The sequence below is a fragment of the Lampetra fluviatilis genome, chromosome 59 (genome assembly GCF_964198595.1).
Source record: "Lampetra fluviatilis chromosome 59, kcLamFluv1.1, whole genome shotgun sequence".
In the NCBI taxonomy this organism is placed as follows: domain Eukaryota; kingdom Metazoa; phylum Chordata; class Hyperoartia; order Petromyzontiformes; family Petromyzontidae; genus Lampetra; species Lampetra fluviatilis.
The window spans coordinates 5451533-5595711 of record NC_136333.1 but is presented as its reverse complement, the minus strand read 5'-3'; the positions used below and the strand labels follow the sequence as shown (position 1 = coordinate 5595711).

Here is a 144179-nt window from a genome sequence, read left to right as displayed (position 1 = left end):
CAGTTCAGATCCTAATTCGTTTGTTAGTGTCTATGTTTTCCGATCCATATGTCAGAGCGGGCAATGAGCACCGATTTCAATATTTATTCTTGGAGCACATCAAAACGTTGCTCTTATCAAATTCTGTTTTCCAAACACCACTTCTTCCTACTGTCATACAAATCTTTGTTTGATCATGTTGGTCCCGGTCCATTTTCAATCATTCCACTAAGTGTGCACAGCTATGAATGTCCCTGTAAACTATTCCGCTGTGTTTTCCAGTTTATCACCCCAAACATAAACAGTTTTCTTTTAGCCAGAGGATGACAGTACAGCAATTAGGTTGGTGAGGTACCCGGGATAGGCTCCGCCGCATCAGTGATTAGCCAATCAGGATTGAGTGGGATCATCTGGGCCAAAGTTCAAGGGCGGAGCTGAGGGGTGCTCGCGGGGAACCATCTTGAAGGTTCGAGAAGGGGCTTGGCTAGAGGCTGGGCTGGGCTCCGCGTCAGGGGGTTACAAGGGGAAGCAGGAAGGGGCTTGATGTCAGTCTGGGAAGTCTTGAAGCGGGACCACGTCTCGTGCCTCCGGAACGCCAGCGGCCACGTGGCGGTCCGGTAGTTGTCTCCTTGCGTGCCGTCAGCCAGCAGTGCGCAGGAGCGGGGAGCGTGAGCGAGCCGTGCACCGGACAACACCAACTTACGCTGCGCAACGAAGAACGTACTGTGAAATGGAACGTGGAGCTATCCAGCCATTAAAGAAATAAATAAATAAGACACAAGTCAGAGATTGTCGTCGCTGTGATTTATTACATAGGTATAGTTCTACATAGCCATAGGTCTACATAGGTATAGGTCTACATATACACATATATAACAGCCCAGATCTGTCCTTCTGTGACTGTGATTAACGCCCCCGGATTGGTTGAAGTGCGTCACGTGACCGCGAGCTAGCAGCCAACCAGAGGTGCGCCCCTCCCAAACATGTACGCCCTCGGATTGGTTGAAGTGCATCACGTGACCCCAAGCTGCCCACTTCCAGAAGCGGCAACATCATGGCCAAAGCGCCGGAGACGCAGCCACGGAAAGCTGACGCTCGATCCACTCACACACGGCTCACTCATACACACAGCTCACTCACACTCACTCACACTCAATCGCATGCAGCTCAGAGGAGACGGGTGAGTCAGAGTGAGGCAGAGCCATGCTCCGTCCACTGCTGCCCTGAGGAACCCCCGTGCTCTCCACTGCTGGCTCAAGGGAGAGTCGCGCTGTCTCCACTGCTGCCGTGAGAAATCCAGACGGACTCTCTCCACTGCTGCCCTGAGGCAGAGCCGTGCTCGCTCCGCTGCTGCCCTGAGGTAGAGCCGTGCTCTGTCCACTGCTGCCCTGAGGGAGAGCCGTGCTCTGTCCAGTACATTAGTACTCGCGTTTTTTTGGTTCTTAAACCCACTGCTGGATGAAGGCCCACCGCACACTGTGCGAGTGGATCGTAAGGATTTACTTGACCAGTCTGTTGGGGGCCGCCGCACGCTGTGGTTGTTGGGGGGAGGCCAACTGGGTAACTCTCTTTGTTAAGTTCTTCAATCTTTGCGCAAAGTTAGTTTTCATTGGTAGGCATAAATTAACAAATCGTCAGCAAATCAAAGCTGGTTCATTTTATTCTCCATTTATGCTTACGGCATTATTCCTCCGGCCAAAGGTCGTGTCAGAGAACACTCCTGACGGTTGTGCCACCTTGAGAGAAGTCAACAGTGTTTCTTCTGTAGAAAGACAGACCCCTGCCATAGGAATGTGGAATTTCCACTTGAACACCGCCAGGTCTTCAATGAACGTTCTTGCAATGTCCCACACACCAAGAGGCTGGTGGGAAATCTGGAATATTGTTGGTGTTCCAGTGCTGCTCCATTCTGCATTTGTGATTTTTGAAAATCCCTCTATTAAAGTGGACAAGTAGGGTGTAGTTTGGCCGCAGTGGGTAGACGCAGGTGTGGGGTTGACTGGGAATCTATCGGACCATGAACTTCATCCACTGTCAGTAGCGTAGACTTCCATTTTATGTACTAAATCATAATTGGTCTCTGTATTTAATAATCAAGCGTGCGATTTTCTCTTCATCATCCCTGGTTCTTCGGTACCCCTATCGCCTCCAAAATTGGCTCCTCATCTCGACGAGTATCAGTCATCTATTCACACCTTTAACAGTATAACTTGTACTTGAGGGTATAGACGGTCGTACGGTGTAACAAGGTATTAAAGAAGCCACTATCTGAAAAAGAACGATTGTCCGATTGGCGTTCATCGGTTGAGGGATTATCGCCCCTATCCCCCAGACTCGCACAGAATAACTCTGGCACATTCACCACTTGATTATTGACCTCACCATCTGCTTCTCTATCCACCTCTCCACTCAACTCTTCACCTCAGATGTCTTTCGATTTCTGTTTGTGTTTATTTTGTTGTCCTTCACCCCCTCCTCCGATTGCCACAGTTGGCTATGTACAATGGATTGAAGTTCAACATACAGACGTAGATTGTCAACTCTCTCCGTCCATCCACCCTTCCCTCAGGTTACAAGACAGAGCCAGGTGTTTTGGGTTATTTGACCGAGATGACCATGCAGATACGCCACCTGTGCTCCTTGCTGTGCAAAATTGCTGCGTTTTAGCCACCCAGTGCTCTGCTAGTTGTTGTGAACGTTGCTCCTCTACCCTCAGCTGTTGTTGGAGGGTCACTGCTTCCAATTGCCCAATAGCGTCCTTCACGAGCCTCCTCCTCCACAGAGGCCGATATTGACACCGCTGGTACCGTTCATCGGCAAGTCCACTCAAGCTCCACATCCTCTTGTACCACATCAGCCAATCTCTTCTCCAGCCCGTGCTGCCCCGTTTTGCCCCATCTATCAAATGTAACCTGCTTGGGCATGCGGTGGCTTGGCATATTTTTTTCATGGGTATACTAAATATGTATATACAGTATAGATATACCCAGCATAGGTATTAGACATATAAGAGAACAATAAATGATAACGTGTACATTTTTTATATCTGACAGAGGTGTGCAATGGCGCCGGGTCGCCATTACGTGCACTTCAGGTTACCCTGGTTATTCCTTTTCCTCCACTTCCTGGTTCATCCCCGAACTTACACCCTTCGTAACATTGCCAACAGACTCACGGATATATTAGTTGCGTGTTTTGTGGTGTCGCTGGTGTTCTATAGGAAAAACAAAACCTTTTTGTACTTGCTTCCTCACTTGGAAATTGCTTTCGCATTGGACTTGAGAATTCAATTATCGCCACACCTTGAAAAACTCCGTTCAATCCTCTAACTCGAGTCGCTTCTTGGACGTAGTTGTAGTAAATAATTGGAAGAGAAACGTGAGCCCGAGTCTGCTGGAATCCGATTTCAATGTTCCCGCTTGCACATACCGACACTCGCTGGTCTTCTCGTGACCTATATACACACCACGATTGTCACTAAGATCTGTGACGTCTGAAATGTCGCAGGACGCCCATGAGAAATGGAGCCAAACGGCGCACTGGGTGCTTCCTGCTGTAGTCAATAAACTCTGATCTCTGATCTTCATGACTGATATTAACTTTGCTCATCACAGATCAAAGTTTAAAAGGGGAGGGGGGGTTCATGAAATTGATATTTTCTTTTCAACCATCCTTGTAACTAAAATCGGCTTGCCGATAATAAGAACAATAACTTAAATCTGTAAAACGCCCTTAAACAATCGTTCTCAGGGTGCTAGATGGGGATATGACGATGGTAACGATTCCGGATTAATATCAACGACAATGTTGACAGTGATGACAATGAAGACACGGTAGATATTCATTTCTGTTTTTTTAATGACATTGCAACAAAATAAAATAGAAATAACATTTCGCGACGAGAGTTGCATTGATGGTGCACTGACACCTGAGAGGTGCACAAGCAAACCCGTTGCTGTACCTCTAGGATTAGGGATACGGTTGGGACCAGGGTAAGATTCAGGATTAGGTCTCGTGCGTTAAGGTCAGGGTAAGCTGAATATAAGGTATGGGTTCGGGCTAGGGTTAAGTCTAACCTCAAGTGTAAAGTTTAGGGTGAGGGATATCGTCAAATGCATGTGTATTAAGGGCATATATGCAGAGTCAAGTTTGCTTAACTTCACATTGACTCACATCAAACAGTGTTACTCTTTGATATCATCAGTTGGTCTTTTAATTGGCTTTCAACATTAAGAACATTGCAAATATCATCAACAACGTCAACCAGTACTCTGACCACATAGGTGATTTGTTACATTATGCTAGTTAACGTCAACTTGGCGTCCGCTGAGTGATGGATAGTTGTGGCGATGGCTATGATGATGATGTTATATCACGTTGATAATCACAGTTAATTATTATCGCTAACACTTTCATGATGTAAAACCTTTCTCAACAATTACGATGATGACAGCAATGATCACAATCGCAATGAAAACAATGGTGATAATGATAGTGGTGTTGATGATGTTGACGATGTTATTATTATGTTTTGTTCTTCCCACACAGTAAATCGATCGGAGGAACTGCACCTTAGTCATTGGGCAATAATAGCCCCAATGAGAGTTCAAATGATGTTACAGGCGAATATACATTATATCTATGCACAGACAATTTAATTTACGCAGGCTACATAGTGTCAATAACCAGCAGCAGCACCACTGCCTTCTTCATCCCGGGTCGAACTTATGCCACCAGGCTCTGCTCCATCTCTCCCAGCTGCTTGAGCAGACGCGAGGTCTCCTGGCTGATCCCGGCCGCGACCTTCATCACCTCGTCGCGCACCCTGCTGGCCTCCTCCCCCTGCGCGGCCGCCATGGCGCGCTCCATGAGCTCGCTGGCGAACGCCCTCGCCTCCTGGGCCTTGGCCACGGCGAACTCGCGAGCCCTCTCCATCTCGGGTGCCGCCCTCTCGGCCAGACGCTGCGTGAAGTCGCGCGCCTCGCTCAGCTTGGCCTCGGCCATCTCGCGAGCCCTCTGCAGCGCCTCCTCGGGATTCTCCAAGGCCATCAGCTCGGCGATCTGTTCCTGGGCGCGCTGGGCCAGCGAGCGGGCGTACTCCTCGGCGAGCACCTTGGCCTTCTCCACCGTGGGCGCCATCTTCTCCATGATGGACTGCGCGTACGCCGCCGCCTCCTGGCCCTTGGTGTCGGCGAAGTCCCGGGCCTGCTCGAGCGCCGGCCGGGCCTCCTGGGCGATGATGGCGAGCTGCTCGTGCGTCATCTTGGTCAGCCAGCGGCCGTACTCCTCCACGATCTCCTGCGTGCTCTTGAGCAGCGGCACCGCCTGCTCCTGCATCTCCTTGCTGAGCTGGGCGGCGAGCTCCCGGGCCCTCTCTCCGGCTGGCACGGCCTTGGTCTGGAACTCTTCGACGAAGAGGCGGGCGTATTCTTGGGCGGCCTCAGCCAGCGGCGACACCAGGCCATCGTCGGAGCCCACAAATCGCTCGCGCATCTGCTCCAGGTAGGTCTTGGGTGGTGGGTCGTTGAAGAGGATGTTGGCGGTGGCCGTGGAGGCCAGCACGAGGCTGCACAGCAGCAGAGCGACGGAGGACTTCATGGTTTTCTTCGCGCTTGTCGTCGTTTCGTCTGCGAGGCTGGGAGCGCTTGGCAGGCTTGACCGGTCGCTGTAGCTGGATGTCTATCAGAGCTCCCATGGTTTATATACGCGCTTTGGCAGTTTCGAGCAATTAGCAGTTTCGTTATCGCCATTGTGAGAGGTGGCATGTGGAGGAGCGAAGGTCGCCGATGCGTCGTGTCACTGAGTGGAAGTCCCAAGTCTTGCACACGCGGCAGGGAGTGTAATTAGTCCGATCAAAGGTACACATGAGCTGGCTACTGCACACAAGCATATTTTCATCGCTCCATCTCCTTTGGCTGTTCATCTCGTCGATTGGCCATAATCCCATCTAGCCATAATCTGTGCTGCCCAAGCCATACTTATTTTTCTTAATAGTTTACATTAGGATGTCTCTAACTTGCCCACGTTCTCTCAGCCATGTGTTCCTCTTCTTGTCGCTCAGTCTAGTTACAAATACGCTCCTGTCCATGCTTCTTCGCACACTGTCCAGTTCAGATTCTAATTAGTTTGTTAGTCTCTATGTTTTCCGATCCATATGTCAGAGTGGGCAATGAGCACCAATTTAAATCTTTATTCTTGGAGCACATCAATACGTTGCTCTTATCAAATTCTGTTTTCCAAACACCACTCCTTCCTACTGTCATACAAAATTTTTTTTAATCATGTTGGTCCCGGTCCATCTTCAATAATTTCACTAAGTGTGCACAGCCATGAATGTCCGTGTGTAAACTATTCTGCTGTGTTTTCTAGTTTTGTCATCCCAAACATAAACATTTTCTTATAGCCAGACGATTATAGTACAGCAATTAGGTTGGTGAGGTATCCAGTCAAACATTGTTGAGTGTCAACCCCTTGTATACAGCATGGCGAAGTCCAACACTCGTTTTAAACATAAAAAAATACTTTTTTAATCAAAACATCCCAATGTAGCAGGACCCTAATTGAAAACGAGTCTTGAGACAGATGAATATTGCTGCTTTGCAGGAAGTCAACAGGGTTTGTGGTACTGAAATAGAGATCTCCTGCAATTGGAATGTGGAATTTCAACCACAGGCTTATGGCTGCCACCAGATATCAGTTCTGCTCAGTTCATTTGAGCTTGAAGTTACTTGATTATAAAGAAGAAAATAGGTATAGGTCTAAATAGGTATAGTTCTACATATATGTAACTAGCGGTAAGTACCCGGCGTTGCTCGGGCGAAAAAGGCAGACACACACATGGACTTACACACAGACATTGACCCACACACATAGAAACACATCGACTTAGACGCACACACACACATATATGGTTAAACCCAGGATGGATCGTTAGCAGGCCAGCCTAAATGTTTCTAACCGGTGAAGATGTTCCATTAGGGGGATGCACGTTTCGCAAGCGTATAGAAGGGAGGAAATTACCATGGCCGAGAAGAGCTGAAGCTTCGTGCGGAGCGACAGACCAGGTAGCTTCCACACAGCATAACGTAGCCGATGAAAAGATAATGGCGCTCGACTGATTTGAAGTGAGACTTCTGCTGTTAAACCGGAGCCGGTCATGAGCACACTGGGCAGGTATGGGAATCTCGGCAATCTCTCCACAACTGGCGCATCACGAATTGTGAGCTGTGGGGGTGAATTGTTCGATGGTACAAAATACCCAGGCAGGTGGTTAGTTTTGGTGGGGCTGATGGTAAGGCCCCACCTCTTAGTGGCAAGCTCCAGGTTCAGCAGCAGTGAGCAGCAATCACCAGAGCATCGGTATACATAACATGGTTGAGCAATAGGGAGGCATCCGTTGACCGCACCCGGGCATCGATCAGCCCCCATTGTATCTGCACCATATGGTAATTGATCGGGTACAGCCATTGAAGGCTTCACGAACTACGTGGTCAAAAGATATGTAAAATAATGTGGAGCCAGAGGACATCCCTGGCACACCCCAAGGTGTAGAGGGAATGGCTTTGACTGACGGCCACGTAGTTTGACGCGGGGCCGCTCACCATCATGAAGGTCCTTAAGGATCGTGAGCAAAGTTTGAGGGACTCCGAAAGCATGAAAAACAACCCAGAGGCCAGGCCTACTGATGGTATCATAGGCCTTGAGCAGGTCAATAAAGGACATACATTCACTCACACACACACGGACCTACAGACACGCAAAGAAATGGACTTACACTGACTACGACATGGAGGCATGCACACAAAGCGACTAACACAGACGCCCATGGACTGACACACACAGACATAGACTGACACACATACAACGACTCACACACACACATCGACTCACACACAGACATACGTGGACTCACACACACATTGACATAAACACACATGTACTTACACAGACACATATCGACTAAGACACACACACATGGACTTACACACACATACATAGACTGACACACACATTGCCCTACACACACATAGACATATGTACTGTGACACACAGACATCTACTTTAGATGCACACATGTAGATTAACACACACACACATCGACTGACACACATAGACACACAAACGCACATTGACTTACACACTCAGATGGAGCCATAAACACATATCGACTCACACACACACGCATTCACTTAGACACACACACATCGAGTGAAACACACACGTATGGACTTACACACACATGTGGACTAACACACACACAGCGACTGATATATACACAAATGGACTGACACACACACACTTGTACATACACACACACACATGGGGCGTTGTCCGTTTGAAAAAGACAGACACACACATGGACTCACACACAGACATGGAGCCACACACATTGAAACCCATCGACTTACACGCACACAAAGACATATGGACTCACACACACAGACATCGACTTTAGGGACACACATGTAGTTTCTGCACAAAAACATTATCATCGTAATATTTGTAAAGTTATTTGTTTAATAATAGTAAACAATAAACCTCAGTTCTTAGCGAAAGATGCAAGAAAATTGTACTTTACATTGGCGTGGTGACGCGTCGTCCCGTGCAGAGCCTGCGGCCTCGCCTAGATTGGCAAGCCGGAGGAGGTGAGACGTTGCCAGGCTGCGAGCTGGGCCGCTACCCCCCCCACCATCCCCTCGCCCGAGGCAGAATAATACGATGTAAGCGTTGTCATAATATTAAATTAATATGTGAGGGCTTTATAGCAGTAACTGCACATATTGTGGTGTTGGGTGGGGAAGACATCACACTGTGAAGAGAAATCGGCAGCGTGATGTGGATATTTATTCCTTGTTAAACGCGTAAAACAAAATGTCTCCCGTGAGCTGGAGCGAACGCGCATGACTTGGCAGGGTCCGCCCCCCCACGCAATTGTCGTGAGTTGGTACGGTCGATGTCGCGCAATAAGTAAAAAGAGTATATTTAGTATACTGATGATACTATGAAGTTTATACTTTAGTTTTTTACGTGGTTGTTTGGTTGCTGCAGCTGCATACTATTCACATTCCTTCCCTTTGTTGGTGCTGCCCCTGCCCCCTCCCTTTGATGCTGCTAATCCTGCATAATGCACGGGCATAATATGACTTTGAAAACCCCCCGCCCACCTCCCACGCATTTCACAATTAGCACTATTCGCATTCCTGCATTTCCCATAAATATGCTAAATTCCTCTTCAAATGCAAATTCTTTTGTCAAGGCTCTCTTCCTCCTCCCTCACAGCTTAAATAGACACTCCAAGCCTAAGACGTGTCATTTAGACTCTGTCTTATCGACAGACATGTTCTTCACCTGAGGACGGCTGCTTGCGTTGTGGCCGAAACGTCGTGAGAATAATTTTATTATGTTTTATTTTTATTATTTTATTACTTCCCTTCTACGTGACTTTACCGAAAGAACCAAGAAGATAAATAATGAATAATAGAAATGGCACAAATGCGTTAATTAAACTACTTTAAAGTTTACGGATGGGAAAACGGAATAGCCTATTCCCACCGCGGGGCTTAGGGTGTGCTGCCTGTCAAAAAAAATTCTACCTAAAGCCCACCGTCCGAGAGCCAAATCCCCCGCGAGCGCGCGGAGACTTTTATATATAAGAAAAGATAAGTGTGCCTCCGACTACGTCGTCCACGTCTCATTGAACCTACAAACATGTACACATTGCATTCTGGGTGTGCTCCAACTGTCCCAAGAGCTATACAACAAAGTGATCTGCCACTTTACCCAAGCGTGGAACGTATTGATTTCACCTTCCCCATAGAAGTGTGTCTCCACAACCTTGACACTACTAAACACGATGTAACCAGATCAAGAGTGCGCGCTTACTGCGAGACCTATTGTGCTGATGTCAGATGGGTAATTGTAAAGTCCTGGAAAGAAGATGAGCAACCGACTTTCGAAACGTGGCTAAAAGCGATGGGCGAAGCTGCAGGGTTTGAACGCTTTGGCACATCTATATGTGATGATAGAGAACGGTTCCCCAAGATATGGAGCCCTTTTCTCAAGGTTGCTTCCACTCCTCCGTGAAGATGGATAATATGAGCTGGAGTATGGGAGAGCACCCAGTCGGCTGGTGAGAACACAGTGATTCGAATATATGGGTTAATACCGTACATATAGGTGTGTGTATATATCATTTGCCACTGGCAACCGCCTTGCACAGTGCTTGTGCAAGCCAAGATGCACTTTGAGTGAAGTGTCGAAGGCTCACTGCTGACAGGTTACAGGACAGAGTCAGATGTTTTGGATTAATTGACCGAGATGACGGGCAGATACGCCACCTGTGCTCCTGTGCCAAATTGATGCGTTTTATCTGCCCAGTGCTCTGCTCGTTGTTGTGAGCGTTGCTGCTCTGCCCTCAGTTGTTGTTGGAAAGTCACTGCCTCAAATTGCCCAGTGCCTTCCTTCACGAACCTCCTCCTCCACAGAGGCCAAACTTGGCACCGCTGGTACCGGTCATCGTTAAGTCCACTCAGCTCCACATCCTGCTGTACCACATCATCTTCTCCAGCCCGTGCTGCCCCGTTTAGCCCCCTCAATGAAATGTAAGCTGCTTTGGCATGCGGTGGCTGGGCATATTTATTGTATGTATACTATATATGTCTTGACTTAAAACTTTCGTCACTGCAGGAATTCATATTCTTTGGGTCTTTCGGTAAAGCAACATAGATTGAAAAAAAAGATCTACCTACGTGGCTTTATATATTTAATATATTAATATATATATATTAAATACATATATATATAAAATACATATATATTAAATATATATTTAATATATATGTATTTTAATATTTATTTTTTCTATCTACGTGGCTTTACCGAAAGACCTAAATAATACTATATATGTATATAAATATATGCAGCATATTAGACGTATAAGAGAACAATTCAAAGATAACAGGTACATCTTCTTGGTTCTTTCGGTAAAGTCACGTAGAAGGGAAATAATAAAATAATAAAAAATGTACATAATAAAATAATAATATTTATTATTTCCATTCTACGTGACTTTACCGAAAGAACCAAGAAGATGAATCCCTGCAGTCACGAAAGCTTTAAGTCGAAAGATAACAGGTACATTTTTCACACCTGCTAGGGTTGTTCATTTCCGCCGATTCGACATTATGTGCACTTCAGGTTGTCCTGGTTATTCCTTTACCCCCCCCCCACCTTTCCTCCCTTTCCTCCTTCATCTCCGAAATTACACCCTCCGGTACACTGACACCGGACTCAGTGATGTATTTGTTGCGTGTTTTGTGTGGGAAAAAAAACAAGGCCTTATTTTCATGGCTGCTCCCTCAAATTGGAATTACTTTCGCATTGGACTTGGGAATTCAATCATTGCCAGACCGTGAGAAACCTCCGTTCAATCCTGGAATTCGAGTCCATTATTAGACGTCGTCGTAGTAAATAGTTGGAATAGAAACGTGAGCCCGAGTCTACGTCAATCAGATTTAATGTTCCCGGTTGCTGATTGTGTGTGCTTTGTGAAGTTATATTTTATATCCGTAAAAGAATGTAGTCATGCTCTGAATTATATTGTGTTTTCTACCAGTTCCCCATTCCTGTGAAGTGTAAAGCACATACCGATACTCGCTGTTCTTCTCGTGACCTATATACACACCACGATTGTAACTAAGATCTGTGACGTCTGAACAGCTGTCGGGTGCCCATGAGAAATGAAGCCAAACTGCGCACTGGGCCCTTCTTGCTGAAGTAAATAAACTCTGATCCCTGATCTTTATGACTGATATTAACTTTGCTCATCACAGATCAAGAATGGAGTTGGGGAGGGGGGGGGATTCATGAAATTTATATTTTCTTTTCAAGAATCCTTGGAACAAAAATCGGCTTCACGGTAATAATTATTAAAATGTATGAAGGTCCCTTAAACAATCGTTCTCAGGGCGCTAGATGGGGAGATGCTGAATGGTAACGATTCCAGATGAATAAATACCAACGACGTTGACAGTGACGACAATGAAGACACGGTAGCTATTAATGTAACTTTTTTTTAATGACATTGCAACAAAATAAAATAGGAATAACATTTCACGACGAGACTTGCATTGATGGCGCACTGTCATCTAAAAGATTCACAAGCAAACCCGTTGCTGTACTTCTAGGATTAGGGTTACGGTTGAGACCAGGGTAAGGTTCAGGATTAGGTCTCGTGCGTTAAGGTCAGGGTAGGCTGAATATAGGGTTAGGGTCTGGGTTCAGGCTATGGTTAGATATAACCTCAAGTGTTAAGTTTAGGGATACAGTGAAATGTATTGTGTTTGAAGAGCATCTATGCAGAATCAAGTTCGTTTAACTTCACATTGACTCACACATCAAGCAGTTTTACTCATTGATATCATCAGTTGGTCTTTTAATTGGCTTTCAACATTAAGAACATTGCAAACATCATCAAAAACATCAACGTCAACCAGTACTCTGACCAGATGTTGGTGATTTACTACGTTATCCGAGTTTACTTCAATTTGGCGTCCTCTTAGTGATGGATAGTGATGGCGATGGCAATGATAATGATATATCATGTTGATAATCACAGTTAATTATTATTGCTGCCACTTTCATGATCTAAAACCTTTCTCAACAATTACAATGATGACAGCAATGATCACAACCACAATGACGACAATGGTGATAATGATGGCGGTGGTGATAATGTTCACGATGTTATGAATGTTTTTTCTTCCTACACAGTAAATCGATAGGAGGCACTGACCCTTCTTCATTGGACAATAATGGCCCCAATGAGAGTTCAAATGATGCTACAGGTGAATAACATTCTATCTATGCACAAAAATTTTAATTTACGCGGGCCACACAGTGTCAATAACCACCACCAGCAGCAGCACCACTGCCTTCTTCAGCCAGGGTCAGACTTATGCCACCAGGCTCTGCTCCATCTCTCCGAGCTGCTTGAGCAGACGCGAGGTCTCCTCGCTGATCCCGGCCGCGGCCTGCATCACCTCCTCGCGCACCGTGCTGGTCTCCTCGCCTTTCCCGGCCGCCACAGCGCGCTGCATGAGCTCGCTGGCGAACGCCCGCGCCTCCTGGGCCTTGGCCACGGCGAACTCGCGAGCCCTCTCCATCTCGGGTGCCGCCCTCTCGGCCAGACGCTGCGTGAAGTCGCGCGCCTCGCTCAGCTTGGCCTCGGCCATCTCGCGAGCCCTCTGCAGCGCCTCCTCGGGATTCTCCAAGGCCATCAGCTCGGCGATCTGCTCCTGGGCGCGCTGGGCCAGCGAGCGGGCGTACTCCTCGGCGAGCACCTTGGCCTTCTCCACCGTGGGCGCCATCTTCTCCATGATGGACTGCGCGTACACTGCCGCCTCCTGGCCCTTGGTGTCGGCGAAGTCCCGGGCCTGCTCGAGCGCCGGCTGGGCCTCCTGGGCGATGATGGCGAGCTGCTCGTGCGTCATCTTGGTCAGCCAGCGGCCGTACTCCTCCACGATCTCCTGCGTGCTCTTGAGCAGCGGCACCGCCTGCTCCTGCATCTCCTTGCTGAGCTGGGCAGCGAGCTCCCGGGCCCTCTCTCCGGCTGGCACGGCCTTGGTCTGGAATTCTTCGACGAAGAGGCGGGCGTATTCGCGGGCGGCATCGGCCAACGGCGACACGAAGCCCTCGGATGCCTCATCCGGTCCCACCAATCGCTCGCGGATCTGCTCCAGGTAGGTCTTGGGTGGTGGGTCGTCGAAGAGGATGTTGGCGGTGACTGTGGAGGCCAGCACGAGGCTGCACAGCAGCAGAGCGATGGAGGACTTCATGGTTTTGCTTGGCGCTTGTCGTTTCTTGGTCTTTGAGCACTCGGTAGGCTCTGCTTGGTTCGCTGAGTCTGGATGTCTCTCTGTTGGTGCGCCCACCGTTTATATACATGCATGGTCTGCGGTGCCGAGCAATTAGCAGTTTCATTATCGCTGGTGGGCGGAGGAGCGAAGGTCGGCGATGCATCGTGTCGCCGGGTGGAGGTCCCAAGTCTTGGACACGCGGCACGGAGTGTAATTAGTCAGAGCAAAGGTTCAGCGTGGGCTGACGTGGCTGACGTGGCTGACGTGGTTGTTTTGAGTCCAAAGTTCAAGTCCCACGCGTAGCTCAAAGGGCCCAGCATTACTTGGCTGAGATTGTTAAGCCAAACACTCATTTATGGAATTGTATAAATATTGCAAGATGTCGTAGGACCCTCCTGAAAACACGTCTTGAGAGTTAACAGGTGTTGCCGGAGATGCAGTGGTGGCGTATTGGATAGTGCACTGCACTAATAAACCCCATCACCTGAGTTTGATTCCTGGCCAAGACTAATATCAGTGGAGAGTGATATCTGAACCTGGTTCTGGGCTGCTCTAGCCAGCATTGATTGCAGTTAAATAACCCCCTTGACTGACACGGTGTGGGGGATCCCTTTATCCAGACAGATATAAACCAAGACAAACACCCACATACACACTAGAAACAAGGACCCATATACACACACACATGAAAAAATATATATTTGCCGCTAGTTGGTGGTGTCACGAAGCTGATTGTGCGTGGTTAGGTGCACTGTGGAGGGCATGTTAAGTGTCGCAGGCTTGCTGACTCGTGGTGCCCAACATCATCAATGTCTTTCATTATTGTGAGCAGAGGGTCAGGGACCATAACAGCACACATAATAACCCAAACCTCTGGCCTATCAGTATCCTAGGCCTTGACCAGGTCAATAAAGCAAAGATGTAGGTCCTGTTGAAATTTTAGCTGGAGCAGATATATATGGCATCTGTGTAGGGGACCGCCCCTGTCTGATATGACATTGAAGCCAGGCAGCACCTTTCCTGGCACTCTTACGAGGGTTTTGCTTAAACAATAAGCTGTCACATGCACCAAGTAGACTTAGCAGTTATGGCCATGCAAGGCAGTCTGCACACAAGTCGCCATTTTCTCTCGGAAATTTGCTTGGGAAAACCCTGTTGTTTCTGAAGACTCATCGAGGGGCGAATTTCGGTTCACTGGTTCCGCCAAATAGGGTTCCACCAGGATACATTATTGTGCACGCCTGTGCCCTCAACGCCTTCGGCATGATGCATATGTGGATTGTCTTAGAGCTCCTTTGGTAAGTAGTTTAAGGTGGAGGGGTTACCAGCCCAATGCATAGGACCACTGTGCCCAATTGCCACTGTGGTGGATGTGAGGCGCACGCAATGAGAGACACCCACCCACATACACGGGACACAGAGACATGCACACAAACACACATTGAAACGAAGACCCCTGTATGCATTACATAGACTGTTGGGGCGACTGTGGTTAGCGAGCACCTATTAAGGCCATCACGCTGCGCTAGGGAGCGGCGTGGCCAGCACCACATCCGTCAGCCTTTGTCTCCCAATAGATGACGACTATTCCCCGGGGCCAGGTACTGATTTAAGCCCTAGTCAATCTACGTGAGGCAAAAAACAGGTTCTGATAGCCCTCGACACCGCTGTAAGCTTTGGCCGGGAATACAACTCGGGTCACCAGGTTCGTCGTAAAGTTTTCTTAACGCTGAGCCACTGCTCGCCAGACACAGAGACATCAACCGGCGCACACGAGCGTGCGCCGGTTGATGAATCCATAAAGTCCACGCGAAGCCTTTGTCATCGCTGGCCATGCTGATAAGGCTTATCTCGTGCCCTGCCTGGGGTTGGACCGACGCCGTGAACCGTGTTTTTCATGACCTATGACCTGGTGGGGGGGGGGTTGGAGTGCAAGCGATGTGGCCATGATGATGATGGTCACAATGGTGTGTGGTGTTTTATTCATGTTTAAAAAAATAAAATCGGTATTTGATGTTTAATACGCTATGTGATTATGATGGTGATGATGATGTTTGTTATATTGATCAATTGGATGTTGTTTAATGATGGTGTTTATGATGATGTTAAAATTGATGATGTTAGATATTTGATGAATATGATGTTTTATATATGAAGATGATGACGATTATAGTATGACGTAATTACATTAACTGCACGTTTCATACTTAGCCCAGTCCATGTCAACACCACCAGCACCATATCACCACCACCACAACACACATCACCAACAACATCTCAAATACATCACCAACGCCACATCACCACTGCACCACATCGCCATCAAGCCACAAAATCAATATCACCGCACATAACCACCACCCCAGCACATCGTCACCACCACAAATCAATACCTCAACCTACCCACAGAAAATAAAGATAGCAAAGAGATTCCATTTTTTCTTTCGTGGAAAGGAGGTCAAGAGGTCATCACGGCAAATGCCCTTGATGTCCGCCGCCCATCGCCCATCGCTGCTTCCTTTGCCTAGATCCCTCATCTTGCGGCCTCAGCATCGTCACCATCTGGCCCGATGCACGATCAGCTGAGGCGTCCCGTCAAGGATCTCTCGAATCGTATCATTGTCCACCCGGCTTAAGGCCTACGGCCTTGTTAAGACGCAGGCCTTTAGTGCTGCCAAGTTAAATTAGCATGTTAACGTAGGATAGTTGAGCGGCCTCCACGGCCAGCGCCCTGAGGTGGCTCTGTTAATGTGAGAGATTAGCGTGTTAATGTGAGAGATTAGCGTGTTAATGTGAGAGATTAGCGTGTTAATGTGATAGATTAGCGTGTTAATGTGAGAGATTAGCGTGTTAATGTGAGAGATTAGCGTGTTAATGTGAGAGATTAGCGTGTTAATGTGAGAGATTAGCGTGTTAATGTGAGAGATTAGCGTGTTAATGTGAGAGATTAGCATGTTAATGGGAGATCGCAGAGCAGAAACCTCGAGCTCGGCGAGCGAGGTGGCTGTGTCAGTGTGTTTTACTGGGCAGCCCTTTGATTGGTGGTTACTGCCCAACGCTTACATTAACATTGGCTGCTGACATTTGGGCTACGTCCATTTCAAACCTTTATAAACAGTTTGCCTTTAGAAGCTAACCCCCCTTTTCCTGATGACGACCGCTTGTGTTGCGATCGAAACGTCCTAGTTTTTTGTTATTTTATTTGAACCTATCTACGTGACTTTACCGAAAGACCCAAAGAATATATCTTATAACCCTCACTACAAAGGCAGAACCCTCACGTCACGTGATCTCAGTAACGCTATTGAAACATAGAAGTACAAAGGAGGTCATGATGAACAAGGGATTATAACCTTTAAATTAAATAAGTCTGTCACCGTGGCCTTACAAATTGCACATGAATGGATGCAATAAATATCACGTCGTGCTCTTTTTGTTCGCTTGCAAGTTTCAGATTTACTGCAATACGCCCGTCCTTGGACGGGCGTTAGGCTACTGTATATATGTATGTTGAACTTCTTTCGCTCCGTATGTAGTAAACCCTGCTAGTCGGAGGTGCTGGGAAAGGACAACAAACTACACGCACGAAAGGCAGTTTTAAAGAAACGAGTTTTCAGTCTGGATTTAAATCGAGAAGCCAAAGAGACAGAGTGAATAACAAGTCTACACTTTACACCATGGTGCCTGATACGTTTTTTGTTACTCCCCTGACCAATTTTTTAATTGGCACACGTATTGTGAAAAGTATGACTAAAAAAAGTAATACTTTTTTTGTGTGTTATTGACGGACACGTTGAGTTGTTCCGCTACTCGTTGTTGAGACGAATTAGTCTTCACTAGGCCAGTGGCGCCTGCAGAGAGTGGCCCACCAACGGCCACCAACTGCGTTGGAATGTAGACTTTAGGCCAAATGAAATATTGACTGAAATGCGTCAGCAACAGTCAGTGCTGCTAAAATGGCCCGATGTTTTTTTAAGATAAAGCAAAAATGTTCTAACAGCCACCGCCACCGCCCCCCCCAACTCCAGCATCACCATCTTCTCCCCACCACCACCACCACTGACATTTGCTGATCAGTGTTCACGTTTTTGCCAAGTTTACATAATCATGTGGGGATTTTGTGAACCCTCGCTAGTTATTAATGGCATTGGGCCGCTGATTTAGGTAGGTCATAGGTGTCACAGTGAAGGGTGTGAGGGAGAGGGGTGGTGAGGTGGCTGGCGTGAAATCTCACCTGCTCAAAGTCCAGCCACCTGTCCAGGTGTGCGTGTATATGGATTGTAAGCATAGCATCTGACTCAACACGGCTTTACAGCCACTTGCCTTCCACAACGTGAATATGTTCACCTGACCTCTTACACGTAACGTCCCCCATCACCCAGTCTTGCGTGGGAGCATCTGGTCTTACACGTGTACGACTGATTGTACCTCTGCACACCTGTCGGACACGTTTATGGTTCCACGTGTATGGTTGTAACTCTGTCCATGTACCCGGCCCGTGTATGTATTGTTACACCCGGTGCTTCATTTCAGCCGGAACATTCCGGGCGCTGATCAGATAATTACTTTGGGCGCGCCGCATCCATCTAGCCTTATTTTGCCTTAAACCTGTTCACAGGCTTATAGGAATATATGGTACAATCAAGTAGGATTATTATGGAGACGCGTACCATGCACTCTCGTGGTAGTGCCTTATGGAATTAGGCTGATACTCCTTACACCAAGCCAGCCTATCAGCATTCTGGAAAATATTGAGACTTTAAGCCCTGGTTACACCTGTACCTTTTTATTTGGTTGTATTTTTACACCTACGGCTTTTAATTTGGTTGTATTTTTACACGGATACCGTTTCATTTGTTTGTATGTTTCACGCATTTCAATCCCGCTCATGCTTTCGGTGTCCGAGGAAAGGAAGGATCCATTGGGATTTCACAGAGCAGCGTGGCCCTTCCCCTTGTTGAATGTCTCGCGGAAGCGTATATCACAGAGTTACATTTAAGTTCCCTCTGATCCACACACATTGGGGGGGCAGCGCTCACCCCACCCGATCTGCCACTGAGAGTAATGTTCAACGCGTAACAGTCAAACCCGATGGCTTTCTCAGAGCTGGAACTTAGCCGAACTAATACATTTTACGGTCGCACTCGTAAGGTCGTCCTCATTCCACACAAAAGTGCTTTCCACAATGAACCACGATACGTAACATTGTTGTTCTCGTCAAGGAGCATAAAACTATCATCACGCGAACTCCGGTCGTAATCCCCGCAGCAGCGGCAGCGGCTACTGGCTTAAGCCATCGAACAAAGACGGACACGGAATCGCGTGGCACATATAGATGCGCTTCTGCGGCCGTCTGGAATGCTTGTCCTTCTGATATTAGGAAGCCACTGGAGCTGTGATGCACTTTTAAATCATCATCTAGATTGGCAAACTCATTTCTTTAGCACTGCTTTACGTGTTTAGGTTTGTTGTCCTACCCCCGCACCTCCCATTAGCACGGTTGTCTACGTACGGTGCGAAAGAAGTTCAACGTACACTCACACGCAGGAGATCATTGATTATCTGGTGGCTTTGGGGGGAGGGTTCACTGGATTTTGAAAAACGCCGGATAATCACTGAATCGTTATTTAAAATAGCTTATTTGCACACATTGTTGGATGACATGTTTTTAGATGTTGTATATTTTTTGAGTGTTTTAAATGTGTTTACTGTATAAAATTGGCAGAAATAAACATACGAATAGGCAACAATAAATATCCTACTTTAAAAGGTACTGTATTTACTGTGCCGTACTTTACCACTCCAATCTCGAAGACTCTGCATGGGGCGATGTATACGGTACACACAAACCTGTCAACCCCTTATCAGTGCCCTACCATATTCTAGAACAATTCAGATCTTACTGGTCACCCCGTGCTCCCTATAAATCTCAACGTTCATCCCACAAAGTCACCATCACAAGGACAGAAACACAAAGACACAATTTTTTATTGATGCCCGTATCGTAACGGCTGTACGCCGTACGGACCTATAAACTAAATTTGCATGTAGACGAATACGCGGTAAACCGTATGGGTTGACAGCTAAGTTAACTTACCCAAATAAAGTTCATCACCAGGCCTGGATGGCATTGGCAACGGGGGCTGAGGCCTTTCACGCTTTAATCGCAGGCAGCTGCTCAGAGCAGAGCCTCACCATTCTGGCGAATTGCCCGATGATGCTGGATGCAATTACCAGCGAAACGTCGTACTACTCAAAAATTGTAAATGTTGTGGTTTCACGCTTCAACACACCGGTGGGCTAAAGCAGTGAACTATTTGTCTTTTGTCAACGTGACACTTTTTTTACTGATTGGCCGTGTCGGGTGGTGGAGGGTTACGACACATTTATAAATAACGGGATCTAAACCCAAAAACGTTGATTACGAATGACCGAGGGTGATTACACTTTGTAACAAAAACATTTTCTTTGTCCCTGGGTAGTAAAGTGCTATTTCCTAATTGCTTATACCTCAAAAGTACAGAAAATGGCTATTATTATGCCTTACAAACTTTGCTTTTATGACCAGGACACAAAAGAAAATTAATAATCCACTCCATTAATAACACTATGTAACAATTTATTTTGTTCCTGGGTAGTAAGTTTTATTTCCTAATTGCTTATGCCTCAAAAGTACAGAAAATGGCTATTATTATTCCTTACAAACTTTGCTTTTGTGACCAGTACACAAAAGCTAAATTAATAATCCACTCCATTAATAACACTGTGTAACAATGTTCTTTGTCCTTGGGTAGTAAGTGTTATTTCCTAATTGATTTTGCCTCAAAAGTACAGCAAATGGCTATTATTCCCCGCAAACTATGCTTTTGTGACCAGGACAGTGATATTTTTAAATTTACCTATTTTCAATGAAAACACGCGGTGTGCATTTGTGTCTTTCCTTCACACAAAGTCCTGGTCACAAAAGCAAAGTTTGTGGGGAATAATAATAGCCATTTTCTATACTTTTTAAGGCGTGAGCAATAAAAAAACAACACTTACTACCCAGGGAGAAAAATTGTGTAGCATAGCGTTAGGGCCGTCCATAAATGACGTCACGCGATTTTGGACGATTTTTGCCCCCCCCCCCTTCGTCACACGGCGTCACAAAAAGTCAGACCCCCCCCCTCAAATATGACGTCACAAAGCTCTGCCCCCCCCCCCAAATAAAACATTCTTCAAATCGCTTTAAACTGTAGCAGCCCTAATTAAACCCTGGATTGTCAGTGATGCCAAGCTCAGCACTGTGACCTCTAAACCACCGGGCCACCTCCGTTCCACCCATACCCATGACACTGGGCTGACACGTGTACCCATGCACCTATACCTACTAACCTATACACCTCACATTACATAAAAAGTATATTCGTGTAGATTTGCGTATGCAGGTTGTGGGTAGCGGTGGTGTCGTTTTTAGCGCTGCAAACTCGTCGATCCGAGTTAGATTCTCGCTCACGGCTAACACCAGTGACGATTATTTGAACCGATCCCGGTCCTGCATCACCCCTAGGTCGACTCAGCTTCAAATAGGTACCCGGTGCGGTGTGTAAACATCGCAACTAGGGAGACAAAGGCGGCCAGGCGTGGTGCTAACCCACCCACCCCATCGTGCCTTGCCGGCCTTAATAGGTGCTTGCTAACAGCACTTTCTCCAACAGTCTGTTAAGGCCATATGGGAGATATTTGTCTTTGAGTGTACAGGTGATCGCTAACAGCACTTGCCCCTAAAAGGATGACATGGCTATACGGAGGATCTTTGTATATGTACATGTGTATGATGCAGCGCTTGATATCATCCGGAACAGTTTAGAATGTTTTTTTTTTCAGGAATTTGTTGAGCACTCAGCATCCATCTCACCTTGCGTCTCCCTCATGATGTAAGCCTGTTCATAGTATGGTATAAAATATATAGGGTACATAAATGTAGGATTATTATGGATCAAATGGAAAATTAAACACTCTCTAGTGTAAAACTGTGTTCATCCAGAGCAGAACTTACAACATAACACATTCCAGCGGAGGGAGCTGGTAGGAACTTTGGGTTGCTCGGTCAATGGCCAGGATCAACGGCGGCGTGGTGTATTCCGCAAATATGGCCGACTGTGAGGGCGGGCACAAGCCGGCGTGAGTAGGTTAAACGTTGAGTTTTATAAGGGCACCACGGGGTGACCAGCCCCTCCCCACCCAGCCCCACCCCTTCCACCCCCCACCCAGCCCCACCCTCCTCACCCAGCCCCTCCCCACCCAGCCCCTCCCCACCCTCCCCCCCAGCCCCTCCCTCCCCACCCAGCCCCTCCCCACCCTCCCCTCCCCACCCAGCCCCTCCCCACCCTCCCCTCTCCACCCAGCCCGACCCCTCCCATTTTTGGATGCACGACGGACGGACACAATAATCCCCTGTGGGCTGGTGGAAGCAGGTGGTTCCTACCAGTATAACGACGCAATGCCCCGATCCACAAATACGAAGGAGACGTCACAGCGGAAATACGCTACTCCGCTTGGCCCTGACGCGGTTGTCTGAGCTTGACCACCTGGATGTAAAATTCTAGTCGTTGCTCTACATCCACATCAGCAGCCGTACGAATGAAGAAGATTATGGATCTTGTCGGTAAGCGGTAGTGCATCGTGCCGATGATCACTCCCGAAAGTCAGCCTCGTAGAATTCCACAACACATGGAGTGAGAATGTAAGCCCTGGGTGTTTGTAGAAGTGACGGAATTGTGCCTGTTTCTCGCGCCTGTTGTAATGTGTCAAGGTCAGGGGGTCGACAACCTGCGGCTATTTAAGGACGATATTTCATCAAGGAGCACCGTCTCTCTTTCACCATGGTGCATTGCGGCTCTGGGATTCTCGAAGGAGTTTTTTTTTTAATAGTGAATTCGAAAAAAAAATGGCCCTCGTTGTTATCGTGGCAAAATTTTGACTTAAAACTTTCGTGACTGCAGGAATTCATATTCTTGGTTCTATCGGTAAATTCACTTAAATAGAAAACAAAAAATCCTAAAATATTAATAAAAAATATAAATAAAAAGAAACAAAAAAAATTATAAAAATTCAATACAAATTTGAACCTAATAAAAGCAAAAAAACCCACAATAAAAATAGTATAAATAAAATTAAAAATAAATTGAAAATAAAAGCAAAAAAACCCACGACGTTTCGATCGCAACACAAGCGGCCTTCATCAGTTATAGTGGCTGCTGACCCCTGACCCCGGATCGGACACGAGGCGGCAGCATGGCAGCGTCGTGGTAACGCTTGAGCCCAGGTTTGAATCCCGACTCGGGCGCCTTTCTGCGTGGATTCATCTTCTTGGTTCTTTCGGTAAAGTCACGTAGAATGGAAATAATAAAATAATAAAAATAAAACATAATAAAATAATTACTTTATTATTTCCATTCTACGTGACTTTACCGATAGAACCAAGAAGATGAATCCCTGCAGTCACGAAAGCTTAAAATCGAAATTTCTGCGTGGAGTTTGTATGTTTTCTCTCCTTGTTCGGCACGGGTTTCCTCCGGGTTCTGCGATTATCCTTTCGTGGCTAAACACACAAAATGCGCGACTGGTATTGGCCAAAAACATCCGACTGCTGAAAATTACCTGCACATGAAGCAAGTGTGGATCAGACGCAGCAGCAGCAGCAACAAGCAGCAACATCGCCCCCAACAGGGGAAACTTGACAGGGCCCTCCTTAAAAAAAGACTAGAGACTCAGTGAGGCTTCCATGGGTAAACACACGTCATAATTCTAGATTTGAAGCTTTCGTGACTGCAAGGATTCATATTCTTAGATTTTTTTCGGTAAAGTCACGTAGGTAAAATTTTTAAATTAATAAAAGTAAAATAGAAATAAAATAAAAAATCACGACGTTTCGGAGGCAACACAAGCTTCCGTCTTCAGGTGTATGAATCCCTGCAGTCACGAAAGCTTTAAATCGAAATTTAACCAAGTCTCGTTACAAAAAAAACAACAACAACGACAACGTGTTAAGGCTTATCAATGAAATCCTCACGAGTGCCGTGTGTTTCTGACCTTCGGGAGTTTATAGCCTGTGCACGGCGACCCTTATAAAAAGCACACGTGTGAGTTTACACCTTCGACCTATGCACCGGCTCAAACACGTGTGTGTGTGTGCATGTTTACCCACGCCTACACACATTCCCCCCGGCCTTCCACGTGTCACGGGATTCACCTGGATCCACGAACACCTGACCCCACCTACAGCTAATGCAATAAGTGTGAAACTTGTATTTGTGCCGATTCCGTTCACCTATTTCTATATGTGGGGCCGTCCATAAATGACGTCACGCGATTTTGGACGATATTTGACCCCCCCCCCCTCTTTGTCACACGGCGTACCACAAAAAGTCAGACCCCCCCTCAAATATGACGTCACAAATCTCTGCCCCCCCCCCCCCCCCAAAAAAAAAATCATGCTAAAAATCGCTTTAAGCTATTGTCTTAGTAGTGCGTATTTAATGTGGCGCTGCACTCTGATGTGGTAGGAGAAAACATGTATTAAAAACTCGATTTCATTAAGTAGAACGTGTTGTCTTCGCGATACGAGGCTCTGGAGAACTCCACCAGAGGGCTTCTCTTCCACGACGGCCAGACCAAGGCCGTAGCCATGGAGCCAACATTGGGGGGGTCCAAATGTTCCGGGGGGTCTGGGGGTCCCCTCCCCCCCCCCCCCCAGAAAAAAAATACTAATTTCCTGCCTAAAATATTGAAAAAATCACTAACACATAGGATGGAGGTTTTTTTTACAATAATGTCTAATAGTGTATTGTATTACATTGCTCTGTTTTTTCTTTTTTTTTTATCTTTTCTTGTTTCATTGTATGTAATGGAAGAGATTAGGGATTAATAAAGTACAACCATAACCACAATCATATAAACAGAAATCTATTTTATAGCAATATAATATTGGGGGGGGGGACATTTTGAGCATATTTGAATATTATAATTACGGCCTTGGGCCAGTCGTATTGGGAAAGGCTAGAGTGCCCACACTTTGCCCCACCACACGTTACCTGTCGATCGACTAAACTGGGGGTGTACCCAATTATAGCGGTGGGTGTGGGCGGGAGGTGGAATGAAGAAATTCTAGATTTGAAGCTTTCGTGACTGCAAGGATTCATATTCTTAAAATTAATAAAAGTAAAATAAAATAAAAAATCACGACGTTTCGGAGGCAACACAAGACGGAAGCTTGTGTTGCCTCCGAAACGTCGTGATTTTTTTATTTTTATTTTATTTTACTTTTATTAATTTTAATTTTTTACCTACATGACTTTACCGAAAAAACCTGGAAATGAAGAAACTTTCCCCATTGTTTCAACTTCTGCACCGGGATATTGAATTGAACCTGCGACCTCTGAATTGCAAGTCCAGTGGGCTGGCCATTACATCCGGGAAAAGCGTCCCAAATTGATTCAAGATGCTATGTATTTTTTATACATCAACTAAATCAAATGCGTCGATTACTCTACTTGAATGCATACTCTTAGGTTTTTTTCGGTAAAGTCACGTAGGTAAAAAATAAAATTAATAAAAGTAAAATAAAAATCACGACGTTTCGGAGGCAACACAAGCTTCCGTCTTCAGGTGGAACCGTCACAGCACGATTGCTGTATCAAGTAAAGCAGCAAGCGTGCTGTGACGGTTCCACCTGAAGACGGAAGCTTGTGTTGCCTCCGAAATGTCGTGATTTTTATTTTACTTTTATTAATTTTAATTTTTTATCTACGTGACTTTACCGAAAAAAACCTAAGAGTATGAATCCTTGCAGTCACGAAAGCTTCAAATCTACTTGAATGCAGATAATGTTATTTCGATGGTGGCGTTGATAATGTATTGAACTGGACCGAGATCAAAACGATGGTGGCTACGCTGCACGTGGCTGCCGTGGGTCCGTGGATCACAAACGTGTTGCGAAACTCCCTTCCCGTTGGGCGTCGATAAGGTGCAATAACCCTGGCTTACCAGGTGAAGGCATCACAGCGGCAATGTGGACTTCATCTGTTCCTTCTGGACGAGCCTGAGTGTTTCCCCCTCGCGTGCGTGGGGTTTTCTCTGGGTGCTTCGGTTTCTTCCCACGTGTAAACACTCTTTGGTTGGCCGATAACACCTTAACATATAGAAGATGGCAGAGCTTGGGCAATTATTGGTAGCGCTGGCACAACACGTGGCTGCTGCTGTTTTACCGCGTGGTTGTGGTTCCTCCTCGCGCCTTTTGAATGATCCTTTATCTTCGAAAGCGAGCAGATCTTTTCTAAACATGAACTTCGTTGAATGAAACATCACCAGTGTGCCGAAAGAACGTGATTAATCATTGAGAAGCTGGTATGTACTGGCAATGGCTTCATTATCATCATCACTAGCTTCGTAGAGATCCATAAACACAGACTCATCGGCTAATACAGACCCATAGGCTCACACAGAGACCCATATCCTCACATAAAGACCCATAGACTCACACATATACTCATTGATTCACACTGAGACAGATACACTTATAGAGAGATCCATAGACTAGCATAGAGATCCGTAGACGCGCAGAGAGAACCTTAGACTCACACAGAGACCGATAGACTCACACAGAGACCCATAGACTCACATAGAGACCCATAAACACGCAAAGGCTCACACAACGAACACTCGACGGATTAAACTGGGTTCTCAGGTGCAGCGAGTTGATGACAGGAGCCCAGTCACCAAACTGACCGCACATAGAATTGGCCAAATTCCATATCCATGTTTGCCCGGCAAGTGCGCCCCCTGCTGTATGAATGATGTGATCGGCTAGAGGGGGTTGTGATGGGTTGGACACGTGTAAAGATTTGAGAATAGGGCAAGCAACCTGTACGTTCAAAACTTCGCAGAAAAAAATCGTTGTCGATGTATCCTGTGTGGCCTTTAAAATAATATAACCCGTAAAAACAAAGTTTTTCACTATAAATCCTTTATATGCGTGGCGGCTAGAGTCCTCTCGTCCTCTGGCTTGAGATGGCTGCCACCTATGGGTCAGATGATTGCATGGCAGCATTAAGCAATTGGTAATTAAATATAATATGTTCGTCCTAAAAAGTGTACAATTTTGGAAAAAATTTTTCACGAACATTAATTGTCACGCACAACGAGTCTGTGTGGAAAATGTCAGCTCAATTGGATCACGGGAAGTGGGTTAAAAAACGACCGAAAGATTTGCACGGTCCTAAGCAAGCAAGTGAACTTAATATAAAGGATTTAAAAAGGAAAACATTCGAATAGGTGACATTTCAAATAATGATCCTCCTTCATACAAGAGCCATAGCACATTTTCATTTGCTATGAAAAAAATACATTGCCTGAAATGCTGCCTGTTATTATTTTTTCATTTAAGGCCACAGCGTTATTGTTGAGTGTGTTGTTAAATGTGTAAAGACTGTGTCCGCAGTTCTTGATGTGAAGACGGCTGTCAGCGAGGCTGGATGCAAAGACAAGGCGCCAGCAAGTCTGGAGGATCTTGTTTGGCAAATTCCCCAGAGGTCCTTGGTTGGGGAATTGCCCAGAGTGTCCAAAATAGACGCCTGGGGAAATTCCCCCAGAGAATCCAAGAGGATAAAAGCAGGGCAAGAAGGGAGGTTCGGGGTTGTCGAGAGGGACTTGGGCCGTCGCCGCTCTCTTCACGTCATCGCTGTCTTCACGTCGTCACTCTCTGCTCGGTCATACGATCTGCACGTCGGCATTATCTCATGACGACGTGGTCCTAAGCTACATTACGTGCAATAAAATAAACATCTATAGCTCGAGTCCGGAGTCGTTACATATGTGCTAGTGGGGAGCGGTAGTGTAGCACTACGAACTTGGCTACCCGGGTTCGATTGCCGCTCACCGGTGACGATTATCTGAGCCGATCCTGGGCCTCCCCTAGGTCCACTCAGCCTAAAATAAGTACCTGGTGTGGTGTGTAAACATCACCACTGGGGAGACAAAGGCAACCGGGCGTGGTGCTGCCCATCCACCCCCTAGTGTGCCGTTCTGGGCTTCATAGGTGCTCGCTAACAGCATTTGCCACAACAATCTGTTAAGGGATATACGGGAGATACGTCTTTGTAATTCTCTTTGTAATGCTGTGTTTGTGTGCACCTAATTCACACGTGTGTGTTCATCATGGGGCGCCACGGTGGTGAGATGTTAACTACCTCGCCTGGTATACAGGAGCACATGGGTTCAATCCCGACCCTGACGCCTGTATATTTGGAGTTTGCGTATCTCTCTCTCTCCCCGTGGTCGCATGGATTTTTTTCTCCGGATCCTCCGGATTTCCCCTCCACATTTAGAATCGACGTGGGTTTAGAGTATTTTGCTACTATAAAATTCCACGTGAAAAGCCACTTTGTTGCGCTATCATTTGTGGCCAGGTCGCTTCTGAAAGAAGAACTACATCGCTCAGTGGGCCTTACCTGGCAAAATAAAACAAAAATAGCTTTAGGTTTTTATCATGCATCCACTTGCATTTCACTGAGGTCATATCCCACACTGCTCAGTGCTAATCACAAAATCCTGTAGTCTGTGTTATATTTAGATTATTTTGCTGCTATAAATTTCCACATAAGCCACTTTGTTGCGCTATCATTTGTGGCCAGGTCGCTTCTGAAAGAAGAACTACATCGCTCAGTGGGCCTTACCTGGCAAAATAAAACAAAAATAGCTTTAGGTTTTATCATGCATCCACTTGCATTTCACTGAGGTCATACACCACACTGCTCAGTGCTAATCACAAAATCCTGTAGTCTGTGTCATATTTAGATTATTTTGCTGCTATAAATTTACACATAAGCTATTTTGTTGAGCTATCATTTGTGGCCAGGTCGATTCTGAAAAATAAGCTAATAGCTCACTGGGTTTTACATGTTAAGATACAATCATACCTGTCAACCCCTTTCCAGTGCCTACCTTGTTACAGACCAATTCAGACCTTATTGGTCACCCCGTGCCCTTATAAATCCCAACTATATATCTCAACGTACATCCTAAAAAGTCGTCCCATCACAAGAAACACAAATAGACAAAACAATTTTTTGCCCGAATTGAAACGGCTGTACGCATTTGGACCTGAAAACTCAATTTCTCTGTACAAGAATACGGATAAACCGTGTGGTTTGACAGATGTGCAAAATTGGTTTAGTTTTAGTTGCATATATATTTATTAAGTGATTTCTTTACCTTTCATATACTTTGCACTTCTATCGTGTACTTGTATCGTTTGTTGTTGTAATTGTTCTTACCACGTGTCCCCACCGGAAATCTGTGGGGAAAAAGAGATTTATAGCTTCTCGGATTCCTCCTGTGTTAAATAAATATTCTGATTCTGACATCGTTAAACAGGATTTACATTTTAACACGTAGGGTTTCACGATAAATATCATCCATAATATAGGTTTTTTTGGGGGGTTAGATCGCGTAAATATGAATGTCGCCTGATGATGCCGGTTGTAATTACTGGCGAGAAACGTCGTACTCAAGATTGTCATTGTGGATTTGCTCTCCCAACACACCGATTAGTAGTGCTATGTTATGTTCACGTGATAAACCCTTACTAATTGGCTGTGTCGGGTGGTGACGGGTTTAACGACACACATTTACGCAATCTAACCCCAAAAAAACCTGTTTTGTTTATGTGACAAACCTTACTAATTGGCTGTGCCGGGTGGTGACGGGTTTAACGACACATTTATATTTTGATTTAAAGCTTTCGTGACTGCAGGGATTCATATTCTTGGTTCTTTCGGTAAAGTCACGTAGAAGGGAAATAATATATTATTTTATATTATTTTTATTATTTCCCGTCTACGTGACTTTACCGAAAGAACCAAGAATATGACACCTTTATATATTTACGAAATCTAACCCCAAAAAAACCTGTATTATGTTCTGTTTACGTGACAACCCCTTACTAGTTGGCCGTGCCGGGTGGTGGCGGGTTTAACGACACATTTATTTATTTACGCCATCTAACACAAACAAAAACCTCGATTAAGAATTGACATTGTCAAGAATTGGCGTGGGGCCACGTGCTATGGGATGGCACCTCCCCCCCCGCCGCCCACAAACCGGAACACCCGCCCCCGAACCGGAACACCCGCCACCGCCCCCCCCCCACTCTTGTTTCCGGTTGTAGCTCCGCCTCTTCCGGTTTTTTATACAGTGCGCACTGTACTTGGTTTGGCGGTGGTCCCTCCGTTCATTGTGAAGAATCGAGTCTCGGGACGTTCGATTAAAAAAAAGTATTCAACCCCCACCCCCCCTAACATAAGATTACCCTAGACGGGGGCTTGAACCTCGGGAGGACCTCCTTAGCCGAACGTACGTCGGGTGAGTGAGGCGCGTTTGTGGGTGGGCGTTTGATAAATTTTTTTGTCTTCGCTGAGGCAAAAATCCAATCGCGATGGCTTTTCATTTTGATTTTTTTTAAACGCACGCGTTCTCCTGCGCGTTCGTCTCTTTACACACTTCACCCACCCACCCACCGTGAGAGAGAGAGCGACTCGTCTCACGACAGTATCGTCGACATTTCCTCGTGAAATATACCCCCCCTCTCTCTCACCCCTCCACAGCGAATTAATGAGGTCAAACAAAAAAGGTTCGCTCGGTTTGCATCCATTTCCCCCCCGCCCGCCCGGCCATAGGAATGTGGAATTTCCGTAAAATGCCTCGGGTACTTGTCGGCAGATGATAATTGTAGCAAACCACTTTCATTTTTGAACGCATTGACAAAAAAATGCCTCTCGTCCTGCAGTGGGTTTAAAGTTCATCGTTGAAATGTTAATGCGATTTCGTCACGCGACTTGTCTCGATTGGGAGGCCTACCTACCCACCCACCCCCGTGTCTGACAGACGGTGAGGTTTTGGAACCATACTTCACCCCCACGCCTGTGAAGGTGGAAGAAATGGGGGGGGGCGGTTTATAGAGTTCATATCGATCGTTCGCCGCAGATCTTTCTCAGTGGCGGTCGAAACATTGAACTGTGTGCGATGGGTCCGACCACCGCGGCGTGCGAACACCAACTTCCTTGTGATTTATCGCCACGCTCCTCGTGTTTTCATTTGTGCAACCGATGGGGGGCGGGGGGGGTGTACGAAATCTTGCTCGCGCGCTGTTAAAACTACAGCAGTTTTAGTTTCGTGGGGGGGGGGCGGTAGTTTTTCCTGAGCGTCGTGTCCGCTTTGTTGGCGTAACCCCTCGCTTTTGAGAGGCGATGCCACTCGATGATTGAGACACGAGCGCTTCGGTCGGAATTCCCGGCGCGTTGTTGTGCGCGCACAACGTTGAGTTTGATAATTGGTTTTGTTGCCAGATAGAAGGGTAAAAAACCAATTATCATATTTTTACTGGCAAAAGAGGTTCCCATAGTGTAAACGTTGAGTTTCTTTCGCGCGCGCCGTACGTGGACAACCGTGGCTCTCGTCGGAGGAGCGTTTGAAGGACGGCGAATAAAAATAAATCGGTGTTCACGAGAACGCCGATTATTTGTGTTGTTTTAAACGTCGACCTTCAAGGTCACGGCTACAAAGGATCCAAGCACGGAGAACTCAGAGCTCAAAACAATGGTTCGATCTCCTCGATACGTTGGACGGGATGACCCCCACACACAGATGCAACGCTTTGTGGGTCAATCAGGACAATCCGAATGTTTGTTTGCCTGTCCAAACATCACAACGCTGATGAATAGATGAACCCGAGTGAGTCCACGATTTTGTCGTCAAGAGCAAATGTAAGTAGAGCTAAAATTCTACGTCTTCACGTGAATACGGGCATAGAGTTTCCAGCCACCAGCCCCCCCCGTTACGGCTTTGCTCAAGAGCAGTGACTCAAAGCAATGAAACCCTGGAATCGTTGAGACATTCTGGGACACATCAGCATTGTTGTTTTGGTCGTTAATTGTACAATTAATTGTACAATTAACGACCAAAACAACTCATCGTGTTCGTTAACAACACCGTCTTTGCAGGGGAAAATGTACGATAGGTGTTGCAGGCGAAATTGCCCTTCATAGGCAGTTACGACGTTTTAAATGTATTGCCGCTGGATTAAACGTTTGACTTCTATTTGCTTTTGCCACTCGAAGTATGCTCTATGGTAACACAATCGGGCCGTGTGTTTAAAAGCCACATTCACGACAATTCTCATTGCAACGATTCGGTAACTGAATGAGTTGTGTGCACACAATGAGAACCTCATTCACACAGTCCAAATAAAATATTTGGAATGCATGCACAACTGTTTCCGATGCTAGTAACTATTTGCTCCCCTGTAGTCTATTGTTATTAATCACCCAGTGCCTACCCTCGGATACACCAAGACGATTGAGGCGTCTGTAATCCTCAACATTTCCTGGACACCCTCTCTCTTTCGTCTTTCCCGCAAGTGATGAAATAACAAACCTACATTTATTCTTCATCTGTTATTTTTTACTGAAGCAGCGACCTCATAAGTCACCTCGGTAAGTACATTCATCGATTAAAAAAAAAATATTTCACAGGTCATTATCCGCTGAAGTCGTTACGTTTTTTTTAATTCCTGTTGCTCTACGAGTCTTAGTCCTCACCCTGTACCGTTCCCGTTGTGCTGTAATGTTGACCGATGGCTACTTTTTGTTTGAGGGCGGTATATTGGCACGTAACATAAAGATTGATTGGCTTACAGCGGTGGCCACTGTGGTTAACACTGAGCTGCCGAGTTTGATTCCTGGTGGCGTTGGTGGCGAGCGATTTCTAAACCGATCCTGTGCCCTCCGACTTCGCTGAACTGCACACAAGTGGCGCGGTGAAGTTAGAATAACCACCAACAGGGCATGGGGAAGCCCCTCTTCCATAAGTTAATTAATTAAGGGCAGTAAAATATTATTACAGTTAAGTAAAGTTTAATTCTTAACGACAACAGGGAACCACATTTTAATAATACAATATATAAAGTAGTAAATGTACTAAGTTCGAGTAAAATTAGTATATATTAATTCGGGATTAATGTCATCGCCAGGGTGCAAACCCGCATTTCGGCTTGGGCCTGTGCTTCCTCTAAGTCGACTCGGTCGAACGCAGGTGTCACGTGGTGCCGTGGCGTTGAGTTTGAGATAAGAGGCTGCCGCATGCGCTTGGGGTTTTTATCACGTGCCCGCTGGAAGTGAAGGCGTCCGTGAGACCGATTGTTTGTTTAAGTTTTGCCAAAAAAATTTATCCCGATTGTGCTCTGTGCATGATTGCTGCACGAGATGGAAAAGTCTACAACTCGGATAGCTGGCAGGACACGCGCCCCCTTCCCGTGCCAGACAACTGCCCACGAAGGTGAAAAAAAAACACACAAAGGAGCTACCTGAGGAACACACAAAGGAGCTACCTGAGGTGCTTTCAAGTGACCTCTGGCCCAGATAGTAGAACGCAGCACTTTCCCGCCCCCTCTTGTGACCATGAACGTGTTTCTTTTATTCTCTGAGATGTTTTTTAGCAAAATAAGTGCAGAACCAAATTTGATTTCCGTTTTGTAGGTGCCGTTTTTGGTAACAACTAAACCATCAAACTCCCACGTTACATTTGAGAACACAGTTTAATCACATGTGGCTCAAACCTGGATTCAAGGCAACGGTGTCAGCAGTGCTGGCTCGTCTCTCTGACTTCTGAGCCACCCTGCCACACCAATGTGGCATGATTGTAAGAATAGGCCATCATGATACAGCGTTAATAGACAGAAAGACAGACTGGCAACACACACGCACGTGTGTCCTGTTTGCACGGTACACCCTGTAACACGTGTCTGAATTTAAGTTAACATGCTTCTGTAACAAAAAAAATTAACTCCAAAAAAATCGGCTACAGCCCGATTTTTCCAGGCCGATCTTGTGTCACAACCTGGCATGAATTCCTGACATCGTAGAGGAAGATACGTCACCAGGCATGTCTAACACAGCTGTTGTAGGCAAGGTGAACATTTAATTTTGCGTTTAAATGAACCATGAATACGGCCGCGTGGATTTTTTTCCGCGGTCGGGCTTGCGTGGCTCTCTCGCGTGTTTCCGCGTCGTGCAGCGAAACACGTGGTTGTTCGGCACGATGTCTGATGTTTCGTCACTTACACCGGAAGCTTCTTCAGAGCTGCATTGAGTTCAGTTCGAATAGGCGTCGGAGGGCTTTTTAACAACATTTCAGTTTGACATCAGCACCGTTCTGATCTTCGACTTGAGTGTTTCTCGGTTTGACTTTAACCGCTCGCGTGATGACGTTAAGTAACTTGGAAATTAATTTAACGCCGCATTTTTGTTGTTGTTGCCTACTTGAGTTTCGAGCTGACCTTCACCTCGAGTTCTGGGATAAATCGGGGCCAACTCGGTTATGTGTCCCATGGAAACAAAGTATTTTTTTTCCTTCGAGCAGAGAGACGGGCAGCTAGAGACAGGCAGGCAAAAATATTGTGACAGACAGACAGACAGAGAAACAAGTATACAGACAGACAGGCAGGCTGTCTAAGAGTGATAGGCTTGAGAGGCATACATACGGAAAGAGTGAAAGACATTCAAATTCGAACTGACACTGTGATAAGACGGGAAGGCTCCTCTGAGCCCAAACACTCCACCTGTCCGGTCAGACCAGTTTGGAGGTCACTGGGTTTTAGTTTACCATTTCCTCCTGGCAGCTCAACCAAAAAAAAACAATTCTCTAATAGCCCGAGCATTTCAAGCATACAATTTTTAAAGCAAGGAATCAAATAAATGTTGAACGGGCACGCGATCGGTGAATGCCTTCACAACCTCTTAAGCGGAAATGCATGTGCTTCGGGTTGCCGGGTTTTTTTTGAGTCCGTCAGAAACATGGGGCGGGATAAAACCCGACTGGGGCTCCTCCGATACCTGCCTGCAGCCAGCAGCCACAATTAACACCACTTGATGATACTGGACTGGGGAGCCAGGAGGGCCAATGTACCGAATTTTGTTTTCACGTTTAGACACAGAATGGAATAATTCCCGCTCATATTATTATTTTACTCGGTTGGAATTAACACGTAGCAATAATCTCCCCACCTCTGAAAACGTCGTGTTTGTATCGTTACCCATAATACCCAAACGGTAGTGCATCATGAGTTCACACACTCTGTTGCTCTTTGCTTTGAATGGTGCCCCATAGTTTGATGGAGTACCCTTGCCAATAGCATCTGGTAATCCAGCAGCAGCATTTGATGAGACCCAAAATGTTGAAACCAGTCCAGAGTTAGCTTTGCTTAAACAAATGAAGCAGATTTTCGATTTAAAGCTTTCGTGACTGCAGGGATTCATCTTCTTGGTTCTTTCGGTAAAGTCACGTAGAAGGGAAGTAATAATAAAACAATTCTCACGACGTTTCGGCCACAACGCAAGCAGCCGTCCTTCGCCTGAGGACGGCTGCTTGCGTTGTGGCCGAAACGTGACTTTACCGAAAGAACCAAGAAGACAAATGAAGCAGCTTAACAATATTAGTATCGAAAGCAAGTCGGCTGATGGACTAGAATGTTTGTATATTTTTTTTATGTAGAGTCACAGGACGGGGATTTCTGCTTATATTAGCTTTTATCCTCACAGGGAAAACCTCACCGAGTATCGAAATTCCTTTTCATAAGGGGGACATTTTGCCAATGACACGATTCGTGTTTTGCATTTTGGGCGTGGGGAGGAAACACGAATTCCCAGAAGTGAACAGTTGGCCTTAAAGCGGAAAGTTATTTGTACATTTATGAATGTAAGGTATTTCAGAATCAGAATATTTATTCATCCTGGAGGAATCTGATGAGCTATAAAGCTCTTTTTCACAGATGTCCAGTCGAAACAGGTAAGAACGTGACAACTAAAAACAGTACAATAACCATAATAGTCGTGCAAAGTACAAGAAAGGTAAGCAAATCTCCCAAATACAAATACAACAAACCATCCCCATCCTACCAGGCAGAGCCCACTGTGAAGTATGAACTTATTTTTCAGAACCAACCTGGCCACAAATTATAGCTCAACAAAGTGGACATTTATAGCACGAAAATATTCCAAAGAAATCTCAACGTATAAATTCACAACCCCCATTTTGTCAATCCGCCGCTGGATGAAGTCCTCCCCAATGTCGTGTCGGTCATTGCTTGATCATACATTACCGCGCTGGTCAGTGCTAGCTTGTGGTGAAAGTTGAATGGGGCGGGGGGCGGGGGGCGGATGGCCAGAGGGGAGAAGCTAGAACCGACCGGTTCAGACATATCTCGTCACTGAGCGTGAGGCATGGCGGGAAATCAAACTTGGGTCGCCGGGTTCATCGCGCGTTGCTGTAACCAAGCGAGCGTGCCGCAGCTCCACCCCCGCATGTTCTGTCTCACCTGAAGGTTCAACGGTTGAGGCATTCCATCGGTGTGTTATTGTTCTAGCCTCGCGGTTAATTTCACAACGCGAGTCGGCGGCGGTGCCACCCACCGCTGTTCGCTGCACGGTGGCTGTGCTGCACGTGGCTGCCTGCACTACTGGACATCGGTCAAGAAAGAGCTTCGTAGCTCACCGGATTCCTCCTACGGTACAAATAAATATTCTGTAACCCAGCACTGTAGAGGCAGCAGCGAGGTAGCAAATGTGGACTCCCATCCCATGGGATGTTGGCTATCAACAACAAGGCAACTCCTATGACTAATTGGGCATGGGACGCAAGCGTAGGATTGATCACCCTGTCGCTGGCCGCCTTTGGGGAGGGTGTATAGTGTGAAAGGCCGAAACACCCTAGGAACTAAAGGTACGCTACTGACGTTGCGCTCCCCAAATTTCACCAGGCTCACTGTTCATGAACTCTTGGAAGTGCTTGCACACAGGATAGTAACATCTCATCCTGTGTTCTTGGAATCTGTGCGGCATGGAGTGCTGCCCCATCTCACGCGAGCGTGGGTTTCCCCCGGGTGCTCCGTATCCTTCGCCACGTGTGTGTAACAACTCATATAATCGGCTGAGAACATCCTATTGCAGAGAGCACCGCAGAGCTTGGGCAATTGTAGGTAGCGCCGCCGGCTCGCCGCTGTAACCGTGTTCCCGCTCACCTGTGTTTCCTCACGCCTCCAGGTCGCCGTCTCTTCGTGAGTGTGGAGCTAACACCTTGCGGTGCATCACAAGTCGGTGTTGTTAGATAGTGACGTCATTTGGGATTGCACACGGGAGGGGGAATTGTCGCCCATCTGCTCGCAGAATAATACCCGTTTTGCGGGGGGGCTGCTGAGATACCTCTTGTGTCCACGGGGACAGATGCCACTGGGAGGGGGGGGCGGTGTGCCCTTTCGAACGCTTCAGATGGCGATGCGAGTTGCTCTGAGACGCCCAGTGTGTTGGGTGCCGTGCGTAAAGAAATAAAAAGCAATCCGCTCTCGTTGTGCTCTGGATGGGCAGAGAAGTCAACCTGGTTGCGGGGGCGACCTTTTCGTTCGTTAACCAGGGATTTGTGATGTGGCTTTCCCCGTAGTTTTAAGCAAGAGTTTTGTAAGCTGGCGTGCGTGCGGGTGACCAGCTTTTCATAACCGTTTTTTTTACTTAAAGCTTTCGTGACTGCAGGGATTCATACTCTCTGGGTCTTTCGGTAAAGTCACGTAGATAGGTTCAAAGAAAATAACAAAAACTACGACGTTTAGCGCTTTAATTTTCGATTTAAAGCTTTCGTGACTGCAGGGATTCATCTTCTTGGTTCTTTCGGTAAAGTCACGTAGAGTGGAAATAATAAAACAATAAAATAAAACATTATACAATTATTCTCACGACGTTTCGGCCACAACGCAAGCAGCCGTCCTCAGGTGAAGACCAGGTCTGTCTCGCCGACAGACCTGGTCTTATGTTTATTTTATTATTTTATTATTTCCATTCTACGTGACTTTACCGAAAGAACCAAGAAGAGGTTTAGCCCTTTATTAGTGGAAGCCACCCACCAGTGCTGTCGTGGCCCGCTACAAGTACCATCGCCTCTAGCAGCAACCTCCACCGTCAACAATGTGAGTGTCTAAAGCGAGGTGCAAATATTACTTGGCAGCCCTTGAATTGGTGGAAACCCCACCACCAGCACCGTTGTCATCCTCTACGACAGGGGTCGGGAACCTTTTTGACTGGGAGAGCCATAAAAGCCAAATATTTCTAAATATATTTCATTGAGAGCCATATAGTATTTTTAACGTATAATAAATTAAATATGTCTTACTTTTAATGCGACTTCTGGTGCTGCATGGTTTTGCTGCTGGCCTTGTAGTCTGGTTCATACGTGGTGAGGTTGAGCTTCGTGCAGGCGTGACCCGTGAAATTTATCTTCAAAACTAATTTCTGTTTACTTTAAAATGACACAGTATTATTAAGCAATATCACAAGTATTTTAAAATCAGTTCCAAACTGATTTTTTAATTATTTTTTTCAACTCAAAATTGTCTGGGAGCCATATGCCGTCACTGGAAGAGCCATATATGGCTCGCGAGCCATAGGTTCCCGACCGCTGCTCTACGAGGTCCATCACTTACATTAACATTAGCTCTCCCGCCCATGCTGCTAACACTTGTGCTATGCCCATTTCAAACCTTTATAAACAGTTTGCCTTTAGAGGCTATAACTCCCTTTTCCTGATGCCGACTGCTTGTGTTGCGATCGAAACGTCGTATTTTTTTATATTCTTGGTTCTTTCGGTAAAGTCACGTAGAAGGGAAATAATGAAATAATATAGATATAAAACAATCATTTATTGTTTTATAATAAAATAATATAAATATTTAAAAAAATTCTGGTTTTATCTTTATATTATTTTATTATTTCCCTTCTACGTGACTTGACCGAAAGAACCAAGAATATGAGTCGTATTTTTTGTTTTTTTCTTTGAACCTATCTTCGTGACTTTACCGAAAGACCCGGAGAGTATGTTTTTTTTGTTTACACCGGCTGCAATCAAACAGCTTCATCTGCACCGAGACCACTCCCAGATAAGATCACGAGTTTCACGTAACTTTATTGGCACCTGGTACAGTCGAAGACCTTATTTCCAGCACACAGCAGCTTCAATTGTTGTGGCCGCCGTCTTCTTGTCGTGAACGGCAATTTCGCGGGCAGCGCTTGTGGTCGGACGCGAGAGTAAACGAGCAAAAGTACGCGTCCAGGTTTAGGTTTGCGAGCCTCGCACGCTAACAACTCCGGCAACTAGCGCGAAGGATACCGTCCAGACCGCCGGAGAGCAGGCCAATGCGTTCCGCGGTTTGGTTGGCGTGACTCCAGCCACTGCACTATGGCGGTGGGGGAGCCGGGGGTGCGTGCGGGGGTTCGTTGTCTTTAACGCCCCGCGTGTGGAGGATGTGCGGCAGCGACGGCCGCCAGTGGCCGCCGTTCAGAAGCGATGGATGGTGGAGCGACCACGGCCTTTTTCTTGGCAGAACAAAACTACGCGGAGCAGCGGTGGTGGTTGGGGGGGGCACCCTCGATGAGGCTTTGACGAAGAACCTTGGCCGAGCTCCGCCGTGGCATTCGCGCCGATGGCCTTCAGGAAGAGACCCCCGCTTCGTCCGGTTGTCTCGCACGGCCGATCCTAAAATGTTCTTATCCAGGACCCCGGGCGATGTTTGCGGGTGATCTCGGTGTCACGGGAGGATCCGTACGCATTTCCTCGCATTTCTTTGTTTGCCAAGTTTGGTTTTGTTGTCATCATGGCGGCGGAGGCGGCATACCACGGGAGGTTTTGCCTAGCCCGATGTAGGGCCACAATGTGGAGCTCGTTTCGGTGGGAGTTCGTTTTGAGTTCGCCCCGTTGTTGTTATCGTTGTTGTTATCGTCGTTGTTGTTGTTGTTATCGTTGTTGTTGTTGCTCAAACGACGGAATTCATCTATGGGCTCCACTTTCGTTCTGTAGGCGCTTCGTGGGGTTGGAGATGGTAGCCTTTGCAGCAGGCCCCACCTATTAAGTGTATCTTCATACGACTAGCGCTATCAATTTGGCCTTTTTGAAAATCGTTGGTCTTTATGGCAATCTTGTGACCGGAATTGTATAACTTTAATGGCACTTGGTCAACAACGTTATTGCCACCGGACCACCGCTGCCGCCAATATGACCGTATTCTTCGTATAAGAAGACAATTTTTATAACCTGTGTTCAACTCCATTCGACTCGGCTTTGTATCTTGCTCTCGTGCGTCCCGCTTTTCCCAGGGCGTCATTTTCGGTGAAACTTTTGTGCATTTTTTTCCAAATGATCCCAAAGCTTGGGTTCTCATTACTTCCCGGAGCTTCTTATGATTTGCAGAATACGTATTTTCACGACACTCACCTGCAACGATTGAGAGCCGGTGAGGTGCTAGAGCCTATTATGGGAGGAGGGAGGGAGGGGGGCGGGGAGTGGGAGTGGGCGAGGTGGACAACGTGCAGCAGCAGTTACAAAATCGTGTCCGGAGAACATCGAGGGCCAGTTTGATCGCGAGTCTTGTTTCAAAATGGCCCTCGCGTAACGACCGGCGCCTTCCTTCCGTTGTGTGAGCGAGTCAACGACGGCAGCAATTGGCTAATTGTTGTTGTATTAATCTTTGAGCACTTTTATCCCGATTGTGCAATCCGTGTCACGTCACGTGACATTAAGGGATCCGATCGGAGCTCTCGCAGAGCGGCGGTGAATCGTACCCATGCGAGACATAATTTGGATATTGCATAGCTATCACAATCAGGATGTCGGTTTCTACTGGAGGAATCCAAAGCTATTTTGACACATGTCCCAGTACCTCTGAGAACCCCTGAAATGTTTCCTCTGCTCCACACGGTTGAGGGCAGCACTTGAGGAGCAGCGTTCGTCGCGCGACGGCCAAACCGATAACTTTTAATCCTCGGGAGTTGGAGATTAGCCAAATTCAGTGCGGAAGTACATTTGACCTGATTGTGTTTTGTTGTTGTTGTGCAGTCATCGGTGAACGTGCTGTGAGACCACCCCACTTGGAGATCCCGGTTTAGTCGCTGGCGGCCGCCTTGGACTGCAACCCAGAATCTCGACGGTGCCACGCTCGGCAGTCTGACCTCTGGGCCACTTCGGCTGGTGAAATTTTAACTGCTTGTACTTTGATCGCACGAAAAATAAAAAATAAACGTCCGCTTTTTTTTTGTTCTGTAAACACAACGAGCTGAAACTTGTGCACAGAAGCGTGGAATTAGACTGAGAGACGGGACAAGAGGAACCGCTTCGATTGCTGCATTGGCTTTCTGGTTGCCGAACGAATGCATTATAAGGTCACACTCCTTACACGCAAAGCGCTTGCCGCAGATGAACCAGGATTCCTTAGCTGATCTCGTCAAGAAGCATAAACCATCACGTGAATTCCAGGTGTCCTCGCAGCAGCGGCTTTTAGCGAGCCATCGATTAAAAACGGTGGTCACCGCACTTTCAGATGCGATTCTGTGGCCGTCTGGAACGCTCTTCCTTCCAAAATTAGAAAGCCACTGGAGCTATGCACTTTAAAATCATGTAAATTGAAAGCTTATTTCTTTAGAACTGCTTTTTGTGTTTAGTTTGTTGTCCTTCCCCCGTGCCTTCGATTAGCACGGTTTGTTACGTACGGTGCAAAAAAGTTCAACATACACACGTACGTATGTACCAGAGTTAGGGACGTCATCGCGACTGTTGACGGCTAAAAAATGGATCTTGTACGAGAGACGTGCGCAGTGGAGATGGAGCCATGAGATGGGCTCGTGTGCAGGAGCGGGGTTGTTGTGTCACAGGCCAGGTGACGTGTTCACCTTTGGACGGCTGCCGCTCAGGGTTCTCTTGGCTAGACGACAGCAGGGCGTTGGAACGCTTGAGATTAAATGGTTATGTAAGACGCTCTGACTTACCGAGGCACTTTACGGAGCGCCCTGTAAATACGAATCCTTATCGCGAGACCGTGAGAGATGGTGACGGCTTGGGGAGGCCTTCCTCCAGCAGTGTATAGATCATGACCGATGACTGGGCAAGAGCCCATGGAGAAGAGAAGCCTCGCTCACTAACTCACGGTCGATCGTCTGTCTGTGCCTCTGAGATGTACGAGCTCTGCGCACCATCTTCCGTGCTGTGCTTTCCGACTCTGGAGTAAAACCGTTAATGCGTTAGCTCTGCCCATCTGTCCATTCGTTGGTCTGTAACGTGGGGTGACAATAGTTCTCGTTATGGATGATGCAATATGTACGATATGTTACGGGGAGGGGGTGGGCGGGACTGAACCCTTGAAAAACCAGGCACATTGATTCGTGGAACCGCCCCAAAACTTTGTGATTGAAAACCCAGCGACATTGCACAAGAACGTTCCGCCAAGGCAATGACGTCACACTCCACGTGCCCTCGATGACGTCATGCCACGTGATGTCATTACTTATGACGTCATTACGTGTGTGACGTCAAGGAATGACGTCACCGTGCCCGTTGAGCAGCTCGATTTGTTAACGTTAAATTTCGATGCTCGGATAACCTCAGGGGAATTGGGCGTGAGATTTGCCCTACCCTTGCCGTTCCCTTCTCATTCTCATTTACTTTTTGACCTCTCCAGTTTTGAGGTCGCGGCCGGTCGACCCATCGCTCACGCGACGCACGTGGTCGTGGTCGAGGTGGGGTGATCGGGGCGGGGTGGGAGCACCTCGGCGAATTTGCGACGGCGTTCGAAGCTGCCGGGCGCTGTTCGGAAAGGGACCGTCCCGCCGGACGTCGCTTCCTTCCCCCTTGGCGCGACCGCCGGTCCCCGGCCACCGCTAGAAGGGCGCCCACGCCGCACCGTCTCGTCACACGTAAGGTGCCGCCGGCGTCGGTGTCGTCACAGAGCCAGACCGACTTGATTTTGCCCAGACATCCATCCCATTGTTTTGACATCCGATTAGCACGTTTTGGCTACGTATGTTGCGTACAAAGTTCGGCGTTCAACAGAAGTTCAATGTAGCGGGACCACTCCTGGAAAAAAAACACGAGACTCGGCGAGGTCGTTCCTGGGTAAATGAAGGACGTTGTGGTTGTTGTTATTGTTTTATTGTTTATCGGCAGGGCAGTCTGTGTTATAGGGACGCGGTGACCTGACGCTCGCATGATACTCGCTTGACCCTCTTCAAACATTCTCTTGACACCACTCACCACTCAACGTTCGCCTCACCGGCCCCTCACCACTCAACCAAATCTGACCCTCACAGCTCACTTAATGCCACGCAGAAGTCAACCAAATCTGACCCTCACCACCCACCTGACACCACTCGCCAGTCAACCGATCTGACCCTCACTACTCACCTGACACCACGCACCACTCAAAGGTCACCTCACCTGACCCTCACCACTCACCGGACACCACTCACCAGTCAACCAATCTGACCCTCACCGATTGGTCGCTACCACCGTGATATTGACGGTCAAGCAGCGCACTGCAGAGGTCGCAACCAGGTACCCGATACCCGTACCCTACCCGATACCCGGCTACCCGTACCCGACCGGGTACGGGTACGGGTACCCATTTGCGACCCTGGTGCGGCCGGGTACGGGTATGGGTAAGGAATCAAAACCTGTTTGCGACCTCTGGCGCACACTGGACTTGCAAAGCAGAGGTCGCCGCCGGTTCAATCTCTCGGCGTGACACTCGAAACAACGGCGCGATTTTCTTAAATTCCATCCCCCACAACCAACACTGTCCACCCGGCAGTGCAAAGCTTCACGACCACATATCGATCGGTGGCACGTTTGCTCGTTGGGGTAAAGCGTGGGTAACTCCCACCTCTTTGCGAGACACATCTGGCCCAGCGTGGAAGAGTGAGATCCAAAGTAGAAACTTTAAAAAATGTATTTTACAAAGGGAAGGTCCACTGAGCTGTGTAGCTCTTTTTTCAGAAGCGACCTGGCCGTCACAAATGATAGCCCAACGAAATGGCTGATCATCATTGTGTGGAAATTTATAGCAGCCAAATCCTCTTAAATGCAGGCCATTGATTCTAAATGTGGAGAAAAAAACCAGAGGATCCGGACAAAAATTCACGCAGCCATGGGAAGAGAGAGAGACGCGCAAACTCCAAATATACAACAGCAGGCATCGTCAGGGTCGGGATCGAACCCACAACCTCCTGCATACCAGACGAGGTAGTTAACATCTCGCCACCGTGATGACGATGAGAGAGGGAGTCACGCAAACTACAAATATCCAGCAGCGTCCGGAGTTGGGATCGAACCCACGACCTCCTCCTTACCAGACGAGGTAGTTAACATCTCGCCACTGTGATGATGATGAGAGAGGGAGACACGCAAACTACAAATATACAGCAGCAGGCATCCGGGTTGGGATCGAACCCACGACCTCCTTACCAGGCGAGATAGTTAACATCTCGCCACCGTGATGATGATGATGAGAGAGGGAGACACGCAAACTACAAATATACAGCAGCAGGCGTCCGGGGTTGGGATCGAACCCACGACCACCTCCTTACCAGGCGAGATAGTTAACATCTCGCCACCACGGCGCCCCATACACTGGTGTTTTGTGGAGGGCTGCTGCAGCCTTCACCTTCGTTGACTAACAACCACCGTCTTTGTCCATTGGCCCACGCAGGGCCTCCTCTTGAGCGCGAGCGGCGGTCGGCGGCGACGCCAGCGTCAGCGAAATGGATCGCCTCGAGAGCCGGATCAAGGAGTTCCTGCAGAGCCAGGACACCGCCAGCATCGATGAGCTGGAGCGCCACCTGCAGATGGCAACGCCGGCCAAACGCCGGATCCTCGTTCGCATGCTCGAAAAGTTGGTCGTCGCCGGCACTCTGCGCTATTTGTCCGGCGGAGCGCTGTACGCGCTGGTGCCGTGCTTCGTGGCCGGCACGGCCAAGCGTCCGGCGGCATCGTCGGCCACCACCGGCACCTGGGACACGCCGAACCCGGCGAAGATTAAGCGGAAGGAGGAGTTGCCGGCGTTCTCCAACCGGCGGCCAAATCACGTTGGCGGTGCGGCGCTAATGGCACCGCTGTATCCGTATCAGCAGGAGCAGTATCCGCAGCAGCAGGAGCATGTGGAGACGATCTCGGTTCACGAGGCGAAGCCGTCGCCGGCACAGCAGGGTCCAGCTCCCGGCGTCCACAATGGCAAGAAGGGACCGGTGCAGCAGCAGCAGTACCAGCAGCTGCATCAGCAAAGCGGCATCGGCGGCGGCGGCGACACGGCGCAGAGCACGGCGTTGCCGTTCATGGAGAAGTTGGCGGATGTCGCACCGCTGGAGGAACAATTCGACACGAGCTACGGGGACGACGGCGCGGCCGAGAAGGTGAGGGAGCAGCAGCAGCATCTGGAGCAGCAGCTGGAGGAGGAGGAGGAGCAGCAGCAGGAGGAGCAACGGGACGATCAGCTCATGCCGCAGGAGGAGGAGGACGCCGAGGCGGGCGCGGGGGTCGGATCGGGCCCTGCCGAGCCGGCTCCGGCCGCGTGCGATGAGCACACCCTACGCTACCTCCTGCTGCTCAAGTACAAGGGTCGCGCCGCGGACAGCGCCGGCGCGGCGCAGCTCGCCCTCGCCGAGCTCGAGACGCTGATGCTCAAGAACCACGTGAGCGCCCTCATGGAGTTTAGCCAGTGCCGCTTGCTCGACTGCTCCTTCCGCATCGTCAACCACTCGGGGCCCTCGCACAAGCCCAGGTGATGCAGACCCTCCCCCCCCGCATCCTCCCCCCCCCGCCCGCCCGCCCCCCCCCCCTCCTCCACACTGCCTCCACCCAAGCTCGTGCTTTTCCGCTCCTGCTCAAGCCTGTTAACGATGAGACGAATGCATCGTAGCAGAATAATAGTGCAGGCGGGAAAGCCGCGCGTTTCAAACGGTGTGTAAAAAAAAAAAGAAATCGGTGAGGCTTTGTCCGTTGTGCAACCACACCGCCAGTGTTTCCTGAAGAACTGCACTGTGGTCCTCTTGTTACAATAACTTGGAGCAAATGTGATCGACTGATAGGTAACAATGATGCAGAGATGGACCTAATTAAGAAGTCCTAATACGGATGAAGCTGACCCATAGTTGTCTATCTCTCCGCATCACTGCTGCTGTGAAGTTGGTCACATTCGCTCACATTTTTTTTGAAAGTGACCGAAGATAGAGAAAAGACCACAATGCAGTTCTTCAGGAACTGCTGCTGCTCCTGCTGTTTGGCTGCACAGGCGTTTGTGAGCGGTGTAGATGGTTGCGCCTGACGATGCAGCGGCGCTATTGGGTCAAATTCGGACGTTCTCTCCCCTGCCGCCTCTACACCTTGGCGCGCGCTGTGCTGCTCCTCCTCAACGTTATTTCTGTTGCTCCCGCCGACAAAGATGGCGGGAGGGATGTCGGCGGGAGGGGCACCCGCGACGGTTTGCAGTTTCGCCGCTTGCTGCGCATCCCCGACTGGTGTGGGTTGTTGCGTGTGTGACGATGGTGTGGGTTGTTGCGTGTGTGACGATGGTATGGGTTGTTGCGTGTGTGACAATGGTATGGGTTGTTGCGTGTGTGTGACGATGGTGTGGGTTGTTGCGTGTGTGACGATGCTGTGGGTTGTTGCGTGTGTGACGATGGTGTGGGTTGTTGCGTGTGTGACGGTGTGGGTTGTTGTGTGTGTGACGATGGTGTGGGTTGTTGCGTGTGTGACGATGGTGTGGGTTGTTGCGTGTGTGACGATGGTGTGGGTTGTTGCGTGTGTGACGATGGTGTGGGTTGTTGCATTTGTGTGACGATGGTGTGGGTTGTTGCGTATGTGACGGTGTGGGTTGTTGCGTGTGTGACGGTGTGGGTTGTTGCGTGTGTGACGATGGTGTGGGTTGTTGCGTGTGTGACGATGGTGTGGGTTGTTGCGTGTGTGACGATGGTGTGGGTTGTTGCGTGTGTGACGATGGTGTGGGTTGTTGCGTGTGTGTGACGATGGTGTGGGTTGTTGCGTGTGTGACGATGGTGTGGGTTGTTGCGTGTGTGTGACGATGGTGTAGGTTGTTGCGTGTGTGACGATGGTGTGGGTTGTTGCGTGTGTGTGACGATGGTGTGGGTTGTTGCGTGTGTGTGACGATGGTGTGGGTTGTTGCGTGTGTGACGATGATGTGGGTTGTTGCGTGTGTGACGATGCTGCGGTTCCATCGGTTCACTTTGGAACCCCCTCCCACCACCTCCCTTTTCCAAGTCCAGGTGGGTCACATGACCATCACTCTCTCCTCTTATCACGGCCACGTTGCTGACCCTTCACCTGAGGCTCCACGGTGGCGAGATGTTAACTACCTGATATACAAAAGGTCGTGGGTTCAATCGTAACCCTGACGCCCGTATATTTCGGAGTTTGCATGTTCTCCCCTGTGGCTGCGTTTTAGAGTGTTTGGCTGCTATAAATGTCCACGTGATGATAAGCCCACGTTGTTGAGCTATCATTTGTGGTGGCCATGTCATTCCTGAAAAAAAAGCTACAGCAGCTCCAGGGGCCTTACCTGGTAACATAAAAAATAGTAACACACCATTGGAACCTCATTTGCCAGTAAAAAATATGATAATTGTTTTTTTACCCTTCTATCTGGCAACAAAACTGACACCTTTTTACAAGGAGTCATGTTTGCATAGACCACAATACCTGCAGTCATAATGCAAACAAAAAACATAACTCTGATAATGTATACATGTATTATCAGAGTTGTGTTTTTTGTTTGCATTATGACTGCAGGTATTGTGGTCTATGCAAACATGACTCTTTGTAAAAAGTTGTCAGTTTTGTTGCCAGATAGAAGGGTAAAAAACCAATTATCAATAGTAACACAATTTGTTTATATCTTTGCAACGTTCATCTTGGCACCCTTCCTTTAGCTCCTCATCTTTATTAAAACGATCACCTTACCTCTAACCCTATCGCCCCCCCCCCCCGCCGCATACCCCCCCACAGCTTCGTGTTTCAGGCCACGGTGGGGGGCCACTCGTTCGCCGAGGCCGAGGGCTCCAGCAAGAAGAGCGCCAAGACGGCGGCCGCCACTGTGGCGCTGCACACCCTGCTGAAGGCCGCACAGAGCATGCAGGGCATGGTACGAGTGCCCGCGTGTGTTCGTCCGCCCTGTGTGTGTGCGTCAACTCTGTGTCAACCCTGTGTGTGTGTGTGTGTATCAACCCTGTGTCTGTGTGTGTCCACCCTGTGTGTGCGTCAACTCTGTGTCCACCCTGTGTGTGTGTGTGTGTGTATATATATCCACCCTGTGTGTGTTTACACTGTGTCAGCCCTGTGTCTGTGTATCAACCCTGTCAACTGTGTGTGTGTGTGTCCACGCTGTGTGTATGTCAACTCTGTGTCAACCCTGTGTGTGTGTGTGTATCAACCCTGTCTATGTGTGTCCACACTGTGTGTATGTCAACCGTGTGTGTGTGTGTGTGTCCACGCTGTGTGTATGTCAACTCCGTGTGTGTGTGTACACCCTGGGTGTCAACCCTGTGTATGTGTGTCAACCCTGTGTGTGTGTATATGTCAACTGTGTGTGTGTCCACCCTGGGTGTGTCCACCCTGGGTGTGTCCACCCTGGGTGTGTCCACCCTGGGTGTGTCAGCTCCGTGTGTGTGTCAACCCTGTGTGTGCGTCAACTCCGTGTGTGTGTGTGTGTGTGTCAACTGTGTGTGTGTCCACCCTGTGTGTGTGTGTGTGTTTCCACCCTGTCTATTTGTGTGTTTCCACCCTGTATATGTGTGTGAGTCCACCCTGTATGGGGAGCAGTAGTGTAGCGGTGCACTACGAACCCGGGGACCCACGTTTGATTCCCGCTCGTGGCCAACAACAATGATGATTAGTTGAATCAGTCCTGAACCTCAACCGAGTTCGCCTCAAATGAGTACCTGGTGCGGTGTCTAAATATCGCCACGAAGGCGACAAAGACGGCCTGGCGTGGTGCTAGCCACTCACCCCCTCGTGTGCCGTGCCGGCCTTCATAGCTGCTGCTCGCTAACAGCACTTGCCCCAACGGTCTGTTCAGGCTACACGGGGGATCTTTGTCTTTGTGTGTGTCAGTGTGATGGGATCTGTGTGTGCGTGTCAGTGTGTGTGTGTGTCAGTGTGTGGTTTTTGTGTCCGTCCGTGTGGCCACCCTATGCGTGAGCAGGTGGGCATACTGTGTGTCAAGCCTGTGTCTGTGTCCACCCTGCTCGTGTCCACCCTGCGCGTGATCCTTTTTGTGAACCCCGCGTGCGTGTCAATCGTGTGTTCTGATCTCGTGCGTGACGGCAGCAGTACGCTCAGGAGCTAGATGCCATTGAAGACTTTATGAGAGAGAGGCTTCGTGTGGTTTGGCTGTTCCTCTTCCGTTGAAGGAACGCAGAATAACAGTGGTTTACCCTATTTAACCCACACGACCCCCATTATGGATGATACAGTGTGCTTCAAAAAAAATGTTAACACTTCTAACAATTTGTAACAATGCCACGAGAAATGTGCCTCCGGGCTCTGGAGACCACCTGGAGAAGATTCCAGGCACGCGTTGACAATGATGGCGAACAAGTGAAGTGCATGGCCCCAGTTACGTGTGAGCAGGGTTGGACGCACCGGGAAGTGTCCACCCTTTGGGTGAGCAGGGTTAGAGAGGGTTTCAAGTGACTAAAATTTTGGCCAGATTAGTCGAGCGGATGATACGTTCCCCTTCACACGTCCGTCTCTCTGCGTTTGTGAAAAAAGCCCGTCAGCCGCCACCACGGCCTTCTGCGAGTGCCGTTATCTCAGCAGCGTTGATTCAAGACGAGCAACACCGGGACTGGTTTCGACGCACAGTGTCTCGTCAGCAGACTGAACGTGTGTGAGAAAAAGAGCTATGTAGCCCATAGGATTCCTCCGGTATAAAATCAATATTCTGTATTCTGATGTCAAACGTGGCTAGTTCGTTACGTGGCCTAAACCCCGAACTACGACGACTGTGGAACCGCGAAAAAACGTCGCGCCCACGTTGTTTAACTTTTTGCGCTAACGCCCCGGCCCCCGGCAGGACCCCGGTGGCGACGGTAATGGCCTCGCCTGGCCGCACCCGTGCCTACCGCACGCTCCGGCTCAACCGCAGCCACAGCAGTCGCCCGCGCCGGCGTCGACGTCATCCGGCGGCGGGGCGGCCGCGGCGGCAACTGCGGGGGGAGGTTCGGCAGCGGCGGTGACGGGTGGGGAGTCGTGCTCGCCATCCGCCCCGCTGGCGAAGAACCCCGTGAGCGCCGTGATGGAGTACGCGCAGTCGCTGGGGCTGGCCTGCTCGCTCGTCGTGGTGGGGCAGGAGGGGCCGCCGCACGCTCCCAGGTTGGGGGCGCCGTGGTTTACCGCCGCTACCGTCGCGTCCGCTGCCATCGCCGCTGCCATCGCTGCTGCCATCGTCGCTGCTGTCTTGTGTTGGGCTTTGTCGTTCCTTACGCCGGCACCTCCCGATTTAGCACGGTCGGCTCCGTACGGCGCAAAACAAGTTGAACGTGCAGCGATGCGACGATGAGAGTCTTCATTGCTTGGCACCTCCCTCTCCCTTCTCACACGAGGAGGATTTTGATCATCAGGCCGTCTCCTTGATATGACGGTGAAACTGCGTTCAATCGAGATGGCGGCACGTGAAGCTCCGTGCACTTGGAGAAGCTCGGGCTTTTACGGTCCATCGGCGGATTTTTTTTAAAGAGCGTGGATTTTTCATCCGCGCCCTCCAGTTTTTCCCTCCAACATTTCGAAACAAATGTGTGTTCAGGGTATTTGGCTGCTATACATTTCCCACGGGAAAAGCCACTTTAGTTGAGCTATCATTTGTGATGAGCCGGGTCGCTTCTGAAAAAAAGCTATTTAGCTCAGTGGGCCTTACCTGGTAAAATAAAAATAGTTTGTAGTTTTATTCGCTACATTTTTATTTGGCATCATCGCAAAAATCCGCATTTTATTCGTCGACATTAGAAACTCGCAGCGCTTTACCGGTCGCCAGGCATCTAGGTCGGTCGTTGTCACCCTCACATTTTAAAGCCCTGCCACTAACGGACGGCGCTGTCGCTCCTTGCCGCCTTTGCCTCCCTCCCTCCTCTCGCTGCCGATGCTGGCGCCGCCAGGTTCACGGTGCGCGTGGAGGTGGGCACAGAGGTCTTCCCGGCGTTCACGGGCGGCAGCAAGAAGCAGGCACGCTTCGGGGCCGCCGAGGCAGCCATAAGGGTCCTCGCCGGGCGACCTCTGACCCAGCAGCCGCCCTTCTCTGACACGTGCAACCCCTGGCCGGTGAGTGTCCGCGGCAATACAACACCCGGTGCTGGGAGACACTACAACCGGTGGTGGGTGACATTACACACGGTGGTGGGTGACACTACAACACCCGGGTGTGAGTGACGCACTGATACCCGGTGGTGAGTCAGACTACACCCGGCAATGACTGGCACAACATTCGGTGGTGTGACACTGCACTGGTTAATGAGTGGCACTGCAACACACGGTGGTGAGTGACGCACTGCAACACACGGTGGTGAGTGACGCGCTGACATCTGGTGGTGACACAACAGCACCCGGTGGTGAGTGACACAACTACACCCGGTGGTGACACAACAACACCCGGTAATGAGTGATGTACCCGTGCGGCACGACCGCCGAAAGCTTTTTTTGCCGGAGAGCGCCGAAAAACGACGGCTTCCGATGAGGGAACGACCCCGGGGGCGCCCCCCCCCCTTGCGCCCCCTGCGTTCCGTTTCCTTCCGTTGCCGTTGAGTGGCGCTCCGTCGATGTCCTTTGCGACGGTCGTTCTATCAAGAAACCGTGGTCCGATTCACCTTCCCCACCACTATTATTTATTTTATCGCGGTTGTAGAGCTCCAGCCCAATATCTGGAGGCGCCAAGCGGCCAGCAACTGGCAGCACCACTGAAAGTGTCGCGGATGAGGGGTTAAACGCGTTTCGTGCGTCGGGCAAAGGCCATCGTCCTCGGGGGGGGGGGGGGGGGGGGGGCTTGGCAACAAAGAGACGTCGGTGGCGGGGGAGGGAATTGAACAGCTGGAGCGGTGTAAGGGAAGAAGCAGAGAGAGACGCGGTTGTGAGCCGGTGGGTGGGGAGCGGTGGCGAAGCGGTTGGCGCTATGCTGCGTAACGAACCTGGCGCCCCCGAGTTGGATTCCCGCTCTAGGCCAACACCATTGACGATTCATCTTCTTGGTTCTTTCGGTAAAGTCACGTAGAAGGGAAATAATAAAATAATAAAAATAAAACATAGTAAAATAATTCTCGCGACGTTTCGGCCACAACGCAAGCAGCCGTCCTCAGGTGAAGAACAGGTCTGTCGGAAAGACAGCGTCTTCACCTGAGGACGGCTGCTTGCGTTGTGGCCGAAACGTCGCGAGAATTATTTTATTATGTTTTATTATTTTATTATTTCCCTTCTACGTGACTTTACCGAAAGAACCAAGAAGATGAATCCCTGCAGTCACGAAAGAAGCTTTAAATCGAAACCATTGACGATTGTCTGAACCGGGCCTGGGCCTTCCCTCGATCGACTCGGCCTTAAATGCGTAGCTGGTGCGGTGCGTAAAAACATCGGCACCGGGGAGACGAATGCGGCCCGGGGCGTGGTGTTGGGCCAACACACGCCCCACACCGTGTGCCGTGCCAACTTTGCCCCAAGAGTCTGTTAGGGCTGTGCAGGGGATCTCTGTGTTAGTGGGTGGGTTCGTGTGTTATCGTGACATCCATTGTGGTGTTTGAACACCACGTGGACAAGATGAAACGCTCCGTTTTGGTAGACCGAGCGAATTTGACGTGAGCAGTAATCATGGTAGTAGCAAGAGAAGACCGATAAGCAGGCGACGGATCGCCGGCCAGCCAGCGGCTGGAGTGATTCGACGGGTGCTGGCTCATCAGTCGCCCGCGACAGTGCTCGGCGCTGGAAGCGAGAACGATTTGTCCGCGTGCGCGTCACGGGCGCCGTCCCGCGTCTCATGAAATTTACGTGGCTCGTGAAATTTACGGGGCTCATCCGTAACGAGCGCGGAAACAGCTGGGGGCTTTCCTTGTTAACCCGCTGCGTGTGCCCGCGCCCGTTGTCACGGAGCTACCTGCTCCGGTGGCGGCAATGCGCGCGGTTACATTTTCTCTCTCTCGCATGTTCGTCCGAAGAGAGGGGGGGGAGAAGGGAGTTGGCTATGCGTGCGCGTGTTACATGTGCATAGGTCAACCCGGCCTCAAATGAATACTTGGTGCGATGTGTAAACATCGCCACTGGGGAGACAAAGGCGGCCGGGCGTGGTGTTGGCCACCCGCCCCCTCGTGTGTCGTGCCGCCCTTCATAGGTGCTCGCTAACAGCACTTGCCGCAGCAGCCTGTAAAGGCTATATGGGGGATCTTTGTCTTTGTGTGTGCGCGTATCTCCGTGTGTGGTGGGAGACAAAGGCAGGCGGGGCGTGATGCTGGCCACCCACCACCCCCTTGTGTACCGTGGCAGCCTCCATAGGTGTTACTTGCTAAACGTAAACTAAGCATTTTTTTTATTTTACCAGGTGAGGCCCACTGAGCTATGTAGCTTTTTTCAGACAAAACCTGGCTTCACAAAAGTTAGCTCAACAAAGTGGCTTATCGCGTGGAAATTAATAATAGCCAAATAATCCAAATGCACGATGATTCTAAATGTGGAGGGAAAAACCGGAGGACCAGGAGAAAAATCCACGCGACCACGGGGAGAGAGAGAGAGAGACGCAAACTCCAAACATACAGGCGTCAAGGTCCGGATGGAACCCACGACCCTCTGTATACCAGTGAGGTAGTTAACATCTCGCCACCGTGCTAAAAGTACTTGCCCCGAGAGTCTGTTACGGCTGCACGGGGGGCGGGGGGGGTGGATCTTTGTTACATGTGCCACCCATGGTTAAAGCGGGGTCGCATGCGGCAGCGAAAGACAATGGTCCCAGCCTGGAAAACCGATGGCTGCGTGCAAACAAATACATTTGAGGCTCCACATTGCGAATCCGCTGCTGGATGATGGCATGAAGACCAGCTGGTGTGTGTCCGTGTGCGCTCGCTACAAAGACCAAGATCCCCTCAATAGCATTAACAGACTGTTGGGGCCGTGCGGGTCGGAGGGTGGCGAGGGGCGGGGGGGTGTTTGACCATGCTTCACCGCGCCGGCCAGTGCGGGTCGATGAAGCCGGAGAGCGTAGATGTTGCAGCATAGCGCGGTACAATAGAATTCTAAATGTTGTGGGTTTACTCTCCAACACGCAACCGGTTAGTGCTGTCCTACTAACGAATTGGCACGTCTTGTTTACGTGACAAGCCCTTGCTAATTGTCTGTGTCGGGTGGTGGCGTGTTTCGCGACCCATTTATATTTACGCGATCGAACCCAAAAAAACCCTCTTGCGGTACAATAGATTTTACTGCTGACAAACATTCGCCGCTGCGGTAGCCACCTACAGCGCCTGCGCTTGCGCGTGGTGGTGGTGGTGCTGGTGCTGCTGCTGCTGCTGGTGGTGCTGCTGGTGGTGCTGCTGGTGGTGCTGCTGGTGGTGCTGCTGGTGGTGCTGGTGCTGGTGGTGGTGGTGCTGGTGCTGCTGGTGGTGCTGGTGGTGGTGATGCTGGTGGTGGTGCTGGTGATGCTGGTGGTGGTGGTGGTGCTGGTGGTGATGGTGGTGCTGGTGGCTGGGGATGCTGGTGGTGGTGGTGATGGTGCTGGTGGTGGTGGTGGTGGTGCTGGTGGTGATGGTGGTGCTGGTGGCTGGGGATGCTGGTGGTGCTGGTGCTGGTGGTGGTGGTGCTGGTGGTGGTGGTGGTGCTGGTGGTGGTGGTGCTGGTGGTGGTCGCCCATCCTAGCGCTTATCCAGGCTCAAACCCGTTTAACTTTGCAGACCCCTTTTGTCATTCCACTGCTGGATGAGACCCTTTCCACCGTGTGGAACTTGGAGGGGGAGGGGGGCGTTATTGTTTTTGTCATACTTCACCACGCTGGTCTAGGCAGCTTGGTGAAGGCGCGGAGCGTAGACGTTGGGGACGTACGAGTACGGTACAACAGTGCAGTTTGCTGCACTGCCGTGCGTGGCCCTGCAACCTGTAGCGACTGTTACGCGTGGTGGTGGTGCTGGTGGTGCTGGTGGTGGTGGTGGTAGTGCTGGTGGTGCTGGTGGTGCTGGTGGTGCTGGTGGTCGCTCATCCTAGCGCTTGTCCAGGTTCATACCCCCGCTTGGCTTCGCAGACCCGACGAGACCCGGGCGCATTCCTGCTAATTATGGTGGTCGGCGCTGGGACACCCGCGTCACCGTGGCGACGGAGACCCCCAGGTCGACTCGGGTGGGGGGGGGTGATTAGACACGGTCGTCGTCGTTTGAATGAAGATGAGGAGCAAAGGAAGGGCGGCATCGTGGGCATTGCAAGAAAGAGATTACCAAAAAAACTTATTTTATTTTACCAGGTAAAGCCCACGGAGCGATGTAGCTCTTCTTTCAGACGCGACCTGACCATCACGAATGATAGCTCAACCAAGTGTGGCTTATCATCATCATCGTCATCACGTGGATATTTATTGCAGCGGCTAAATAACTCTAACCCCCCCCCCCCCCCCTCGAATTCTCGGTACATTAACTGTGACAGTCTCTGTAAGAAGGGAGTTGAGTTGGGGTGCGATCACAGCAACCCGCCCATGCTTATTGCACCATCGCAGCGGCTCATCCATCGCTGGCGCGTTTCATGGGGCTGCTGTGAGTTTTTTTTTACTCGGGAACGGCCGTCCCCCCCCCCCGACGTTTCGCGCCGCCTCTTTGTCGGCAAAGTCGCCGTCCATCGGCGGATTGTGAGAGCAAAGAAAATATGCGAGCATCGTCGTGCTTGTTAAAGCGGCGGCAGCGGCGACAGTCTCGTAGTCTTGGAGTCCGCTGGTGTTTGTTTGTGTTGATTTTTTTGTCGATTTTTTTTCCCCCCTCTCTTCCCCCCCTTTGAGTCATCTCCAGATGCTCGCGAGCCCCGAGGCGGATGATTGAGTGGGCGGGCAGGCGAGCGGGAATCTGGAGGTTTCGGCACAGAGGAGGGGGAGAGACAGCTAGCCGGGCGGGGGGGGGGGTGATGGAGAGCGGGAGGGAGGGAGGATGATTGATGCGCAGGATGCAGGAAGATGAAGGAAAGGAAAATGAAGGGTGAACAGGGAGAGATGGAGGGTACGGCGAGTGATGGAGTGAGGGGGAGCGAGAGGCGGAGTGAGAGTTATAATTAGAGCGATTTCTGTGAGTTAAGCTTGGGGTTAAGGCCATGGTGAAGGTGAGAGTGAAGGTTAGGGCTTGGTATTATTGGGCCTTGGACCCTTGTTTAGGCCTGGATGAGGGTTCTGGCGAGGGTCTGGGACATGTGTGCGTCCGTGCGTGCATGCGTACGCCCGAGCGTGCACCCGTGCGTGTGCCCCCTTGCGACCGTGCGTGCACCGTGTGCGTGTGCCCCCTTGCGACGTTGCGTGTGCCCCCTTGCGACGTTGCGTGTGCCCCCTTGCGACGTTGCGTGTGCCCCCTTGCGACGTTGCGTGTGCCCCCTTGCGACGTTGCGTGTGCCCCCTTGCGACGTTGCGTGTGCCCCCTTGCGACGTTGCGTGTGCCCCCTTGCGACGTTGCGTGTGCCCCCTTGCGACGTTGCGTGTGCCCCCTTGCGACGTTGCGTGTGCCCCCTTGCGACGTTGCGTGTGCCCCCTTGCGACGTTGCGTGTGCCCCCTTGCGACGTTGCGTGTGCCCCCTTGCGACGTTGCGTGTGCCCCCTTGCGACGTTGCGTGTGCCCCCTTGCGACGTTGCGTGTGCCCCCTTGCGACCGTGCGTGCATGCGCCTCTGTGTGCGCCCGTGTCCTCATTCATCGGCTTCGCCCGCCACTCGTCACGGCCGCCCCGTCGTCCTCACGAGAGGCAGACGAACGATAGGTACTTATTTATTTATTAATTTATTTGGGCAAATATTGCTTTTTTGCAGTCAGACGATTCCCTTCTCCTCCCTCACCTCATTACTTCGCTGCCCTCCACCTCATTACCTCTCTGTGCCCCACCTCCTTCCCGTTGTCGGCCCCTCCACCTCCTCCCCTTGTTCGCTCGCAGCTGCTCCCATTACCTCTCTGCCATTCTTTCCCCTCCACTCCTCCCATCTCCCCTTGGCAAACCTCCGTTGCACTTCTCCTCACCTCCTCTTCCCTCCCACCTCCTCCCCTTACCTCCCCTCCCTTCCTCTGCCCTCTTCGCCCCCCCACCTCACCTCTTCCTCACCTCTTCCCCTCACCGTCGGGTGTGGAGGCTCGGGGATGGAGAGGGGGGGATGATGAGTCGGAGGCTCCGCACGACGACGGGAAGGGGGGGGGAATCCGGTGCGGGTTTACGGCTCTGCTCATCACAGTAAAGACTCTCTCCCCTCTGGGGGTCTCCGTGGAGACTCTCTCCCCTCTGGGTGTCTGCAGCGTGCTAACCACCGTGCCACCACTCCACTCCGGTGTGTAGTTATGAACAGTTATACAATCCAGCAGCCTTTCACACAACAGGCCACCCCGAGGCCCTTTAAATTATACAGCACGCTGCCAAGCCAATCGCTTAAGGGAGCCTCCGCTTTATTGCGGGGATTCCAAGAGCGACAATAGAAATGCGAGCACACAATGGACATTACTTCGCCCATTTTGCTGATCATTGCCTGTGGTACAATGGCCCAGATTGTATCTCTCTCGGCATGACAAAGCGTGCGTGTGTGTGTGTGAACAGTGAAGAGCGGTAGTGTAGCAGTTTCTCGCACTGCGCTACGAACTCGGCCGCCCAAGTTTTGTTCCTGCTCATGGCCATCACCAGTGACGAATAATCTGAACTGGTCCCGGGCCTCCCCTAGGCCGACTCAGCCTTAAATGAGTACCTGGTGCAGTTTGTAAACATCGCCACTGGGGAGATAAAGGCGGTAGGGTGTGGGTGCTGGCCACCCACCCCCTCGTGTGCCGTGCCGGCCTTCATAGGTGCTCGCTAATAGCATTTGCCCCAACAGTCTGCTAAGGCTACACGGGGGAGATTTGTCTTTGTGTGTGCGTGCGCTTGTGCATGTGTGTATGTGCCTGTGTGTCAATGTGTGCCTGTGTGTGCGCGTGTGCGTGCATGTGTCAGTGCGTGTTTATGTGTTTGTGTGTGTGCGTGTGTGTCAATGTGTGTGTGCATTTGTCAGTGCGTGTGTGCGTCAGTGCATGTGTGCATGTGTGTCAGTATGTGCGTCTGTGTGCCAGTGCGTGTGTGTGCGTGTCTGTCAGTGTGAGTTGTGCGTGCGTGTATCAGCGCGTGTGTGTGCGTGTATGCGTGTGCGAACGGGCGAGTGCCACCCGTGCTTAAAGAGCTCCTGAGTGAGAAGTTTAGATGCGGTTCAGCGATGTCGGTGGCAACGGCGCACTGCTTAGCCCAGGGGTCGGCAACCAAAATAACAAGAAGAGCCATTTCTTTCCAATTCGGTACAAAATTCAGTATTTCAAGAGCCGCAATGCATCTGAGTACATACTGTACTCACGTACATATCGTCAAGAAGCAGCCCGTAAAGAGCCGCATGCGGCTCCGGAGCCGTAGGTTGCCGACCCCTGGCTTAGCCGCATGATTCCGACAGCGCCGACGGGGAGATGTTCTCCCTAGAAGGGGAAGGCGAAAGGAGATGGATTATTTTTTTTCCAGAGTCATCGTTTGTTCTGGACGAACGATGCGGGGGAGGTTGTGTGGGGCGCGGTGGCGGCGATCGATGATCGAGTTATCTTGCCCAGTGCTCTCAGAAATCTCGGTGGCCGTGCCAACGGTGCGCTGTGACCCACGCCGGTAAACAGCGTCACCCGGTCGCTCGTTTAATGTTGGTTTTTTAACCCCCCCCCACCCACCCCCACTCTCTGGTCCCGCGTCCTTGTAAAATCAAACTCCCGGGTCCGGTTTTATCGCTCTCTTTGATGATAATGCCCTCGTGGCCCGCGCCGGCCGTATGGAGCTGAACCAGCAAACCCTGAACTGCTGTCGCGGTCGTTAGTTCGTTCACAACGCGGCAGCAAAACGTCGTTATCGTGGGGACATTTTTTTTGCCAATACTCGAAGCATGAAAAATAAGAATCGGTTTTACCGCTGTCTGGCAATGTGAAACAGGAGGTGTTCAGATGTTCAAACACCAAATAGGTACCTTTTGCAAGGAAACAAGTCTGCATTAACCACCCACGGTACAAGTGGTGAACAGGCAAACAAACGTGCTCTAATAATATATGCATCCATGCGTCGTTATCGTCATCATCGGCATCAGTCACGGTCTCGCCACCGCTTGATGAATGTCATCTCGAGCCGTCGCACATCCACAACCACGGTCTCATGATGCAACCAATCCATCTCGCGGCCTGCACCAACAGCCGATTTCATCGCTCTAACTCCGCTGGGGTTGGGGGAAGGCGGGCATCGCTCTTGAACGCGTTGGCTCCCTTGGCTGCCCCTCCGCCTTTAACCTCGGCTACCATCGTCCCTTTCTAGCGAAGTGTTCCGCCCATTTGAGGCCGAGTCAAACTAGGGGAGGCCCAGGACCAGTTCAGACCAACGTCACTGATGAGTGGGAATTGATCTCGGGTCACCGGCTTCGAAGTGCAGCCTGGTAACCGCGACACTGCAGCTCCGACGCAGCCTATAACACCTCGTAAGCATGGTGGTTGCCCGTTAAAGCACAACACAGGATCAAACCTGCTTAGCTTCCAAAGTGGGAGTTGTCCGCTTGCTGTCGACGCTCACGAATCGAATCCAGCAGCCGCCCTAGTGGACACTGCGACGGTGTGTTAACTGTAAAAATTCCAGGAAAATATACCCACCGGATTGGAGATTATGGTAAATGTCGCGTGACGGTTTTTCTGAAGTTGTCCTGTGGCATTGCTTCCACTGGCCATTCTCGAACACAAGACTCCGCGACGATTACTATTTTCCGGGAGTATAATGGAGGTGAGTCACTAATAGCGTTTATCAAGCAAGCCTGGCTTTGCTGATGAGACACTGTGAGCATTGAAAACGGTCCAGTGTGTTGCTTGCGTTGAACCAGTGCTGCTGAAATTATGCACTCCCAGAAGGCCGTGTGGTCGATAGGGAGTATAAAAAAAATACCTCGGATGTTTTTGCGCGGGAGATACAGATACACGAAGGATTCACTGTCTTGTTATAATCGTGTGAATGATGTTCAAAGTGCGGATTGAAGGTCAGTCGGAGGTTCAGTGACGTCATCGTTTTCTTCAAGGGACTGTTTTCTAGCTCGGGGTGGTGCACCGCTTGCTGCATGATTCTCCGAAGGCAGATGTCTTCGTCTTACGGCGTGACGCCCGTAGGTAGGCACGCTCGCGAGAAATCCGTGAGATAAATATTTACGGGACCTTTTTGCCAGTTTGAAAAATGATGAAAAATTAGAATACGTTTTACCCTTTCTGGCAATGAACTCCACACGTACTTGTGGCAAAACATACAAACAGACACGCTCCGAAACGTCGTGATTTAATTTAGTTGTTTTTTTTTTAATTTATATTTTTAATTGTATTTTTTATTTTTTCCTACGTGATTTTACTGAAAAAACCAAAGAGTACGCTCCGATAATATATGTATTGTCTTCGAAACTGGTTTTCCTACACCAGAGACCGCCTTCTTTTATCACCGCCGGTGTTAGACCAGAGAATGGCTACAAGGCGAACAGGACAAAGACAATTGAGAGAAATGTAAATAAAAATGGGGAAAAAAAATTTCTGTACATTTTGAAAGAGGAACTGAAAGTTTCACTCTGCGTCTTTTGCACGGGAGCCCACGGACGCAATGCATGCAACGCGTCGTGTCATGCCCGCAAGGCGTCGTTACACGCACGCAACGAGTCGTTACACGCACGCAACGAGTCGTTACACGCACGCAACGAGTCGTTACACGCACGCAACGCGTCGTTACACGCACGCAACGAGTCGTTACACGCACGCAACGCGTCGTTACACGCACGCAACGCGTCGTTACACGCACGCAACGCGTCGTTACACGCACGCAACGCGTCGTTACACGCACGCAACGCGTCGTTACACGCACGCAACGAGTCGTTACACGCACGCAACGCGTCGTTACACGCACGCAACGCGTCGTTACACGCACGCAACGCGTCGTTACACGCACGCAAGGCGTCGTTACACGCCCGCAAGGCGTCGTTACACGCCCGCAACGCGTCGTTACACGCACGCAACGCGTCGTTACACGCCCGCAAGGCGTCGTTACACGCACGCAACGCGTCGTTACACGCACGCAACGCGTCGTTACACGCACGCAACGAGTCGTTACACGCCCGCAACGCGTCGTTACACGCACGCAACGCGTCGTTACACGCACGCAACGCGTCGTCACACGCACGCAACGCGTCGTCACACGCACGCAACGAGTCGTTACACGCACGCAACGAGTCGTTACACGCACGCAACGCGTCGTTACACGCACGCAACGCGTCGTTACACGCACGCAACGCGTCGTTACACGCACGCAACGCGTCGTTACACGCACACAACGAGTCGTTACACGCCCGCAAGGCGTCGTTACACGCACGCAACGCGTCGTTACACGCACGCAACGCGTCGTTACACGCACGCAACGCGTCGTTACACGCACGCAACGCGTCGTTACACGCACGCAACGCGTCGTTACACGCACGCAACGCGTCGTTACACGCACGCAACGCGTCGTTACACGCACGCAACGCGTCGTTACACGCACGCAACGAGTCGTTACACGCCCGCAAGGCGTCGTTATACGCACGCAACGCGTCGTTACACGCACGCAACGCGTCGTTACACGCACGCAACGAGTCGTTACACGCACGCAACGAGTCGTTACACGCACGCAACGAGTCGTTACACGCACGCAAGGCGTCGTTACACGCACGCAACGAGTCGTTACACGCACGCAACGAGTCGTTACACGCACGCAACGAGTCGTTACACGCACGCAACGAGTCGTTACACGCACGCAACGAGTCGTTACACGCACGCAACGAGTCGTTACACGCCCGCAAGGCGTCGTTATACGCACGCAACGCGTCGTTACACGCACGCAACGCGTCGTTACACGCACGCAACGAGTCGTTACACGCACGCAACGAGTCGTTACACGCACGCAACGAGTCGTTACACGCACGCAACGAGTCGTTACACGCACGCAACGCGTCGTCACACGCACGCAACGCGTCGTCACACGCACGCAACGCGTCGTCACACGCACGCAACGCGTCGTCACACGCACGCAACGCGTCGTCACACGCACGCAACGCGTCGTTACACGCACGCAACGAGTCGTTACACGCCCGCAAGGCGTCGTTACACGCACGCAACGCGTCGTTACACGCCCGCAAGGCGTCGTTACACGCCCGCAACGAGTCGTTACACGCACGCAACGAGTCGTTACACGCCCGCAAGGCGTCGTTACACGCACGCAACGCGTCGTTACACGCACGCAACGCGTCGTTACACGCCCGCAAGGCGTCGTTACACGCACGCAACGAGTCGTTACACGCACGCAACGAGTCGTTACACGCCCGCAAGGCGTCGTTACACGCACGCAACGCGTCGTTACACGCACGCAACGAGTCGTTACACGCACGCAACGCGTCGTTACACGCACGCAACGCGTCGTTACACGCACGCAACGAGTCGTTACACGCACGCAACGAGTCGTTACACGCACGCAACGCGTCGTTACACGCACGCAACGCGTCGTTACACGCACGCAACGCGTCGTTACACGCACGCAACGCGTCGTTACACGCACGCAACGAGTCGTTACACGCACGCAACGCGTCGTTACACGCACGCAACGCGTCGTTACACGCACGCAACGAGTCGTTACACGCACGCAACGAGTCGTTACACGCACGCAACGAGTCGTTACACGCACGCAACGCGTCGTTACACGCACGCAACGAGTCGTTACACGCCCGCAAGGCGTCGTTACACGCACGCAACGCGTCGCTACACGCACGCAACGCGTCGTTACACGCACGCAACGAGTCGTTACACGCACGCAACGAGTCGTTACACGCCCGCAAGGCGTCGTTACACGCACGCAACGAGTCGTTACACGCCCGCAAGGCGTCGTTACACGCCCGCAAGGCGTCGTTACACGCACGCAACGAGTCGTTACACGCCCGCAAGGCGTCGTTACACGCACGCAACGAGTCGTTACACGCCCGCAAGGCGTCGTTACACGCACGCAACGCGTCGTTACACGCACGCAACGAGTCGTTACACGCACGCAACGCGTCGTTACACGCACGCAACGCGTCGTCACACGCACGCAACGCGTCGTCACACGCACGCAACGCGTCGTTACACGCACGCAACGAGTCGTTACACGCACGCAACGAGTCGTTACACGCACGCAACGCGTCGTTACACGCACGCAACGCGTCGTTACACGCACGCAACGCGTCGTCACACGCACGCAACGCGTCGTCACACGCACGCAACGCGTCGTTACACGCACGCAAGGCGTCGACGCTTTCGTCGTGACACGCACGCTGAAATGTTCTCGAGGTCGAAGGGACTTGAAGATCAAAAACCAAACCGGTCTTCCCTGACAGCCTTTCGCCAGAGAGTTCCACGTGTGTGACAAGTGTCAAGGAGGGGCTCTGATTACCCACCGCGGTCTCTCGCTCCTCTTATGGACAGAACCCTGAATTGAGGCATCATTCCCGTGATTGAAGCATTTCATTTGAAATCTAACCACGTGGCTCCATGGTTGGACCGGCGGCTCGCGATGGTCAGGTTGCAAATTGGAGTCCCGGGTCCTGGGGGTTGAACCGTGCCCATCGTCACCATCATCATTATAATCATCCCTTCGGAGAACAATCCGCACGACCACCATGGGGAGAGAGAGATTGAACACACGAACTCCAAATATGAAACGGGCATTGCCAGGTGTGGGAACGACCGCCCGACCTCATGCACAGCAGGCGAGGGAGATAACAGCTCTTCGATACCACGGCGCCACAATAACTCTGGTGAAGTTGGTCCAATTCGATGGAAACTTGTGTATAAAGTTGCGTTGCTCTAAGGCAGGGGTCGGCAACCAAAATAACAAGAAGAGCCATTTCTTTCCAATTCGGTACAAAATTCAGTATTTCAAGAGCCGCAATGCATCTATGTACATACGTACATATCGTCAAGAAGCAGCCCGTAAAGAGCCGCATGCGGCTCCGGAGCCGTAGGTTGCCGACCCCTGCTCTAAGGGATATACCCCAGCGAAAACGAGACGACAAATTGATTAATACCTTGCTGATCTCGTCAAGGAGCATAAACCATCACGCAAACTCTGGTCATCCTCGTAGCAGCAGCGGCTTTTGCCTAGCCATTGAACAAAGACGGTGACTGCATCGCGCGGCGTTTTCAGACGCGTTTCTGCCGTCATCTGCAACGCCTCTTCCTTCCGATATGGCTGGCAAGGAAAAGACGGCATGGAAAGCCTTCCAGTTAGCAGCAACAAATTATCTCGGAAACAACAAGGCAGACAACTACAGGGAAGTTGGTGGAAAACCTCCTCAAGGCATACCAAAGCCTCGGTTGCAAAATGTCACTAAAGATACATTTTTTGCACTCTGAATCTAGATTTTTTTTTTCCACCGATCTGCGGGAGCAGCGAGCGATTTCACCAGGACATTGCGACAATGGAGAAACGCTCTCAGGGCAAATGGAGCCCATCAATGCTTGCAGACTATTGCTGGACAGTGACAAGAGATGGTCCATTTAATAAATACAAGAGACAAGCCAAGAAGCGCCAAGTAGACACTGAATTAGGACTAAACTATGTACTTGTATATGCATAATAGTTTTTTACATTTTGTTTCATAATGCATTTGATTTATATAACCATTTTTGCTGATATGAACAGGACAGGTCACATGAAAAGACCTAGGTTTGCAATGTATGAGTAAAACTCTACTATCTACACAGTATACATAGACGTAAAATGTGAAAACTTAAATATCTTGGGAGCAGTAGCCAGTCAGTTGTTTTAATTGTCATATTTGAATTCAGCACGTAAAAAAAAACATAATAAACAGCACATTTAATCTATGAAGCTGACGACGTCTAAAAAATTGTAGACCCGTGTTATTCGGGAGCCACTGGAGCTATGCACTTTTAAATCAAATTTGTGATTGCTTCTCCGACTAGCACGGTTGGCTACGTACGGTGTGAAAGAAGTTCAACACACAAAGGTCTTCACGCATTTTCACAACACAAACCAGCGCAAAGAGGACAATTAGCAAACACGCAAACCGTGTCTTTTTTTCCCCCTGACAGCCACCGAAATCGATGGTCTCGCCCTACTGCAATCGAGAGGCTTCCGTGAAATGAGTGCACGTTTGGGAAGGCGTTACGGAATATGCGTGTGCACAAGACTCTTCTTCCTCGTCCCTTGTTAATGGGGGTTTTTTGTTGTTGTCATACTGCGTGGGAGGAAGCTAGAGGGATTGCCTGGAGAGACAACCCACACACGCTTGTAAGAGGCGAGAAGAAGAATGGTGAAAATAATCTGCGCGTAATTGCGCTCCGCGTTTGAAACAAATTTCCGAGCGCGTTATTGAACGACAACAAATTACAGTGTAATGATGTGCGCAGAGGCGTACAGTGCGCAAACAAAGAGACAAAACGGAGCCCTCCCAACGACAAGATAAGAGACGTTCTACAGAATCCGGCGTGGAAATCAACCCCGAGTCGCGAGCTGCGTCGTCGCGAGCTGCGTCGTCGCAGCGCGGGAGGGGGCCACTGGGTGGCACAGAGGTCTGAGACTCAGAGGTCAGAGACTCAGAGGTCGGAGACTCAGAGGTCGGAGACTCAGAGGTCGGAGACTCACAGGTCTTAGACTCAGAGGTCAGAGACTCAGAGGTCGGATGTCGGAGGTCTTAGACTCAAGAGGTCAGAAATTCCGAGCCAGCACCACTGATATTTTGAGTTTGAATGCAGATCACAGCCGCCGTACGTGATTTAAAACTTGGTTCGAAAGTGTAGTGTGAGGTGATAACCGGTACCTGCAAAGACACAAAGAAATATCGCATTATATTTGGTTCTGAGCGTCATTTGGCTAAATTTGCTGGCTTCCCCCATCTCGCCCTATGCGTTCTCAATCCCAGCTGCTGTTTCTCTGCCTCTGTTCCCCCCTCTCGTCCTCCGTGTTCCCCAATCACCATTCCGTCCTTTCTCGCATCTGGCCCCCTTATACCGGAACAAACTGCCCCTACGTGTCAACCAATCAGCCTCACCGTTTATTCACCGTTCTTCCCCTCAAACACACGCTCACTGATTTCCTCTCGATTACCCAATCCCGCCCCGGTCCTCCCCTTCCCCATCATTAACACCACCGTCCCATTTTCTAAAATTCCCCTTCCTGTTCATCGCACTCGCTCGTCATTAACCACTTCACTTTCATCAGCGTCTACTTCACCCATCGTCGTCGTATCCATCACGTACCACCCGTCCGTCTCATGAATCTCATCCCGTCGCACTCCTATTCCGCCGTACGAACGACTCATTCCTTGTTCAGCGCCTTGGTCAAAGGCGCTACATAAATTAGAATGAGACGAGATAAGAAGACCGGATACATTTCGGCGCTGAGAACGAAAGACGTTGAATTTGACGGTGGTCGTGCGTGCGCGGCCCGATGTCGCTCACTTGCGGTGGCAGAGCGTGCGGTGAAGTGCTGCCCTCTGCTGCGTGTGTCGGAGGTCGCAGAGGCTCGGTAGTCCCTCGGTTTTCCAGTGTTGACCATCATCGTCGCACGATTTTTTGTGGTCAACGTTTCGCCTCCCCGTGGGACGACGCCCTGTGGTTTCGACTTAACGTTCACATTATGATTGACGGTAACGTCGTGTTTGCGTCATGTACGCGGGGCGCCAATTTAGGCCAACCCGAGCACTCGTAAGTGGGGCTGAGCAATGCCCTGCGTCCAATCGGCGATGCCGATTCGTGAGCGTTTCGATCTCCACTGTCTTTGTTTGCATTACTACCTTGTCTGTTTTTGCAGTGGAAACAGCTTTCTTGCAGACTCGGTGATGTTTTTTTTTCAAACGTATTTTTCAACTTCATACGTGAATTCGATTGACAGTCATTTCCATGAGACGGCAATGGATTAAAAACGTTAACCAAAGGGACTGCTGCAGCTCTACAATGTCTACTTCCACGTGCCGTTCTGCAAGAAATCCCAATGGGTGGCCATTATCAACATCCCCCCGCCCCCTGATCCCCCTCAACCCCTTCTTCCCCGCAAGCTACGCGGAGTCTTTCCATTTCGTCTGGAACTCTGTTTAAAAATTACGCAGAATTTTTTTTTGTGATGGCCCCGGGGGGGTGTGGGGGGGGAGGTGGGTGGGGGGGGGGACGGCACGGTACGTTTGCACACGGCCCTATTCCTTTTGTGCTGCCACCTCTTTAAATAGTAATACCTCAATTAAATTATCCCGTTAATATTTAATAACCGCACGGTGGCCTATGGCCTATAATTGCACGTCACCCAAAGAATGCATTGATGAAGCAGTCGTGGTAAAGATAAATCGAGCGTTTTCCCGTCTCTAAGTGATATTATCTCTCTCTCGCTGTTGACTGTGTATCGGTACGCCATTATGTTACCGTATGTAATTGTCACGTGATGTGTTGTCGTGTGATGTTGTTATTTCGGGAATGTTTTATGCGCGTTGGATCCTTGTCGCTGTCCGGTGTGTTTAGTTAATTATACTGGTAGTAACCGCCAGGTTACACCAGCCCAAAGGCGATTATTGTGTCCGTCGTGCAGGGAGGGGCTGGGTGGGGAGGGGAGGGTGGGGAGGGGCTGGGTGGAGAGGGTGGGGCTGGGTGGGGAGGGGAGAGAGGGGCTGGGTGGGGAGAGAGGGGCTGGGTGGGGAGGGTGGGGAGGGGCTGGGTGGGGTGGGGAGGGGCTGGGTGGGGAGGGTGGGGAGGGGCTGGGTGGGGGGTGGAAGGGGTGGGGCTGGGTGGGGAGGGGCTGGTCACCCCGTGGTGTCCTTATAAAACTCAACATTCAACCTACTCACGCCGGCTTGTGCCCGCCCCCTCACAGTCGGGCATATTTGCGGAATACACCACGCCGCCGTTGACCCTGGCCATTGACCCTGGCCATTGACCCTGGCCATTGACCCTGGCCATTGACCCTGGCCATTGACCCTGGCCATTGACCCTGGCCATTGACCGAGCAACCCAACGTTCCTACCAGCTCCCTCCGCAGGAATGTGTTTAACGCAATAAATATTAAATTTTTGTGCGTTGGCTATCCCCATACGCTCGTCCCGTATGTTTGCCGCAAATTAAAAAAAGTAAATATTTTTATGAATGGCCCTCATCGTTTTCGTCTCCCGTCGTAGCAATGTGGAATTCCCGTGAAAACTTGAATCGGGGAGCACCAACGGAGGCGATACCTCCGCCGCCCCCTCCCGTCATCCGCACTCGCTCGCCGTTATTGTTGCCGCCGAATCTTCTCCGCGGTTATCCTGTCCTCCCTCGTCCCCCCCTCCCCCCCAAACCTCCTTACCGCCGACGCCCCTACCCCGGGATCTTCCTCGCACCCTCGGCGTCGCCTCTCACCAAGGCTGCGTGACGGCATACAAAACGTGCGGTCGCTGTTTTGAAGGTCCATAATGCAGGTCTTTTTGGGTTAGATCGTGTCAATATAAATGTGTCGTTAAACCTGCCACCACCCAACACAGCCAATTAATAAGGTTTGTCACGTAAACAGAACGTGCACACACACACAAACACGCGTGAAAAAACTCAATAATAAATAATGATAAAGAATACAAACAGATCCATTTGAAAGCGAGACAAAAAACGTTATTTGGTCAATTCTAAACCCGGCCGTTCAATGGAGGCTTTACCCCCCCATCAAGAGTACCAAGTGCCGGGGCGCCAGGCAACAGTTGCCGTGGCGACGCTTGCGATGCTACTGCTGTGCCTGAGCAGTCCCTGGCTTTTTACAGCTCTCCCGCTCTCCTCCCGCTCGCTGTCCGCTCCCTCCCTCTCCTTTTCTCTGTTGTCCACTCTCCCACGTGCTCCCGATTGGCCCAAGATCAACGCTCGCTCGCTCGCTCCTCCGCTTGACTTGGCAGCCCCACCGCCCTCGTGTGTCTGTCGAGAAGCAGAGCAGTGCCACTTTTTTTTTCGATTTAAAGCTTTCGTGACTGCAGGGATTAATCTTCTTGGTTCTTTCGGTAAAGTCAAGCCTGGGGTTGTCATTCAGACTCTGTCTTCTCGACAGACCTGTTCTTCACCTGAGGACGGCTGCTTGCGTTGTGGCCGAAACGTCGTGAGAATTATTTTATTATGTTTTATTTTTATTATTTTATTACTTCCCTTCTACGTGACTTTACCGAAAGAACCAAGAAGATGAACAGTGCCACTCTGCCCGTCCTCAAGCGACGTTGTAGTCGGCCCTCGTCGGTGCTCTCATCGTCGCCGTGATTGTCAACGCTCTCATCGTCGCCGTGATTTTCGCTGCTCTCTTCGTCCTCGACGTCAGTGTAATTTAGCTTATTGTTTCGATTTAAAGCTTTCGTGACTGCAGGGATTCATCTTCTTGGTTCTTTCGGTAAAGTCACGTAGAAGGGAAATAATAAAATAATAAAAATAAAACATAATAAAATAATTCTCACGACGTTTCAGCCACAACGCAAGCAGCCGTCCTCAGGTGAAGGACGGCTGCTTGCGTTGTAGCCGAAACGTCGTGAGAATTATTTTATTATGTTTTATTTTTATTATGTTTTGTTTTTATTATTTTATTATTTCCCTTCTACGTGACTTTACCGAAAGAACCAAGAAGATAGCTTATTGTTGTCGATGCTGCCCAAATCATCGCCATCGCTGTTATGTGTCTTATTATCTCTGTGGGACCATTTGTATGAATGCTTTGATATATTTGCGTTTTGCTTTGTGCTTTTCCCCTTTTGGCGTTTTTCTCTGGTCCAGCACTGCTGGTGAGACAAGGCCATTAAGGAGTCTCTCTGGTGTCGGCCAATCAACTTTCAACGACAATGCAAACACTTTGATTTAAAGCTTTCATGACTGCAGGGATTCATAATCTTGGTTCTTTCGGTAAAGTCACGTAGAAGGGAAATAATAAAATAATAAAACTATAAAACAATCTAATTCTCACGACGGTTCGACTGCAACACAAGCAATCGTCATCAGGTGTGAAATCCACAACAATAATTTTCTACCGAACGAACCAAGAAAATGCATACATTATGAAAGCGTGTTTGTTTACATGTTTTACCACAAACATGTGTGGTTAGACTTTATGCCTCCCAATAGGTAACTATTTGGTGTTTAAACACCGTGACACCAACTGTCTTATTGCCGAAAAAGGGTAAAGCCTATTCTTATTTCATCATGTATTATTGTCATCACCACCGACGTCACCATCAACAGTGGCATTAAAGTTTTTGTTTGTTATCTCCGTCTGCGTGATTGAACTAATTCTTCATGGCATCATCCTCTCAAATACCATAATCGTCATTAATGTCACTGTCATCACGGTCGTCATGCCAATCGATCTACGTGTCACTTGGTCTGCATGCCACCCAGTCTCCGTGCCACCCAATCCACGTGCCACCCAATCTATGTGCCACCCAATCTACGTGCCACCCAATCTCCGTGCCACCCAATCTATGTGCCCACCCAATCCACGTGCCACCCAATCTATGTGTCACCCAATCTATGTGCCACCCAATCCACGTGCCACCCAATCTCCGTGCCACCCAATCTCCGTGCCACCCAGTCTACGTGCCACCCAATCTCCGTGCCACCCAGTCTACGTGCCACCCAGTCTACGTGCCACCCATTCTACGTGCCACCCATTCTACATGCCACCCATTCTACGTGCCACCCAGTCTACGTGCCACCCAGTCTACGTGCCACCCAATCTATGTGCCACCCATTTTACGTGCCACCCAATCTACGTGCCACCCAATCTACCTGCCACCCATTCTACGTGCCACCCATTCTACGTGCCACCCAGTCTCCGTGCCACCCATTCTACGTGCCACCCAGTCTCTGTGCCACCCAATCTACGTGCCACCCAATCTACCTGCCACCCATTCTACGTGCCACCCAGTCTCTGTGCCACCCAGTCTACGTGCCACCCATTCTACGTGCCACCCAGTCTCTGTGCCACCCAGTCTACGTGCCACCCAATCTACGTGCCACCCATTCTACGTGCCACCCAGTCTCCGTGCCACCCAGTCTACGTGCCACCCAATCTATGCCACCCATTCTACGTGCCACCCAGTCTCCGTGCCACCCAGTCTACGTGCCACCCAATCTACGTGCCACCCATTCTACGTGCCACCCAGTCTACGTGCCACCCAGTCTACGTGCCACCCAGTCTCCGTGCCACCCAGTCTCCGTGCCACCCAATCTACGTGCCACCCAATCTACGTGCCACCCAGTCTACGTGCCACCCAATCTACGTGCCACCCAGTCTCCGTGCCACCCAGTCTCCGTGCCACCCAGTCTCTGTGCCACCCAATCTACGTGCCACCCAGTCTCCGTGCCACCCAGTCTCTGTGCCACCCAATCTACGTGCCACCCATTCTACGTGCCACCCAGTCTCCGTGCCACCCAGTCTCCGTGCCACCCAGTCTCTGTGCCACCCAATCTACGTGCCACCCAATCTACGTGCCACCCATTCTACGTGCCACCCAGTCTCCGTGCCACCCAGTCCACGTGCCACCCAGTCTCCGTGCCACCCAGTCCACGTGCCACCCAGTCCACGTGCCACCCAATCTACGTGCCACCCAATCTACGTGCCACCCAGTCTCCGTGCCACCCAGTCCACGTGCCACCCAGTCTCCGTGCCACCCAGTCCACGTGCCACCCAATCTACGTGCCACCCAATCTACGTGCCACCCAGTCTACGTGCCACCCATTCTACGTGCCACCCAGTCTCCGTGCCACCCAGTCTACGTGCCACCCAATCTACGTGCCACCCAGTCTACGTGCCACCCATTCTACGTGCCACCCAGTCTCCGTGCCACCCAGTCTACGTGCCACCCAATCTACGTGCCACCCAGTCTACGTGCCACCCATTCTACGTGCCACCCAGTCTCCGTGCCACCCATTCTACGTGCCACCCATTCTACGTGCCACCCAGTCTACGTGCCACCCATTCTACGTGCCACCCAGTCTCCGTGCCACCCAGTCTACGTGCCACCCAATCTACGTGCCACCCAGTCTACGTGCCACCCATTCTACGTGCCACCCAGTCTCCGTGCCACCCAGTCTCCGTGCCACCCAATCTACGTGCCACCCATTCTACGTGCCACCCAGTCTCCGTGCCACCCAGTCTACGTGCCACCCAATCTACGTGCCACCCAATCTACGTGCCACCCATTCTACGTGCCACCCAGTCTCCGTGCCACCCAGTCTACGTGCCACCCAATCTACGTGCCACCCAGTCTACGTGCCACCCATTCTACGTGCCACCCAGTCTCCGTGCCACCCAGTCTCCGTGCCACCCAATCTACGTGCCACCCAATCTACGTGCCACCCATTCTACGTGCCACCCAGTCTCCGTGCCACCCAGTCTACGTGCCACCCAATCTACGTGCCACCCAATCTACGTGCCACCCAGTCTACGTGCCACCCAATCTACGTGCCACCCATTCTACGTGCCACCCATTCTACGTACCACCCAGTCTCCGTGCCACCCATTCTACGTGCCACCCATTCTACGTGCCACCCATTCTACGTGCCACCCAGTCTCTGTGCCACCCATTCTACGTGCCACCCAGTCTCCGTGCCACCCAATCTACGTGCCACCCAGTCTACGTGCCACCCAGTCTACGTGCCACCCAGTCTACGTGCCACCCAGTCTTTGTGCCACTCAGGCTATGTGCCACGTGGAGACTCAGAGTGGTGGGAGAGTTCTATTTGTGTACGCGGTTACCGGTACCGTGATGGCACAGAGACCCGGCGGATAGCGCTGCGACCCAGAAGCTAGCGCAGGGACTGGTGGCAGAACAGCCTCCACTTTGTCAAGGAGCATAATCGATCATGCAAACTCCGGTCTTCCTCGCAGCAGCTGTTTTTGGCTGGCCATCGAACAAAGACGGTGGTCACCGCATCGCACGCTTTCAAATCCGGTTCTGCGGCCGTCTGGAACACTCTTCCTTCCGATATTAGGAAGCTACTGGAGCTGTGCACTTCTGAATAATCTGAATTCAAAACTAACTCGTCTTTTGCCCATCCAAGGACGGGTGTATTGCAGTAAATCTGAAATTTGCAAGCGAAAAGCAGACCGCGACGTGATATATTCATTGCATCAATGTGTAATGTAAGGATATATCCGGCTCACTGACGTATCACAACTCGTCATGATGATTGGCTCTGCCGGTCCTGGTTTACAGCCAATAGGGGGGAAGCCTAGGGGCATGGCCCAGACGTAATGGAAAGGTGACAGCTGTAAGGATTGGTTCTGCTGGCTTTGGCCACAGCCAATGGGGAGATGAGTCAGGGGCGTGGTCCCGGGAGCTGACGAGGGAGCCTGGAATATTCCATGGAGGCTAACGAGAATTGGCGGAAACGTACCACGTGACCCGGGTATTAAATAGGGGTGGAGACGAACGACACATGGTCAGAACGGGAACGAACAGAGGAAGGGGGCCATGCGGGAGCGGGGCTCCGGGTTGCCACGTGGCGGTGTGTCTCTCTCTCTATCTGTCCCTCTCACGCTGCCTGTCAGCAGCGTGAAGGAAAGCTGTAATACAAGTTGAATAAAAGACGGATTCCAGAAGTCGCCTCAACGAGCTTTATTACAAATGCGCGTGCAATTTGTAAGGGCGCCGTGACAGAGCTATTTCATTTTAAGGTTGTAATCTCTTGTTCATCGTGACGTCCTTTTTACTTTGATGTCTCAATAGCGTTACGGAGATCGCGTGACGTGAGGGTTGTAAGTTGACACCGAGGAGGGGGGAGGAGGCGCCTCGCCCCCCCATGTGGAGTGACGTCAACCGCTAATTATTATGAATTGGGGGGGGTGTCCATTTGGAGGACGTCACCTGCTCCTGAATATTAATGAGGGGGGCTGGTTGATGTGGAGTGATGTCACGAGCGTTCAGGACAGACATTTCTGGGTGATTATATTAGGTATGAAAGATGTTGCTGACCCATAGTTTACCCCCCCACCGCACATTACCCACCGATCAGCTGACCGCGGCTGCACCCATTCGTGCCGCCGGGTGGACAGAGGTGGCGGTGGGGTGAGATCCGGTAGCGGCCGCCCTCCATATGGCAACCGTCAGCGGCTATCACCTTGACCCCCCTCGCTTTGCCCACGTGCCCCGGCAGGCTTTCTCGGTGCCGGACCGAACCTTCCACGACGAGGTGGCCGAGATGAGCACCGCCACGCTGGACGCCATCGCCGAGGAGAGCCGCTCGCAGCTCGTCGGGCGCAAGGTGATGGCGGCCATCGTCATGACGAGGGGGCCGGCCGAGGTGGAGAGCGACGGGCCCGCCCCGGGCAGCATGGACAGCGCCCTGGTGGTCAGCCTCGGGGTCGGTAGGTCAACCGCTCGATCGCACGCGCACACGCGGTCCGAATGCCGTCGACGAGACTGGCGACGGAAGATGCGGGCCCGCGAAGTGTTGCCGTTGCATTGTGGGCGACGATGACCCGCGAAGCGGCCGAACTTAAAGCGCGGCCGCCGACTGCGTCGTGACGAAATTGACGAATCTGGAGGAAGACGCGGGCCGGGACAAAACGAGTGGCGACGTCGGAGGCTGCGGTGCACTGAGGGAGGCCCGACGTGCTAATTGTCTGTGTGCTTGTGTTTGTGTGTCAAAGACCACAAGAGTCGTGGGGAGTGGTAGTGTAGCAGTTAGCTCACTGTGCTACAAACCCGGCGACCCGGGTTCGATTCCCACTCAACCGGTCCTGGGCCCTCCCCTAGGCCGACTCAGCCTCAAATGAGGCGTGTGTGTGTGTGTGTGAACAGTGGGGAGCGGTAGTGTTGCAGTTTCTCGCACTGCGCTACGAACTCGGCCGCCCAAGTTTGATTCCTGCTCATGGCCATCACCAGTGACGAATAATCTGAACCGGTCCCGGGCCTCCCCTAGGCCGACTCAGCCTTAAATGAGTACCTGGTGCAGTTTGTAAACATCGCCACTGGCAAGACAAATGCGAACGGGCGCGGTGCTGGCCACCCACCTCCTCGTGTGCCTTGCCAGCCTTCATAGGCGCTCGCTAACAGCACTTGCCCCAAGAGTCTATTAAGGCTATTCGGGGGAGCTTTGTCTTTGTACAAGAGTAAGAAGAGGGTAGTGGTAGCCTAGGGAGCGGTAGTGTCGTGGTTAGCGCGCTGCACTCCGAACCCGGCGACCCGAGTTCGATTCCCGCTTACGGCCAACACCAGTGGCGGTTATCTGAACCGGTCTTGGGCCTTCCCTAGGTCGACTTAGCCTCAAATTAGTACCCGGTGCGGTGTGTAGTAAACGTCGCCACTGGGGGAGACAAAGGCGGCCCGCGCGTGGTGCTGACCACCCACCCCGTCGTGTGCCGTGCCAACTTTCACAGATGCTACTCGCTACCAGCACTTTCCCCAAACAATCTCTGAAGCCTGTTCGGGGGCTCTTTGTTTTTGTGCGAGCAGGAAACCGCTGTGTGAAGGGAGAGGAGCTGAGCCTGAAGGGCGAGACCGTGAACGATTCCCACGCCGAGATCATCGCGCGGCGTGGATTCATACGGTAACCATGCACGCACCCACGCACGCAACCACCCACCTACCCACATACCCACCCACACACATGCCCACCCACGCACCCAACCACGCGCCCAACCAGGCACGCACGCGCCTACCCACCCATGCACCCACGCACGCACCCATCCACGCATGCACGCACCCATCCACGCACGCATGCACACACCCACGCATGCACCCACGCATGCACCCACGCATGCACCCACCTACGCATGCACCCACCCACGCACCCACCCACGCACCCACCCACGCATGTACCCACCCACACACTCACGCATGCACCCACCTACGCACGCACCCACGCACGTACCCACCCACGCATCCACACCCCCACATCCACACCCCCAAGCCCGTCCGCCTTGGTCTCACCAGCGCCAGCATCCGCACACCGCGTCCCAGCGCTCATTTAATGGCCGCGTCGACCTCGCGACCAGAAACGGTTCGGATAAAACAGGGCACTGATGTTGAGTTGTGTGCAGCCCAGAAGAGACGCCAGGTTGGAAGGGACGACCGCGTACACGGCGTCTACAAACTAAGCTGTGTCTGCGGCAGTTGTTACATTGGGGAAACTAAGCGACACGTCATAAGGCAGATCTGAAACACGGTAGGACCAATACCTCGGCTGTGGCTGATCATTGTTTTAATGCGGTGGGCTCACGCGAAATTGATTTCTCTCAGACGAAGATACTCTGCAAGCCCACTGGCTAACAACAAAGATTCGTTCATGAAGCCATCCAGATATATACAGACACGGACACAATTTCAACCGAGAAGATGGGTACAAACTGAGCCGTCATTGGAAGGACGTTATCAACCAAGTCATAACTGGCTGTGATGTTGCCATCCTACCACTTTCCGACGTTAGTTGGTTGCTGCCCACCACTTACATTAACATTGGCTGCTGACATTTGGGCTATGCCCATTTCAACAGTTTATAAAACAGTTTGCCTTTAGAAGCTAACTCCCTTTTCATCATGACCGCTTGTGTTACGATCGAAGCGTCGGTGTTTTTTGCTATTTTCTTTGAACATATCTACGTAACTTTACCGAAAGCCTATATATAACTCAGATTCGCTCGGAGACACGGGCAGAGACACGTATATGCACACAGAGACAGAGATCCCTCCTGTAGCCTTGTTGGGGGCAGACATCACGGCCCACCAACCTTTTGTCTCCCCAGTGCTGATGCATACACACCTGCACCCAGGTACTAATTTGAGGCTGAGTCGCCCCAGAGGAGGCCCAGAACCGGTGCAAATATTCGCCACGGCTATTGGTTGTGAGCGTGAATCGCACTCGGGTCGCTGGGTTTGTACCGCTGTGCTGCCGCTCCACACGCACAAAGACAGTCACTCGCACACAGATCCACTCGCCCGATCCGCACAAAGACATTGATCCCCCGTGTAGCTTTAACAGGCTGTTGGGGCAAGTGCTGTTGATGAGCACTCATGAAGGCCGGCATGGCACACGAGGGGGTGGGTGGCCAACACCACGCCCGGCCGCCTTGGTCTCCCCAGTGGCGATGTTTTTACACAGCGCACCAGGTACTCATTTGAGGCCGAGGCAACCTAGGGGAGGCCCTGAAACAGTTCAGATAATCGTCACTGGGTGTTGGTGGCCGTGAGCTTGAATCGAACCCGGGTCACCGGGGTTCGTAGCGCGGCGCGCTAATTGCTGTGCCACCGCTCCCCACCCGATCGCCCACACACGCACCACACGCCACGCCACACACACACATCACGCCACGCCACACACACATCATGCACACGCCACGCCACACACATCACCGCTCCCCACCCGATCGCACACACGCACACATCACGCACACGCCACGCCACGCCACACACATCACCGCTCCCCACCCGATCGCACACACGCACACATCACGCACACGCCACGCCACACACACACACACCACCGCTCCCCACCCGATCGCACACAGACACACACATCATGCCACACACACACACACACGCCACACAAACACACACACAACAGCTCCGAGTGCATTAGGAAGAGCATAAAAAATGTTTATTAAAAATTTAAAAAGCCATTTTCCCCCGAAGGAAAAGAAAATCTTTTAATTTGAAAAGTTATTCACTGGCGCGCGACAACGCGATGGGACGAGTTTATTTAATTTTCCATATAGCCCCCTTAATTATTTACCTGTTTATTTATTCCTTCTGGAATGCCACAACACACGCTTTATTTCCCTAATCCTGCACTCCCTCGATGCGGCTCATATTGTCCGGCTGCCCTTTGGATTGAATTAAGGTGACCGCCCACCTTTGTTTGTCCGCAGCGCCGTCCCCGGCTAAGACTCTTTCCCGCCGGCCAACGATATTTGCCCGAGCGCCGCGGAAATAATCGCGACGCGAAGGGGAAACACGCACAGCCCCCCCCCCACCCCCCCCCCCCAGCTCCCCACCCCACCCCCCCCACACAACGGTGGCTAGGCATGGTGGTGCTGGCGCCACCCATCCCCTCGTGTGCCTCATCGGCCTTAACATGTGCCCACTAAGAACACTTGCCCCAGCAGCTTGTGCAAGCTACACGGGGGATCTTTGTCTGTTGTGTGTGTTGTGGGGAGCGGTGGTGTAGCGGTTAGCGCGACGCTGCGCTATGAACCCGGCGACACGGGTTCGATTCCCGATCACGGCCAACACCAGTGACGGTTATCTGAACCGGTCCTGGGCCTCCCCTAGGTCGACTCAGCCTCAAATGAGTACCTGGTGCGGTGTGTAAACATCGCCACTGGGGAGACAAAGGCAGTCGGGCGTGGTGCTGGCCATCCACCCCCTCGTGTGCCGTTCCAGCCTTCATAGGTGCTCGCTAATAGCACTTGCCCCTACAGTCTGTTAAGGCTAAACGGGGGATCTTTGTTGTGTTGTTTTGGGTGGGGAGCGATAGTGTAGCAGTTCGCGCGCTGCGCTACAAACCCAGAGACCCAAGCTCGAATCCCACTCGTGGCCAACACCACTGATGATTATCTGAACCGGTTCTGGGCCTCCCCTAGGTTGACTCGGCCTCAAACGAGTACCTGGTTCGGTGTGTAAACATCGCCACTAGGGTGGTGCTGGCCACCCACCCCATCGTGTGCCGTGCCGGCCTTCAAAGCTGCTCGCTAACAGCACTTTCTGCAACAGTCTGTTAAGGCTACACGGGGGATCTTTGTCTTTGTTGCGTGCACACGGAGAGACGTGATTGACCCTGGCGAGTGAATTCACCATGCTCGCTGTTCCGTGTGGGATCCCCCTGGCATGCCCCCCCCCCCACAGACCGCCTCCACCCCCCATGCACCCCCATGCACCTGCCTCCTCTTGACCCAGTTTCCAGCTTTCAATTTCCCCTCCGCCTTCCACTGGCCCATCCACCCTAACACTCACCATCCATCTCTTGCTGTCTGTCTGTCTGCGCGTTGGCTGCCTGTCCATCTGCGTGTTTGTTTGTCTCTTTGTCTTTCTGTCCATGTTTCTGCGTCTGCATGCTGGGCTGCCTGGTTTGTCCATTTATCCATTTGTTAGTCTGTCTGCCATTCTGTCTATTTTCCATCTGTCTGTCTGCCCGCATGCCTGCCCGCCTGCCTGTCTGCTGGTCTCTCTGTCTGTTCGTTTGTCTGCATATTTTTTGTCCAATTGTCTCTTTGGCTGCCACTCTTTCCAAAAATAGATCTTTGTGTCCGTCTGTCTGCCTGTCGCTCTATCTCTCTCTTGCCATCTGCCCGCCTGTTTCCGCGTCTCTCTGTCTGTCTACCCAACCTGTCAGTCTCTTCATCCGTCCATTCATCCGCCCGCGTGCTTGTCCGTCTGCCTGTCCATTCGTATGCTTATCTATCCGTCCGTCTGTCCATTCGTCTATCCCTCCCCGCGCCGATCTGTTCCTCTGTCACTGCTGTCACTCTATCCGCCCGTCCGTGTGCCCGTTCGTGCGTGCGTCGGTCCGTCCATCAATCGCCACCGCTCATAAATAATTGAAGAAGCGACCCTTTAACGGAGCTGTGCTCTCTAGACCGCGTTGTAAGTGATTGTAATTGATTGCAAGCGATGCATAATTGATCTGCGGGGGTTGGGACAAGGGTGGTGTGGGGGGGGGATTACAATCGACCGCAAAGAACCCTGGATCTCAATGTGTCACCGGCGGTCGTCGCCGCCGACGTAACTTTCTGAGCGCGAAGATCGCCAGTTGGCTTCGGTAGCCGTCGGCTGTGCAGGCGGTGCAACTGCACCACGGGGCCGGGAGGGGGGGGGCTCGCCCCGTGCACCAGACTATGAGAAGATGAGATTGGGGGGGGGGGGCGTTATTGTTTTCATCATACTTCACCACACTGGTCTAGGCGGCTTGGTGAAGGCACGGAGCGTAGACGTTGGGGCGTACGAGTATGGTACAACAGTGGAGTTTGCTGCACTGCCGTGCGTGGCCCTGTAACCTGTAGCGACTGTTACGCGTGGTGGTGGTGCTAGTCCAGTCTCAAACCCCTGCTGGGCTTTGCAGACCCGACTAATACCGGGCGCATTCCGGGTGATTGCGGTGGTAGGCGCTGGGACACCCGCGTCACCATGGCGACGGAGACCTCCGGGTCGACGCGGGCGGGGGTGGGGGGGGGGGCAGGAGACGGGGGGACGAGCGCGCGCGAGAGAAAGGAGGGTCGGACCCAGGCCTTTCATGTCCAGACCGGGTGGATTTGGGGTAGTGTTATCACGGCTTCCTGCCCACCTGGTCCGTACGTAGCCAACGGTGCTCACCGCAGTCCCGCGGTCACACAAAGCAACGCAACAGCCGCGGCCGGGGTGGTGGGGAGGAGAGAAAATGCATCTCGCGACGCGACGCGAGATATAGACGCTTAGCAATCGATATTCTCCTACGTGTCGTCGTCGTCGTCACGCCCGTACTTACATCGGTGGTGGCCAGGGCAGAGATGCAGCCCCCACAATCGCGTGCTCACGTCACTGCCGGTGGAAGGGCCCCCCACCCCCCCTACTCAGAGGGCACCGTAGAGAGGGTACTTGGCCTACTCTTCCACGCTGTCCTAAACGTCTGGGAAGAGGCGCGAGTAGCCACGCTTGACCTCGCCGCGCGCGGCCTGCCAATCGATGAAGCCACTTTTATGCCGCTGGGCGGACGGAAGAACCTTGGGGGGGAGGAATCGAGAAGCTCGCCACCGTTGCTTCGACCGCCGCGCCGGGAGATGGAGCCGGCGACCTCCCGTGTCGCGGTGTTCCCCCGACCAGAGGGTCGCGCAACGTGGACTCTCGCACCCCCACCAACGTAACGCGGGTTCATGGCTTTGTGAGCAGTAAATAGATTTACGGGAGTTCTAAGGGGACTGCTGTGGTCGATATTTATCAATATTTAGCGCCAGACTTGAATGAGCGGCATTGATTGCGAGTGTTGCTCAGGGCGAGAGCGCCGGCTGGTCGGTGTGCGGGGGGCTCGTTTGGCGCAGAACACCGGGCGCACCAGTCGGCACCGGCGTCAGACTCGCGAGGTCGGCCCCCGGCTTCGATTCCGTTCCTCGGCGCGAGCACAGATGTGATTGGGTGAAGTGTGTGTACCCCCCCCCCCCATTCCACGATGTTCAGCCCGTGTGGAAGAGTAGGCCAAAACGCTCTCGTATTTGGAGGTGATGGGGGGGGGGCTCTAGAGTTTCACCTTTTAGCCAGCGAGGCGTTCCGCCAGCATTGGCGCGAGAAAAGCTGTTGCAGGGCTACACCTTTACCGTTTTAGCAGCACCGGAACAAGCCCCCAACGCGCCGTCGTCGTGCCGGGTGTCGGACGACGGACCGGCGTACGGCATTATCGCCAATCTCCGTAGCCACGAACACAACGGGCCAATGCGTTGTACGGTCGTGACTCTGCAGGGTGTGTGGTGTGCGTGAGAAGGAATGCCCCCTGCACCACCCCGGAATCGTAACGGCATCGGATGAAACGCCGTTTGAACCGGCGGTTGGATGGGTGTGGTGGGCGGTGGCGGTCTCCATTGATGTCAGTTTTCGTGGCGGTGGTGGTGGCGGCGGCGGTGGTGGTTTTGATTTTAGGCGCGGTTGCCCAAGTCAGCCGCTCGTCCGTCAGTCACACCTGCTGACATGCTCGCTCACTCATCCACACACCAATACGTCAGTCACCAACTTGATCGCTCACTCATGCCACTCATTTATTGGTTAACAATTGCAGTTAGGTAGGCGAGTGGTAAATACAGGAAGGTGAGCGAGTGAGTGAGGAATGGGTGAGGGGTTGAATGGGTGAGTCCGCTCACCGAGTTACTCACCTACCCACTCGCCGTATCAACACAACAACCTACCAACAATATTCCTTTTCACTTGTATATTCCCCCACCAACCCAACTCATCCACCCACTCGCCGATCAGCACACCAATCCATCTCCTCTTTCACTTCCCTACCCATAATCGAGTTTTTGGGTGAGATCGCGTGAATATAAATGTGTCGTTAAACCCGCCGCCGCCCGACACAGCCAATTATTAGTAAGGGTTTGTAAAAAAAAAAAATGGCAATTCGTTACTACTACAGCACACCGGTGTGTTGGAGAGCAAACCCATAACATTTACAATTTGAGTACGACATTTCGCCGGTAATTATAACCAGCCTCATCGGGCGACAGCCATGGCATGTTTTGTTCACGTGACAAACCTTACTAATTGGCTGTGTCGCATGGTGGAGGATTTAACGATGCATTTATATTTACACGATCTAACCCAAAACGCCTCTAATATGCATAATATTGGTCGCGAAAGCCTACGTGTTAAATTGCCTACCCACTCCCCCCACCTAAACACCAACCTGCCTACCAATCTACACTCCACTTACCTACCCTCTCACACCACCTGACACACAGTCGTCCTACCCGCCGATCTAGGAATCGCTCGCCCACCTGCTACTCACCCCGCTTGCCCCAGCCACGCACGACGCCGCGTGCTTCCCCCCGCAGATCGCGATAGCCTCTGCAACAGCGCCCACTGCTGACCCGACCACCCCCGTCGACGACGCTCCCCCCACCCACCTTGAACGCAGCTCACATTGCCTCCCTGACTTTGTGGTCGTCGTGTGCTTTGCTGGCGTTGCAGCCACCGCCTCTCCCTGTCAGGCTGGCCTGATTGCTTTTTTAAAAGTTTTTATTCGTTTGTTTTTCGTCTCCTCTGATGTCCCCCCCCCCCCCCGACCGTCGCGTCGTCACGAGGGGAAGAATCCATTCGGAAGTCTCGCAGGGCCCGCGCACCGCCCGCTCTGTTACTGAGTCGCACGGCACTCGAGGCGACGTCTTCGACTTTCTCTCGCTCCCGTGCTCGTCACGCGACAGTCGTTCTGATATTTAAAATTAGCCCAGACAAAGAAGATGTCACGTTGCGCGTGGGGTTTTTCCGGCAGCCAGTATTGTGTACGATCCATGCTCCGTTCGGTTGCGCGAACCGTACTTTCTGTTTTACCGATGCGAGAGCTGAATCCATGACGACGGTGGCGGCGGCAATAATAATTGTCACTTTAAACGCCGGCGCGCGTGACAAATTAAGTTGTTCGGCTCTGTTAGGTGGTGGAGGGGGTCTTAACAACATGAATGTGTCCCGCACCAACGAAATCAGCACGGTTGGCTACGTATGGTGCGAAAGATGCTGAACATACATACATTCATATACAGATCATTACTTGGCCTAACGCAAAAATCAATTACTAATCAAAGTTTCACGTGATGAGTTTTATTTCCATTGCTTGTGCAGTGATTGGTGACCGGGCTGACTCACTGTAGGGTGTCAAAATCAGAGGCTGCTGTGCGGTTTCACACCCAGGCCAAGCTCGGTGGTGCTAGCTCACAGAGCCCTCACCTCTGAGTCACCCTGCCATCGCTCCGGCACGACGATGATCGTGTTAATCACCGAGCGTCCACTCGGGTGCGAGTCTCCCAGCGCTCTTGACATTTCACCGCAAGGGAAAATTTGAAGACGCGTTGCCCAGTGTGATTTTTGTTAATTTGCAAGCGTGCGTGCGCACGTACTTGTGTGTGTGTGGGGGTCATTGTTTTTTTTTTAGTGTAGCGGTAATCACGGCCAACACCAGTGACGATAATCTAAACAGGTCCTGGGCCTCCCCTAGGTCGACTCAGCCTGAAATGAGTATCTGGTGCAGTGTGTAAACATTGCCACTAAGGGGACAAAGGCGGCCGGGCGTGGTGCTAGCCACCCACCTCCTCGTGTGCTGTGTCAGGTGCTCGCTAACAGCACTTCCCCTAACAGTCTGTTAACGCTATATGGGGATCTTTGACATTGTTATTTCTCTTGATGTGTGCTTGTGGCCTGTGAATGTGTGTATTTGTGTCTCTGCGGTTCTCTATATATATGTCTGTGTGTGTATGTTTACGTCTTGTGTCCACGCTTGTGTGTATTTATGTCCGTGCATTTGCGTATTTGTATTTGTGTACGTCTGTTTGTGTTTCTGCATGCATGCATTTGTGTCTCTTTCATCTGGACAAGGTCACTCTGTACCTTAACAAAATCTATCTTAACGAGGTCATGACGAGGTCTCTGTCTTTTGGATGATGGGGGTTTCTCTCAAGACTTGTTAATGTCTGTGGACAATGATGCGTTGTCTGTATCACTCTACCCGATGCTCACTCTTGAGTCTCCTGGCCTTGACGAGGTCTCTCGGTCCTAACGAGGTCCGCCGATCTCCGTACGTAGCACGGTTGACTACGTACGCTGCTCACGAAGTTCAACACGTGTGTAGTAGGTTCAATGAGACGTAGACGACGTAGTCGGAGGCACACTTATTTATTATAACGTTCACTCAGCACAGGCCAAGGTATACAACACTCGAAGGTGTAACGGCCCCTTCACCCGTCTAACAGGGAGACCCGAGTAACTCTAACCGGCTAGCCTACTCCCAGGTCCTCCACTACAGAGCTAGGGGAGGCTAGCTGATCCAGCTCTGGCCAAGCTGGGATCACGGCACCCTTAGTCACCAGACCTGCTCTTAAAAGAGCATCGGCTCTGGGCTCTCGGGGCCATGCCACTGGCTTGCCCTGGTCGGTCCTTGGACAACGATCCAGGGGAGTCCCAGGGCCTATCTAGCCGGTCTTCTCTCTTCACTGGTTTAAGCTGAACACTGAACTCCGAGCCCACCGGCTCACCGCCTTATATAGCAACTCCCCCCCGAGGGGTGGGGCCATGGGGGATCACAGCGCCGTTACAGCCCCCCAGGCTAACCGATGCGGACTTGGATGTAAGCATCCTTCCGCGTGCGGGCACAACCACCCCTTGTGTGTTTGTTCGCCCTCCCGTAACACCCCTACACATGCACACACATTAAGGAGACCGCTTTGCCTTAACGAGGTGTGTCTCTGCGTTGCGCGTGCGCTCCCTGCAGGTTCCTCTACAGTCAGCTGATGTTGCACGACCCCAGCGACCCCGATCAGAGCATCTTCTGCGAGTTCGACGGCAAGTTGGCCGTCAGGAACGACGTTCAATTCCACCTCTACATCAGGTGACCTAATGACCCCTCCCCGTCCTGACCCCGCCCCCCCCCCTGCAAACCCGTGACCTCTGACCCATGATTTGGGCGGTGACGGCGCGTTGTGAACCGTGGTAGCGTCGCCGCACGCCGTCTGCTTCGCTCGCAGCGGACGTGAAACGTCCCTCGTGGCGTCGTTCGCCAGAACTAGGGTCGTTGTGTGCCACGAGCGTGACGGTTAAAATTAGCAAAATGCGAAAATGACACCGCAAATATGCAATTGGGATTCTACACGCAGCAGCAGCAGCAGCAGCAAACATCGCCCCCTACTGGCAGACGAATGCCCCAGGACACTCACAAATGAGACTCTACTCTGGTCCCTTCAGTTGGCACTTGGTTCAAACAAAATAAATGAGAAATTTAATCTTTCAACCGCTGTCGCCCGTTAAAAAACCCGAGCGGCGAGATCTCGTCTTTGGCGCGCGAGGGACGCACCGAGCGGGAGGCCGCGCTCGCCCGTGAGCTCCGCCTCGACTCGCCGGTTTCTAGCGGACCTCTCGCTGCGTCCCCCGTTAACGATCCCCGTTTACGACTTGCGCTCTTGATGATGGGGGGGGCGGTGCGTGGAGGGGGCCGCCGATAGATAGGCCTCGGCAAGGTAATTTACCCTTTTACCGGGTAAAAGGGTAAAGCTAAAAGGGTAAAGGTGTCGACTTGCCAAGGGGTAAGGTAAAGGGTAGAGTAACGGTAGCGCGGAAGAATTTCCCAGTAGGGTAAAGGCAGCGCGAAGTATTACCCGGTAAATACCTTGTTTACCGCTCGCTAAAAGCTCTGTGGCGCAGTCCGTGACCTCCATTTAAAATTGGAATCATCTAGAGTATTCTATATGAATAAAGCGCTCTACCTATCATTTACCGGTTATAAACCTTTTTCATGTGTAGTACCCCAGTAATTACCCTGTAATTGGGTAATTTGTATGCGGTAAGGGCACAAGGTAGGGTAAAGGTAGGCTCGTTGCTTTTGACCTTTTACCTTACCTTTCCGAGGCCTACCGATAGCCCGTTCCGCCCACCCCACGAAACAAAAAAAACTTCAGCGAAGATTAACGACTCTTAGGTTTTTTCGGTAAAGTCACGTAGGTAAAAAATTAAATTAAAAGTTAATAAAAGTAATAATGTAAATAAAATATTACTGCTTTTATTATTACTTTTATGAACTTTTAATTTTATTTTTTACCTACGTGACTTTACCGAAAAAAACCTAAGAGTATGAATCCTTGCAGTCACGAAAGCTTCAAATCTAAAAAGATTAACGACGTTGCCCGCCCCCCCACCCGCTACGAACCGCCGACCCCCCCCCCCCCCGACCCCAACCCCCCCCCCTCCTGCCTCCCAGCACCGCCCCGTGCGGCGACGGTGCCATCTTCGACAAGACGGCCAGCGAGCCAGCCGACGGGGGGGGCTCCTCCGGGGGGCCGCACCGCCCCCTCTTCGATAACGCCAGGCAGGGGAAGCTACGGACAAAGATCGAGAACGGTGAGCGGTTGGGAATGGCGAGGGCGGGGGTCGTGTGGGGGGGGGGGGGGGGTCACGCGGTGGGGTGTAGGTGGTAAGCAGAGGTGTCATTGGCAGAGAGAGGTCAAGGGTCGGCATCGTATGGCAGTTGTCTCCTGTGAGGGCCGCAGGGAAGGCCCCCGCTGAACTATGTCGCTCTTTCTCAAAAGCGACCTGGCCACAAATGGTAGCTCAACGAAGTGGTTCAGCACGTGGAAATTTATCGTAGGCAAATACTCTAGAACACGTGATGTTCATTCTAAATGTGAGGGGAAAAACCGGAGGACCTGGAGAAAAATCCACACAACCACGGAGAGAGAGAGATATGCAAACTCCAAATATACACGTGTCAAGGTTGGGATCGATCCCAAGACCTTCTGTGTGGATGATTGTGTGTGTATATGATCTTGTGTGTGTGTATGATCTTCTGTGTGTGATCGTGTGTGTGTGTCCGGCAAAAACAACCCACTACCCCCTCGTTGGTGCCGGATGGCAACGCTGTGGTAGGCAGGCAGTGCCGTGGGGGGGAGGACCGCACAGACTGTAACAACTACAGGGGCATCTCACTCCTCAGTGTGCCGGGAAAGGTCCTGTTACAGGCTACACGGCGCGGTGGGATGTTTGTCTTGTCTTTGTGTGTGCGCGCGTGTACGACCTCGCGCGTGTGTGCGTGTGTGAGAGCAGGCGAGGGCACCATTCCCGTGGAGTCGAGCGACGTGGTGCCCACTTGGGACGGCATCCAGCGCGGCGAGCGCCTGCGCACGATGTCGTGCAGCGACAAGATCCTGCGCTGGAACGTGCTGGGCCTGCAGGGCGCGTTGCTCGCACACTTCCTGCACCCCGTCTACCTGAGCTCCATTACGCTCGGTACGGCGCTACCCCTACCCCTGTCTACCTGAGCTCCATCACGCTCGGTACAACTCTACCCCTACCCCTGTCTACCTGAGCTCCATCACGCTCGGTACGGCTCTAGCCCTACCCCTGTCTACCTGAGTTCCATCACGCTCAGTACAACTCTACCCCTACCCCTGTCTACCTGAGCTCCATCACGCTCGGTACGACTCTACCCCTACCCCTGTCTACCTGAGCTCCATCACGCTCGGTACGTTTCTACCCCTACCCCCGTCTACCTGAGCTCCATCACGCTCGGTACGACTCTACCCCTACCCCTGTCTACCTGAGCTCCATCACGCTCGGTACGACTCTACCCCTACCCCTGTCTACCTGAGCTCCATCACGCTCCGTACAACTCTACCCCTACCCCTGTCTACCTGAGCTCCATCACGCTCGGTATGGCTCTACCCCTACCCCTGTCTACCTGAGCTCCATCACGCTCGGTACGACTCTACCCCTACCCCCGTCTACCTGAGCTCCATCACGCTGGGTACGGCTCTACCCCTACCCCTGTCTACCTGAGCTCCATCACGCTCGGTACGACTCAACCCCTACCCCTGTCTACCTGAGCTCCATCACGCTCGGTACGTCTCTACCCCTACCCCTGTCTACCTGAGCTCCATCACGCTCGGTACGGCTCTACCCCTACCCCTGTCTACCTGAGCTCCATCACGCTCGGTACGACTCAACCCCTACCCCTGTCTACCTGAGCTCCATCACGCTCGGTACGACTCTACCCCTACCCCTGTCTACCTGAGCTCCATCACGCTCGGTACGGCTCTACCCCTACCCCTGTCTACCTGAGCTCCATCACGCTCGGTACGACTCAACCCCTACCCCTGTCTACCTGAGCTCCATCACGCTCGGTACGGCTCTACCCCTACCCCTGTCTACCTGAGCTCCATCACGCTCGGTACGACTCTACCCCTACCCCCGTCTACCTGAGCTCCATCACGCTGGGTACGGCTCTACCCCTACCCCTGTCTACCTGAGCTCCATCACGCTCGGTACGACTCAACCCCTACCCCTGTCTACCTGAGCTCCATCACGCTCGGTACGTCTCTACCCCTACCCCTGTCTACCTGAGCTCCATCACGCTCGGTACGGCTCTACCCCTACCCCTGTCTACCTGAGCTCCATCACGCTCGGTACGACTCAACCCCTACCCCTGTCTACCTGAGCTCCATCACGCTCGGTACGACTCTACCCCTACCCCTGTCTACCTGAGCTCCATCACGCTCGGTACGGCTCTACCCCTACCCCTGTCTACCTGAGCTCCATCACGCTCGGTACGACTCAACCCCTACCCCTGTCTACCTGAGCTCCATCACGCTCGGTACGGCTCTACCCCTACCCCTGTCTACCTGAGCTCCATCACGCTCGGTACGTCTCTACCCCTACCCCTGTCTACCTGAGCTCCATCACGCTCGGTACGGCTCTACCCCTACCCCTGTCTACCTGAGCTCCATCACGCTCGGTACGACTCTACCCCTACCCCTGTCTACCTGAGCTCCATCACGCTCGGTACGACTCTACCCCTACCCCTGTCTACCTGAGCTCCATCACGCTCGGTACGACTCTACCCCTACCCCTGTCTACCTGAGCACCATCACGCTGGTTATCCACTTTACTCCTACCCATAACATTAACTCTCATGCTAACATCTTCACTAACCCTAGTCAATACATGCACTCACCGCGACACTAACAGTAAGGCTAACACTAACCACCACTCCTAATGCTCGCCCTGAAGTTAACACTAGTCTCAACAGTAATGCTAACCCTCACACACTAGCTCTAACGCTACCACCGTGACACTTGGACTAACGCTAACCCCACAACAATCACCACTTGTTTGTCCAGCTCCCATCTTTCACAACACCTGCGCCAATACCGCTGGATCAAACATTCGCTCCCCATCACCTCCCTCTCGCTCTTCCTCCTCTCCAAAGACAGATATCACCCGTATAGCCTTTAAAAACTGTTGGGGCAAGTGCTGTTAGCGAGTAGCACCTATGAAGGCCGGCACGGCGCACGAGGGGGTGGGTGGCCAGCACCACACCCCCCGCCGCCTTTGTCTTCCCAGTGCCGCCGTTTACACACCGCATCCAGGTACTCTTTGATGTTGAGTCGACCTAGGGCAGGATGCCCTGGACAGATTCAGATAACACTGGTCAACACACTTTTTCTGGCATAAGGTATTCCAACGGTCTAATGGTAATTTTGGGGTGCTGATTCCAAATCTGGCATCAGTTTTTGTCTATCACATCAGGTTTTTGAGATCTCAAATATTGCATTTTCAATAAAAACTGCAGAAGAAAAATATTAAATAAATGTGGATATCTACATAAAATGATATTATAAACACACTCTCCTAAAAATACAGCACCATATTTTAACACTAAAGCAGTCACTGACTCGCAACAACTTGCAATCATAAGTGACAGAGTTAATTTCGGGTAAAATCAATGAAAATGGGGTATGCCGATAGCATAAAAATGAGATGTGATAGAGCAAATCTGAGATCAGATTTGGAATCGGCACCCTGAAATTAGTCTAAAACAGCTGCAAAAGTCCAGACCAGAAAAAAACTTTTTATTTTGTTGACCAGTGTAATCGTTGCTTGTGTTGACCGTGAGCGGGAATCGAACCCGTGTTGCCGAATTCGTTGCGCAGCGCGCTAACCGCTCCGCCACCACTCCTCACCTCCTCTCTGCACGCACACAACACCGCACGCGCCGCCCGCTCGTGCATTCACTCCCCATCGCCTCCCTCTCCTCCCCCTCGCCCGCTGCTCCCCCACCGCCGTCAGGGTTCCTCTACAGCCACGGCCACTTGTCCCGGGCCGTCTGCTGCCGCCTGGACAAGCGTGGACCCGGCGAGGCGGAGGAGGACTCCCTGTGGGGGCAGCAGCTGCCGCCCGCGTACCGGCTCAACCACCCCACGGTAGCGCACGTGACAAGCCGCTTCGTTGAGCTTTCATTTGTGGCCAGGTTGCTTCCGATAAAGAAGCTAATGGCTCGGTGGGTTAATGGCCCAGTGGGGTTTACGTGGTTAAATAAAACATAAAATAAATATGACTCTTGCCATTCCTAAACTCTGGACTCCAATCGTATTTTCGTAATGTTTGTGGGGAAAAAAGAGCTTTACGGCTCATCGGATTCCTCCTAGCAGTGTCAATAAATATTCTGATTCTAGGTTTCATTATGACTGTGTCGCCAATGCCGCGCAGGCAATGCCGAGAGCGTGGTTTCCGAGCCTGGTGCCGAGTTTGTGTGTCTCTTTTTGTCTACTGGTGGCACCAAGTTTGGCACCAGGCTCATGCCCCTGGGTTTTGGTGTTTCGTGAGTTCGAGCCCTGGCCCTGTGTGTGTGTGTTTTTTGTTGCTGCGCGATGTGTGCTGGGAATTGAACCCAGGCCTTTTTTGCTGTGAGGCACTGCGTCTGTGAATGCATGGGTTTGCGTGTGTGTGTGCAATTAGCGACAGTGTAGCGGTTAGCGCCACTGCGCTACGAACCCGGCGAACCGAATTCGATTCGCGTTCATGGCCAACACCAGTGACGATTATCTGAACTGGTCCTGGGCCTCCACTAGGTCGACTCGGCCTCAAATGAGTACCTGGTGCGATGTGTAATCATCGCCACTGGGGAGACAAATGCGGCCAGGCGTGGTGCTGGCCAATCCACCGTGTGCCGGCCCATAATAAGTGCTACTCGCTAACAGCACTTGCCTCAACAGTCTGGGGGTTGTCTGTCTTTGTCAGCTGGGTCGTGTGAGCCGCTACGACTCTGGCCGCCAGACAGGGAAGACTAAGGAGACGTCGCTCACGTGGAACGCCGAGGGGCAGCCCGAGGAGGTGCTAGACGGCACGCACGGCAAGATCAACAACGCGTAAGCAGGCTCACTCGCTCACTCGCAGTCACACACGCACACATACGCGCACACTCTCACTTGCTCGCTCGCTCTCACGCACGCACGCTCTCACGCACGCACACATACTCGCTCACTCGCAGTCACGCACACACACATACGCGCACACGCTCACTCGCTCACTCGCAGTCACGCACGCACACATACGCGCACACGCCCATTCGCTCACTCGCAGTCACGCACGCACACATACGCGCACACGCCCACTCGCACGCACGCTCTCACGCACGCACACATACGCGCACACGCCCACTCGCACGCTTGCTCTCACGCACGCACGCACGCTCTCACGCACGCACACATGCACAGACTCGCTCACACCTACTACATGCACACACGTAGTAGGTGCTCTTGCTCACACAGGCAAGATCCCCTGGATACCCTTAACAGAATTTTGGGGTAAGTGCTGTTAGCGAGCACCTATGAGAGCCGGCACGGCACACGAGGGGGTAGGTGGCCAGAACCATGCCCGGCTGCCTTTGTCTCCTGAGTGGAGATGTTAACACACCGCAACAGGTATTCATTTGCTGCTGAGTTCACTTCGGGGAGGCCCAGGATTGATTCAGATATTTGTCAGCGACGGCCATCAGCGGGATTGAAACTTGAGTGGCAGGGTTCATAGCGCAGCTCGCTAACCACTGTGCCACCGCTCCTGACCCATATGGCATCTTAACAGACAGTTGGGGCAAATGTCTTTAGTTGTGCCGCAAGCACACACACGCGCGCGCACACACACACCCACACGTGTTCTGTGTGTCCACAGGACCGGCTCCCAGGCCGTGTCGCGTATCTCCAAGGCGCGCCTCTTCCAGCTGTTCCACGCTGCGTGCCACCACCTGGGCCAACCCGAGCTCGTGTCGCTGGACACGTATGCGCAGGCCAAGCGCGCCAGCCTGCACTACCAGGAGGCCAAAGGCCTGCTGCTCCGCAGGCTCGAGACTTTGGGCTACGGCCGCTGGATCTGCAAGCCCCAGGAGGAGAAGAACTTCCGCATCGAGACGGAGGGCGTCCATCCATAGGAGAGAGCGCGAGCGGTGGGAAGACCCCGATCGCAGCCCGGTAGCGACGGGACGAGCCGTGTCGCGTAGGGCAGGGTGCAGCGCCGTACACCCGCCCCCCCCCCCCGGCCCTCCCCCCCCCCGCCCCCCCTACCTGCCCCACTTAGGGTTGGAGGTTAGAGGTTAGGAAGCAGAGTTTTGAGTTGAGGTTCAGAGTTCGAGTCGGGTCCAGAGGTCAGTGCAACGCAATCGGCTGTCGATTTATACGGGGTGCGCACTCAAGTTCATATTGTTTAGCCGGGTGAAAGTGCAAAGAGATCAGGATAGTTTCATTTGCAAGAGTGACCTGCCGGGTGACCAAAATGATGAAAGCAACATAAAATGAGCGAGTTGACCGTACCACGACGCAAATTTTAAATCTTCTTGGTTCTTTCGGTAAAGTCACGTAGAATGGAAATAATAAAATAATAAAAATTAAACATACTAAAATAATTCTCACGACGTTTCGGCCACAACGCAAGCAGCCGTCCTCAGGTGGAGAACAGGTCTGTCGAACAGGTCTGTCGAACAGGTCTGTCTTCTCGACAGACCTGTTCTTCACCTGAGGACGGCTGCTTGCGTTGTGGCCGAAACGTCGTGAGAATTATTTTATTATGTTTTATTTTTATTATTTTATTATTTCCATTCTACGTGACTTCACCGAAAGAACCAAGAAGATGAATCCCTGCAGTCACGAAAGCTTTAAATCGAAAGCAAATCTTAAATTTCATATTTGGATTTATACGCCTAGCGTCTTAGGCGCGAGCGTCTCTCGAGACACCATACAAAAAACACTGAGCATATTTATTGTTTAGGGAGAGAGAGAGGAAGTCAGTCCTAGGCAGAGGAGCAGAGGAAGGCATTGAACCTGGACTTGGGACAGGGATTGGGAGCCGACAGCACTGCTGGCTGGGGGAAGGGAGGGGCTGCATTGGAGAACGAGTGACCTCCCACAGAGCGAACGATGACTGGGAGCTTCGGCAAGAAGCCTTGGTTGCCTGAATTGATGTGATTGGAGCCCTGCACCCCTCACCCTCTCCACCCCAAGTTCAAAGGCACTGGCGTGGTTATAGCCCTGACTCTAACCCTGAAACCCTCCCCCCTGCCCCCCACTCCCAGCGCTAACTATACATGTGACGGTTCGTCCGTTCAAGTGAATTTGTTCACTCGCGAAACGTGTGTCGAATCGAGCGCGCTCAGAAATCACCTTATTTCCCCATTTGTCCGTACTTAATCTTGATTTTAAGCTTTCGTGACTGCAGGAATCCATACTCCTTGGTTCTTTCGGTGAAGTCACGTAGGTAGAAAATTAATAGATCACGACGTTTCGATCGCTTGTGTGTTTCTATCTACGTGACTTTACCGAAAGAACCAACGAGTTTGTACGTACTTTTTTCGCGAGGAGCGTGGATCGTTGCATGCCTCGGGAGTGAACGCAACCTTGTTACCGTAAACCGCTAACCGTAATCCTTCACCCATAGTGCTAGAGTTCATCCTGTGGCATTTACCCCGACTCGAACCTTGACACACCCGTTTGAGGGCACGCCGCTCTCGGCCAATGGCGTGCGAGGACACAGGAAAACGGGCAGGAAGGCTGTTGCATCATTGGCTGCTCGTCGGTGGTAGGTGTGGCTTAGCGTGTAAGGTGAAGGTGAGCGACGCTTCGAGTGTGAGGTGGAATTACAAAATTTACGTTTTCTCCACATTATGAGACGTTCCGGAGCTTAAGAGGCACCGCCAACTTACACCCAGTGTCAATAGAGTTACACAGATCTGGTCACAAAGACAAAAATCCCCCCTTAACTGACCTTTGGGGTAAGTGCTGTAAGCCAGTAGCACCTATGAAGGCCGACACGGCACACGTGGCCAGCACAGCGCCCAGCCGCCTTTTTCTCCGCATTGGTGATACTAACTGCTGCACTACTGTGTAGCTACGGGGACTATAAGAAAATTATAATCCCCAACTTTTTGCATAAAAATGCAAATTACAATCCGGAGAATGCGGTGTCTCTTTTGAACAGTTCCCTGCTTTTGAAATCTCTCGACTTGAATAGGTCTGCGAAGGTGAAACCTTTTTTTTTCCATAAAACAAGTTATGGAAACGCGTTCCTTCAAAGTGGGCAGGTAGGAACTTGGTTGGACGGCGCATTCGCACGATCCGTGTCACGCGGCGCAAGCCGCGTGGGGCGGCGCGTCACGTGGTGCTGCTCTATGAATTACAAATCGAGGGCGTGGCTATGCACGACAGACAGACAAATAATCCCTGGTGGGCAGTGTGGAACTGTTGTTCCTACCTGTAAAATCAAAGCTGTATCATACAGACAACGGTGTATGCGATGCTTTCCAAGGAATCTCTGTCCTTGGAGGTATTCAAGCAGGGGTCGGAGACAAAAACGGCGTTCCACATGATCTCTCTGTGCTGGTTCTAGATTTGAAGCTTTCGTGACTGCAAGGATTCATACTCTTGGGTTTTTTCGGTGAAGTCACGTAGGTGAAAAATAAAATTTAAATTAGTAAAAGTAATAATAGAAATAAAATAAAACATGTATTTTATTTCTATTATTATTTTATTTATACTCTTAGGTTTTTTCGGTAAAGTCACGTAGGTAAAAAATGCGCTGGTTTGCCGCCAAGTTTTGCGCGACTGGTGTATGGATCCGATCAGTTTTCGACGGCGTAATCCCAAGCGGCGACGGCACTCGATAGGGAAGTTTTGTTAGCAGTCGGATGCCCGTCGCCATTGTTACCGCACCTTCCACCATTCATGCACAGACACGCACAGCTGACGCGTTTCACGTGTTCAACCTCGTTTGGGAATTTCGATTTAAAGCTTTTGTGACTGCAGGGATTCATCTTCTTGGTTCTTTCGGTAAAGTCACGTAGAAGGGAAGTAATAAAATAATAAAAATTCAACATAATAAAATAATTCTCACGACATTTCGGCCACAACGCAAGCAGCCGTCCTCAGGTGAAGACCAGGTCTGTCGGGGAGACAGCGTTCTTCACCTGAGGACGGCTGCTTGCGTTGTGGCCGAAACGTCGTGAGAATTATTTTATTATGTTTTATTTTTATTATTTTATTATTTCCTTTCTACATGACTCTACCGAAAGAACCAAGAAGACTCGTTTGGGAAGTTTTAAAGGACCGACGTCTTTACGCGGGCGTAGGTCTTCGCGGTTGTGCCGCGGCGGTGCCCTTCGGCACGATGTCCGACGTTTTGCTCCGCGCTCCGCCGGGAGCGTCTTCGCAAACTGAAATTAACCGAAGCGGTGGAAGCCAAGAAAACATCGCGTAGCTGGACAGCACAATGGTGAAAAACCTACGCAGCGGTATCAGAATATGCATTTATAGTGGAGGAATCCGATGAGCTATGAAGCTCTTTTTCACAGATGTCCAGTTGGGGTGAGTCAGAAGGTGACAACAACAAACGATACTAAAACACGATAGGAGTGCAAGGTGTAGGAACGGTAAGAAAATCACAAAAAACATAGAAATAGCCTTTTTTATTTAATCAGGTAAAGCCGACTGAGCTATTAGCTGCGTTTTTCAGATACGACTTAATATAAACAATTTAAATGTGGAGGGAAAACCGGAGGACCCGGAGAGAAAAAAAATCCACGCTACCACTGGGAAACCACGCAAACTCCAAATATGCAGCGGGTGTCAGGGTCGGGATCGAACCCCCGACCTCCTGCATACCAGGCGAGGAAGGTGATATCCCCGCAGCGACATTCCGCCACCATAACTCGTAGGTTCACTGGCGCTTCCCTCCCACTCGCCAGAGGTCGCAAACAAGTTTTGATTCCTTACCCGTACCTGTACCCGGCCGCACCAGGGTCGAAAACGGGTACCCGTACCCGGCCGGGTAAGGGTAGCCGGGTATTGGGTAGGGTACGGGTATCGGGTACCCGGTTGCGACCTCTGCCACTCGCCGACCGACGATCCGGCGCGCACCGTCTGCTCGATGACACCACGCAGCGAACGCGGGAGTCGCGTTGTAGCTTTTGAAGTCGTCATTTTTTTTGCCACCCTCTTAAAGTTTTTTATTTTGACCGTCGCAGGCCCCCCCGTTATTCGAGTCAGGAGCCGCGCTTTCAAAAGCTGGGGGAGGGGGTGGGGGTGGAATGGGGAGCAACTCAGCCGTTGTTTTGTTCGTCGCTGGCGGATTCCGCTGGGCTCTTATCGACGTCCCTGAGGGCTTAGCGATTCCCGTCAGGGCCACGAACGTGTGCACGAGCGAGCGTTGGGTGGTGGGTTGGGGGTAGGCCTCGGCAAGGTAAGGTAATTTACCCTTTTTACCGGGTGTAAAGGTAAAGGGTAAAGGTGTCGACATGCCAAGGGGTAAGGTAAAGGGTAGGGTAAAGGTAGCGCGAAGTATTACCCGGTAAATACGGTGCCTTGTTTACTGCTAAACGATCTGTGGCGCAGTCCGTGGCCTCCATTTAATAAGTAATATAAAAAAAAACTTTATTAAAAACACGCTTTTATTAAATGTGCTAGTAATGGCAGAACTCCACGACTCCAGGAAGTGGCCCCGAAGCTTGCCATAACGTAAGGGGCCGTGGCCAATTACAGCCAACGTCAGTTGAGCGTGGACAATTAGTCCCAAGCCGAAACATTACATTTTTTTAAAAATGTTTAAAAATATATCTTTTTTTATGATAGAATATAGTATTGTCATGAGTATATGACATAAGTATACCAAGTTTGCAGTCGATACCACATTGGGAAGTGGGTTAAAATTGAGTTACAAGATTTGAGGATACAACGACAACAACAACAGAGTGAGTTAAAAGAAAGCGTGTAAAATTGGAATAATCGAGAGTATTCTATATGTATAAAGCGCTCTACCTAGCATTTACCGGTATAAACCTTGTTTATGTGTAGTAGTACCCCAGTAATTACCCTGTAATCAGGTAATTTGTATGGGGTAAAGGTAAAAGCTAGGGTAAAGGTAGGCTCATTGCTTTTTACCTTACCTGCTAAAGGGTAAAAGGTAAGGGTAGAGTGATTGTATTGTGGTGAGGTAAAAGGTAGGGTAAATGTAGGCTCGTTTTTACCTTTTAACTTTTACCTTACCTTGCCGAGGCCTAGTTTTGGGGGCAAGCCCTGGGTGTCCGCCACTGCCACCCAACGACTCTCCCAGCGCGCTGCCCGCAAATTGCAAATTGTTCAGCGAGGGCTACACGCATTGCAGTTCAAATTAGAGGAAATGTTGACGGATTTGTGCAGTGGTGACGAAAGTGCAGGGGAAAACGTGGCTATTTGGAAGCCATACTAATAGGGTTTTTCCCCTTTTTTCTGGCAACAAAACTGACACCTTTTGCAAGGAATCATGCTTACATTAACCACAATACTTGCAGTCAAATGCAAACAAAAAAAAACAATACTCTGATAATTTATGTGTTGTCTAAATTATCAGAGTATTGTTTTTTGTTTGCATTTCACTGCAATTATTGTGGTTAATGTAAGCATGATGCCTTGCAAAAGGTGTCAGTTTTGTTGCCAGAAAAAAGGGAAAAACCCCTATTAGTATATTTTGGTACTGGCAAAGGAGGTCCCATGATTTGGAAGCCGCTCGACCGACTAAAACCAAACTAACGACGAAACCAACTTTTATTTTACCAGCTAAGGCCCACTGGTAGGGAGATGGAGGAGGGGGGGGGGTACCAGCTTCGGTATATTTTGTAAATGTAAGAATGGATGCTGAATAACGATGGAAAAAATATGATTCTGTACCTCGATAAAGAAAACAACGTTTATTGTAGTCGTTGCCGACGTCCACAGAACTGTTTCCCGTGCCTTCGATGTAGCCTGCGAAATGAACGGGGGTAGGGTGCAGTGGGCGCTTGACATCGACCACAAAAGCTGCGTTGTTCTTGGTTTTTTCGGTAAGTCACGTAGAATGGACAGACCTGTTCTTCACCTGAGGACGGCTGCTTGGGTTGTGGCCGAAACGTCGTGAGAATTATTTTATTAATTTTTATTTTTTATTATTTTTTTATTTCAATTCTACGTGACTTTACCGAAAGAACCAAGAAGATGAATCCCTGCAGTCACAAAAGCTTTAAATCGAAAAATAGCTGCGTTTTTTTTACCCGAGGTACAAAACCTTATGAAATGTATATTCGTCGATTCCACCTCTTCGTGGTCGCGGCACGCCGGGCGGGTGTGGACGATCGATGATACGTGAACGTGAAATGCAAAACGCAACAAGGGGGTTAAAGGTTTATGATTTTGCGCGCCAAGGTGGCCGGGGTCGTCGTCGTTTATATTATTTTTCTCCGCGTGTGTTGTCACGTGCTTCAAATGTTCAGCGCGGGTTTCACGCTTTTTTAAAAAATACTTTTTAACAATTTAGACGGCGGTTTCGCTTTCGTTTAGCAAACTCTATGACGCATAGTTGTTCGTTGCATTAACAGGTCATAACTTTACGACTTATTTTTGCTCGTTTTACGTTTTTATTTTGCCCCCCCCCTCGGCGAATGGTGGCGTGCTGATAAATATTTTATATCTGCTCACCTGGACGGGAAAAAAGGGGAATGATCTTTGGCATGGATGTGGATTTTGGTAAAAAAAAAAAGATATATACACCCTGCGGCGTTCGGCTTTACCGGAGGTTTGACAGTTACGGCAGCGTTGCTTTACCGAGTTCCGGAGGTGCCGCTCGTTTTCAGTCTTCGAGCGAGAGCGGAAAACCAAAATCTGCCATCTCGTCACGACTCGGGGGCCACTCTTCTGGCTTTGTCGGTTTTTGTGGCTCGGTCCGGAGTTCCCCGGTGATCGCTACATTCATTAAAACAACAAAGATTCCGCGTGTGAAGAGTTGCCTCGAGCGTCGTGTCTCGGGTGTCAATGTTGCTTGTGGTGCTGACGCTTTTTCCTGCCTTGTGACCTCCGACCTTTGGGTCGCACTCACCGGATCGTTTTTGACGGACAGGTTTGGGCACAATCAAGTGGGGAAGACACCTCATTCGCATATATCCGTCCTTCCACGTATACAAAAAAAATATTTCAGAGTTTGTTTATATGCCCATCGCCTCGGCCGCGCGACCCGCTTGGGAATGAAGAATTTCGGCAGCATTCATATTCTTAGGTTTTTTTGGTAAAGTCAGGGAGGTAAAAAATTAAAATTTATAAAAGTAAAATAAAATAAAAATCACGACATTTCGGAGGCAACACAAGCTTCCGTCTTCAGGTGGAACCGTCACAGCACGATAGCTGTTACCTCCGAAACGTCGTGATTTTTATTTTATTTAACTTTTATTAATTTTTTACCTACGTGACTTTACCGAAAAAAACCTAAGAATATGAATCCTTGCAGTCACGAAAGCTTAGAATCTAGAATCGGCAGCATTCGTTCCACGCCAGGCAAACTCCGGACCGGTTTTGAGCTTTGGCAGCACATCAGCAGTTGGCGTCGCTTGCACCAACCACGGTGGTCTGCTTGCTAGACGTGGCTCCCAGTTTGTTACAAAGCTATGTAATACATAACAGTGGTTATTTTTGATGCCTTAGTTAATTTAGTTTTTTGAGTCGGCTGGCCAGGATTGGGGAAAACTCGGCCCATTTTCCACAACAGGCATCTCGAGAGCACAGATTTAAAGAGTTTCTAACCAAACATTCATACAAACGGTAACGTATTTAAGAATCGCAGTTAAGGAGCCCGTTCCCCCATCTTTCTATGTCGCCCTGCTTTTAATAACCGGTTCGCCTTCTGTTGACGGTGTGTGTGCAAGCGTGCGTCACAACGTGATGTATCGATGGTGGGGGTGCGCCCCGTACATTGACTAAAAATATATAAAAAGAATGACGAGTTAAGACACAAATAAGAATTAGTTAAGACACAAATAAGAATTACCCGGTAGGGTTAAGGTTGCGCGAAGTGTTACCCGGTAAATACGGTACCTTGTTTACCGCTAGAAGCTCCGTGGCACAGTGCGTGGCTTCCATTGAATACGTTTTAAAAAACTTTAAACTTTTTTTTTTAAACACGCTTTAATGAAATGTACCGTACTAGTAATGGAAGAACTCCACGACTCCAGGAAGTGGTCCCGAAGCTTGCCATAACGTAAGGGACCGTGGTGATTTACAGCCAACGTCCGTTGAACGTGGACAATTCAACCCAAGCCGAAACATAACATATAAAAATTATTGTTTAAAAATTTAAAAAAAATAACAATTTTTTATGATAGAATATAGTATTGTCATCAGTATGTCATAAGTATACCAAATTTGCAGTCGATACCACATTGGGAAGTGGGTACAAATTTAGTTACAAGATTTGAGGATACAACAGCCGGAGTGAGTTAATAAAAAGCGTGTAAACCACGTATGTACACGGGCGTCCCTCGCGTAATGCGCGACGTGCGTTCCTGAAAAACGGCGTGTAATTCGAATCGCGCTGTAACTGAAGCCTATCTTCCCATAGACATGCATGCTCTGAGGGGGGGATGCGTTACTGAAAAAACTTTTAAGTATCGTTTGACTTTTAGTCCTGGATTTAGAAAATACGTGTACACGAAATACTTTACATTATCAACATTAGAAAAAATACTTAATAAGGAGTATCATAACGTCGTAATTCAGATTTTTAAAATATTGCCGCTTACAAATATTTAGTTACTGAGGAGTAGCGTCAGCGCTTGGATGCTTTCGTGGGCTGCTTGCAGCAGTAACGCACGATGCAAGCAGAGGCAGCAGATCTCAGAATATTTATACTGGAGGAATACGATGAGCTATAAAGCTCTTTCACACATCCAGTAGTTTTCACCAATGTCCACTAGATCTAAGACAGCGACACCCAAGTCCGCGACACTGGGTGCTGGCGTCAGAAATAAAATAAAAACTATCAAAGCGCCTTTTTTTTCCAGTATCAAAGTATGGAAAATAAGGATAGGCGTCTACATCATTAGACCTCCTTTGTCAGTACCAAGATATAATAATAGGGGTTTTCCCCTTTTTTCTGGCAACAAAACTGAAACCTTTTTACAAGGAATCATGTGTGCATTAACCACAATACTTGCAAACAAAAAACACACTTTTGGCGTCCTCTGGTCTAGCACCAATTGAGACGAGACTCAAAAGAAAGCCGTCTCTGGTGTAGACCAATCAGTTTCAAGGACAATGCATTTTACAGGTAGGAACAACAGTTCCACACTACCCACTAGGGATTATTTGTCTGTCGTGCATAGCCACGCCCCCGATTTGTATTTCATAGAGTGCTTAGGGCAGGCTCAGCACCACGTGACGCGCTTCCCCCACGCAGCTTGCGCCGCGTGACACGGATCGCACGAATGCGCTGTCCAACCAAGTTCCTACCTGCCCACTCCGAAGGAACGCGTTATTATCAGAGCGTGTTTTTTGTTTGCATTTTGACCGTGGTTAATGCACACATGATTCCCTGTAAACAGGCTTCAGTTTTGATAATAGTTTTTTTACCCTTTTATCTGGCAACAAAACTGACACCTTTTTTTGCCAGATAAAATGGTAAAATCAATTATATTTTTTACTGGCAAATGAGGTACCAAAGGCTTCAGTTTTGTTGCCAGAAAAAAGGGGAAAACCCCCTATTATTTAGGATAATTGCTTAACCTGTATGGGAATAAAACAGTTGTGTTAAGATTTTCAAACACCAAATATAATTTTTTTGCAAGGAATCAAGTCTGCGTTAACCACAGAGTACTTATGGTGAACATGGAAACAAACATGGTGTGATAATATATTTTATTGTCAGAAAGGGTAAAACCTATTGTTACTTTTCATTTTAAAAAATTTACTTTTTTTGGGTTAGATCCCGTAAATATAAACGTGTCGTTAAACCCGCCGACAGACAATCAGTAAGGTTTGTCACGTAAACCGAACGTGCCAATTCGTTACTAGTTCAGCACTAACCGGTGTGTTGGAGAGTAAATCCACAACATTTACAATCTGAGTACGACTTTTCGCCAGTAATTACAACCGGCATCATCAGGCAAAAACATATTTGCGCGATCTAACCCCAAAAACAAACCTCTTATGGATGATATTGGTCGCGAAAGCCTCCTACTAGGTGTTAAATTGAATATTTTAATCACTGAAAATATATTTTTTTATTTAGGAAAAATATTTTACAATCTTTTTTTTTTCTCGAGCGCATAACTGAAACTCACAGCGCGAGTGCAAAGTATGTCCCTGAAAGACGAATCGTGTAACTGCAAATTCGCGCTCTGGAGCGGGAGGCCGAAGGTTTGCGTTAACACGAGGAACGACGGTATTTTTTTTTTAAAGAACAGTTTAACACGGAGGCTTTCGCGACCACAAATGTGGCTGCCGCCTGATGATGCCGGTTGTAATTACCGGCGAAACGTCGTACTCGGATTGTAAAAGTTGTGCGTTTACTCTCCAACACACCGGTTAGTGCTGAACTAGTAACGAATTGGCACGTTCGGTTTCCATGACAAACCTTACCGATTGTCTGTCGGCGGGTTTAACGACACGTTTATATTTACGGGATCTAACCCCAACAAAAAAAAACCTCGATTATGGATTTTTAAAAAAATACATTCCCCCATCCCCCACCCGACTTAAAATCTTATTGATGAACCCTCATACAATGCGGCCACACCGTTCTTCACACAAGCAACTTTGATTTCTTCGCACCAATGCCCCCCCCCCGCAATCCCAGACGTGCTCACGCAACGCCTCGCCATCGTCGGCGAAGAGCCGAGCCTGTAGCATCGCCACCCCGAGGGTGGAGCAGCGGTCCACGCCGATTCTTTATCAATTATTATGCTCGCGGTACACGCATCATCGCATCGCGCGCGCGTAAGAGATATTTTCGATTCGTGTTGTGTGTAATGTGTCGCCCCCCCACGCCTTGCCCATCTGCAGCCCTGATGAGATGCTACCATTCACCATCGTCGTCACCAACAGCCATAATCCCGCTGCGTCACAGAGACCACGTGCGTTGCACCACCACCAACCTCCCCGCCACCACCCACCGCCACCACCACTGACCCAGCACTGCCTCCACAGCAGAGGTCGCAAACGGGTTTTGATTCCTTACCCGTACCCATACCCGGCCGCACCAGGGTCGCAAATGGCTACCCTTACCCGGCCGGGTACGGGTAGCTGTTCCCTACCCGTATCCTACCCGAAATAAGTGACAAACGGCTACTTACCAGTGACTCACGGTCTACCCGTACCCGTACTCGGCCGCACCAGGGTCGCAAACGGCTACCCGTACCCGTACCCGGCCGGGTACGGGTAGCCGGGTATTGGGTAGGGTACAGGTATCGGGTACCCGGTTGCGACCTCTGCTCCACAGTGCAGCGTCACAAAGGCCACGTGCAAAGCCACCGCTACCACCCATCGTCACCACCACCACCCACCGACACCACCACCACCACCCACGCCACCCACCACCGCCCCTTGTCATCTCGACGCGTTGCCCATCCAGCAGTGGGTTTGACGGTGTGCGATGACGACGATGGTCCAAGCTGTTGGTGCGTCTCTATCATTGCCACGTTAGTGTAGTCCAACGGTGATATCACGGGAGAAGAAAAAAATGTTTTGAATTATTAAATGTTGACAATTTTTTGTTAAAAAATAAAATGATGAACTATCGTATAAGACCCTTTTTGTTGTTGTTATCGTGCTTGGAAGTGCTTTATTAACTTAACCGGACAACACTAGTAAACAAACTCAACACGTCTGTACGAGCCTCTGATGGCCACATGAGTCGTGAGTGCGTGACCTTAAAAAGGGAATAGATATATAGTATATAGTAGGGTCTAAGGCTTTGACGAGATTAGTTATTCAAGTGAACCTGAACTCTGTCCATCCGATTCATGGCTCTGGTGAGTTAGTACTCGTGTAGTGACATAGAATCGGTCACGTAGCAGCATAGCGCTGGCTGCTGGCGGGGAAGGGGATCTGCAGCTTACAGCGGCCCTGACTGACGGCAGGTCATGTGATAGACCAGACAGGGATGTAGGGGAAAGGTCACGGAAGGGGCACATCGAGAACCCGCTCGTAGGTTCCAGAAGGGGGGCGTGGCTGGGGGCGGAGCCAGGCCACGCTGACGGTATAAGAGGGGCCCCGGGATGGGAGCTCAGGGCTGTCGTGTGGAGTGGGGTCCCCGTCGTGCTGCTGCTGGAGTCTTCACCGTCTCGGTGTCGCCAGCTAGGCAGTCTACCAGCTGTGAATTGTTAAGGCCGTTTAAACACATTCCTGCGGAGGGAGCTGGTAGGAACGTTGGGTTGCTCGGTCAATGGCCAGGGTCAACGGCGGCGTGGTGTATTCCGCAAATATGGCCGATTGTGAGGGCGGGCACAAGCCAGCGTGAGTAGGTTAAACGTTGAGTTTTATAAGGGCACCACGGGGTGACCAGCCCCTCCCCACCCAGCCCCACCCTCCCCACCCAGCCCCTCCCCACCTTCTCAGGCACTGAGACCACAATGAGTGCCTTAGCCTGGCTCTATGAGACCAATGGACCCTTAAAATTCTGTCTAGACCACAGGGGGCAGCTTTAAAAACAACAAGATTACATACTTATATTGCATACATAGCATACATCGCATACGTGTCGTGTAATAGCGCCGGCTGGTGAACAGCAGCGGCAGCTGTGGTGGACAGACAGGACACACGCCAGTGAGCGCGTGCACGGTGTGTGGGCAGAGGGGATAAACTAGGGCAAGGGTCACCGAGGACCCCATCTGAAGGCCCCTGGAACCTGCTAGCGAGTTCGAGAAGGGAGGTGCGGTCAGGGCGGGGCCAGGCCGCGCTGGGAGGATAAAAGGAGCCGAGAGCGGGGAGCTCGAGGCTGCCGGTTCTGGGAGTGGACTCGTCTCGTCGTCGCTGTCGTCTTCGCTAGACATTGCGTTGCAGGAAGTTGTTGGTCTATCTCAGTAAGCGCCGTCAGTGTTAGATGGCTAGTGTTGTGTACAGGCTGGGCTAAGTAACTGCGGAAAGTGTGGGGACGAGACCATGGAAGTTGTTTAATAAAGAAGGTGCCTCCTAGAAACTCTGTCTCTGAATCGTTGACACTTTACATACACATACATCACACACATACATCGCACACATACACTACACACATACACTACACACCTACACTACACATACATAACGCCACGAAGCAGTCTCTAAAGAGCCGCATGCAGCTTCTGAGCTGCAGTTTTCCCAACTCCGACCTTGAGAACGCCTTCGTTTGGATCTATGAGCCTTTGGTATCACGAATCCTGAGCGAGGCTCTTACAAGTCTTGCCTTGTGAGTCCGTGAGTCTATGTGAGTCTCGATGTGTCTCTGTGCCGTTGTGAGTCTGCCAGTCTCTGTGAGTCCATGTGAGTCTGTCTCTGTGTGAGTCTCTGTCTCTGTGTCGTTGTGAGTCTGTGAGTCTCTGTGAGTCTATGTGAGTCTGTCTCTGTGTGAGTCTCTGTGAGTGTCTGTCTCTGTGTTAGTCTGTGTGAGTCTTTGTGAGTCTAAGTCTGTGTGAGTCTCTCTGAGTCTATGTGTGTCTCTGTGCGTCTGTATAAGTGTCGCCGAGTCTGTGTGAGAAGTGTGAGTCTCTCTAAGTCTGTGAGTCTGTGTAAGTCTCAAAGTCTGTGTAAGCCTTTGTGAGTTTCTGCGAGTCTGTATAAGTATCTGTGTGAGTCTGTGTGTGTGTGAATCTGTGTTTGTGTGTGTGTCTGTGTGAGTGTGTCTGTGTGTGTCTGTGTGTGTGTGTCTGTGTGTGTGAATCTGTGTGTGTGTGAATCTGTGTGTCTGTGTGAGTCTGTGTGTGTGTGTCTGTGTGTGTATGAATATGTGCGTGTGTGTGTCTGTCTGTGTGTGTGAATCTGTGTGACTGTGTGTCTGTGTGAATCTGTCTGTGTGTATGCATCTGTGTATGAATCTATGTGAGTGTGTGTCTGTGTGTGTGTGTGAATCTGTGTGACTGTGTGTCTGTGTGAATCTGTCTGTGTGTATGAATCTGTGTATGAATCTATGTGAGTGTGTGTGAATCTGTGTGTGTGAGTGTGTGTCTGTGTGTGAATCTGTGTGTGTGTCTGTGTGTGAGTGTGTGTGAGAATCTGTCTGTGTATGAATCTGTGTGTGAATCTATGTGAGTGTGTGTGAATCTGTGTGTGTGTGTGTGTCTGTGTGTGAATCTGTGTGTGTGTATGAATCTGTGTGTGAATCTATGTGAGTGTGTGTGTGTGAATCTGTGTGTGTGTGAATCTATGTGAGTGTGTGTGAGTGTGTGTGTGAGTGTGTGTGTCTGTGTGTGAATCTGTGTGTGTGTATGAATCTGTGTGTGAATCTATGTGAGTGTGTGTCTGTGTGTGTGTCAGGCTGTCAGCTCCGCCAGCAACCGTCTCCGCCGCGCCCGCAGACGAACCCCACTCGGTGAGGGATCCACTCCGTCGCTCGTTCTATCTCGACGCTTTATAACTATTATAATTATTACTATAATCAGCGGTACGATTTGTTTCACACAATCATTCGCGTAGAGACGATGACTGCTGTGTGTGGAGGGTTGTTGTTTGTGGTGAATGTTGCAGCGTTTAAGCTACGAGGGTGGCGTTTTAGTTCTGCAAAGGCCTGAGGCCTTGCATCGTACGTGGCGAGTTGAATTTAATTATTATTCTTTTTAAATTGTAACATTGTATTTGTAACGTGCGATTCGTGTACACACACACGCACTTATATACTGTTTATTGTTTTTAAACTCTGTTGGAGTTATGAGCTTGCGTCCGACTCGTCTGAGGCCTCTCGTTTAATGAGCAACTCTTTGAGTTTTAGCGGCGTTCTAAAGTCTTAAACGACTGTGTTGTAAAGTCGTAAACGACTGTGTTGTAGTGTGAAAGTATGATATTGTAAAGTGAAAGTATGATATTGTAGAGTGAAAGAATGATATTGTAGAGTGAAATGACTGCATTGTAAAGTGAAAGTATGATATTGTAGAGTGAAAATATGATATTATAATTTGAAAGTATGATATTGTAAAGTCAAACGGCTGCATTGTGGTACATTTGAAGCGATGTATCTTTCGAAACTGCTACTCTGGTTTACACCAAATTCACGCATCTTCCACCATCACATTCATACGTTGCCATCGTGGTTACTTCCTTACAAAGCGCCTTTGCTTAAGGCGATGTAAGCATTCAGTTAAGACAAGAAAGAGCCAGTGTTGAGAAAGCCAAAACAAAATCCACATTCTTATGGCAGGGGGCCTCTATGGGTATCCATAGGACAACCCGCTGTGTTGACTTTCTCTTGAGTGGTGTGGGGAGGGTTACTCGTTTTATCGACCCCCCCCCCCCCGCGGGAGGAGGGATGATGGGCCACAAGCAGAATTTGAACTCGTCACCTGCTTTTGAGTTGCAACACTTTTGTGTTTTCAGGAAGAACCCAAAGACAAAAATGGGTCCACGTTTACGCCACGACTCTCAAAGCTCCGCACAGACGGATTCGATTTCAGGAGGGGTGGTGGTGTTTAGTTAGGACGATGGTGCGATGTTCATTTCCCGGAGCCCTAGGCTCTTCTTTGGCTCTGCCATTCCTGTCAACCCCCTTATCAGTGCCCTCTGCCTTATTACAGACCAAATTCAGACCGTATTGGTCACCCCGTGCCCCCTTATAAATCTCCCAGAAAAAATTTGAAAATGAATTTCCTGCCTAAAATATCAAAAAAAATCACCAACACATAAGATGGACTTTTTATTAATGTTTTACAATAATGTCTAATAGTGTATTGTATTACATTGCTCTGTTTTTTCTTTTTTTTCCTTGTTTAACCACAATCATATAAACAGAAATCTATTTTATCCTAGTAGGAATCTCCTGGTCACACCAGCCCACAGGGGATTATTGTGTCCGTCGTGCAGGGAGGGGCTGGGAGGGGTGGTGTGGGAGGGGCTGGGTGGGGGGTGGGAGAGGTGGGGCTGGGTGGAGAGGGGCTGGTCACCCCGTGGTGCCCTTATAAAACTCAACGTTTAACCTACTCACGCCGGCTTGTGCCCGCCCTCACAGTCGGGCATATTTGCGGAACACACCACGCCGCCATTGAGCCTGGCCATTGACCGAGCAACCCAACGTTCCTACCAGCTTCCTCCGCAGGAATGTGTTAGCAATATATTGGGGGGGGGGGGGTGTCCCACTTAATATATATTATAATTACGGCCTTGCAAGGGAGACACACAAAAAATAGACAAAACTTTGATTTTGCCCGGATTGAAACAGCTGTACGCCGCATGGACCTAAAAACTCATCAATTTCCCTGCTGCACAAGAATACGGAGCAAGCCGTGTTGAGCGCACAGCTGCGTGCTCTGTGTACAAGCAGTGGCAGCTCGTGACATCTCCACGAGGTGGGGCTGTTGTGAGTGACCTCTGAAAATGTGGCGTTCTATCTTGGTTCTTTCGGTAAAGTCACGTAGAAGGGAAGTAATAAAATAATAAAATAAAAATAATTTTGTTATATTATGTTTTATTTTATTATTATTTTATTACTTCCCTTCTACGTGACTTTACCGAAAGAACCAAGAAGATGAATCCCTGTGGTGTTCTAATTTCGAAAAAAAACCTCGCCATGTTATTGGCCTTCCCGTGTAATTGATACAACTGTCTTAGCTACCAACGGTAGGCATTTATAAACAATGCGAAACAAAACAAAGCACTCAAATGCTGTCCCCATGACCCTCAAGTCCACACCACACAACCCCCTTTGACGCTGGCAAAATCCGTGAGCTGCTATAGTTGCACAGTGCCACCTCGCGTTGTGACACCGTCCTGAATGGGTCTCAAACGGCGTGGCCAAAATGCGAATCTCGTCGCGATGAATGAAGGGACATCTCTCACGCGAACTCCTTGACAGCCACCCCGAGACCTCCCCACAAATCAGACAGTGGTGTTCCAGCGGTTTCTATTACGAACAACTTAATATGTTATCTTCATTAGGCAATTCACGTTGAAAGATTTTTTTTTTAAACACAACAACATTTTAAATAAAAGTATTTTTATTCGAAAAATAATTTCTCGTCTCCAGCTGCTTGGTGGGTAGGTGCCCCACCCCCTCTAGTAGACGAACCGCGCCTGTGTACATGTACCGTATTCTGACTTGCATAAGCATATACGTTGCATAAGTTTTTATCTTCATAAACGTCGGCACACGCTGTGTCATCATTTGCTGTATTTTGCTGGGCGTGTGTCACTTGAGATCATGGACCAAACCCGACACAGACGTTCCATCTCGAGGGATTATCCAGGGTAACACAAAAAGATTTGACGAAACTAAAAGAAGCGAACACTTTCTTCAAATCTCGTCGGGAAAGATTTAAATCGTGTCTCTTTTTCCTTGTCGTCGTCCCCCCCCCCTTCGCCCCGCGACGATGCACAGCGGCATGTGAACGCGAGTCCAGCTCGGCCCCCGCCTGCCCTCCTCGTGGCCCCCCGACTGCCCGACCCCCCGTGCTGCCCTCCTCCGTCATGGAGTTCTACGAGCGGACGAGGGTGGAGCAGCTGCCCACGGGGCTGCCCTTCCCCTGGCTGCCCCCGGACGTCCCCGTGGTCCACGTGGCCGAGGGCAGCCAGGAGCGCAGCGTGGTGACGCGCGTGCTGCGACACCTGAGCGACGGCGACGCTCGCCACGTGCTCCTGAGGTAAGAGCGAGACAGGACAGCTGGCGGGCGGGCTGGCGGGCTAGGTGGGCGGGCTGGTGGGCTAGGTGGGCGGGCTGGCGGGCGGGCTGGCTGGCTGGCTAGGTGGGCGGGCTGGCGGGCTGGCGGGCTGGCTGGCTGGCTAGGTGGGCGGGCTGGCTGGCGGGCTGGCTGGCTAGGTACACCGCTCTGGGTTTTCGCCGTTTTGTTCCTTCTGAATGTTCTTCCGATACTAGGAAGCCACTGGGAACTGTGGCACTTTTAAATCATCCGGGTTGGAAATGTAATTCTTTAGAACTGCTTTTTTGTGTCTGGTTTGTTGTTCTTCCTCCGCACCTCCGATGAGCACGGTTGGCTACGTACGGTGCGAAAGAAATTCAACGTACATACGTATGTAGCTCTCGGGAAGTGTTTTCTGGTCACGCCGTGTGCTGTTCGGCACGGTGAACAGATCTTAGCAACCGACCAATCGAGCAGACCCACCTCTGGACTGCGCCGTCACAAAGAGCTGAGATCATAAACGACGCGCGGCTTGTTGCGCGCGTGCGTAACGTGCCCCTTACGTTCGCTGCGCATGTGTGAACCTATCTGGCGGTGCGCCGTGGCGACGACGATGGCCGCACGCCGACTTCTTCGCCTGCGTCAACCGCGACCGTTCCGACGACGGCATCCAACTGTGGCGGCGGCGGCGTCATCAGCGGCGCGGGGAGAGCAGGCGGCCGGGCGGTGTCGTGCTCGGACGCGGTGCTGCGCCGTGCCCCGGGCGCACCGCTGCGCCGCGCGGTGAGCGCCGGCACACGCGTCACGGCCGAGACGTGGGAGCCGCGCGCGCGGGGCTGCGGCCTCGACACGCTGGTGGTGCGCCGCTCGACGCACACCCTCACCGTGCTGCTCACCAAGGTGAGGGGCGGGGGGGGGGGCGCGGGCGTCGAGGGGCGGGGGGGACCGACGCCGCTTCCGCGCAACACGGCGGCAACACGGGCACAGGCCAACTCGATCCCTGACTCTAACCTACACCCAGACTATAACCTTGACTCTAGCCATAACCCTGACTCTAACCCACACCCAGACTATAACCTTGACTCGATCCGTAACCTTGACTCTAACCCACAGTCTATGACCATAACCCTGACTCTAACCCACACCCTGACTATAACCTTGACTCGATCCGTAACCTTGACGAACCCACACCCTGACTCTATCCCTAACCCTGACCTTAACCCTGACCCTGACTCTAACCCTAACCCTGACCTTAACCCTAACCCTCACTATACCCTGACCCTGACTCTATCCCTAACCATGACCTTAACCCTGACCATGACCCTAACCCTGACTCTAACCCTAACCCTCACTATACCCTGATCCTGACCCTGACTTTAACCCCAACTCTAACCCTGACCCTGACTCTAACCCTGACCCTCAGTATAACCCTGACCCTGACTCTAACCCTAACCCTCACTATAACCCTGATCCTGACTCCAACCTTGACCCCGCCACCTCGCAGGACGAGCTGCCGGCCGGCACAGGAGACCTGGACCTGCGTTCGATCGACGCCACCATCTTCTTCCCCGAGCCGAAGGCACCGGCAGTTGCTGGGCGGGCGGTGGACGCGGCGGCGACGGCGGCGGTGGCCGGGCAGGGAAGGGCAGGGAGAGGGGGGCGCGGGGGGCGTGGGGGGCACGGAGGGTGCGGGGGGGGGAGAGGGGGGAGAGGGTGGCAGAGGGAGCCGCCGGTGGGAGGGGGGCACCACGGGAGGCACCACCGACCTTGCCAGGGGGCGGAGGCGGCGCCCATGATGAGCTGACGAGGGCTGGAGGAGGAGGAGGAGGCGTGGACATTTTTGGTCGTTTTCTTGCGGGGAGACGCGGCTCTTCTCCCGTCGCTACCAAGGGAGGCTGTTCATCCCGGGGCTGACGCACGAGGTGTGAAGCTTCCTGAAACGGTTGTAAACGCTCTGAGGTGTTGCCAGCTATTGTCTGCGTCAAATGTGGTCCTGCACATAATTTGGACGAATTACAGCTCGTGCGAATTCCAAAAAGAAATTGTTTTTGCCAAATATTTCTCCCGTGCGGCGGAACGGGTGGGAAAGTGCCGACCCCACTGCCGTCGTGTGGACCACACGGCACCTTGAAGCGATCTCACAAATCGCTCTGCGATTATTGGCTCCTGCGTGGCGTCCGCTTTGACGGGCGGTTGCTCTGCTCTGCGCGAGACCTGAATGGATACTTCCTCTTGTGACATGACACAGCACAATCGGGATTAGTTTTGGGGGAAACTAAATGCAGGAGATTTTGACATCGATTAATAACTCGTGAATGTTCTCTTAAGCCCAAATTAATCATCTAAGAGCAGTTATACACTATAATTCTTGGAACTGTTTATTGCAAGACATGTGCTTAAACCGAACTCAATTTTCTTAACTTAAACGTAATTTAAACCCATATATTATCCGTTTTTGGCATAGAGATTCGTGAAAAATTGTTATATTTTTGTATTTGCGATTTTTTTATTATCTGCGGCCGTCCTCCCCATCATTAGCGCGGATAATCGAGTCTAACGGGATATATTTTTAAAGGCTGTAGTGTGACACAATGATGCGATAGTGCATCATTGTCACACTTGTACGTTTTAATACATCAGTGTGATGGTGGTGTGCTGGACAGCATTTGTGTTACAGAAACTCAACAGAGCCTAGGTACTTGCCAACAATCTACAAACTCGGCATATCGTGAGCTTTCATACGTTTAGCACATCATTGTTCTACTTGTGCATTGTTTCCTTGTGCGTTGAAGGGGATGGAGTGCCGATGGGCCACAATCGTTGCGCGAGGATCATTGGCGAGTGATTTAGGGTTAACTCAAACGCCAAGTTTACAGCCAGTGTATGTATGTTTAACTTATTTCGCATCGTACGTAGCCAACCGTGCTAATCGGAGGTGCGGCGGAAGGACAGCTACCGGGTGTGCAGGCGGTGTAACTGCACCGGGCCATGGGTCCGGGAGGGGGCGCAACACGACTCCATTTCATTCATTGCACCCACCAGGGCCCATGCCAACCCACGCCACGCCATTCGCCAACTCGCCCCGTGTATTTGTGCCCTCTCTTCACCGCTCGACTCGTGGATCTCACCCTGCCAGTGGCCAGAAGGGCTCTCTGTAGAGCGGGGTCTCGGCGTGCAGGAGGAGTGCTTTTGCCGGGAACGTCTTGTTAAGCCGGCGGCATTTGTTCAGCGAGCCCGACTCTCCTGGTGAGACCAGCACGGTTGATGCTGGCACAGAGTTTGCCCGATTAAATAAATGTTGTTGCGCGACGGATTCTTTTTTTTCCCACTCTCTGAAAACCCAATAGGCCGATGGGTAAAAGGGTGACATCCACAGCCGGTCGATCGGCAGGTTGCGTTTTGGCCAGATAAAAATGTGGGTTTAATTCCATCTCTTCCACGACGTCTGGCCAGCGTGAATTAAGTCGGCCAAATCCCCTCCTCGAGGAGATATCCTCCAGAACAACCGTCTAGTGGAGACCCTTCCTGCCAGCAGCCGCTGTTGCACGGCTGCACCTCTAACCTATCGGTGCAGCTCGGCAACGGGAGGAGAGCGCTGGACGTGGCGGATATCGCGCTTCCTGAAATTGGCGCTGTCGAGACCACTTAAGTCACCCCCGCAAGTCATCCCCCCAAGGAGCACGATCACTCCACCCACTCCCAGCCGATTCCCAGTCCTGCCCGGCCTGGGGAGATGAAACCAATTTCCTCGCAAATTGGCCGCTCATCAGAAGGGGCCCCCCACAGAGAACACACCCTGCGCGAGAGAGCCTCATGAATACTGCATTGTGGTGGTGGTGGTGGTGTGGCTTTTCTTTTTGTATTTGCGGGGTTTTTCAGATGTTGTCCTCTTTAATGATTTCCCAACCGAGATTGGGAGCATAAATGCATTAGCCTCCGTCCAGCTGTAACATAGGGTCATGGTAACTGTTGTGGAGATTGATCCAATGTAAACAAAATCTTGTTTTACCGTGTTCTCCGGATTCTAAGACGCCCTGGGAAATAAGGACGCACCTCATCGATGAAGCGACGCCAATGTGGACGCACACAGCTGCCAGATTATAAGACGCGTCACCAACTCACGGTTTTAAATTACAGGGGGACAAAAATAAATCTTGGTTCTTTCGGTAAAGTCACGTAGTGGGCGAAACGTCGTGAGAATAATTTTATTATTTTTATTATTTCCCTTCTACGTGAATTTACCGAAAGAACCAAGAAGATGAATCCCTGCAGTCACGAAAGCTTTAAATCGAGACAAAAAGAAAGTTCGTCGTGCAATTCGGAGAATATGGTATAAAGTTGTGTTGCTATTCGGGACTTAACCGACAGTCCATGGGGCCACAGCAGAAATCGGTACCACCTAAGGTCAAGTCAGTTTATGTTGGGTTGACATAAGGCACCTTCCTATCACAAATTGCCAACCCAGAGGTGGCAAATCTTTTAACAGTGGCTATAATCCATTTACACGGCGAACATACGAGTGGATTAAACAGGGGGAAGGGCGTGCATGCATAATGTATGTGCGTCGCACACGCGCGTTGTGCATGCACATTATGTATGTTGATTACCCCATGAATAACCCAACCGGGAATGGATATCCATTATAAATTATATGGATACATTCCCTCCCCTCTGGTCTTCGCACCCGATTGGCTCGCAAGTGACGGCATCGCATGTATCCCTCTCTTTAAGACCTGAAACAGGAGGATTTCTCCACAACTCTGGCTGTCGCCTGATGATGCTGTTTGTGCGAAACGTTGGACTCGAATTGCAAATGTATTGGTTTACTCTCCAACACACCGGTGTGCTGTACTTGTAACGAATTGGCACGTTTTGTTTACGTGACAAACCTTACTGATTGACTATCGGGTGGTGGCGGTTTTATATTTACGTGATCTAACCCAAAAACTCGATATAACCCTCCACCCCCCGCTCATTTCAAGTGGGCATTTATATAATTCACCGTTATTGGCCAAGAAGTTTGAAGCCCTTTGAAGTGACGCCACCTCAGGTGGTGGCTGACCGGTGAAATTTCTGGCCCTGGCTCACGGGCTCCCGATAGAAAACCGGGCGACACGAATTTGGCCAAAATTTGTCGCAGCAAAAAAAAAAGACTTTCCGAAAACTTTTCCGATTTTAAAACTAAGCGCTAAGCGGATAAGCCTATTTTCAGCCAAGGCGATGGACCTAGACCCTGAAGTCGTCAACCCACTAGCGCGCACGCGCGCGCAAGATAGCGTCGTCATCACAAAATACACACTTGGGAATACGCGCGGTTTTTTCCTGTTACGTTCTTTTTTACGAAGCTGTTAGAGCCACGTGGAATTGGCTTCCCGGCGTCTTAAAAGTGCCGCGCGGCATCAACGTTGATGACGTTCGTTTTGAAAGGGCGGTTGCCGAATGGTTAAAGCCAACTGCTTGTTCACCTTCGTGGAGATCTGTTAGCCGAAGGGAGTGAGTGCCATTCACTCTCGCTGGGGGATGAGGGGGGGGGCAGTCTACCTTCATCGAGATGCACGAATTGACTTGAGTGCAATTCACTTCCACCTCTTCTAGGACGTCCGGCCGGCGGGGAAGAATCGGCAAAAATACCCTCTGGCTGGGCTCTCTAGCAGAGTTCCTTCCACCGGCAGTGTCCGTCAGAACACGCTGCAGCGCCTGCAGCTTTGCCATCTCATACTATTAATCGCAATCGGGTACCCGATACCCGTACCCTACCCGATACCCGGCTACCCGTACCCGGCCGGGTATGGGTACCCGTTTGCGACCCTGGTGCGGCCGGGTACGGGTAGACCGTGAGTCACTGGTGAGTAACCGTTTGTCACTCATTTCCCAACGTCTTGTCTCTTCTCACAATTCAAGTTCCTAGAAGCAACCCACCCGCGCCTGCAACATGGCTTCATCCCAGAGGTCGCAATCAGGTACCCGATACCCGTACCCTACCCGTACCCGGCTGGGTACGGGTAGGGTACGGGTACCCGTTTGCGACCCTGGTGCGGCCGGGTACGGGTAAGGAATCAAAACCCGTTTGCAACTTCTGTCTCATACGCAACAGATTCGGTCATCTTTGCGAGTTGCACAGCCAAAGGGGGGCAACGCTTGCCCCGGAAGTAACGCCCTCCTATCTTGGCTCTGCCGATAACTCGGTGCGCCGATGCCGCGCTGTAAATATCCACGCCGATGTCGCGGATCGTCGGGCCGCTCCTCGGCACGGGTCTCCTGCTCCCTTGCACTTGAGGTCGTCACGTGGAACCAGGGCCCGGCGTTCATCACGTCATTAGGATTCCGTCGGCACCCGCGTAGCCTTTGGCAAACAGCCGTCACCACGGCGCCTCCGATCACGGAGGTGCAGGGTTCACCGCTTAGATCGTGCGAGGTCTGGCGTTGTCGTGCTCTGCAATCGTTGTGTTAGAGGAGGAGGGGGAGGGAGGAGGCGGCAGGGGGAGAGGGCTTCTCTATTTCTGCCATCTGCAAATGTTCATGACATTCTCGAGAGATAATATTTTACTGTTTATTCGGTGCAATAAAAACGTACGGAGTGGATACATTGAAGGCGTTACTTTTTAGCGGTCCCCGCTTGTATTTTGGGAGAAAAAATACCGACGGGGACTTGGGCCACGCAGCCCCGTGGCATCCGTGCAACGTTTGCGCAGCGTTTGCCGAAACACGTATTGACATCCATAATAGGTTTTTTTTGGGTTAATACGCGATCTAACCCAAAAAAACTCTCTTACGGGTGATGTTGTTCGCGAAAGCCTCCGTGTTAAACTGACGTATTGACGTATATACGTTGAGCCTATTTCCGCGCCGTACGTAGCGAACTTGTGCACATTACGTGTCTGTATATATACGCGTGCGTGTATATTTCTACGGGGTATGTACACAAAGTATTTTGTACATCGTGTTTGAAAGCAAATCCGGCCGGCCTTGTTTTACACTAGAGTCGGCGGTTGTGAGCCAATTCCCCACACTTGCAAAATTGCGCGCGGCTAATTTAGGAACAATTAAGTATCAGCTGTAAGTATTTTCTCTCTCTGGTCTTTCTTGTTAATGGAAAGATGATGGATCTCAATGTCTTCTTGCCCGGGTAAATAAAACGCCGATGAATTTTCCGTTCGTAGTGAATGGCGCTCCCGCGCGTGTGTTTGCATGTGCGCGAGTGTGGAGCGGTGGTGCAACGGTGAACGAGCTGCGGCGTGACGACCCAAGTTCGATTCCCGCTCACGGCCAGCACCAGTAACTTATCCGAACCGGTCCTGGGCCTCCCCGAGGTCGGCTCAGCCTCAAGCGAGTACCTGGTGCGGTGTGTAAACATCGCCACTGGGGAGACAAAGACGGCCAGGCGTGGTGCTGGCCACCCACCCCCTCGTGTGCGTGCCGGCCTTCATAGGTGTTACTCGCTAACAGCGCTTGCCCAAACAGTCTTTTCAAGGATATTACGGGGGGTGGGGGATGGGGATGTTTGCCTTTGCTGTAATCAAAGCTTCTGTTAACTCACAGTCGTCTGAACGCACAACAGTGTGGAGCGGTAGCGCAGTGGTTGGCTCGCTGCATTGTGAGCGTGGCCACCAGAGTTGGACTCCTGGCCGCGTTGTAACATCTTTGAACCAACGCGTGCTCGCAAGCGTGGCGAAGTGTGGTCGGACAACCACCGTGACCTACAACACGGCCTTGGGGATTTTGGGGGGAGGAGAGGGGCCTTCATTCAGCAGTGGATTGTCCGGCAAGGACTGCAAATCGAGCTCTCAATCGGAACTTTGCGTCCGATTTGCGAAAAAATGCACGCGCGCGTTATGAATTGCGTTTGTCATTCGTGCGACGGTACAGTATTCTGATTCGCATTACGGGCACAGGGCGAGCGGTGCAGAGGAGAGGCGGGGAGGGGGGGTTGTGTTAAAGAAGACGCGGACCCCCCCCCCTGCCCGTAGTACCTGTGTGTGTGTGTGTGGTCTCTTCAGATATTGCAGCAATAATTCACCCGTCCAGCTTCCGCAGTCTGCCCATAGCATGCGAGTGACGACCGTGGCACGTTTGCTCGCCGGATGACGCCAAATTACCAAATCGCGAAGCGTCGCAAGAACGCTCGGCTGGGCGATCCGCTTGGTGTACCAATGCCCGGGCCGCGTGTAAATGCGACCGTGTTCGTAAGTGTTGGGCACGGGACTTTGAACCGATGATCAGAGGTCGCAACCGGGTACCCGATACCCGTACCCTACCCGATACCCGGCTACCCGTACCCAGCCGGGTACGGGTACCCGTTTACGACCCTGGTGCGGCCGGGTACGGGTAGGCCGTGAGTCACTGGTGAGTAACCGTTTGTCACTCATTTCCCAACGTCTTGTCTCTTCTCACAATTCAAGTTCCTAGAATCAACCCACCCACGCCTGCAACATGGCTTCATCCCAGAGGTCGCAATCAGGTACCCGATACCCGTACCCGGCCGGTTACAAGTAGGGTACGGGTACGGCCGGGTACGGGTACCCGTTTGCGACCCTAGTGCGGCCGGGTACGGGTAAGGAATCGAAACCCGTTTGCGACCTCTGCCGATGATACAAGAACGTCGTTAGGCCGACCGTGATGAACCCCCAATGGGGGGTTGTCATTTTTGAAAGGAGGCCCAATTTCGAATATTTAAAGTTTTCATTAGTTTTTTTTTATATACCGTATGGCGTTAGCTATTCGCGCGCTTCCATCGCGAGAAATTACTGTCGCTCACAAACGTAGGTTCTGTATAACAGTGATTATCAGCCCACTGTCAGTCCGCTACAGCATGAAGGCCCCTCCCCCCACGCCGTGTCGGCCTTGGGGGATTGTTTGGCCATACTTAATGATTTTGGCATTGTTGGTTGGTGATGGTCGTGGTCGTACCGGTTCAGATATCGCTCGCCACCGACATCACCCTTGGCCTGGAATCAAACTCAGGTTGCCGGGTTCGGAGTTCAATATGTGAAAGATTGCGCGACAGTTTACACCAAAATTAGGGTGCAATTTCCCGCATGGAGAGAGGGGCCCGTCCCGTAGCGACCCCCCCCCCATCCCGCACCGGTCCCGCTCGGCAGAAGCTGCTGATCCAATGTTGAAACTCCAACGATGCGGCTTCAACCCCGACGAAGCTTGGAGCGCAGAATGGCGTTTCAAAAGAACTCCCAAAACCAACACCTTGCGAAAGACCCAACGCAGAAGATCCCCGGTTTTGATCCCTGCCGGGCCTGGATTGCCACTCCGGCTCGCTACCCATTGTTTACCACGGCAGCATCTCTTTATATAAAGTAGCCCACACCACCACACAGGTCTCTGGAAGAATTGTAGCCACTTTGTTGTTACTAACATTGCGATTAATGGCAGCGCCTCCTTGTTGCTCCACGGGCGACGTGAACCCCACGAGGTGTCGCGTCCACGACCCTCGAACGACGTCGACTCCGGCACGCGAGCGATTCGGAGCGCGCGTGAGCGTCGAGCGATGCTCGTCGACGAATTTCTGCATCATTGCACCCTCCCCTCCCCCCCCCCGCTTGCTGGCCACAGCACTGCGAGAAATGTTCAACTCTGCCCAGAAATGTGCAATGCCCCACACCACCCCCCCGCCCGCCCGCCTTGAAGCCACACACATGAGAGCTGAGCAGTGCCGCCCCCAAACACTCACGGAGATGCGTTTAGCTGTGGAAAAACAATCTAAATCGGGTAGCTACCTCCCAGGTTGTCATAATCGAGTCTGGCACAGTCACTGACAGCATCGCCAATTCCCCGTACACTCGAGAACACGGTTTAATCGCGAGTGGCTAAAACCCGGGTGTACTGACTCGGTCGTTCCAACGTGGCTATTGTGAGAATCTTGAGCTTTTTTTTATACTTTGAAAGTATTTTTTTTTTGCGATGTGAAACGCACTGTTGTGTTTTGTTGTTGTTGCCGGACTCCCGTATTCTTTCCACATCTTTTAACTCATCTCCTCTTGGGCGCAATATATAATTGGCACAGAGAGAGGGGGAGGAACTGATATCAGCAGGGTTATGCTTAATCACATCTTAATTGGAGGCAGTGATGTTGGCGCGGCGATTAGTGCCCTAAGCAGCTAATAAACCCATCGACCTTGAGTCCCACTGCCAGATCACGGCTTACATCAGCGGCGTTTCTGCCCCCCCCCCCAGCCTTCACAAATTTGCAACGACCACACAACACCCATTAACTGGCATGGCGGGGGGAGACTTTCATCCAGCAGTGGATTGACAAAGGGCTGTTCCGATCGTGAATTATAGATGTTTACTTGCCCATAGACAACACACGCGCTCTGTAATGAGATACTAATGTTCGGAGATTGTAAATGCATCGGAAGTGGTAATGGCCTCTGCTGCTGCGAACATCTTCAGTGGACCTCTCTTCGGTGCCTGGTCGATTAGTCATGCGGCTCATGAAATTTCTGTGAAGTTGACTTTGAATGTTTTAACCGGGGTGGCTCGGTGGTCAGAGAGCTCAGACGCTGGGCTCAAATCCAGGTTCCAGCCTGCACCCGTGATGAAAGTGGGTTCCCAAGTGTAGTGAGTTGATAGACTAAGACCAGTCGCTATTGACTGCACACACGAAAACCCCCATGGAAAAAAGAAATTTGGTTCCGCGCATAATTTGCCTACATCTGCGGTCTGAGAATCAAAACAATATATTGGTCTGTCATGCATAGAACATTACTCTCAAATGCAGAGTGGGTGGGAAAGTGTTGCCCTTGACCGTGTGAACCACAACTCGTTGCAAGGGATATCGGATTTAGCTCTGTGATATCCGCTTCCGCGAATGCTTCTTTCGCACAAAGGGTTGCGCTGCCCTGCGGGAGAGCGGAATGGATTACTCGTCTCGCGACGAAACACGGCGCAGGATATCGACATAAAATGCGGCAGAAAATGTGGCAGAAAAATTGTGCAAAAATATGGCCGGTAAAAAGAGACGGGATTGTTACGCAGAATTTCTATCGGATGCATCCCTCCTTGATTTTCTTGATCGCGAAAACCTAACACCAGAGGTCGCAACCGGGTACCCGATACCCGTACCCTACCCGATACCCGGCTACCCGGCCGGGTACGGGTAGCCGTTTGCGACCCTGGTGCGGCCGGGTACGGGTAGGCCGTGAGTCACTGGTGAGTAACCGTTTGTCACTCATTTCGGGTAGGGTACGGGTAGGGAACGGAAACTCGTACCTGGCCGGGTACGGGTACCCATTTGCGACCCTGGTGCGGCCGGGTATGGCTACGGGTAAGGAATCAAAACCCGTTTGCGACCTCTGCCTAACACCCCACCCCCCTTTGGCTTCTGGAGGAAAGTTTTTTTGATATATATAAGGTGAAAGCAACACAGCTGTCCTGCTCGTTTCTATTAAAGTCAAACGTGTCTCATCTCCTTCTTCTTCAGCGCGCTGTCAGCGAGCGTTAAGCCGAGCTCGTTTCTGCCAAGAGGTTCCCAAGCCAGTGGCGGAAATTCCGAGTTCCGTGTGGCGAGGCCCTCCCCCCCCCCCCCCCGCATCTCGTCAAGTTCAGATGACAACCGCTGGCTTGTTGACGCTGCCACGATGGAGGGGGGGGGGGGCAGCCTCGTCAAGCGACGGTCACTGTAAGGGTCAACTATGTCCGTCGTTAAAGATGACGACGATGATGATGACGATGACGTCATCGTTAAAGATGGCGATGATGACGATGACGACGATGAGACCACCAGTCAATAGGGGGACCACCAGAGTCCACCACCGGGCCGCGCGAGACCATCAAAGTGAGGGGGGGGGGGGGGGTCGCATAGGTTCACGGCTTCGAACGTGGCAGCAGCCCTGGTTAATACTGCGAATGCACAAACCAAAGGATACGCGCCTGCAAATTACTTCGTTTCATTAGACCACGTGATAGGAACATCACCCACAGGTTGCAGACTCTACTATACCCTTATTTCTACATTTGAAGTTTTCATGACTGCAAGGATTCATATTCTTAGTTTTTTCCGGTAAAGTCACGTAGATAAAAAAAATAATAGCCTTGTGCGATATGAATTATGCAAATACCAAATGTCACTAATTCATTATTAGAGGGTCCCCCCCAAAAAAAAATATCACGAGAGAACCAGCAGAAGCCATCGGAGACCACAAAGATCACAAGCGACCATCGGAGGTCATCATCATCGTCATCCAGTGCCGGATTAAGCTAGTGCGGGGCCTGTAGCATGATGTTATAAAGGGGCCCTAAAAAAATGCAGAAATATTAAAACACACATTTTTTACTTGCATAGTAAAGTTATTGTATTTTTTCATTGTATCTACAGCCAGATAATACGACAAATCGCTAACCTTAAACACCCGGTCGTTCATAAAAGTTGAAGGCGGTATAGTACTGGAGTAATAGAGCAAATGCAGAATCACTGCACCGGAATTGAAAGCTTGAAAGCATTTAGCACGGGGCCCTTGAGAGTGCGGGGCCCGTAGCATTTGCATCTACTTTTGCTATTAGCATAATCCTGCACTGTCGTCATCATCGATTACCAAAATATCATCAGCGACCACCAGAAGCCATCGAAGACAACTCCATCACCGGAGACACGTCTTTTTTTGTGTGTGTTTCGTTTGTTCACAACCCCCGCATCTCCGATTAGCACGGTTGGCTCCGTACGGCTCGAAAAATAAGTTCAACAACAACAACAACCACCATTCGCCTCTAAGTGGCGGTGACGTCACCACGGCGCTTGTGCCAGGCTAGGTGCACCTTTAAGGCCACGTGAAGTGTCGAACGCCCGCTGGCAGGAGGTCACGGGACAGACCCAGCAGGTGCCATGGGTCGACTGACTGAGATGACTGGCCGATGCACCACCTGTGCTCCCCACTGTGCCAGGCTAGGTACAGGAGGAGGTCACGGGACAGACCCAGCAGATACCATGGGTCGACTGACTGAGATGACTGGCCGATGCACCACCTGTGCTCCCCACTGTGCCAGGCTAGGTACAGGAGGAGGTCACGGGACAGACCCAGCAGGTGCCATGGCTTGACCGCCTGAGATTACCGGCCGATGCACCGCCAACTTGCTGCGTTTTAGCCGCAAGTCCCTCCGCTCGTTGTTGTGAGCGTCTGCCCCTCCGTCGTTGCTGGAGGGCGACTGCCTCTCGACTGCCCAGCAAGCGGCAGCGGCAGCAGCGTCCTTCACGAGCCTCCTCCACTCATACGAGGCCATCCTCGAACACAAAGTCGACGCCTGCCCCGGCCTCAACTCTGACCGCGTGGGTCGCGGTGCGTCGCGGTGCGTCGCGCCCGCAGCAGCACGGCGCACAGCAGCAGCAGCAGCACGGCCACCGCGACGTTCGCGACGATGGCGACCACGGCCCCAGCGCTCAGGCCGGCCATCCCGAGACGCCGGGGTGGAGTGGTCGGGGTGGAGGTGTGGGGTGGAGCGGTAGGGGTGGAGGTGTCGGGGTGGAGGGGTCGGGGTGGAGCGGTCTAGGTGGAGGGGTTCGGGGTGGAGGTGTCGGGGTGGAGGGGTTCGGGGTGGAGGTGTCGGGGTGGAGGGATCGGGGTGGAGGGGTTCGGGGTGGAGGTGTCGGGGTGGAGGGGTTCGGGGTGGAGCGGTCTAGGTGGAGGGGTTCGGGGTGGAGGTGTCGGGGTGGAGGGGTCGGGGTGGAGCGGTCCGGGTGGAGGGGTTCGGGGTGGAGGGGTTTGGGTGGAGGGGTTCGGGGTGGAGGTGTCGGGGTGGAGGGGTCGGGGTGGAGCGGTCTAGGTGGAGGGGTTCGGGGTGGAGGGGTTGGGGTGGAGGGGTTCGGCGTGGAGGTGTCGGGGTGGAGGGGTCGGGGTGGAGCGGTCTAGGTGGAGGGGTTCGGGGTGGAGGGGTCGGGGTGGAGGGGTCGGGGTGGAGCGGTCCGAGTGGAGGGGTTCGGGGTGGAGGGGTTGGGGTGGAGGGGTTCGGGGTGGAGGGGTCGGGGTGGAGGGGTCGGGGTGGAGGGGTTCGGGGTGGTAGGGTTCAGGGTGGAGGTGTGGGGTGGAGCGGTCGGGGTGGTGGAGTCGGGGTGGAGCGGTCTAGGTGGAGGGGTTCAGGGTGGAGGGGTTCGGGGTGGAGGTGTCGGGGTGGAGGGGTCGGGGTGGAGCGGTCCGGGTGGTGGAGTCGGGGTGGAGCGGTCGGGGTGGAGGGGTTCGGGGTGGAGGTATCGGGGTGGAGGGATCGGGGTGGAGCGGTCCGGGTGGAGAGGTCGGGGTGGAGGGGTTCGGGGTGGTAGGGTTCGGGGTGGAGGGGTCGGGGTGGAGGTGTGGGGTGGAGCGGTCGGGGTGGTGGAGTTGGGGTGGAGCGGTCGGGGTGGAGCGGTCGGGGTGGAGCGGTCCGGGTGGAGGGGTCGGGGTGGAGCGGTCGGGGTGGAGGTGTGGGGTGGAGGTGTGGGGTGAAGGTGTGGGGTGGAGGTTTCGGGGTGGAGGTGTCGGGGTGGAGGTGTGGGGTGGAGCGGTCGGGGTGGAGGTGTCGGGGTGGAGGTTTCAGGGTGGAGGTTTCGGGGTGCCCCCCCCCCCTGGGCGTGCACGGCCCCAGAAACTCTCAAGGGTCCCCTCCCTTGTGTCCGTGCCGCGCTGCTCCAGGAGCACGTCCCCTCGTCTCCGCTGTGCTCGTGGTTCTCTGGCTTCCGCCCGGAGATGCCTCCTCTCCTTGCGCTTGATCGGCCACCTTGAGAGGGGCCGGCCTCAAGCGGCGCCTACTTCGCGTCTGGCTTCGTCTTGAAGGGCGTCTTCTCGTGTGTCTTGAAGGTTGTCCTCCGTGCGTAGTCGCCAGGCCTCGCCGCGTCTCCACTCGTCCAGCAGATTTTGCGTCTCCAGTCTGGATCCGGAACGGGCCTCCTCGGTCGTGGCCTCGTCTCCAAGGACCTCGTGGTTCGCCTTGTCTTGAAGGTCCTCCTCCGTCTTCAGGGCCCGGTCTTCGTCGCACCTTCTTGTACAGGTCGGACCTCTCAGTGCAGAGAGATGCTCCTGCTGCTGCTGCTGCTCCAGCTGCTGCTCCTGCTGCTGCTGCACCTGCTGCTGCTGCTGCTCCTGCTGCTGCTGCTGCTCCTGCTGCTGCTGCTGCTGCTGCTGCTGCTCCTGCTGCTGCTGCTCCTGCTGCTGCTGCACCTGCTGCTGCTGCTGCTGCTCCTGCTGCTGCTGCTCCTGCTGCTGCTGCTCCTGCTGCTGCTGCTGCTCCTGCTGCTGCTCCAGCTGCTGCTCCAGCTGCTGCTCCTGCTGCTGCTGCACCTGTTGCTGCTCCTGCTGCTGCTGCTGCTCCTGCTGCTGCTCCTGCTGCTGCTGCTGCTCCTGCTGCTGCTGCTGCTCCTGCTGCTGCTGCACCTGCTGCTGCTCCTGCTGCTGCTGCTGCTGCTGCTGCTGCTGCTGCTGCTCCTGCTGCTGCTGCACCTGCTGCTGCACCTGCTGCTGCTGCTCCTGCTGCTGCTCCTGCTGCTGCTGCTGCACCTGCTGCTGCTGCACCTGCTGCTGCTGCACCTGCTGCTGCTCCTGCTGCTGCTGCTCCTGCTGCTGCTCCTGCTGCTGCTGCACCTGCTGCTGCTGCTCCAGCTGCTGCTGCTGCACATCAGCACACGGACCCCCACGAGACCACGCGTTACACCACCGCCGTGTTTGTTTAGTTTTATACGATGACCTCAATTCCTCTGCTGCCTTGTCGGCACTTTAAGATGTTTTCTTGTTCATGTGTTTTGTTTGTTGCGGTTGCACCCGATTCAAGAGCCGAATGGCTCGCAGGGCTACACCAAATAAATTAGCTGAAAATAAATTCACTGAACTGAACAGCCTCTATCCTCATTCCCCGACGTTTCTTCTCTGCCGGTGGTGGTCGCTGTGCATACGGCTGCTGTTGCTGCTGCCACCACTCAGTAATGACGCTGCGTTGACAGCCCCAAACAACAACAACAAAGGCGGCGCTCTCTGTGTGTTTAAGTTTTCTCTGCAGCCAACACACTCCACTTCACCATCGATACATGCCCTCCAAAGATCTGATCCGGATTGGTGTCCCCGCCTCACCCCACTCGGCTTAGCCCTGCGCGAAACCAGGAGCTCGCTCGTCTCTCCGTGTCACTCTGCGTCTCCACAGCTGTGCCTGTCTCTCTCTCTCTCTCTGTGTCAATCTCCGTGTCTCTCTGTGAGTCTCTTGAAACTCAGTGTTTGTGTCTGTGTGTCTCTGTGTCTCTCTGTGTCCGTCCGTGTCTCTGTGAGTATCTTCAGTCACGTGTGGCTCGTCTCGGCAAATCTGTCTCTCTTCTACGTCTCCCGTCTCTCCGCGCGTCTTTGTTTCTTCAGTCGTGTTTAAAAATTACCCCCCACACCGTAACGTATGTGTGTCCCTCTGTGTCTCAGCACTCACTTTTGTCTCCCCGCGTCTCTCCTTGTCTGATCCCGGTCTCTCTTCTGGGTGTGCGTCTCCCTGGCGCGTGCGTGCGTGTGCGTGCCTCCCAGGACCCACGCTGCCACTGAGCCTCTGTGTGTCTCTCGTCCGCTCTGCAGGATACTCTTCAGAGAGAGAGAGGGAGGGCGAGCGTGCCCCAGCAGCTGCCGTCAGGGATAGGAGAGAGAGTTGTCAGTGGAGGCATGGGAGGGGATACGGGGGGGGGTGATGGGAATAAGAGGTGATGGGGATGGGATGATGTGAGGATGGGAGGTTATGGGGGTGGGATGATGTGAGGATGGGGAGGTGATGGGGGTGGGATGATGTGACGATGGGGAGGTGATGGGGGTGAAATGGTATGACGATGGGGAGGTGATGGGGTGGGATGATGTGACAATGGGGAGGTGATGGGGGTGGGATGATGTGACAATGGGGAGGTGATGGGGTGGGATGATGTGACAATGGGGAGGTGATGGAATGATGTGATGATGGGAGGTGATGGGGTGGGATGATGTGACGATGGGAGGTGATGGGATGATGTGAGGATGGGAGGTGATGGGGGTGGGATGATGTGACGATGGGAAGTGATGGGATGATGTGAGTATGGGAGGTGATGGGGGCGGGATGATGTGAGGATGGGGAGGTAATGGGGGTGGAATGTTGTGACGATTGGGAAGTGATGGGGAATGATTTGATGCGGTGATTAAATTCGATTATGGGTTTATATTTCCATGAATTAGATTTTTGTGGAATAAAAATAATGATGATGATAATACGCAATCGTAAAACATTGCGTTTGGCATTCGACCATTATTTACCATTGATTGCGATGCTGTTATTTGTGACTCATCACGTGTTGCGTTTTTTTGTTGTTCCGATTTTCTAGTGACCTCATTGTACTTTTGGTATTTGTCTTGTCTCCTTTGGTGGCCAGTGGTCACTTCTCAGAAACTAACCTCGTCCCGCGGTCTCCTGACCCTCTCGCCCCGGTTAAACAAACAACTTGAGCTCGAACACGACCTCACAGATGCTCGCTGTGCGTTTCGCAGACGGCCCGACAGCCGTGCTGGATCGCGGGGTGTCCTCGCGACGCGGCTGCTATCCAAATTCAGTGATTTGCGAGTACACATTCCTGCGGAGGGAGCTGGTAGGAACGTTGGGTTGCTCGGTCAATGGCCAGGGTCTACGGCAGCGTGGTGTATTCCGCAAATATGCCCGACTGTGAGGGCGGGCACAAGCCGGCGTGAGTAGGTTAAACGTTGAGTTTTATAAGGGCACCACGGGGTGACCAGCCCCTCCCCACCCAGCCCCACCCCTCCCACCCCCCACCCAGCCCCAACCAGCCCCACCCTCCCCACCATCCCCTCCCCACCCAGCCCCTCCCTGCACGACGGACGGATACAATAATCCCCTGTGGGCTGGTGTAACCAGGAGGTTCCTACCAGTAAAAGTTCTTCTAACTTGGCAAGTTTGGACCGTGGCGCCGGTACAAAGACAAAGATCCCCCGTGTAGCCTTAACAGATTGTAGGGGCAAGTGCTGTTAGGGAGCACCTATGAAGGCCGGAACGGTACACGAGGGAGGTGGGTGGCCAACACCACGCCCGACCGCCTTTGTCTCCCCATTGGCGATGTTTACGCACCGCACCAGGTACTAATTTGAGGCTGAGGCAACCTAGTGGAGGCCCAGAACCGGTTCAGATAATCGTCACCGGTGCTGGCCGTAAGCGGGAATCAAACCCGGGTCGCCGGGTTCATAGCGCAGCGCAGCGCTAACCGCGACACCACCGCTCCCCGGCGCCGGTAAACGCACACACACACACGTGGCCCACACACATGTGGCCTACTTGTTCTCAAAACAACGCCACGGGCTCTTTGACTGTAACGTCCACTCTGAAGCAGATGGGTGCAAAGCAGTAGCACTGTCGGTGAACACACCCGCAGCATTAACCGGGGGCGGACGCTGGGTTCTTTCGAACCGCGAGGCCTCTTCAACGAGCAGAACGTCGGCGCGACACGGCACGGCCATTGCCTCCCGCTGGGATTTTTGGACAATCCACGAGTGCGTTTTGTTGGCTTCGTGTGGCAGGAGACCATCACTCGCGCAGAGGGAGGGGAGAGGGGGGGGGTACTACAAAAAAACTCCGCACAGATGGATTCAATAACCCTCGCAGCCCAAGTCCCCGTAACACCTGGGAATTCGCCGCGGTCGATCTCCAACCCACGAGGGGATGAACCGTGCGCTCCGTTCACGGCTACTCGGTCACTGTTGATGAGATGATGAGCTCGATGACTTCACTTTGGCCAGGTTGGGGTTCCCTGCTCCGCTTTGGCGACTGGGCAAATTCGTCAGCTGCCGGCGCAACGCATCTGTCCGTAAGGGGCCGTCTCATCGAGTAGGTGCGCAAAAATCCGTCAAAACTTGACCCCTCCCTCACCTGCGTACGTACGCCTAACGCACCCCCCCCCCCCCCCGAATCCTATAAAACGGCCGATATTTAACCCACGCAGAAACGATCAAGGATTAATAATATTCACGTGTTTAAGCAAACAGATAGTCCACCGCCGGACTATCTAACTCATTTCAAGTTAATGTATTAGGTATAGCCCTGTGAGCCATTCGGCTTTTGAATCGGGTGCAACCGCAACAAACAAAAAACAAAAACATGACCCAAGAAAACATCTTAAAGTGACTATGTGACTAAGTGCAAACAGAAAATCCAAGAAACGACAGCAAAATATTGCAGAAAAAACACCGCACACCAACGCTGTGCGCAAAAATCCCAGTGGGATGCAAGTCAAACAACAACAATTTAAAGGCCAATGTCGACAAATTATTATCGAGGCTTAAACCCCCCCAACCCCCCGTTTACAATGCGTACATTGTCAGTAGACCCCCCCATACGCAAGCGAACGCATTTGGGTCAACCCCCTCACCCCCCTCCATGCGTACGTACTGAATGGATGCCCCCCAATCATTTCTCGTGAAGTGCCACCCGCTTCTCCGGGTCTGCCAGCGATGCCAGACAACGTTGCGTGAAACATTTCAGCTCTGGGTGACACGGATGAACGTGATGGTGCGGTGGGCAATCATTGGATCGGGGTGATGCACTTGCAATGGAAACTTAATGGGCCGTGGATGACGTAATGGGAGTACGATATTTTCAAATTAAAATATAAATTTACCCAATACGTCATTTAAATTGTCCCGAGTGTTGCGGGCTCGCTCTGTCTCTCTCCTCCCGTGATGGTAACGAGGGGACAGGCCGGTTAACAACAACAATATTCTAGATTTGAAGCTTTTGTGACTGCATGAATCCATACTCTCTGATTCTTTCGGTAAAGTCACGTAGGTATAAAATATAAAATAAATTAAATCACGACGTTTCGGGCGCAACACAAGCGTCCGTCATCAGGTGCTTGTAACAAGGGGTTATAAAACACATTCCTGCGGAGGGAGCTGGTAGGAACGTTGGGTTGCTCGGTCAATGGCCAGGGTCAACGGCGGCGTGGTGTATTCCGCAAATATGCCCGACTGTGAGGGCGGGCACAAGCCGGCGTGAGTAGGTTAAACGTTGAGTTTTATAAGGGCACCACGGGGTGACCAGCCCCTCCCCACCCAGCCCCACCCCTCCCACCCCCCACCCAGCCCCACCCTCCCCACCCAGCCCCTCCCCACCCTTCCCTCCCTGTATGTGTACTGTGTGTGTGTACTGTGTGTGTATACTGTGTGTGTACTGTGTGTACTGTGTGTGTACTGTGTGTGTTCTGTGTGTGTACTGTGTGTGTACTGTGTGTGTATTGTGTACTGTGTGTGTGTACTGTGTGTGTATACTGTGTGTGTGTACTGTGTGTGTACTGTGTGTGTGTACTGTGTGTGTATACTGTGTGTGTGTACTGTGTGTGTGTACTGCGTGTACTGTGTGTGTGTACTGTGTATGTAACCGTGTGCGCTACTCAGCAGGCAGCTGTCTCCTCGTGCGGTTTCGCCTTCAGGCTGTGGTGCTGCGCACCTTTTTTTCAGCGCTTTTATTGAACTTGATTCCTCTGTTTGTCTGTTCGTGGTCAAATCTTGTGATCAAAATTTCGTCCACTTCCCGTTGCCCAATCGATCCCATTTTTTTTGGAACTCATCTGCTACGACTGCTACCGCATACATCGAGGGAAACCTCCACTGCATTGCTTTTTTTTATTATTCCATTATTTTGGCAATGCTCCTGCTGCGTTGGTGGTGGTGGTGCAGGTTTGATTAAGAGTAATCTCAGCACATCCGTCAATTACGCCGCAGCCTTGAAGATACTCAACTCGACACGGCTGTCAACCCATCACGGTTCACCCCGTATTCTTGGACAGGGAAATTGAGTTTTCAGGTCCATATGGCGTACAGCCGTTTCAATATGGGTAACAACAACAAAAATCATACGGAAAATAAAAAAAAAGTAGTTTAACCCTTCATAATGTCCCGTGTTTATTGTTGTACATTTACAACACGAGTGTGTACATCCACATACCAAGCAAGCAGAATCATCAGCATGCACGATCACAGACAGTAGCATGATTGACACCAATTATAATTGGTATAATTGATCATTATCAGAATTAATACATAAACCATGTTTTGTTAAGTAACATAATTTTTGTCTATTTGTTTGTGTTTCTCCCTAGTGATGGGACTTTGTAGGGTGAACGTTGAGATGTATAAGCACACGGGGAGAACAATACGGGCTGAATTGGTGTGTAATAAGGTAGAGGGCACTGATAAGGCCTTGACACGTGTGAGTATACAGGGTTTCATCTTCTTGGTTCTTTCGGTAAAGTCACGTAGAAGGAAAAAGTTTTATTATTATTTTATTATTTCCCTTCTACGTGACTTTACCGAAAGAACCAAGAAGATGAATCCCTGCAGTCACGAAAGCTTTAAATCGAAAGTATACAGGGTGCTTTAAAATATGGACCCAATTTCAAAGCGGTATATTTCACGATGTCAACATGTCACAATTACACAAAAAGTTACAAACGGTTTAATGAGTTATCAAGTTTTACTAACCATCTTATAAATCCTCTATGTGCCCTCCACCTGCTGTACGGACAACATCGAGACGATAGTTGAATTCGTCCCAAACGCCTCTCTTCTCACGTTTTCCTCTGAGGTGCGTGTTCGCCCTGTGCTCATCCCCTTACATTATCAGCCCGTTTCCTTAAATTGTCGGTACCAACGATGAATGCTCTTTGACATTGGCGAATCGATGCCTAAACGCCGTTGAAACGCACGCTGCACCGCAATTACGGATTCAGTCTTGCTGAACAGCAGAACGCAAAACGCCCCTTGTGTGTTGCGGGGTCACCGTCTCGCGAATGACTGAGGCTAGGGGCTGTTTGTGCACTGGGAGAGGCATGGAGCGGTAATCATTTGAAACTCTATGCCCCGCCCTCTCTATGCCCCGCCCTCTCCATGCCCCGCCCTCTCTATGCCCCGCCCTCTCTATGCCCCGCCCTCTCCATGCCCCGCCCTCTCCATGCCCCGCCCTCTCTATGCCCCGCCCTTTCAAGTGGTAAGAGTTTCATTCATGGGCGGTTCGTGGTTGCAGAGATATAGCGATTTCAAATCGGGTCCATCATTTTAGAACACCCTGTATAACGTGGACGTTTTCTGGCGATGGGCCTTGTTCACAGCACAGACGCCTGAGAGAAGGCGTCTTGCAGACACGGAGAAACAACGAGCCAGGAGACGGCGGGTTAGAAGTGGTTACGGTGTCCACCAGTGGCATCTAAGGAGTCACCCTCCTCAGTCCACTGCGCGTGTGATCCCATGGGGCGATGGGGGGTGTCGTTCAAACGCCGGTCTTGCCGGTCACATGCGAACTCGCAGGGATCGAACGCAACATCTACGTAAGGTGACGAAGGGTTACTGATACAGGCCGACCGAAATTCGGTTTCGGTGTCGAAAGTTGGCAAATGGCCTCTTTCGGCATACTTTCGGTTTTGGCCGAAAGTCAATTTTTAACTTTCGGTCTGGTTTCGGTTTCGGCTGAAAGTGAAGTTAAATCTTCTTGGTTCTTTCGGTAAAGTCACGTGACTTTACCGAAAGAACCAAGAAGATGAATCACTACAGTCACGAAAGCTTTAAATCGAAAAGTGAAGTGAAACTTTCGGTTTCGGTTTCGGCTGAAATTCAATTTTGAACTTTCGGTCCGGTTTCGGTTTCGGTCGGCCTCGAGTTACTGACTCCCGATGCAAGAGAGGTCATCGTCCTTGGGGACGGACTGCATGGTGATGATGATGATGAATACTCTACATTTACCCGATATGTCAGCTATTATATTATACTTTTTTTCCCTTTAAGGCAGGGTGGGGAGGTGCTGGGTGGGGAGGGTGGGGCTGGGTGGGGGGTGGGAGGGGTGGGGCTGGGTGGGGAGGGGCTGGGCACCACGGGGTGCCCTTATAAAACTCAACGTTTCACCTACTCACGCCGGCTTGTGCCCGCCCTCACAGTCGGGCATATTTGCGGAATACACCACGCCGCCGTTGACCCTGGCCATTGACCGAGCAACCCAACGTTCTTACCAGCTCCCTCCGCAGGAATTTGTTTATTGTTGTTTTTAAGGGGCCATCCATAAATGACGTCACGCGACTTTGGACGATTTTTGACCCCCCCCCCCCATCATCACACGGCGTCACAAAGTCAGACCCCCCCTCAAGTATGACGTCACAAAGCTCTGCCCCCCCCCCCCCCCCCAATAAATAAAACATGCTTCAAATCGCTTTAAACTCTTGCCATTGTAGTGCGTATTTAATGTGGCGTTGCACTCTGTTGTAGGAGACAACATTTATTAAAAAAGTATATTTAATTAAGTAGAACGTGTTGTCTATATTTATTTAAAGTTGCGCATTTTGATGGGACGTCACATTTCTCACCCCCCCCCCCTCGTCACACATGTCTGACCCCCCCCCCCTAGGCGCGTGACGTCATTTATGGACGGCCCCTAAGCTCCCAGTACAAAGCAGTAGATTTCCAATCAAGTACATTTAGGATTCAACGGAAAGTACGCTACGTTTGAAAAATGTAAACGAACGTCGGCCGTTGGACGACAGTGTAAGACAAACATTGAAATGTGGCGAAGCAAGAGGCGGTGAAATGCACTCGAAATAGAATCAAATTATTGCCAAGGGAAGTTGCTTCTCAGAGGCAATGGAGGACATTGCACAAACGTTTAAAAACAAGCTGGGTTCAGACGGCACGGTCTATACCCCAAACAATGTATACCACGGCTCATGTAATTTATATTGAAACAAAAAATCGTCCACTTCTGCAGCGAAACGTCGAACAACGCGCCGACCAACGACAACAACAGCACGCGGTACAACTTGAAAACCGAGGGACAAAGCCAGTCGCTAGGCGACAATGGGTATCTGGGGTAACGCGGCATTGCTCAGCGGGGAATGTTGCCTTGCAATGGGATAGATAGCGTTGGGAGGGGGGTGGAAGAGAGGGGCGTTTGTAGTTCTGCATTTTTAATGTGAATTTAGTCCGAACATTTGCCAGTGTGTAGCACCCTGAGCGAAACATGTCCCAAATACATTTTCTTTAGTCATTTGGATCCGATCCTGGTCACCTCTAGGTTGACTCGGCATTAAAATGATTATCAGCTGGTGTGCTGGTTGGGAATTCCAAAGGTGCCTCGATCTCCTCGAATCTCAGAAGCCAAAGCAGATTTGAGCCTGGGCAGTGCTAGAATTGGGACATTTTGTTAAGCCGTACTTAACAAACTTAACCTTTTTTTTTTACCAGGCCAAGGCCCACTGACCTCTATGGCTCTGTTTCAAAAGCGGACCTGCCCATCACAAATGATAGCTCAACGAAGTGGCTTACCACGTGGAAATCCATAGCAGCAGAAAAATGCCCGTTCGCGGGTGCTATAGCCATAAACACATTCCTGCGGAGGGAGCTGGTAGGAACGTTGGGTTGCTCGGTCAATGGCCAGGGTCAACGGCGGCGTGGTGTATTCCGCAAATATGCCCGACTGTGAGGGCGGGCACAAGTCGGCGTGAGTAGGTTAAACGTTGAGTTTTATAAGGGCACCACGGGGTGACCAGCCCCTCCCCACCCAGCCCCACACCTCCCAACATCTTAAAGTGACTATGCGACTTTGTGCAAACTGAAAATGCAAGTAAAGACGGCAAAGTGTTGCAGAAAAAGCACCGTACACCAACGCTGTGTGCACAAATCCCAGTGGAATGCAAGTCAAACAACAACAACAACCACAAGACATACTCTTTGTTTTTGTCGGTAAAGTCACGTAGGTAAAAAATAAAAATTAAATCACGACGTTTCGGAGGCAACACAAGCTTCCGAAACGTCGTGATTTAATGTATTTTTAAATGTAATAATTTTTATTTATTTATTTGTTAATTTAAAAAAAATGTATTTAATACATTTAAAAAATCACGACGTTTCGGAGGCAACACAAGCTTCCGAAACGTCGTGATTTAATGAACTTTATTTATTTATTTTTTCACCTACGTGACTTTACCGAAAAAAACAAAGAGTATGGACCCTTGCAGTCACGAAAACTTCAAATCTAGAAGAAGAAAAAAAACACAAGGCAACTTAGATTAAATTTCGATTTAAAGCTTTCGTGACTGCAGGGATTCATCTTCTTGGTTCTTTCGGTAAAGTCACGTAGAAGGGAAATAATAAAATAAAATTAAACATAATAAAAAAAAATTCTCACGACGTTTCGGCCACAACGCAAGCAGCCGTCCTCAGGTGAAGAACAGGGCTGTCGGAAAGACGCTGTCTTTCCGTCGTGAGAATTTTATTTTATTATGTTGTATTATTTTATTATTTCCCTTCTACGTGACTTCACCGAACGAACCAAGACAACTTAGATTAATCTTCTTGGTTCTTTCGGTAAAGTCACGTAGAAGGAAAATAATAAAATAATAAAAAATAAAGCAATAAAATAATTCTCACGACGTTTCGGCCACAACGCAAGTAGCCGTCTTCAGGTGAAGAACAGGTCTGTCAAGGAGACAGAGTCTGAATGTCGTGAGAATTATTTTATTTTTCGATTTAAAGCTTAGTGGTTAGTAAAACTTGATAACTCATTAAACCGTTTGTAACTTTTTGTGTAATTGTGACATGTTGACATCGTGAAATATACCGCTTTGAAATTGGGTCCATATTTTAAAACACCCTGTATACTTTCGATTTAAAGCTTTCGTGACTGCAGGGATTCATCTTCTTGGTTCTTTCGGTAAAGTCACGTAGAAGGGAAGTAATAAAATAATAAACATAAAACATAATACATAATCAAATGTTTTATTTTTATTATTTTATTACTTCCCTTCTACGTGACTTTACCGAAAGAACCAAGAAGATGAATTATTTTATTGTTTTATTTTATTTATTTTATTATTTTCCTTCTACGTGACTTTACCGAAAGAACCAAGAAGATGAATCCCTGCAGTCACGAAAGCTTTAAATCGAAACTTAGATTAAAACCATCAGTCTAACTCCGTACTACAACGCTTGACCGCAACTACGCCACTCTGGTCAGCGGGCGGCGGCATCGGGAGGGCAATGAGCACGGACGTGGGAGCATAGAAGTACGTGACAACCACTTTGCATTGCTGCGCCGCTGCCACCTGTCACCTCACACACGTGGAGGAGAAAGGGGGCGGGCACAGCGCCGGCTCATTTGCATAAACATAGTAGTCCTCAGCGCTCGCCTGGAGGTCACCCCGCCTGCAGTGACACATTATAGTCGTCCAGCGCACTGCCTGAAGGACCCCGCACCACGACAGGACTTGTTGTGCAGCGTGTACGTTGAACTTCTTTCGCGCCGTACGTAGCCAAACGTGCTAAATCGGAGGAGCAGTGGCGATGGTTGGGGGTTAGAGGTGAGGGTTCACGGTGGGGTCCGAGTGTGCTGCTGCTGCTGCTCTTGCTCCACATCTGCGTAGCTCATCCCAATCCACGTGGGTTTTGTAGTCGCCCACGGCGTTCGCCTGAAGAACTCCTCCAATGCAACGCTTACAAATCTAAATACACCTTTTAAAAAAAATCCCAATCAAAGTAACTGTACAACGGTTGAACTTAAAATTATTTTCAACTTTATTTGTTTTTGGTAAATATAAATTTTATAAACCAAAGTGCACTCTTACCGGCTAATTTGCATATTATAATCTTAGTCATCCACCGCGCTCGCGCCTGAAGGACCCCGGGGCGTGCCCGAAATCAACGTTAGTAGTCCAGCGCGTTCGCCTGAAGGACCCGCGACAGACGCCGAAATCTACGCTAGTAGTCCAGCGCGATCGCCCGAAGGACCCACCCAATTCATTTAAAAAAGAAAAGAATAATGAAATAATAAAATAAATCCTACAAGTACAATAATGAAAATAAAATAATACGAACAAAATAGGATTAAAATCATACGAATAAAAATCATACAAACAAAATAATTCAAATAATAAAATATACAATAACGAAAATAAAACAATAAAAACGAAACAACAGAAAATACAATGACGAAAATAAAACAATAACAACGAAACAACAGAAAATACAATGACAAAAATAACACTAACAAAAACAAAACAATACAAAATACAACCATAAAAAGAAAATAATAAAAATTATAATAATAATAATCAGTCGCGTAACGGCGTAAGGACCCTCTAATCCCAAACCACGCCCCCCTCCTTCACCCGCAGCACGCGCCTCCGCCACCTTTCCCCTCCACGCGCGCGTCTCAAGCGGTCGACTAAAATCCGATCGATCGATCGATCGACTCAGCCGGCGGTGGACGATGCTGGGAGACGCGGGCGATGTGCTCGAGGGGCTGTGCAAAGGCGCCGTGCCCGCGGGGCTGCTGCTCCTGCTGCTGCCCGCAGCCGCGCTGCTGCTGTCGCGGGCAGCTCCGGCCCAAGCGGCCCACGAGTTCCCGGCCATGCGGGCCGCGCAGTTCGACATCCACGGGCAGCAGCACGGTGCGGGGAGGGGGGGGGGCAGTGGGGGGAGGGGGCAGGGAGGGAGGGGCAGGGGAGATGGGGGGTGAGAGCCGGGTGGGCAGGGGCAATCACAGTGAGTGGCAGCGTCAAATCAGAGTGGGTGGTGGTGGTGGCGGGCAGCAGCACAGGGAGGGGGGCAGGGAGGGGAGCGGGGGGGGGCAGGGAGTAGGGCAGGGTGGGGGCAGGGAGGGGGGCGTGGGGGGGGCATGAGAGATGGGAGGGGGGGCAGGAGAGATGGGGGTGGGTGGGGGTGACAGCCGGGTGGACAGAGACAATCACAGTGAGGGGCAGCGTCAAATCAGTGGGTGGTGGTGGCGGGCAGCAACACTGTGGGGGGCAGTGACAAAGAAAGGGGGGTGGGGGGGGGGGCAGCGCAGTTGGGGACGACAAAGAGCGCTTAGCCGGGGGGGGGGGGGGGCGAGCTGGGTTGGGGGGCAGCGTGTGGACTGTAAAGAGTGGGGGGGGGGGGGTTAGCACGGTGGGCTACGTACGGTGCGAAAGAAGTTCAACATAGACATGCTGGACAGAGCGAAGAGGCGGGGGGTGGGGTGACCAGCAGGGAGGGCAGCAGTTGATGGGAGACGTCACGCGGACACGTGGAGTGGTGGTGGGTGGGGGGCAGAGAGGGCACAGCAAGGTGGTGGTGGTGGTGGGGGGCAGAGAGGGGGCAGCAAGGTGGTGGGGGTGGGTGGGGGGGCAGAGAGGGCACAGCAACGTGGTGGTGGTGGGCAGAGAGGGATCAGCAAGATGGTGGTGGTGGGTGGGGGGGCAGCAAGGTGGTGGTGGTGGGTGGGGGGACAGAGAGGGCACAGCAACGTGGTGGTGGTGGTGGGCAGAGAGGGATCAGCAAGGTGGTGGTGGTGGGTGGGGGGGCAGCAAGGTGGTGGTGGTGGGTGGGGGGGCAGAGAGGGCACAGCAACGTGGTGGTGGTGGTGGGCAGAGAGGGATCAGCAAGGTGGTGGTGGTGGGTGGGGGGCAGAGAGGGGGCAGCAAGGTGGTGGGTGGGGGGCAGAGAGAGAACAGCAAGGTGGTGGTGGTGGTGGGTGGGGGGGGGCAGAGAGGGCACAGCAAGGTGGTGGTGGTGGGTGGGGGGGGCAGAGAGGGGGCAGCAAGGTGGTGGTGGGTGGGTGGGGGGCAGAGAGGGGGCAGCAAGGTGGTGGTGGTGGTGGGTGGGGCAGCAAAGGCCACAGCTTCGTGGACTTGAAACAGCAGTAGTAGCAGCAGTAGCAGCAGCAGGGGGACACGGACAGCCAAGGTGGTGATGGTTGAGAGTAAGATAGCAGCCAGCCAGGGATGATGGTTGGGGCATGGGGGGGGACAGGAGACGAGGAATCCCGCATCAGGAACAGGAAATAAGGGTGGGCGGGGGGCGGTGCAGATGAAAGGAATTGCAGGGGGGGGGGTGGAGATTGGGGGGCAGATTTGGGGGTGGCATCCGAGAGACAAAAATAGGCAGACGTGGGTCGGGGAACAAACACAACTCAGAGAGACACCACAGCGTGACGAGTAGGACACGCCGGGATGATGGTGGTGGTGATGATGGTAGTGGTGATGATGGTGATGATGATAATGGTGGTGGTAGTGGTGATGATGGTGGTGGTGGTGGTGGTGACGATGATGATGATGTTGGTGGTGATGATGATTATGGTGGTGGTGGTGATGATGATTATGGTGGTGGTGGTGGTGGTGATGATGATGGTGATGATGGTGGTGTTAATGATGATGATGATGGTGGTGATGATGATGGTGATAATGGCCGAGGATCGGTGGGTGAATGACAGCCAAAGCAGAGAACACGTTCTGGAGGGCACGTCCACCGCGGAGATGGAGCGGTGAGATCGGTGAATTCGCAGGGGCGAGGTCGCGACGGCGTTGGGAAGGGGCATTCATCCAGCAGTGGATGGACCATGGCCGATGATGAGAATGGGGGGGAGGTGAGGCATTGGCGGAGAGACCATGGTTCTCATTCAGCTAGGAGCTACCCGTGGCTGAACTCCGGAAAATATCCCTTAGAGAGATTTAAACCCTTGTGGGGGTGGGGAGACGCAGGGACACGTGACACAGCAGAAGGGGGGGCAGCAGGGAGACAGGATAGAGCCTCGTGGTGCAGCAGTGGTAGTGGGATAGGGGGAGACGGTGGTGGAGACACTGGGAGATGATAGGGGGAGACGGTGGTGGAGACAGTGGTGGAGACACTGGGAGATGAGAGGGAGAGACGGTGGTGGAGACAGTGGTGGAGACACTGGGAGATGATAGGGGGAGACGGTGGTGGAGACGGTGGTGGAGACTGGTGGAGACACTGGGAGATGATAGGGGGAGACGGTGGTGGAGACACTAGGAGATGAGAGGGAGAGACGGTGGTGGAGACGGTGGTGGAGACACTGGGAGATGATAGGGGGAGACGGTGGTGGAGATACTGGGAGACAGGAGGGCAATAGACACAAGAGAAGATGGCGATACGTAGAGGACAACAGAGGGCACGTGTGTGTGTGTTGATGTCTTAGTGTGTGTGTAATGTGTAGTGTGTGTAGTGTGTGTGTGTAATGTGTAGTGTGTGTGTGTAATGTGTAGTGTATGTGTGTAGTGTGTGTGTGTAATGTCTAGTGTGTGTGTGATGTGTAGTGTGTGTGTAATGTGTGTGTGTGTTGATGTCTTAGTGTGTGTGTTATGTGTAGTGTGTGTGTAACAGAGGTGTGGACTCGAGTCATGTGACTTGGACTCGAGTCAGACTCGAGTCATGAATTTGATGACTTGCGACTCGACTTGGACTTGCATAACAATGACTTTGTCCCACCTCTGGTGTGTAATGTGTAGTGTGTGTGTAATGTGTAGTGTGTGTAGTGTGTGATGTGTAGTGTGTGTGTGTGTAATGTGTAGTGTGTGTGTGTGTAATGTGTAGTGTGTGTAGTGTGTGTAGTGTGTGTAATGTGTAGTGTGTGTAATGTGTGTGTGTAATGTGTAGTGTATGTGTGTAGTGTGTGTGTGTAATGTCTAGTGTGTGTGTGTGTGTAATGTCTAGTGTGTGTGTATACTGTCTAGTGTAGTGTGTGTGTAGTGTGTGTAATCTGTAGTGTGTGTAATGTGTAGTGTATGTGTGTGTGTAATGTGTAGTGTATGTGTGTAATGTGTAGTGTATGTGTGTAGTGTCTGTGTGTAATGTCAAGTGTGTGTGTAATGTGTAGTGTGTGTGTAATGTCTTAGTGTGTGTGTAGTGTCTAGTGTGTGTGTAATGTGTAGTGTGTGTGTGTCTGTCTGTGTGTGTAGTGTGTGTGTGTAGTGTGTAATGTCTTAGTGTGTGTGTAATGTATAGTGTGTGTGTAATGTTTTAGTGTGTGTGTGTAATGTCTAGTGTGTGTGTAATGTCTAGTGTGTGTGTAATGTATGTGGGTAGCGGTGGCGCAGTGGTTAGCGCGCTGCACTCTGAACCTGGCTATCCGAGTTGCCACGGCTAACGTCTGCCGCACTGTCCAGCGTGGTGAAGTACGGTCAGTCAACCCCTTTGACAGGCACGGCTTTGTCAGGCCTTCATCCAGCAGTGGATTTAAACGGGACTATCCACATTGTTACTTTCACGCTGTATCATTATTATTGTTATACACTGAGTATTTTCTTCTTAGAGTGGCTACGTACGTGTACACATCGCCACTGGGGAGACAAAGGCGGCCAGGCACGGTGCTGGCCACCTGCTCCATATGTGCCGTCTTGGCTTTAATAGGTGCTCGCTAACAGCACTTGCCCCAGCAGTTTGTTAAAGGCTTACACGTGGGGTTTCTGTCGTTGTCATAATGTGTGTGTATCCTATATTATGTGTGTTATTTTCGTGTCTTTATAATGTCTCTGTGTTGAGGTGTCACTGTGTGTGTGTGTCTTATTCTTGATGTACTCGTTCCTGCAGTGTGTGCCTGCTAGTATGTTTATCTCTACGAGTGATTTTGTACGTGTGGCGTATGTGTGTGTTTTTGTCTGTGCGTGCGTGCGTGCACGTATATGTGGTCGACTCAAACGAGTACCTGGTGCGGCCGTGTAAACATCGCGGCCCGGCGCGGCACTGGCCACGCGACCCCGTCGCGTACCCTGCCCGGCCTTCGAAGGGCTCGACCCGCAAAACAGCACTTGCCCTCCCCCGACGGTGCGTCGAGGTTGCACGGGGTGACCTTTGTCTCTGTGGCCGCGCAGGCTCTCGGAACGCCATCGTGAACGCGGAGGCGCGCTCGGGCGACGCCGACGGGCTGTCCCGCCGCTGCGTGCTGCTGCGCCTCTCGGAGCTGTCGCTGCACACGCTGCGCCACGCGCTGGCGCAGGCCGCGGCCGCCATCGTCATCTTGCTGCCGCCCGACCTCGGCAGCCTCCCCGGCGATGCGCTCGAGGTTCGCGCTAGCTAGCTCGCTCGCCCGCCAGTTCGCCCACCAGCTCGCCCGCCAGCTCGCCCGCCAGCTCACCCGCCAGTTCACCCACTTGCTCGCTCACCCGTTCACTTGCTTACCCACTCACTTTACTCGCGCGCTCACTCACGTACTCACCCACTAGCCCGCCCGCCCGCTAGAGCTCGAAAACGGGTTTTGATTCCTTACCCGTACCCGGCCGCACCAGGGTCGCAAACGGGTACCTGTACCCGTACCCGGCCGTACCCGTATCGGGTACCTGATTGCGACCTCTGGGATGAAGCCATGTTGCAGGCGCGGGTGGGTTGATTCTAGGAACTTGAATTGTGAGAAGAGACAAGACGTTGGGAAATGAGTGACAAACAGTTACTCACCAGTGACTCACGGCCTACCCGTACCCGGCCACACCAGGGTCACAAACGGGTACCCGTACCCGGCCGGGTACGGGTAGCCGGTTATCGGGTAGGGTACGGGTATCGGGTACCCGGTTGCGACCTCTGCCGCCCGCCAGCTCGCCCGCCAGCTCGCTCACCCGTTCACTTGCTTACCCACTCACTTTGCTCGCGCGCGCACACTCACGTACTCACCCACTCACCCGCGAGCTCAACCGCTCACTCAGCCGCTCATTTGCTCAGCCACACACTCACCCGCTCACCCGCTTACTCAACCGTTAGCACGCTTACTCACCCGCTCACTCAGCAGCTCATTCAACTGCTCACTCGCCCATCCCCTTGCTCATTAACTCACCCGCTCCACTCATTTTCTACCTATCCACTCGTCCATCCGTCTACTGGCAGGCGAATGCCCATCGCTGAACCACAGTCACCTTATACCGCACGGGGGCGATGTTTGCTGCTGTGTACAATCCCGATTAGGTAATTTGCGCTGTAAATTTTCAAATTTGGCACATCTAGACCACGATGCCGGTGGCACACAATGGTCTGCTCTTGCAAATGATGCCACGGCATCTTGAACATCCACTGTGAGTGACAGGGACGGCGCGTGTTATTGTTATCACGGGCTAATACACACACCGCAATGATGATAATAACCAGGGCGGCCGCTAGATTCGAACCAGGGCGGCCGCTAGATTCGAACCACGAACCTCTGCAAAGAGCGGCGAACGCGCCACTGTTGGGCTGCCGCGGCACCTCCCAAGTGGGGGATCTGCGTGCGTGTGTGTGTGTGTGCGTGCGTGTGTGTGTGTGCGTGCGTGTGTGTGAGTGTGTGTGTGTGCGTGCGTGTGTGTGTGTGCGTGCGTGTGAGTGTGTGTGTGTGCGTGTGTGTGTGCGTGCGTGTGTGCGTGTGTGTGTGCGTGTGTGTGTGTGTGTGTGCGTGCGTGTGTGTGTGTGCGTGCGTGCGTGTGAGTGTGTGTGTGTGCGTGTGTGTGTGCGTGCGTGTGTGCGTGTGTGTGTGCGTGTGTGTGTGTGCGTGTGTGTGTGCGTGTGTGCGTGTGTCCGCGTGCGTGTGTGTGTGCGTGTGTGCGCGTGTGTGTGCGCGTGCGTGTGCGCGTCTGGTGTATGTTGAACTTCTTTCGCAGCGTACGTAGCCAACCGTGCTAATCGGAGAGTGCGTGTGTGTGTGCGTGGTGTGTGTGCGAGTGGTGTGTGTGGTGTGTGGTGTGTGTGTGTGCGTGTGGTGTGTGTGCGTGTGGTGTGTGTGCGTGTGGCGCTCTCCGATCATCTCGTTACGCGGACGAGCGCAAGACAAATCCAAATTAATTCGCTCGCCCCCCTCACGCCCCCCCCCTCGCCCCCACCCCCCTTCCCCCCCCCCCGCCACGTGGCACAGCGGCTGCGGGAGGTGGAGCCGGAGCTGCTGATGATGGAGACGGCGGTGCCGGTGTACCTGGCGCAGGAGGACGAGGAGCTGCTCTCCATCCACGAGCAGCTCCACGCCGCCTCCACCGCCCTGCAGCACGCCTCCGCCGCGCAGGGTACGCGCCGGGCTAGGTGCATGCACGCTGGGGGTACGCGCCAGGCTAGGTGCATGCACGCTGGGGGTACGCGCCAGGCTAGGTGCATGCACGCTGGGGGTACGCGCCAGGCTAGGTGCATGCACGCTGGGGGTACGCGCCAGGCTAGGTGCATGCACGCTGGGGGTACGCGCCGGGCTAGGTGCATGCACGCTGGGGGTACGCGCCGGGCTAGGTGCATGCACGCCAGAGGTCGCAAACGGGTTTTAATTCCTTACCCGTACCCGGCCGCACCAGGGTCGCAAACGGGTACCCGTACCCGGCCGTACCCGTACCCTACCCGTACCCGGCCGGGTACGGGTAGGGTACGGGTATCGGGTACCTGATTGCGACCTCTGGGATGAAGCCATGTTGCAGGCGCGGGTGGGTTGATTC

General features: G+C 51.4%; 3 protein-coding genes across 9 annotated transcripts in view; all 3 read left to right on the top strand.

Annotated features, from left to right (window-relative positions):
- The first annotated feature begins 30061 nt into the window (after nt 1–30061).
- On the top strand, nt 30062–92877 carry LOC144950839 (double-stranded RNA-specific adenosine deaminase-like). Of its 7 annotated transcripts, none has more exons than XM_078880957.1 (15): nt 30062–30227; nt 40800–40931; nt 42415–42649; nt 44440–45507; nt 47748–47883; nt 49816–50114; nt 50894–51056; nt 74142–74352; nt 75443–75536; nt 84920–85036; nt 86399–86538; nt 87241–87423; nt 90262–90395; nt 91213–91340; nt 92143–92877. In XM_078880957.1, the coding sequence occupies exons 4-15, from the start codon at nt 44492–44494 to the stop codon at nt 92396–92398; spliced, it is 2877 nt and encodes a 958-aa protein (XP_078737083.1). In that variant the 5' UTR covers nt 30062–30227; nt 40800–40931; nt 42415–42649; nt 44440–44491; the 3' UTR covers nt 92399–92877. The 7 variants fall into 7 exon arrangements, with proteins under 7 accessions (XP_078737083.1, XP_078737082.1, XP_078737086.1 ...); XM_078880956.1 differs by having other exon boundaries at nt 30062–30236; XM_078880960.1 differs by lacking the exon at nt 40800–40931.
- Nucleotides 92878–106714: 13837 nt separating this feature from the next.
- Nucleotides 106715–124737, top strand: LOC144950739 (uncharacterized). Its single transcript, XM_078880812.1, has 6 exons — nt 106715–106788; nt 109780–110041; nt 110737–110938; nt 111543–111683; nt 123349–123457; nt 124601–124737. The coding sequence occupies exons 2-6, from the start codon at nt 109869–109871 to the stop codon at nt 124735–124737; spliced, it is 762 nt and encodes a 253-aa protein (XP_078736938.1). The 5' UTR covers nt 106715–106788; nt 109780–109868.
- A 12406-nt stretch (nt 124738–137143) lies between these two features.
- The window catches only part of NCLN (nicalin), a 22961-nt gene continuing 15925 nt past the window's right edge, over nt 137144–144179 (top strand). The window contains exons 1-3 of the mRNA XM_078880955.1: nt 137144–137426; nt 141624–141814; nt 143621–143765. Coding sequence (XP_078737081.1) covers nt 137246–137426; nt 141624–141814; nt 143621–143765 — 517 coding nt within the window. The 5' untranslated portion in view covers nt 137144–137245. The remainder of the gene's footprint in view (nt 137427–141623; nt 141815–143620; nt 143766–144179) is intronic.

What these genes read in the sequence shown, in the direction of transcription:
- LOC144950739 (XM_078880812.1), top strand. Translation starts at nt 109,869, where the DNA reads ATGGAGTTCTACGAGCGGACGAGGGTGGAGCAGCTGCCCACGGGGCTG. An exon ending in GCTCGCCACGTGCTCCTGAG is followed by an intron (nt 110,042 to 110,736) that starts GTAAGAGCGAGA and finishes CGGCGTCATCAG; the next exon opens with CGGCGCGGGGAGAGCAGGCG. An exon ending in CGAGACGCCGGGGTGGAGTG is followed by an intron (nt 123,458 to 124,600) that starts GTCGGGGTGGAG and finishes GCACGGCCCCAG; the next exon opens with AAACTCTCAAGGGTCCCCTC.
- LOC144950839 (XM_078880963.1), top strand. Translation starts at nt 44,492, where the DNA reads ATGGATCGCCTCGAGAGCCGGATCAAGGAGTTCCTGCAGAGCCAGGAC. An exon ending in ACACGTGCAACCCCTGGCCG is followed by an intron (nt 51,057 to 74,141) that starts GTGAGTGTCCGC and finishes GTGCCCCGGCAG; the next exon opens with GCTTTCTCGGTGCCGGACCG. An exon ending in CAATTCCACCTCTACATCAG is followed by an intron (nt 85,037 to 86,398) that starts GTGACCTAATGA and finishes CCTGCCTCCCAG; the next exon opens with CACCGCCCCGTGCGGCGACG.